This window comes from Oryctolagus cuniculus, chromosome 17 (assembly GCF_964237555.1).
Source record: "Oryctolagus cuniculus chromosome 17, mOryCun1.1, whole genome shotgun sequence".
Classification (NCBI taxonomy): Eukaryota; Metazoa; Chordata; class Mammalia; order Lagomorpha; family Leporidae; genus Oryctolagus; species Oryctolagus cuniculus.
The window spans coordinates 3,802,012-3,939,016 of record NC_091448.1 but is presented as its reverse complement, the minus strand read 5'-3'; the positions used below and the strand labels follow the sequence as shown (position 1 = coordinate 3,939,016).

Below are 137,005 nucleotides of genomic sequence, written 5' to 3'. Positions count from 1 at the left end.
TGGATTCATTCTTTTCTAACCACCCTCTTGTGAGGACTCCCCAGGGCACCCTGGGGGCCACATCACCTCCTTCTGAGGGTTCTTCAATGACCTCAGTACCTCCCAGTAGGTCCCACCTCTCGCAGGTTCCAAGTTACCTCCCAGCACTGCCACACCGAGCTTTGTGCTCCTAAAACTTGAACGTGTGTGTGTGTGTGTGTGTGAGTATGGGGGATGCACTCAAAACACATCCAGACCAAAGCCACTTCCAGAAGTGGGGTGTGATCTCTCAAATGATGCCTCAGCAAATTTTCACTGTGCTGATATTGAACTTGACCTTGGGGATCTGTATTGGCCAATGTCACGTTGGCAGGCCCAATATGAGCAAGGGGCGGTGATGTGCTGGTGGGAACGGGCTTGCCCCACATCCCCCTGGCTTCCAGTGTGAGTAGGACGTACCTTGAGTCCCCCAAGTCCAGCAGTGGTGTAACCCCCGGGGCAGGGTGGGATGCACCAGCGTGTGGCGCCTCCTCCAGCTGAGCCCAGGCATGACCATCCAAACCCTCCCTGACCCGCCATGAGCGAGAGAGGACTGTGGGGCTGCAGCCACTGCGTTGTGGAATTGTGTCACAAGAGGAGCTGACGGATCCGCATTCTCCCGAGCTGTCTTTCGAGTGTGAAATCTGGAGTGATTGATGTGACCAATCACCCCAAAGAAGAGCATGAACTGGGAGCGGCTTTGCTAGAACTTGGGGGTCCCACACATGGAGCCACGCCCCTCATCTTGCTCAGACTCCCCAGCCTGCAGCCACCCCTTATTATTCAGCCCTATGGCATAGATGGGGCAAAGCTGGCTCAGCTGCCCGAGGCAGTCGGTCAGCGCCAGGTTCAAGGCTGGGGCCTTGGCCTCCTTGACATCCGCTGCTACCCAGCGGGTCACCTGGACGGTTCCTGCACACTTAGAAAATGCAGCATGGAGGCCCAGCCTTAGAACCAGGCTCCTGGGCGCTGTCCACCTGCCCAGGTGCTGAAGTAACAGCCGGCGCCTCCGGAAGGCCCTGGGGAGCACAGCTCAAGGGCTGAGTCCTCGGGGCATCCCGGACCTGCTGCACATCGGTCAGCTGCCTGCTGCCCCCTCCCTGACCACTCTCCTCCTCTCCCGACCCCAGCCCTTCTCTCCAATGTCCCTTCCCCCTGCCCCCACCCCCGCCGTGGCCCTGATCAATTGCTCAGGAAAAAATGTGTTCACCTGGAGAGCTGGACCCTCAGATCACCTGGGTAGTCAATACTCGGCCACGGGCCTATGGTGCGGGATCAATTCGCTGCCAGCCATCGCTAGGCAACTGGAAGCGTCCACACCACCCCCACTCAGCGAGGGCAGCCCTCAGGGCAGGCGACCCCCTGCGCTGGCTCCTGAGGGTCAGGGCACAGGGAGCTGGGGCCACAGGGCGAAGAGGGGCTTGCTGCTCTCAAGACCCTGGTGTTTCAGCTGACCCTGGCTTCAAGCAAACCACTACTTAAAATCCCTTATTGTAGAACATTTCAGATGTTCACATAGGAACATCCTGCAATGAATATTCACATACTCATCACCAGCTTTTAAAAAAAATAGTTAATTTATTATTTACCTATTTATTATTTGATAGGAAGAGAGAGAAAGAGCTTCCATCCTCTGGTTCATTTCCTCCGAATTCCTGCAGCAGCCAGAGCTGGGCCAGGCCAAAGCCAAGAACCTGGAGCTCCACCCAGGTTTCCCACATGGGTGGCAGGGAGCCAAGGACTTGGGCCATCGTCTGCTGCTTTCCCAGGCCATCAGCAGGGAGCTGTCTACTGCACCACAATGCTCACCCCAAAAAATTGCTCAATTTTTGCATAACATAACATATCCAGCCACCATTCAAGTTTCCCTAAACGTTTTAATTGTTTCACGTTTATTTGAATCTGGATCCGTGCAAGTCTCAAACACTGCAGCTGCTGGGGGTAAGATCCTCACTTTCTTTCACTCCTCCAGCTCTCCTTGCTGTGTATTTGCTGATAAGAAAGACCATTTGTCCCGGAGAGAGCCCCACGCCTGGGTCCTACAGCCTGGGGGTGGCTTATTGTCTTCCTCTGTCCCCACCCCCCATTTCCTGTGGGTTCAGTCTGATGTGGTGATGACCTTCTCAGAGCCTCCTCCAGGGTCTGTGACGCCCGCCTGTCCATCTTGCTCCTGAGGTGACGGCTATGCATTAGGGATCAGGGGAGGGTTCCACACAAGGGCTTGACAAAGGGCTTGTGTCTACGATGTTCTGGGTACCCCTGCCAATCCCTAGGGAGGTGGCAAGCTCCTCTCTCTCTCTCTCTCTCTCTCTCTCTCTCTCTCTCTCATGCAGTTTCTTTCTGAACAAGGAGTCCCTGATCCATCCACCCCAGAACTGAATCTGACTGTGAAGACCAATGGGCAGCACCGGCTTAGCCTGCACTTGGGAAGAGAGGGAACACGACACGCGTGATGAGCACACGACACCTGCCCCCCCTCGGAAGCCAGCCCTTCCCTTTCCCGTGTTCACAGAGGAGGGGGCCAGGGGCACTCTGTGATGCCAGAGAAAGCTGATGTCACCCCCCCATCAGCCTCACGGCGAGGGGCAGCCACAGAGCCCCAGAACGCAGCGTATCTGCCGAGAGCATGCGGCACAAAATGCATAAACATGATTGAATTCCTTCCAAGATTTTCTCTTTTTTAATTAACCGAAGTCATTTTGCAATAATCCCGTCAGCTTGTGTGTTCAAACGGAAATCAGTTCCGGAACGGATGCCTCTTTTGGCGGTGTGGCTCCGGTTCTGGGCACAAACTGTGAGATCCCAGCCCCAGGGGGTGGTGGTGCCGGAAGGCTCCAAGAAAACACACAGGGGGCCCGCGCTGTGGCACAGAGGTAAAGCCACCGCCTGCAACGCCGGCATCCCACATGGGCACCGGTTCATGCCCCACATGTCTCCACTTCGTTTCCAATCCAGCTCCCTGCTAATGCGCCTGGGAAGGCAGCAGAAGGCAGCCCAAATGTGGGAGACCCAGATGAAGCTCCTGGTCCTAGCTTCCACCCTGGCCATTGCAGGCAGCTGAGAAGTGAACCAGCGAATGGAAGATCTCTCCCTCTCTCTCTCTCCTTCTCTCTCTCTCCCTCCCTCTCTCTCTCTCTAACTGTGACTTTCAAATAAATAAATAGTAAATAGTAATTATTGAAAACACACACACAGAGGACTTCCCGACTTCGCTGTGGCCCCAGCAGATGGTGGCGAGCGTCAGACGTGTATCATTAGCCCCTGCATCAGCCCATCGCCCGCCTCCCTGTGGTGTGTGGCTCTGCAGAGACCGGCGCTTCTCAGGGGCTAGAATAAGCCGCTCGAGAACGGTGGGTCTGAGTGCTTCAAGCTCGCAGATGGCCAGGAAGGCAGAGGCCAGGCCCTGCTCCCCTCTGCAGGGCGCACACATGGCAAATGGGGCTTCCAGAGGCAATGAGTCCCGCCATCCTCCATGCCGTGGGGGACCAAGGGCTGTGCCCAGCACATCCTGGCACCACGAGACTGGACGGTGGCCTCGTGCAGACCCGTGGTCACAGCCTTGCGAGGGTTTCCAACAACCGTCCGCCCTCTTGACCATCCCTGAGCCCCCACAATCCTCTTGGGTAGGGTGGTTCTCTCCGCATCTGACAGATTAGGAAACCACTGTTCCAAGCCTGAGGTTGCCGGTGGGCGGGTGATGTGGCCACCCTGTGCCCCACGGCCCCTCGTCAGAGCCCCTGGCGCAGGCTGCAGCCCCGCAGCTCCGAGGGGCAGATGCTCAGGGCAGCACCGGGCCTGGCCCCACATCAGGGACCAGGTGAGCTCGTCCTGCAGTGCAGGAGACCGGCCTCGGATGTGGTCGTCTCGATGGACAGGAGGTAAAACGGAACCACACTGCTCTGCTGAACACCCGGGTCCTCTGTGGGCCTGGAGGTGACCCTGGTGACAGACTCCCCCCTCCCGGAGGGACCCCAGACAGTGGCCAGGCCCTCTCCTGCAGGACAAGCCCAGACACCTCATCGCTCCCCAGGGAGAAGGCGTCTTCTGCCCTGGAAGCCCATCCCCCATCAGGGTACCCGGGGCTGGGGGGTCGGGTTCTGTGCTGACCTCTGCATCCCCCTCGCTCCAGGCTGACTTCCGGGCAGTGCTGGGCAGAGGAAAGGCCCTGAGTTTCTTGGGCGGCGCCCACAGCGGGTGCTCTCCTTCCAGCCCGGCCCCTCCCACTCGGCCCCGAGCTTCCAGGGCTGGTGACAGAGGAAAAAAATGGCAGCGTCAGGACCCCAGCGCCCCGGGCTCCTCCAGGCAAAGCCCTTGGATCCCAGGATGCCCACACTCGCAGGACAGCTAATTCCCCGGGGCCTCGAGACGGGGAACAGAGCCTTAGCCCAGGGTCCTGCACCTGCCTGCACGTTGCCGGGGCTGCTGTAGGCCCCGAGCAGGCAAACCCAGCACTCTGGGCTAAGGCTGTGGCATGGGGGGGGGGGGGGGGTTAACGTCCCCTCCACCCTGGCCAAGGGGAATCTGAACGCTCAGGCAGAGGTGAGAGCCCTACCCTCGATGGACGCTCCAGTGCCGGGGCCTCACAACCCTGGCTGCACATTTAGACCACGGTGCTGCCCGGGCCACTCCCGAGACCCTGATCTAAAGGACGGGGGGCAGCCTGGGCGCAGGATTTGTGAAAAGCCTCCCCGTGAGTGTAACTTCCAGCCAAGGTTGAACGCCAGATCTAATGCTTCTATTTAGTGATTTTTCTGAAAAATAAGTCCCTGGAAGCCCTGGGTTCCTCTGGCTCTTCTGTTTTTAAAGATTTATTTATTTATTTGAAAGGGAGAGAGAGAGAGAGAGGGAGGGAGAGGGAGAGAAAGGAGGGAGAGGGAGAGGGAGAGAAAGGAGGGAGAGGGAGAGAGAGAGGGAGAGGGAGAGAAAGGAGGGAGAGGGAGAGAAAGGAGGGAGAGGGAGAGAAAGGAGGGAGAGGGAGAGGGAGAGAAAGGAGGGAGAGGGAGAGGGAGAGAGAGAGGGAGAGGGAGAGGCAGAGGGAGAGGCAGAGGGAGAGGGAGAGGGAGAGGGAGAGGGAGAGGGAGAGGGAGAGGGAGAGGGAGAGGGAGAGGGAGAGGGAGAGGGAGAGGGAGAGGGAGAGAGAATCTTCCATCTGCTGGTTCACTTCCAAATGGCCACATCAGCCAGGGCTGGGCCAGCCCAGAGTCGGGAACCTGGAGCTCCATCCGGGCCTGTGGGTGGCATGAAACGGTCAAACAGCCAGGCCATTATCCGCTGCCTTCCCAAGCACATTGGCAGGGAGCTGGATCAAAAGTGGAGCAGCTGGGACTCGAACCTGCACCTGATGGGACGCCGGCATGGCAGGCAGAGGCTTAACCCACTATGCCACAGCGTCGGCCCCATGACTTCATTCCTTTCCTGAGCTGCAATAGTCCCCAGCTCTGGGGGGCATTGAAACTCGCACAAACCATTGCATGTTTGTCCTCACTCGAGCCTCCCCAGAGCCACAGGAAAGCTTTTGCTGGTCTCTGGACTTCTCCTTCCTCATCGGTGAAACGGAGCCCAGTGACTCCCTCAGGGCTGCTGGGTCTTAGGGCAACCAGGTTAGCTCGTATCTGGGGTACGGACTCCAAGCTCGGGGCCCTTCCATAGTAACTGCTTCTGAGACACACTCAGGGCTCCGGGGAGGGGGCAGGAGGAGGGGTCTCTTCCACAGAGGAACATCCGGGACTGGGGTGGAGTGTATGAGGCTCTCCAAGGCTGGGCCCCCAGGTGGGAGCCCCTTCCAGCAGGTCCTGCCGTTTGTAAACCATCGAACTGGGACTCAGCTCTCAAGCAAACCCAGCTAGGGCGAGCCCTAGCACGTGCAGGAGGCTCCTCCGGGGGCAGCTGACCTGTAGCTGGTCCTCCTCTCGGGACACCAGGAGAGCTCCTCCCTGGCTGCAGCTGGGAGTTTGCTGGATCTGGGTGTCCGTGTCTGGGTCACAGAGGTGGCCAGTGTGAGGAGGGAGCAGGGAAGGACCCAGGGTCACCAGGACATTCCTCCTTCCCAGTCCTGCTACGGGAGCTACTGGACAATGTGCTCCAGAAAAATGAGAACACGAATCAGAGGGAAACACAGGGTCCAAATGACAGGAGACACAGCCACTGGCGAACAGCCAGAGCGACTCCCAGTGTGATGGGGATGGAAGAGTGCTGGGTGCAATGGCTCCAGAGTGAGTCAAAGGGGAGCTCCCCAAGCAAGGAGTGAAACAGACACGTTGTCTAACGTCCACACACATCTGGAAAATACTGATGGGCATCTGAAACCTTTCAAAGGATCTGAGAAAACATTAGCAAGCAGTAGCCTGTAAACCAGGCAAATGGAAAACCCAAGGCAACAATTAACACCAGGAAAAACAAAGAGCTATAGAAGAGAGAAAAGGCCAGTATTACATAAATATGACAATGTCAACACGACCTGGCCCCCAATGTAATGTGATCATATTGAGAGGACTATGGGAAGGAATGGAGAGGTAGTGAGACCACAAGAGTCAAATCCTCATCTCCCAGCGCAGGGAGTAAGTAGATCATAACATCGAGAAGGCAAAACCCAGAACCAACAGCGGAGGGACTGGAAGCGGCTGCCCCTGGAGAACAGGACTGGGAGTCGGCCCGGGTAGGGAGGTCACTGTGGCTTTTGCTGTTATTTCCTGTTTATAAGCATAGTCACATGAACGTTGACTATCACTTTAAAAGAGGGAAGGAGAATCTGTTCTAAAAACAAAAGAGCACCCCCGGCGCACGGACCCCCAACTCTGGCCCTGGCTGAATCTCCTGACCACACCAAGGACGCTCCCGGCACCCTGGCACGGTCCCCCTGCCTCCGCTCTGTGCTCTGTCACCGTCCCACACTGCCCGCCGTCTGACGTCCACACACTCTCGGAGAGCCTGGGGGGCGTTTGAAACCCCTTCAAAGCATTTGGAAGCAGCAGGAAGAAATGAATGGGAAACCGTGAAAACCAAGCGCTCCCTCAGTCGCGCTCAGATGTCAGCTCTCCGCAAGGCTCAGCATCTTCAACCACAGCGGCAGAAGCCGGGTGCCGGCCTCCACCACGTCCACGCACACCCAGGAGCCGGACTGAAGTCTCAGCCACGCTGACGCGAGGGGGCACGTGGGCTGCCTCTCTGCCCTGCCAGCCTCTCGGTTAAAGTGTCCCTTTGGGTGTTGTAACTGGAAAGGGATGGGGCTGTAAGGGGATGCACCTGCCACAGAACAGATGGGTGGGAGGGGACGAAGCTGCAGCTCGGTGGCCAGGGCTGTGAGCACTTCTCTGAGGGCAGAGGAGCATGCATGGCGTGTGGGGCCACAGGGGCTTCAGGGAACAGCAGGAGAACAGGTGGGGGGCAGGGCGGGGCCGGCTCATGGCTTCAGATGGGTGGTGGAGCCCTGGTTCCTGCATGGGCTAAAGGCTTGGAGGATGACTCCCTGTGTGAGCAGGGAACGGAAGCCCCACTCGGGGTTACGCAGGCTCCACTCCCACCCTGTGTTGGAGGGTGCTGTCCAGCTCAGGACTTCCTCCACGGAAGGAGTTTGCAGCTGGGCCGTGTGAGGGTCTCCCCTTCTCGGTTTGGCCGGACGTCCAGTGCGCACGTGACTTTGGGTCTCAGTTTCAGGTCTGCCCTCACAGCCTCACAGCCCTCGTAGCGCGGGGATGGACTACAGCTCCTCGCAGAGACACCGTGGGCTTAGTTCGTGGCCCCTTTAAGCACGAGTTTCCTCCCCCACCCCCGCCATGAGGGTGCTGGGTGGGAGGGGGGTGTGGGGAGGCGGTGTCCCCTCTGCAGCTGGTCCCTCCCCTGCTGCGACGGCCCCCAGGGCTCACAGGAGATGCCCACAGTCCCAAGGGTGGCAGGTGCACCCTCCCACCACCCTCGTCATGCACCTGCCGCTTCTGAGCCAGAGGTGCCCTGAGCTCAGGGACCACCGCATCTCGTGGACCCCATACTCAGCCCAGTTTCTGGTGCTGGGGTCTGTCTGCCGAGAGAGCGTGCAGCCGCCCCCCGCCCCTGGAAATCTGATTCAGTTCCCTTCATCTGGGGCTGTGTGAGGAGCAGAGGAGCACAGAGAGGAGGTGCCTGGGGCAGGGTCCACGGAGGGCAGCACGCCCTCCTCTGCTGCTGTTGTGGGCGTGGTCAGCAACACATCACAGGGGTCAGGGGTCAGGTTGCAGAGATCCCAACTCCACTCTGGCCAGTCCTGTGGACCCGGCCACAGGGCTGAGCACAGGGTCAGCCTCACTGGGAGGTCAGCCCCAGAGCCAGCCTGGTGTTGGGGTGCACATGCACAGACCCACGCTCCCCACTGGGTGGCTGGGGGGCCTCCTCCTGTCCTGCTCAGGCGGGCTTGGCTCTGTCCACTCTGGGCCCTGCCATCACTCTCTTCTCCCTGGACAGTGTCCTGGGGGTAGGGGAGCCCCGGGGGGGCTGAGGCTCTGCAGGAGGCCAGCTGACCCAGGCCCAAGTGGAGCACCTGCGCCTGACCCCGGGGGCCTGGGGGGCCAGGGGGCCACCTTTCTCTCCCCTCCGCCTGGGAGCCGCCCACCTGCACACACACCCTGGCTCTTTGCTCTTCTCTCTTCACTTTCCCTTCCCACGCCCCCTCCTCCCTGTCCTGGGTCCCGGGGGGAGTCAGGTCCCACAGGGCGAGCAGGAGAGGGAGCCACCAGCAGGCCAGCAGGAGGAGGGTAACCAGCGCCCTCCTCCCTCCGCCACCTCCCTGGTGGACACCCGGGCTGCACAGGAATTCCCAGCAGCCTCCCCTGGCCTGGCCCCGGCTGCCCCTCTCCTCTCTGCCCACACTCCCTGCCTTTGTTGAGCCACCAGACACACACGGCCAGCCCTGTAGGAGCGACTGACACGGGGCCCTGCCCACAGGCCGACCACGGCTCTGCGGCCCGGTCACGTCGGGGAGGGGGCTACAGGCCGGGCCTGCACACCCTGCAGACTTGCTCAGTCCTGGGGCCTCTCGTCACATCACCTCCACCCCGCAGAGGGGAGTGTGCGCCCGTATCCGTGTGTGCACGCCTGCGTGAAGGGCCACACGCACCCCTGTGTGTATGTACATGTGTGTGAGTGTGTGCACATTTAGCTGTGTCTCTGTGTGCACACATGTGCTCACATCTGTGTGAAGAGCCCTGCACGCTCCTCCCTGTGTGTGTGTGCATGCGTGTGTGCACACTTAGCTGTGTCTGTGTGTCCACGTGTGCTCACATCTGTGTGGAGGGCCCTGCATGTCCCTCCCTGTGTGTGTGTGCACACTTAGCTGTGTCTGTGTGCCTTTGCACACGTGTGCTCACCTGCTCTGGCGTAGACCCCGTGTCTGAGACCAGCAATGAGGCCAAGCTCCCCTCAGAAGGCCCAGGCCAGAAACACCCTCCAGCCCCGCTGGGGCACGTGGGCAGTCAGGGATCACACGCAGTCCCGGGTGCACCCAGCAGACAACCCGGGCCAGAGCCCGCGGGGATCCCCAGAGCCTGCCCTGCACGACCCCGGCCCTCCTGCGCCCTGTGACCGCCCCTCAGGGAGACCCCAGGCAGCTGGGCTGTGGGGGGGGGCTCCCCAGGTCTCTGCCTCCGCCCTGCCTGACCCCCGCCCTCCCGCGCCTGTGACTGCCCTCAGGGAGACCCCAGGCAGCTGGGCTGTGGGGCGGGGGCGCCCCAGGTCTCTGCCTGCGCCCTGCCTGACCCCCGCCCTCCCGCGCCTGTGACTGCCCTCAGGGAGACCCCAGACAGCTGGGCTGCGGGGCGGGGGCGCCCCAGGTCTCTGCCTCCGGCTCCCTGCCCGGCCTCATCTGCGGGCCTGCCGGGTCAGGAGAGCAGGCGTGCCCTGCCCTGCAGAGCGGCGGGCGAGGCGCCTGGGCAGGGAGCAGCCACGGCAAACCCGCCGCTCCGCACGCCGCCGCCGCCCAAAGAATGATTTTCTCTCTTTTCTCTCTTCCAGGCTGCTTTCCGGAGCGCCCCCTTGTGGCAAAGTCGCGCAGGCACCGTGTCTGAGACACCGGCGGTCCAAGGGGTCTCCCCAGCTTTGCAAAGGGTGGTGGGAGGTGGGGGGCGGAGCCCACCCTCTGCGGTCCCCTGCTGACCCCTCCTCTTCCAGGAGCCCTGGGTAGTGAGGGGACAGACGTCTGTATTCGGATGTTTTACACCGAGGAGCAGAGCCTGGTGGACAGCCAGAGTGCCTCCCCTCCCCAGGGGACCAGAGCCGGCCTCAGCGCTCGCCTTGGACTCCTTGCACCTGTCACAGTCTTGGCGGGGTTCACTCTCTTCACCCACCTCACATCCCCCAGGGCGGAAGACTGGTGAGACGTGTAACCAGGGGGCAGGAGACCCCATATTCCCCTAGCCCCACCCCCGCCCCACTCTCCATCTGTGAACGGGAACCTGAACACTCCACGGCCGCATTGTACTCCATCTTCTCAATGCATTGTCATTTACTGGATCTCAGGGCGTGGGGGGGATTCTGGTTTTGATGGCGGTCCAAGTACTCGGGTCCCGCCTCCTACACGGGAGACCTGGATGGAGTTCCTGGCTCCTGGCTTCAGCCTGGCGCAGCCCAGTAGATGGACACATCTCTATCTCTGTCTATCTCCATCTCTGTCTTTTAGGGGCTGGCACGGTGGAGCAGTAGGTAAAGCTGCCACGTGTGGTGTCGGCATCCCAAATGGGCACCGGTTCAAGTCCTGGCTGCTTCACTTCTGGTCCAGCTCCCTGCTAATGCACCTGGGAAAGCAGCGGAGGATGGCCCAAGTGCTTGGGCCCCAGCTGGCCTGGCTTTGGCCTGGCCCAGCCCTGGCCGTTGTGAACATTTGGGGAGTGAACCAGCGGATGGAAGTTTCTCTCTCTCCTGCCCCCCATCACTCTGCCTTCAAATAAACAAATAGAGCTTTAAAAGCCCCACACAATGTGCTCTCTAGGAAACATGCCGGCATGCGTCCGTGTGCAGTTAATCACACATGAAAGAAGGAAGTCGCACGGAGCCAGGCCTTCGCACACGCAGTCCTCTGTGCTCAAATCACTTCTTGCGTTTCACTGCCCGTGTCAGAGCAGGTGCCCGGAGGCTGTGAGCTCTCTCGCGGGACCGTGACCCGAGGCTCACCGCCAGCCGCTGTGGTCCTCCCTCCTCCCCCACTCTGCCCCCAGATCTGCGTTTCTCAGAGAAAGGACTTGTTGGCCACGTGGGGTCTGAGAGCTTTGGATCTGAGTTTTATTTTTAGACCGTGTGCAAAAGGAACAGAAAGGCCCGAGGCAGGGTTTGGATGCTGGCCCAGTTCTGAGACTGCCGCCTGCTCCGAGGCCCTGAGAGGGCTGGGCTCTAAGGTTGACCCCGGGGGGCAGGTTTTAGCTCCGGGGGGGGGGGGGCAGCAGGCTGCTGCGTCATAGCCAGCGAAGGAAACCCCTCGACTGCCTCTGCCCACGGGAGGTTCCGGGGGAGCAGCCCCAGCCCTGCACGACCTCCGTGGGAGCTTGAAGCATCTGCCCTCCAAGTCTCCTAATACCTGGGGACATCCTTGGCTGGGAAGACGGGACCTGTGGAGGTGCCTCTGCGGCTCCTCCAGGGGCACCTGAGCTTGGTTACCCTAATTTAAAAAAATTAGTTATTTTATTCAAGAGACAGAGTTACAGAGAGAGGGAGACACAGAGACTGAGAAATCTTCCATCCGCTGATTCACTCCCCACATGGCCACAACAGCCAGAGCTGGGCCGATCCAAAGCCAGGAGCCAGGAGCTTCTTCCGGGTCTCCCATGCAGGTTCAGGGGCCCAAGGACTTGGGTCATCTTCTGCTGCTTTCCCAGGCCATAGCAGAGAGAGCTGGATTGGAAGTGGAGCAGCTGGGACTTGAACCAGAGCCCATATGGGATGCCGGCGCTGCAGGTGGTGGCTTAATCTACTATACTACATCGCCAGCTCTGGTTACCAGAATTTTGAAAGTCAAGTGATCCCCGGACTCCTCCTTCTGACCTTGAAACTGGGATCCCTCCTCCCCCACCAGCCTCTGTGCCCCAACACCCCTGCAGGCTGAGACGGGCGTCCCGGCAGCTCCCACACAGCCTCCACTGGGACTTCCGCCGCCCAGCCCCAGAAGTGACTTGGTTTTATCAGTAGGAGGCGCTGCTGAGCCGCTGAGTAGGGGCAGGGGCAGGGGCAGGGGCAGGGGCGAGCTCTCACTGGCAGTCGTGCGTCCACGCCCGGTCCAACACCTGGCCACGGAGACAACATCCTGGACCGGTTCACACCGGCGCTTCTGCACGTGAGGTCCCCAGGCCAGCCTCACCTGTCCCCGCTGAGAACTTGCGAGCCATCCAGGTTCTCAGACCCCGCCCGGGAGCCGCCGCATGAGAAACTCCAGCTCAGTGCACTGCAGACAACACACTTCATTTGGGTAATCACTGGGGCTCAGCCACTGCTCCACAGGACCGGCCCAACGTAGATGCCCGAGGTCATGCAGAGTGATTTCCTAAATAAAAGCTCCCCGGGGCGCTCCCGTGGGAAAAGCACCTGGTTCTAGACAAAAAGCAAACTGTTGAAGCTGAGCTTGAAAAATGCTATCTGTGGCTGGTTGGTTTGTTTTCCAGCCTGCGATTAATGGGCCCAGAAGTGATTTCGTCACCTGGGCCAGTCTGAGCCCCCCACCCCACCCCGATTTAGCCCGAGATCCCTGGTTTGGGTGAATCATGTGGGACCCTGCAGCCGTTACCCATCGTCATGGAACAAAGCACCCCAAGACTGAGTGGCTTAAGTGAGCAGGGATTTTCTTAGCTGGTGACCCCGTGGGCTGGCCGTGTGGGGCTCTGCAGGGCGGTTTTCTGTGATCTGGCTGCCTCGTCCATCAGCCCCCAGCACGGGTGCCCCGGGGCATTCTGATCTCTGAGAAGAAACAATGTGCGTTTTTTTGTTGTTCTTTTTTAAGTTCTTAAGAGTTATTTATTTATTTATTTGAAAGTCAGAGTTAGAGAGAGAGAGAGAGAGAGAGAGAGAGAGGTCTTCCATCTGCTGGTTCACTCCCCATAGGGCCACAATGGCTGGAGTTAGGCCTATCCGAAGCCAGGAGCCAGGAGCTTCTTCCAGGTCTCCCATGCAGGCGCAGGGGCCCAAGCACTTGGGCCATCTTCCACTGCTTTCCCAGGCCACAGCAGAGAGCTGGATCGGAAGTAGAGCAGCCAGGACTCGAACCGGCGCCCATATGGGATGCTGGCGCTGCAGGCAGCAGCTTTACCAGCTACGCCACAGCACTGACCCCAGAAAAATGTTTTAAAACAAACGTATCCCAGGCAAAAGCTCATATTTTAGAACCACGTGTGCTGGAGCCGGCTGTGAAATTCATGAACCAGCCGCCCTCCGGTTCTCCTCCTGGGACTTGGGCAGGGGTGGTCTTGGCGGCTCCGCCCACCTCAGGGGCCTCACCCACTCCCTCAGCTGCTGTGCTGGGGCCAGGGGCGTCTCCCTCCATGCTGTCCCTCATCTTCAGGGGCCGTGACAGGGGCTTTCTGGGAAGGCACGGATGGACGCTACCCTGGAGGTCCAGGCCCGGAAGGCACGTGACTCCTGGGCCATGAAGAATTCGCACCAGCAAAGACACACCTGGCCACCCTGGTGACTGGGGGGTCCTCCCGGGGCCCCCGCAAAGTCCAGCCTGGGGAGCACCATTGCTTGCCTACACTGGGCGGCCCAACGCCGTGACAAACGACGGGGCTTTGGGACACGCGTGTCAGTTCCAGGCTCTGGAGGTCAGCCACACGCAGGCCACCTGGGAGGGGCCCAGCAAAGTCTCCGCACACCACAGGCTCCAGTGAGCTTCCCTGGGTGGCGGGGCCAGGAGGAGGGGATGGCAGCCAGTGCCCCATCGCGCGAGGGCTGACCCCAGCTGGTTCTGTGCTAAAACCACTGTAGCCCTCAACAGGGCACAGTAGGCTCCATGAGCCGCCAAAGAGCTGCTGGATCTGAGACAGGGGGAGGGGCTGCGCTGTGGCAGTCACCCGGGCAACCCCTGAACTGGCAGCCAGCAGCCAACGAGGGCAGGCGGGCGGTGTCCGTGACCTCTGGCTGTGACCTCTGCCTAAACTCCTCCACATAGCACTGCTGCACCTGCTCTTGGCCAAAGCAGGCCGAATCCACCTGCTTGGGGAAGGAGCTGCCCAGTCACAGAAGGTTGGGACCCTGGGCCACGTGATGCAGCCAGCGCACATGGGAGGCAGCCCCATTTGATGTTTGCTCCTTGAGGGCAGAGACAGCGGCCTCTTTGCTGCGTCTCCCCGGCCCGGGTTATGTCAAGGACTTGGCACAGAAGACGGATGTGGTCAGTGTCGGAGAGATGCACGCTGGGGTTGACCAGCTGCCCTGGCCACAGCTCGGGCTGGGCTGCTCCACCTGTGCTGGCTGCATGGAGAAGCAATGAGTGCCAGATCCGGGCAGGGGTGGGGCCCAGGCCTCTGCACTTCTTCTTTTCTTTTCTTTTCAGGATTTATTTACTTATCTGAAAGGTAGAATTACAGAGGAGCAGAGGCAGAGAGAGAGAGAGAGGTCTTCCATCTGCTGGTTCACTGCCCAATGGCAGGAGCTGGACCCATCTGAAGCCAGGTGCCAGGAGCTTTTTCCAGGTCTCCCATGCAGGTGCAGAGGCCCAAGCATTGGGACTGTCTTCTGCTGCTTTCCCAGGCCACTGCAGGGAGCTGGATCGGAAGTGGAGCAGCTGAGACTCGAACTGGCGCCCATATGGGATGCCGGCACTGCAGGTGGTGGCTTAACCCGCTACGCCACAGCGCCAGCCCCCGCACTTTTTCAAAACCCCCTGTGTGATCTTGTGTTTGGCCACAGTTTGACAAACAGAACTGACCGCCTGGGGAGCCAGGACCTCAGGCCATAGCCCTCGGCTTTGCTTGCCGGCTGTGAGACGCCCAGGGGGCCTAACTTCAGTAACAGAGGACTTGCATTTCTCCCACAGCTTTGGAAGTTGGAGTCCAACAAGGGTGGGACCTTGTTGGCCCAGTGCCTGATGAAGGAAGCACATTGTGGAGGGAGCGTGTGTAGGAGCTGACAGCCACCAAGGCCACGTCTCAAAGCAGAGAAAACACAGAGGAGCAGGTGATCCTAAATCCCTCAACGCCCTCCCCTCCCCGGCAGTGACCTAAGAACCTCCCATCCACCCCACCCCCGCATCACCTCCCAGTGGGAGCACCCGGGGCCCGAGCCTTCCCCCCCACCAAGCCTTTACCACCCGGTTCAGCACCAGAGTGTGGCCCAGGCTAAAACGCAAACCCAGAAACGCACATGGAGGGGAGCACAGGAGGGCCAGACAGAAGGCACCAGCCAGGGCGTGAGACACAGGTCCAGAAATCTCACACCAAGAACCGCGGGCCCGGGGCCGAGAGGGGCCGTGCCTGCCCCTGTGCCGCCACGTGGCGAGGCCCGCGCTGCCCACGCCGCCCCCGGCCCGAGTTGTCCCAGGGCAGAGCACGGCTGAGAATCGTCCCCTTCTTCCCAGTGGCCGTGGCCCGAGCCGCGTGTTCACGGCTGCTCCGGCTGTTGTTCTCGGGTTTGGTGTAGACGGATTCCAGAGCAGGCTCCCGCCAGCACATAGAGTGTTAGACGTCCAGGACTTGGGCGAGCCACTGTCATCCTGGGCCGTTCTGCAAGTACAAACTCCAGGGCCGGCCTCTGGCGCAGCAGGTGAAGCCACCGCCTACAGTGCCGGCATCCCACATGGGCGCCAGTTCGAGTCCCAGCTGCTCCACTTCCGATCCAGCTCCCTGCTGTGGCCTGAGAAAGCAGTAGAAGATGGCCCAAGGCCTTGGGCCCCTGCACCCACGTGGGAGACCCGGAAGAAGCTCCTGGCTCCTGGCTTTGGTCTGGCTCAGCCCTGGCTGTTGTGGCCATGTGGGGAGTGAACCAGCTGATGGAATACGTCTCTCGCTCGCTCTCTCTCTCTCTGTAACTCTGCCTTTAAATAAATAAAAATAAATCTTAAAAAAAAGGAAAAACTGGCCAGCGCCGTGGCTACTTGGTTAATCCTCCGCCTGTGGCATCAGCATCCCATATGGGTGCTGGATTCTGTCCAAGTTGACCCTCTTCCAGGCCAGCTCTCTGCTATGGCCCGGGAGTGCAGTGGAGGGTGGCCCAAGTGCTTGGGCCCTGCACCCCATGGGAGACCAGGAGAAGCACCTGGCTCCTGGCTTCAGATAGACGTAGCTCCGGCTGTAGCGGCCATTTAGGGGGTGAACCAACGGAAGGAAGACCTTTCTCTCTGTCTCTTTCACTGTCTAACTCTATCTGTCAAAAAAAAAAAAAGGAAAAACTGAAAATGCAAATATTAAAAACATACAGTCCCACACATTACTTAAAAAGACAACAAATACTCAAAATTCACTGCTCTTCAATGAATCTGCTGCGTGTCACTGCTGCCTGTGCCACTGAGGCCCCTGCTTCTGTGGTGTTCCTGACAGTGACAGCCCTGCCGTCGGTCGCGGGTGGCAGCCGGGTCACCCGAGGTCAGCCACGATGACAGCCTGCCATCAGGGGTGGCAGCTGGGTCACCCGAGGTCAGCCACAGTGACAGCCCTGCCATCAGGGGTGGCAGCCAGGTCACCCGAGGTCAGCCACGGTGACAGCCCTGCTGTGGGGGGTGGCAGCCGGGTCACCCGAGGTCAGCCACGGTGACAGCCCTGCTGTGGGGGGGTGGCAGCCGGGTCACCCGAGGTCAGCCACAGTGACAGCTCTGCCATCAGGGGTGGCAGCCGGGTCACCCGAGGTCAGCCACGCGGCAGGAATGACACCGTGGAAATGGGTGACTGCCATCAGTCACACTGGTTTGGTTTGTGAGCCACCGCTGACGGTGACGGTGAGAAGACCCCGCCTTGGCCCTGGGTTCTGCGGGAACGGGGAGCCTGCACCCAGCCCCGTTCCTCTTGCTGGGGCTCCCCTCCAGGGTCCCGTGGGTCAGGACTCCCCAGCCTCGGCTTCCACCTGCCCTGGCTCCAGACACAGGGTCCCTAGCAGAGCCCTCAGCACTGATGCTGGGTGTCCCCGGGGCCCCGGTGCCCCGCGGGCCTCCAGGAGCCACACTCCCTTCTCCAGCCCCCACACTGCCCCTGCCCCGCTGTCCCGGGAGGTCCCGCAGAGTCCCCACCCCCGACCCCTATGGACCTGCAGGCAGAGACTCGGCCGCTCTCAGCTCCCCTGAGCGTGGCGGGGTGGGGGGTGGGGGTCCCGAGCTGTGCCAGCGCTGACCTGCAAATCCCAGCAGACAGCACAGGGACCGCGCACCCCGGGGAAAGGCTGGGCCCCGCGGAGGGGTCTTCTCAGCCCTCGGTGGACGCTCCACACTGCACAGGGCTGCTGTCCACGGCCCAGGGACCGCCTGCGCTCGGAGCGCCACGACGACCCCCAACACGCGAGGCAAAGGTGCTGTGACCCAGCACCCTGCCCTGAGAAGACCCGACCCCGCCGGACCCCAGCCCCTCCCCCACCGAACCCCAGCCCCTCCTCCGCCCGATCCCAGCCCCGCCCCGCCAGATCCCAGCCCCGCCCCGCCGGACCCCAGCCCCTCCTCCGCCGAATCCCAGCCCCTCCTCCGCCCGATCCTAGCCCCGCCCCGCCGAATCCCTGCCCCTCCCCTACCGAACCCCAGCCCCTCCCCGCCAGACCCCAGCCCCTCCGCCGCCCCGCCCCCGCCGGGTCCAACCCCGCCCCCGCCAGACCCCAGCCCCGCCCCTGCCGGGTCCAGCCCCGCCCCGCCGGACCCCAGCCCCGCCCCGCCGGACACCAGCCCCTCCCCCACCGAACCCCAGCCCCTCCTCCGCCCGATCCTAGCCCCGCCCCTCCAGACCCCAGCCCCGCCCACGCCGGGCCCCAGCCCCGCCCCGCCGGACCCCAGCCGCCCCCAGGCTCTCGGTGGCCCAGAGTCAGCGGCAGCCCTGTGGTTCCCTCCTGAAGCCCAAGCCAGCCCTGCTGCTGGGGGAGGGTGAAACGGGCGACGGCTCGCAGCACCCCGCTATTTTTTCTAATTCACCATTGACACAGTTTGTTACGTTGAAACGCTCCTATCCTAGGTGCACAGTCGGCGAGTTTTGACGAATGCGGTCCCAATGTCTCCCACACCCCCACAGCCGTAGAGAACGCCCCCCCATTCCAGAAGCTTCCCTCCCACCCCCTCGGCCATGCCTCGCCCCCCGGCGCCCGGGGCCTGGCTAACTCCCACCCCCTCGGCCATGCCTCGCCCCCAGGCGCCCAGGGTCCCACCAGGACAGACCCTCGCGGACACGGGGCCTGGCTAACTCCCACCCCCTCGGTCATGCCTCGCCCCCAGGCGCCCGGGGTCCCCACCAGGACGGTCGCTCGCGGACACGGGGCCTGGCTGCTTTAACTCAGCGGAAAGCCAGGCCCTTCCTTAATTTTTCATGAAGTCTGTGCAGAAGATTCTAGATTGGACCTTTATGTCGGAATTTAAAATAGCCAAGCAAACCTCTGGCTTTCCTCCTGGCGTTTCAAAAGCCCTTTGCGATACAAAGAACAGCGAGAGAACCTCTGAACTTTGACCCCTGACCTTGGGCAAGTGTGGTGATTGCCCCCAGTGCTGTCACAAGAAACCACGACCCTCCCAGTTTCGACAACACAAGTGCGAGCGACAGGTCGGAAGTCGGGGGGCTCAGGATTCACAAGGTCAGAATCAAGGTCAGGGGCTGCGGCGCTGCGGGTCAGGTTGCCACCTGCGTCGCCAGCATCCAGGCTCGCCCGCTCCATGGCCGATCCGGCTTCCTACGAACGCTCCCAGGGAGGCAGCATGGTGCCCATGGTTCCTGCGCCCACGTGGGAGGCGGGGATGCTGGCCCCATGCTGGCCCACGCCGAGCCGCTGCAGGGTTTAGGGATCGAGCCAGCAGAAGGAAGCACTCACTCTCCCTCTCTCTGCCTTTCAAATAAAATATGTAAATAAATACATATAAAATGAAAAGGGCTAGGGCCGGCGCCGCCACGGCTCACTAGGCTAATCGTCCACCTGAGGTGCCGGCACACCGGGTTCTAGTCCCGGTCGGGGCGCCGGATTCTGTCCCGGTTGCCCCTCTTCCAGTCCAGCTCTCTGCTGTGGCCCGGGAGTGCAGTGGAGGATGGCCCAGGTGCTTGGGCCCTGCACCCCATGGGAGACCAGGAGAAGCACCTGGCTCCTGGCTTCGGATCAGCGTGGTGCGCCGGCCGCGGCGGCCATTGGAGGGTGAACCAACGGCAAAGGAGGACCTTTCTCTCTGTCTCTCTCTCTCACTGTCCACTCTGCCTGTCAAAAAAAAAAAAAAAAAAGAAAGAAAGAAAGAAAGAAAGAAAAGAAAAGGGCTAACCTCTCTCCGCACACCGCGTGACTGTGCTGGGAACACATGGCAGGAGCCGGTCTTCCGGATTCCAAAGCTGTGCAATTCCCAGAGTGTGTCCTGGGGGCCCAGGACCCAGCAGACGGGGGTGGCGGGGAGGGTTCTGTGATCACCCGGACTGGGAACCGTCATCCTCTCCTGGGCTCCAGCCTGGGGAAGAAACCTGACAGCTAGAACCCTGACCTCACACCCGACCCAGCGCAGCCTCGCGGTTCGACCCGGGAGCCACGGTCTTTACCGCCACCTAGTGGCGCAGAGACTCCTTGCGTGGAGAGAGTTCCGGAACCCAAAGCAGGCATCTCTGAGCTCTGAACCGGGTCACCTCTCACCTGGAAGCGGAGCAGTCGCCCACAGCCACCGTGAGGGTGGGAGGCAGCTTTTGGAGAAGCCCCGGGGGGCCGGGGTGCAGGGTCACGGTGTCGCCTTGGTGCAGTTCGGAGCCCCCGCTTGCCCACTTGCGGCGGCCGGCACACAGGGCCCTGGACGCACGCTGTGTCCGCTGGGCATCCATTCCCGGCCTGCTCCTCCCGGCCTCTCGGCCACAGGTCCTGTTCTGGATTCACTCAGGGAGAGTCGTGGTCTCAGGCTCATCCCTGTGGAGGAGCCGTGTGCTGGGAGGGCCGGGGGGGGGGGGGGCGTCCAGCCGTCCCAGTGTCCCGCGTGCTGTGTTTCACATACAGGCACTCACGCACACGCTCGGCCAGCGCCGGCCTGGAAGCCACAGCCTCGGCCCCCGGACAGAGCGTCGGCTCGGTGGGAGACACACGTGTTCACCAGCATTGGCCCAGCGTGCAGGGGGCGTCGGCACCCCAGGAAGGTGGTGTGGCTGGGCCCGATGGACTTGAACTTCACCACCTCACAGCAAAGTTCCCATGAGCCCCTCCTGTCCCACGGTCAGCGCCTGGCCCAGCCCCAGACCTGCTGTCCCTAGGGGAGGCAGTGGGGCTGAGCCGGGCAGCAGGTGGCCAGGCATGGGCGCCCTCCCACTGGACGGAGGCCACAGGGAGTGGGCACAGGTGGTGTTGTCAGGAGGGAGGGATGTGGGGGAGAGACGAGGGTGTCACAGACGCGGGGCATCTGAGGTTGCTTCCTGTGCAGGGGTGTGGCAGGGGAGCCACGGCCCAGGCCCTGGGCCCACCTCTGGGGAGCAGGGCTCAGAGCCCCCCGAGTGCTCCCTGGAGAGCAGATCCCCCCACCCTCTCTCCTGGGCTGCTGCGCCCCCCCCCGGGAGTCAGCGGGGGGCACGCAAAAACGCAGCCAGGGAGGGCCGACTTGTGTCAACCTCGCCTCTCCCAAACCCGTGCACACTCAGCTGTACTGGGGAAACTGAGGCCGCCTCCTGCCTGGAGGAGGCAGGAACTTCTCCAGGAACCGCCGTCCCGGGCACCGCGGCCTGGGGTGAGACACAGAGGCCCTTGGTGCCCCCCGGCTCCGGAGGCCGAAAGCCCGGCTCCAGGTGGCCACGGGGCTGGTTTCCTGCGGCCTCTGCCCTCGGCTCTGCGTCTTCTCCCTGGCTCAGCCCCCTCGCTCGCCCTCTGGGCCAGTCCCTGGGTCCCTGCGTCCCCGCGTCCCAGCGTCCCCGCGTCCCCGCGTCCCCGCGTCTCTGTGTCCTTGTGTCCCCACATCCCCACGTCCCCGCGTCCCCACGTCTCTGTGTCCCTGTGTCCCCGCGTCCCCACGTCCCCGCGTCCCCGCGTCTCTGTGTCCTTGTGTCCCCGCATCCCCACGTCCCCGCGTCCCCGTGTCCTTGTGTCCCCACATCCCCACGTCCCCGCGTCCCCACGTCTCTGTGTCCCTGGGTCCCTGCGTCCCCGCGTCCCCACGTCTCTGTGTCCCTGTGTCCCCGCGTCCCCACGTCCCCGCGTCCCCGCGTCTCTGTGTCCTTGTGTCCCCGCATCCCCACGTCCCCGCGTCCCCGTGTCCTTGTGTCCCCACATCCCCACGTCCCCGCGTCCCCACGTCTCTGTGTCCCTGTGTCCCCGCGTCCCCGCGTCCCTGTGTCCCCGCGTCCCCGCATCCCTGTGTCTCTGTGTCCGGCGGCCCCTGTTCTCGTGAGGACCCAGCCTTCAAGTGCCCACACTAGCGACCCCGAGTTAACCCGATGACCTTGGCCTTGACCCCATTGCCCAGTGAGGTCCCGCTCAGGGACGCTGGGGTGAGGGCTGCAGCCTGTGGACGCCACAGGGGACGCAAGTCGCTCCACGGCACCCAGAACGGCCCCGCGAGCCGGCCAGGAGGGCGAGCGCAGAGCCGGGCATCTGGGACAGGCGGGCAGGCAGGTGGGGCACCTTGGACAGGCAGGAGGGCCGTGTGCAGAGCTCTGGGGGGAGTGGGGAGGGCTTGCCCCGTGTGCGACATCGCCAGTGGCCGGGAAGTCAGGGGCCCTGGGCTGAGTGGAGGGCGAGACCCGGTGCTCAGCGGCAGCCACGTTGCTCCGCCCCACGGCCGCAGCGTGGAATGGCGGAACGCGGACCCTCGGGGAGTTAAACACCCTCAAATGCGAGGTTTCCACAACGGCCCCCTGGCGCCCCTCTCTGGGCCTTCTCAGCCCGCAGAAAGCACCGTCCCCGGCGGGCGTGGCAGATGCAGGGAAGCCGGCTCCCATGGGGGCGCGGGTGCCCCCCACCAAGGTCATCTGTGAGGCCGCACTCACCGCCCGGCTCGACAGTCCCCGTGTCCTCTGAGCCCTGGCAAAGCCGGTCCCGAGGCCCCGGGGGAGATGGGGAGAAGCCCCCAGGCAGAGCCGGGCCGGGAGAAGCGGGGTGCACGCGGTAGCCTCTGGGCAGCAGGCAGGGATGTAAGCGGGGTTCACGCGGTAGCAGAAGCCTGGAGCTCCATCCGGGTCTCCCACGTGGGTGCAGGGCCCGAGCACTTGGGCCGTCTTCTGCTGCCTCCCAGGCATGTTAGCAAGGAGCTGGATCAGAAACGGAGGAGCTGGCACTGGAACCGGCACCCACGAGGGCCGCTTTACCTGCTGCGGCACAGCGCCAGCCCCACTGGACCTTCCAAGGGCCTCACGGCCATGGGGGGGTCCCCGTCCTCTGCCCCGGGCACCTGCATGCAGTGCCCCCTTGCCTGGCCATCAGCACCTCCTGCAGTTCCCGCCCTCGGAGTGCCCCAGGCCGGAAGCGGACGTAGTCCCTGGGTCCCCACCCACGCTCTGCCAGAGGCCAGCCGAGCCCTGACCCTTGGATTTGCCTTGGTTGCGGGGGGGGGGATGTTGCCCAGGTTGGCTGGGGTCTGGGGGCCGAGCCCCCCCGCCATGTGACTGCAGTAGAGTGAAGCCGGGCCCATCCCACACCTGCACGTCCCTGCCTTTGCCCCGCGTGCCCCGCGAGCCACAGCTGAGTCCACACCCGGCTCCCAGGCGGCTCCACAGCGCCGGCCCCAGGGGGGTTGTTGGAGGCGCCGGGAGGAGCTGCCGGAGCTCACGGGGTGACCTCCCACACGGGCGCCGGGTCGAGTCCCTGCTGTGGCCTGGGAAAGCAGCAGAAGATGGCCCAGTCCTTGGGCCCCGGCACCCGCGTGGGAGACCGGGGGAAGCTCCCGGCTCCTGGCTTCAGGCTGGTGCAGCTCCAGCCGTTGCGGCCATGTGGGGCGTGAACCTGCGATGGAAGATCTCTCTCCTTCTCTCCCTCCCTCTCTCTCTCTCTCCCTCCCTCTCTCTCTCTCTTTCTCTGCCTCTCCTCTCTCTGTGTAACTCTGACTTTCAAATAAATAAATCTTTTTTTTAATCTCGCTTTGCTCACTGTCCCTGTCCCCATTCTTCGCCGGGGGTCAAGGACTGAAGTCACCGTCACCTCCCCCAGCCCCAGCACCTGGGGTACCTGATCGGGTCTCGGGGTCCTGGCCTTGGAGCTCTGATGGGTGGTGTCACCCTCCCTCCCACACCCCCACCCTTCCAGAACTTTCTGGACTTGTCCTTTTTCCTCTTTTACCACTGGGGGGGGGGGGACGGGACGGGGACAGAGCCTTTGTCTCCCGCATGTGACCGACAGGATGGGGGGGTCTCACAAATCAGCAGCTGGGCCCGCGGGCACAGGAGCAGGACTCTTGAGGCACCTGGCCCCTCGCCCCCCACTCCCGCCGTGCACCGCTGGGGGCTCCGTGGTCGCCCCCCGCCCCCTGGGGCCTCCCCCAGCCCTGCTTGGCGCACCCAGGGTGCACAGCGCCCCGCTCACCCACCCCGCGGGCCCATCAGGTTGACTGCACGTTCCCAGCGGCCACTCGTGCGGGCCAGAGTATATACCACACCAACTCTGCCTTTAAAAAATTTTATTTTAAAGACATGGGGGCGCTGACTGAGATCTTCCGTCCGCTGGTTCGCTCCCCAGACCCGCTGGCGCACACTGGGGATGTGTCCGCCCTCCTGCTACTGCGGATAACGCTGCGGCGAACACGGCCGGACAGCCTTCCTCAAATCCCCGCTTTCCGTGTTTTCGCGTGATGGGACGCTCCGCGGGTGCGGCCCCTTTAAGGCCGACTGGGAGGACCCAACGCCGCGAGCGCGCCTCTCTAGCCGCCTTCTCGATGGTGAGCCGGCGCTTCCGGCCGGAAGTACGCACGCAGAGCCCGCCTCCGGCCGGAAGTGCGCGCGGAGCCCGCTTCCGGCCTCGCCGGCCGCGAGCCCCGAGGGGAACGCGCTTTGTCCGATCTCGGAGAGAAGCGTGCCCGGGCCTCTGCCGTGCGCCAGCCCCCGGATCTCGGCGCTGCGGCGTCCCCGGCCACCCCCGGGGCGATAGCGGGACGCCCCGAGCTACCGCCTTCCCGGGGCGCGGCGTCCGGGACCGCCTGGGCCGCGCCCGCCTGCGCCCCGGGGCCGCGCGGGAGGTGACCGGGGGAGGCTGGCGCGGGGCGGCGGGGTGGCGGGGCGGGCCCGGCCCTCGGAGGCCCTGGTCCTGATCCGCGCTGTCTCGCTCTGCCCAGGCGTCCGCGGCGTGGGAGAGACGGGCGGCGCAGCCCGCGCGTGGGCGCCCCAGGTACGTGAGGCCCGCGCCCGGCGCGCCGCGCGGTCTGGGGAAAGGCTCCTGTGTGGCTGCGCCCCGTACCAGGCAGCCCGACCCTGACCTACAGTAAGCGCCCAGGGGCCGCCCCCCGGTGCGGACGTTGCAGTAACAGGTGTGAGCACCCTAGCAGCAGTTTGGTGATCATGTATGATACTGCACACAGGCCGCGCGCGGGGCCCGCGCAGGGTGGTCGCGAAGTCGTTTCCCGCGTCAGAGTTGGCCCTGGGCCCCCCAGGCAAGACCCCAGAGACGGGGCGATGGAGGTGGTGCGCTTCTCCTTCCGCCCGCCAGAGGGCGCGACGCCAGGCCCGGCGGCTCCTGGGCCCCTGGGGTGCAGCTCGGGGTGGCGGTCGTCCACTCGTGGAGAGGCTGACCCCGACCGGGCCCTTGCCCTCGGGGCGGCGAGCACGCGTGTGCGCCTCTGCCCGCGGTCACTTCCGGCGAGGAGCCGGCACAGTGCCCGCTGGAGGTCGTGGCCGGAGCTCCGAGCGGGCAGCCGGGACAACACCCCCAGCCCCTGCGGTCGCGGGGTGTCCCCTCTGCGCCCGACCTCCCACGCGCTCTGGGACGCGCGTGCCGGCTGGGCCTGTGGGGGCCTGGGGGTCTCAGCGGTGCCCACCCCAGGAAGCCTCCGCTCCTGCTGCTTTACTCTGAAACCTTCGTTATCTGCTGGGGAAGCAGCGAGGGCAGACCAGCCTCGTCCATTCGCTGGGTCACTCCCCGAAGGGCCCCAGCGGCCAGGGCTGGGCCGGACGGGAGCCGGAGCTCCATCCAGGCCCCTACGTGGGCCGTCGCCTGCCGCCTGGCACGCGCGCCCAGGCAGGGCTGGGCTTGGTGGCCGGCGGCCCGGCAGGGGCCTCGGGCGGCGGCCACGGGCAGCTCCCTGTCCGTCAGACTGCGCAGCTGCCCTGGGCGCTTAGCCGGGCCCCGCCGGGACAGAGCAGACTCCTGACCCCACACAGCCATTCCAGTGCAGGGCGGCGGGCAGGGGTCTTAGGAGACCCCGAGACAGGCGCTGTGGGAGAAGAGAGGGGGCGGGAGGGCCTGGGCGCCGTGCGGGGGTGGGGGCGGGGGCCGCGTTCCGGGGGCTCACCCCGCCTCTGTCTGAACCGCAGGTCCTGGGATGAACGACACCGCCGGAGGCGCCTGGGGTGACAGGTGACAGGTGAGGCCCCCACCGTCGTGGAGGGGAGAGGCCTGGCCCCTGCACTGCGTGGGTTGCAGCCCGTGGGGGTGTGTTCCTGGGCTGACAAGGTCGGTAGAGGCGGCAGAGCGCGCCAGCGGGGAGCGCACGTGTGTGCCACGTGTGAGCCGGCCGTGCAGCGCCCGGGGTCACCGTGTGGGCCGCTCCCCCGGGACTTCCCCAGCGCCGCCCCCGCCTCCCCGGGAGACTCGGGTCAGCCGTGTGCAGGCGGAGCTGGGGCTCCCTCGGGCCGACGGGCAGGCTGCACGGAGGGAATAAACAGTGAATAGACTCTCGGCCTGAGCGTCTTCCTGCGGCGGGACGGCGCGGGGTTGCGGGGTCCCGGGCTCAGTGGTTCTCACAGGAAGAGCCGAGAGCCCCACCTGCTCGGTCCCCAGTGGGCGCAGCTCAGCTGGGCCAGGAGCCCGAGCTGCATCCGGTCCCCCGCGTGCGGGCCGAGCACCTGGGCCGTCTTCTGCTGCTCTCCCGGGCCATGGCGGGAGCTGGGCGGCAGGACTGGGCCCGCGAGACAGAGCAGGCGCCCGGGGCGGGGGGGGGGGTCCCCGAGGCGACTGCGCCCTGCGGCACCACAGCACCGCCCAGGACAGGCAGGCTTGGCGCCGCCCCGCGGGTCCCTGTGCCGCCCCCTCCCCCGGCGCCCCCATCCCCTCAGCTCTTCCTCCGATGTCTGAGCGCCCCCCCCCCCAGGTGCCCCCGTCCCCTCCCCCGGCGCCCCTGTCCCTCTGCCCCCGACGTCTCTGAGCCCGTGCGGGAGCCACGGCTGCCCCCTCGCCTGCGGACTTCCGCTCTGGCGCCCCCCCCCCCAACGCCTCCGTGCCCTCGCCGGGTCGCGGTGCTCTCTGTTCAGTGTCCACCTTGGCGCGCGCCCCCTGTCCCCTCCCCCGGCGGCCCCTCCTGGCCTCTCTGAACTGCTGGTTCTTCCACATCTCCCAGGGGCCTGTGGGCGTGAGCTCCCGAGGGCGGTCAGGGTGGTCCAGGACAGCCACGTCCTGGGCGTGGGGGGGGGGTCAAGGCCCAGCAGGCGGTCCCGCCTCCTCGGGAGTCACGTGGTTCTTCAGCGTGCAGGAAGTCACGCCTGAGCCTGAGGCTGCGACCCTGTGGGCCGCGTGTTGGGGCAGCGGCGCCAACGGCCCCACAGCTACGCCCACGGCTCCACAGTGGCCAGGCGGTGGCTGCTTTCCCAGAGGCTCCCGCCAGCCCCGCGGAAGGGAGTTGTGAGCTACACCGGGAACGGTCCCCCGCCCAGCGGGTGTAGACACGTCCGTCCCGGTCCACAAGGACTGCCCGGGTCCAGGGCTCAGCTTGTTGCACGTGTACTCTAAGATGAAGGGATTTGTCACCCGGGCCACCAGGGGCACAGAGACGTCCCCGGTCTTGAGTGCAGCGTTCGGGAGGGGTGGGCAGGCCTGGGGCTCTGCGTTCCTCAGCCCTGGCCCTGCCGTGCTGCTCCGGGCCCACACCGGGAGAGACCGGGCGCTCAGCCCCTCGCTGACGTCCTGGCGAAGGGCCGTGTGCACACAGCGCAGTTCCTTGTTTTTAAGACTTATTTACTGAAAGAGTGACGGAGAAAGGTTCATTTCCTACATGGTAGAAGCCAGGGCTGGGCCAGGCTGAAGCCCAGAGCCGGAAACTCCATCCGGGTCTCCCAAGTGCCTGAGCCGTCACCGCAGCCTCCCAGCAGGTCAGCGAGGAGCTGGACCAGGGCTCGGCCACGGGGAACAGGTGTCTGAGCAGCAGCTGGGCCCCAGAGCCACCACGCCGGCCCGTCCCCCTCCGCGTTCCCGAGCACTTTGGCAGGGAGCCACATTGAAATGGAGCAGCCAGGACTCAAACCAGCCCTCATGGGGGCGCGGGCATCGCAGGCAGCAGCTTAAGGAGCTGAGTCAGCGCTGGCCCCTCCTCCCTCCAGCTGGAAGACTTCACTTCTAATTTGCGTTTCCCTGTCACGCGTGGTGGTTACTGACAGCCAAGGCGAGTTGGAAGATTCGGATCAATGGTATTGCCCTACACTGTATTTACTCGAGAGAGCTTTCAGTCCTAAGCTCTCTGAATAGCCAGGACCAGGGAGACCAAAGCCCGGAGGTCCCAGTCGCAGGACTCGAGCCCGGTACCCCAGTGGGACACGACGCGGCCATCTCAGCCACTGCCGAGGTGCCTGGCCCCTGGAGCGCGTTTATTTTTTTTAAGATGTATTTTTATTTACTTGAAAGGCAGAGAGGGAGAGACAGAAGTCTTCCTCCTGCCGGCGCACTCCCCAGATGGCCACCACAGCCAGGCCTGAGCCAGGAGCCAGGCGCCTCCCCCAGGTTCTCCCGTGGTGCAGGGCTCAGGCACTTGGCCGTCCGCTGCTGCTCTCCAGGTGCGTTGCCGGGAATCGGGTCTGATGCCGGATGCCGGCATTGCAGGCGGTAGCTTCCTCTGCTGTGCCACAGTGCCAGCCCCCGGAGTTTATTTTTTAGTGCCTTTCGTCACTGGCTTCTGAGATTGTAAACCAAAAGCATTTAAGTTGTGCCCCCCACCCCCAAGTTTCTCCTGCTGCGGGGGGGCCGCCTCCCTGTTCACCGTCCCAAACCTACGTGCTGTGCCTGGCCTGCCTGCGCGGCTGGCCCCGTCCTTTGTCACAGGAAGTCCCGCCCCCGGCGAGCGTGGCTCCTGGCGTAGACAAGATTATAGGTTAGGTGGAGCCGATTCTGTCCCGTAGGAAGGGGAACATTGGCTCCTGAGCCCGTGCGGGAGCTGCCGTGTGAGTGCCAGCCGTGTCACGTGTCACCCAGCAGCAGTGCGGGACAGGCCCAGTCCCACCGGTCACCGCGGGCGCCGTGGTCCGCCATGCACAGTCGATAGCTTGTGAGAATACGTTGAGAAAGAAGTCCCTTGTCCAGCACAACCCACTCCACCCCGTTGGCCTTTTTTTGAAAAGATTTATTTTATTTGAAAGGTAGAATAACAGGCAGAGAGAGAGATCGATCGATCTTCCATCCACTGGTTCACGCCCCCAAATGGCCACTACAGCCAGAGCTGGGCCAATCAGGAGCCAGCAGCTTCTTCCAGGTCTCCAATGCAGGTGCCGTGCCCCAGGGACTTGGGCCATCTTCCGCTGCTTTCCCAGGCGCATCAGCAGGGAGCTGGGTCGGAAGTGGAGCAGCCAGGACTCAAACCGGTTCCCACCCATGTGGGATGCCAGCACGGCAGGTGGCGGCTTTACCTGCTACGCCACAGCGCCGGCCCCAGGGAGCAGCTCCCAAACGGCCACTCCACTGTGTGTCTGTTTCCCCCAGCCCTGTGCCGTCAGTGCAGCCAGCCTCTGCAGCTCGGCTCACCGGACACCGGGGTGTGTTTTAGGGGACACACATTCTGGAATTCAAAATAAAGGGCTGTAGTCGTGCCCTTGACAGTCAGCCTTAGAAATCCGGAGGCGCTGCCTGTACCAGAAACACAGCCCTGAACTCGAGAATGTGCCTGCTCTGCTGTCCCGGCAGCCCTGCTCCGGCGAGACCCGAGTGACGCCAGGGTCCAGCTGAGGACGCGGCTATCGGCCTCCTGCCTGGGCCGAGTTGGGCTTTGGCGGCTTCTTGGCACCCGGGTCACCCCTCGGGAGATGTCTGAATGGCTCAGGGGTGGGCGGTAGCCGAGGTGCACGCCCTGGGTCTTTCTCTGGAAGCAGTTTTTGAAACAAACACAGATCTCATCCTCTAGTCCACCCCACCGTGACCCAGGCTGAGCCGGCGCCGAGGCCGGGAGCCAGGAACTCCATCCAGGGCCCCGACTACGGAGTCGTGGTGGTGCCGGGGACCCCGACGTCACGCTGTTTGGATCAAAAGCCCTGGCTGGGCCCAGTCCAGGTTCCTGTCTCCCTGTGTGAGAAGACAGCCGGGAGCCGCAGAGGCACACTGCATCCCCCCACCCAGCCTGGGGCGGGTGGAGAGCGAGGCTCAGCTGCAGGGTGAGGAGCGGGTGTGCCCAGCATGGGGCCTGGAGGTGATGGCTCCAGATGGCGCACACAGCTTGGGTGCTGCCAGTCCTTCGTGCCTTGTCCCTTCGCGACTCCCTGCCTCGCCCACGTCACCAGGGAAGCTGGAGCCTGGAGTGTGGGATACAGGCACCTTCACCGCTCAGCCAGCGCCTACCCCCGGGGACAGTTCCAGAGGGGCCATCAGAGACCCCAGGTGCCCGTCCCCAGTCTCACCAGTGGTTCACTAGACTCCCAGCCCGCACTGACCGGGGGAGGGACTGCAGCCTTTCCTCCCTCTCTGGGCTGGGGCGCTCAGGGATCAGACAGCCCCCGGAGAAATTCTGCCCAACACACAGGTGCTTGCAGCCTGCGAGTGGACAGTGGGCCCCTCCCTCCGGCACCTTCTGCCCCCTTGCAATAGTCCTCGTCACCGAGGTGTCATGTCTGGATTGCATTTTATTTGGGAGCAAAACAGCGCAGCTCTCCTGGGGCAACAGGGACGCAGGGGCCTCAGCATCTAACAGGAAGACAGCGTGCTGGGGTGCGCTGGGGGACAGGCCCACGGGGCCAGGACACTGGGGGTGTCCTGTTGCTTGGCCTTCATCCGCCCACTGAGGACGCCGCGGGAAGTCATTTGCAGAGCTGGGATCCAACGGCGGAGAAATGAACGTGTGAAAGGGATGTGCATGTGTCACACAGGGTGGGTTCACGCTGTTGCCGTATGCCCCCCCCCGGGGGGGTGGAGGCCTTCCCCGCCTGCAGGGTCTGGGGCAGCCCCCGGGTTGGGGATCGCATCTCGCCCTGGGCTGCAGCCACTTTGGAAAATGTCAGGCGCTCTGAAAGCCTTGAAATTGAGAGGAGTCCTGGTAAAGACCCGGGAGCCGCTCAGGGCACTGGCCGTGGCCCCGGCCGCCCCCACCAGCCCTCAGCCCAGGCACCCCCAGGGCTTCCCTCCACTGCCCCTCTCCAGCTAAAGCAGCGGTCACAGGAGAGCGTCAAGGTCAGGTTAGCGGAGTTTACTGGAGCCAAGAGCGAGCCCGCGGGAGCAGAGCTCGGAGCAGGGCCGGGCTTTCCTCCCCAAGGTCAAAGCAGAGGGACTTCCTTATCACGCCGGCTAGAGCCGGTCTGGAGATTTGGCTGTTATCTCACTGTCTGTTTTCACAGAACACAGTGTCTCGGTCACGGGGTCCCCACTGGGTGCGGCGGAGCCTCAGCCTAACTCCTGGGGAAAGGTGGGGGTGCGCGGAGGCTCAGCCGAAATCACTGCCGCCTGGGAACTGTTGAACCTGAGACCCCTCGGCACTGTCCGTGGCCATCAGAGCGGGCACCTTGTCCGAAGGCATCTTTTCGTGCAGCGGCTAGGAAGCCCCAGGGGGTCCTGGCTGCCCCTATCCCTGGCACAGAGGCCAGGGATTCCGGCACAGGCCCCCACACCTCACTGAGCCCACTCCCCCAGGTCAGATGAAGAGTTGAGAGCCGGGCAGGGGGAGGTGAGCCGTTAGCTCAGGCTGGGACGCCGCTAGGGGCGCCCCATCCCAGTTTCTGGTTCTGGTTTCTCTTCTGATTCTGGCTCCCTGCTGATGTGCCCTGCCACCCACCTGGGGGACCTGGGCTGAGCTCCCTGCACCCGGCTTCCTCCTGGCCCAGCCTCAGCCACTGTGGCTTTGGGGAGTGAACCAGCAGACGGCAGATCTCGCACGCCTAAGTTTTCAAATGAAAAAAGCGGGGGCTCAGCTGCCGTCCTGGGGGGGCAGTGGGTGGAGAGCATTGGTTCCTGTGGCATCCGCCCCGTGAGCGCAGTGTGGAGGGGGAGCTCTGCTTCTAGGCAGATTGGGAGAACTAGGGGGAAAAATCGCCCCTTATCTGATGCCCCTGACCTGCTAAGAATCAGGAAACCCGCCCCTGACTTCCCTGTGCCCTGGGGAAGGGAAGTCGACAGGACCAGGATCTGCTCCAGAGTGGGGCGGGCCCAGGCTGCAGCCCAACCCTACGCCTTCTCCCCCCTCATGGTCCCCAGGGCCTGCATCTCACCACCAAGGGGCCGCCGTGTACTGCAGGGGGAGCTGACCCGCAGAGTGGCGGTGGCTGCAGGCGAGGGGCAGGGGTGAGAGGGGCGGGGGTGAGAGCCCCGGGACTCTGCCAGCCCCCGGAGAGCACGGGCGGAACAGAGCGCCACGTGTGAGAAACAGCTCCTGCCCAGGGACTGCTGGGCACACGCAGCTCCCGCCGGCTTGACCGGCTTCTCCCTCGTCCTCCCAGCCGACCACGGGGGCCGGGAGCCTCCTTCCCGGTGCCGTCCCTGCCAAGGCGCACAGCTCCCGACGGCCAGGGTGATTTTTCTTTTTTAAGATTTGTTTATTTTATTTGAAATAGCTTCTGTCCATTGGTTCACTCACCAAATGGCCAAGCCAGATCCCAAAGTCAGGAACTCCACCCGGATCTGCCACGTGGGTGCAGGGTCCAGGCACTTGGGTCACCCTCCACTGCCATCCCAAGGGCATCACAGGGAGCTGGGTTGGAAGTGGAGCAGCTGAGACCCCAACCGGCACCCACGTGGGCTGCCGGCATTGCCACCGTCTGCGGCTGAACCTGCTCCAACACGGCACCAGCGCTGAGTCTTTGTTGGTGATTTAGCCTTCGGCAGAGCTCCCACCCATTGGTTCACCCCCACCCCCACCCCAAATGACCACAATATCAGAGACCACACCAGGCCAAAGTCAGGAGCCAGGAACTCCATCCAGGCCTCCCGCGTGGGTGGCAGGAAGCCAGACTGGGGGCCACTTACTCCAGGACGGGAGGCCGGCATCGCAGCCAGCGTCCTAACCTGAGACCGGATGTCCACTCCTGAGTGCTGGGCTCGACCATGGGCAGCGCCTGGTCGAGAGAGTCTCATTCATGTGGTTTCAAACTCAATGATAAAAGCATACGGAAAGATTTCTAAGGACAAAGTATTATAAAATAGCTTCGTTCTGTGCCATACCCTGTTAATGGGGACAGGGAGGGCGGGTGGAGAGGGGCTGGGGGATTGTGACAGAGACCCACAGGCCGCCTCAGAGGCCCCCACACACCCAGGCTCCCGGGGAGGGGTCTTCCATCTGCTGGTTCAGTCCTCAAATGGCCACAATGGCCGGGGCTGAGCCAGGCAAGAGCCAGGAGCCTGGACTCCATCTGGGTCTCCCACAAGGGTGCAGGGGCCCGAGCACTCGGGCCATCACTGCTGCCTTCCCAGGCCACAGCTGGGAGCTGGATCTGAAGTGGAGTAGCCGGGACTTGAACCAGCGTTCTGATGAGGCATGCCGGTGTTGTGGGGCAGCAGATCACTCCCAGTGCCACAGCGCCAGGCCCTCTTGGGCGGCTTAAAGGCGGCTTTGCTGCCAACAGCCCAGTGGCTCAGGTCACAGTGGAACCTAAAGGTCTTAGGAGAGCAGGGATTTTCAGGCTTGCCTGGGGCTGGCCGACTGTCGGCCACAGCTGAGCGTCCCTGGAGGAAGGGACTCGGCCGACCGTTTGGGGTTGGCATTTGCGTCGCTGTTGGCCCCGCCCCCCCCAGGCACATGTATGCACACGCATGCACACTCCCCTGGACTTGCATCCCCATGTAAGCAGTTCTGGTTCAGTGAGCGAGTGCGCCCCGTGACGGCGTCTGGTCCGGTGAGCGAGTGCGCCCCGTGGCAGCGTCTGCTCCCTGGCGTCGTCCTGCGGTAGCGACCCAGGTTTCTCGTTAAAGGCCGCGGTGGTCACAGCCCAGGCTGGACAGCGGGGAGCCCTGGGTCAGTGAGAAGTTCTCATATACTCCAGGTGCTTCCCGCAGGAAAGGGGTCTGCGGGCCAGAGGTGGCCCCGGTCTGTTATGATTGCTTGTTCAGATGCTCATATTCCAAGTGACTCATCTCCGTCCCCGTAAAACGGGCTGTCCCCAGGCGGAGTCCCGGGGGCGGGGCCGAGCTGCGGCTGTGACGCCAGCAGCTGCTCTGCTTCAGATCCAGCTCCCTGCTGACGGACCAGGAAAGCAGCAGAGGACGGTGGGAGGGGAGACCCCAGTGGACGTGCGGCTCCTCACTTTGACCTGGTCCAGCCCCAGCCGTCATGGCCTTGTGGGAGTGAGGCAGTGGAGGGAAGACCTCTCTCTCTCTCTCTCTCTCTCTTTCTGTCTAATAAATGAATCTAGTTGAGAGGGTCTGCTCGGTGTTAAAGGATGTGAAGTCCTGTGTTTGATGCCCGCGCTGGACGCCAGTGGACAGAAGTCCTGTTCAAAGGTGACGTCTCTGCTTTCTGTAGTTTTTGCTTTCCACGCCTGGGCTTGGAAGCGCACGCGGCGTCGCAGACCCTGGCGGGAATGGACCCCGCGAGCCTCAGAGGCACCTGCAGCCCGAGGTTCCGGCGCTCGCTGCTAAGGACGCGCCCGTGTTCTGGCTGTGTCGGCAGAACTCGGCAGAACGTGTAGGCTCACAAACAGCTCCTGGGAAGACGGGCGCTCCCCGGCCTGCTGCTCTCCGTACTCCCTGTGCTGACGGCACAATAGCAGGCCAGCTGCTCCGCTCCCCAGCACTGGGGCGTGGGCCGTGTACTTGCCTTTCCTTAGGAACATTCTTTGTCTTCCACGGAACGCTAGGAGGGCTTCCTGTCACAGAGCACAAAGCCCCGAGGGAGGGCGGCTCCCCTGCCACTGAGCCCTGAGCCACCGAAAAAACACCTCGGGGTTGCCAGGCTGCGGGGAGCCCTGGGAGGAAACATCGTTCCCAGAGCCTTGTCCTCCTCTGGGTGATGACCAGGAAGTGCGAGGAGCCAGCCCCAGGCTGTGCCATGGATTTTTCCCACTCAGCACCTGCCTCTGAGTCCCAGAGCCCGGTGCATCTTGGCTGTGTCGTTGCAGCCCCCGGCTGGTGGCGCCCAGAGACACAAACGGGAAACCAGTTAAGGAAATGACGCACTGCCGTGCCGTTCCACTTACGCAATGTCCAGAGTCGGCGAGGGCAGCCTGTGCTGGCGGCTCAGTACGGGGTCCCTGGAAGCCAGGCCGGGGAGCAGCCTCGACCCCACCCTACGGGGGGCTCCAAGGCACAGGATGAGGACTTAGGAAGGGTGTGCAGTAAGAATTGCAAGAGGCGTTGCTTCGGACGGGCTCCCGCCCCGGGCCACAACAGGAAAATGAGAACGAGCCGCCCACGCTCAAGTCACTGAACCTTCGGTGAAGCCAGGAGAGGGGGCAGCCAGCATGACCAGCACTGTCCCCTGCTTCCATCCGAACCTGGTGTCGGCCGCCGCCGATTTGTCTCCGGCTCTGCCTCGCCCTACAGGGGCGGCAGCGTGGGGATGGCCACCCCGCTCCCCGCTCTTCCCTCGGCCTTTTTCTGTCTGTAAAGCCGACATCTGCTCAGCTCGTCAGAATACTCGTTCTGTTTGTGAAATGATATGTTGCCCACTTCTAGAATAGAAAAAAGCCCATTAAGATTAAAAAAAAAGGAGGGGGGTATTTGAAAGGCTGAGCTGCAGAGGAGAGAAAGAGAGGGGAGATCTTTATCCACTGTTCAAATGGCTGCAATGGTCTGGGCTGAGCTAGGCAGAAGCCAGGAGCTTCATCCAGGTCTCCCACGTGGGTGCGGGGTCCCAAGGACTTGGGCCATCTTCTGCTGCTTTCCCAGGCCACAGCAGAGAGCTGGATGGGAAGCGGAGCAGCCGGGACTCGAACCAGCGGCCATATAGGATGCTGGCACCGCAGGCGGTGGCTTTACCCAGTACGTCACAGCGCCCACCCCCCATGGAGATCTTGAACTTGCTGTCCAGTTTGTCCCTTGACAGGGGCCACAGTTGTGCCAACCACAGGACACAGTAGGAAGCTGAGGACGGTAATTTCTCAGGGGCAGCGTCCCACCTTCCCCCCACCCCCCTTACTCAGGGGCAGTGTCCCGCCTTCCCCCCCACCCCCCCTCCTCCCTAACCTGTGTCTCCCAGAAGTTCTGAGCCCGCAATCCTAGCGCTGCTTTTGCAACAAAGTCGCAGTGACCTTGTCCGTTGCTGTCTTTGGGAGGTGGTCGCTCTGCCCTCCAGGACAGCCCTGCACAGTCCTGGGGCTGCGTGGTGACTGCGTGAGAGCCTCTGAGCCCGAGCAGGCCCCCACGGGCTGCCCTGCCCAGCAGTGCAGAGCACCTCCAGTCCGGAAAGCCACGCTCCGCCTCCCAGCCAGCCCTGCTCTCTGGGGCACGCACTGAAGAACAGACCGGAGAAACCCCAGCCAGGGAAACTCATCCCCCAGCTACCCACCCCCAACAGCTGAGCTTGTCCTTGTCTTTGGGACAAACGTTGGGGTCAGCAGCGAAGACCGGGGGCCGGCACCTGGGACACCGGCACCCCACCTCGGAGCTCCGATTTGAGTCCCGGCTGCCCCACGCTCTGATCCAGCTGGAAAAGCAGCAGAAGCCGGCCCCAGTGCTTGGGCGCCTGCAGCCTTGCGGGAGACTCGGATGGAGCTCCTGGCTTTGGCCGGCCCAGCCACAGCTGTTGTGGCCGTTTGGGGGAGTAAACCAGCAGAGGGAGATTCTCTTTTTCTCTCTCTGCCTTTCGAATAAATACAATAAATATTCAGAAAAAAAAGGAAGAAAACATACGTGAAGATCTTGGTCTGCCGCATCCCAGGGAGTGTGCCAGAGGCAAATGGGATACAGTGGCTGCTGGTTCCCGGACTGGGCTGCCAGCACGGCCTCTGGTCCCCCTCCCCAGGCTCTCGCCACCCCACCCCTACCTGGAGAGAGACCGGCTGTTCAGTGCAGGTGCCAGTTACGGGCGGGGAGGGCACCCTGGGAGGGAAGGAGATGCAGGGCGGGTGTGTGACAATGATCCAAGGACCGCTCCGGCCCCACCTCCCTGGATTCAGAGGCGGCCAGGTCTAGGCCCCCTCCCCGCGGCTCATACCGGAGCCACGTGAGAACCCCGCCCCCTCCTCGGCTCCTGCCATTTTCTCACTGAGTCTCAGTCACTCCAGAAAGCTGCCCCCTCCCGCACCTGCTCAGCTCCCAGGTGTGGAGAAGCCGGCCCAGCCAGCGGGCGCGGCTATCTCAACCCCGTGAGCTTCCAGCCCCTCTTTGGCGGCTGAGCCTGGGGAAGGTGTTTTCCCACTGCCTCCTGCGTGTCAGGCCCCTTGGGGAGCCGTTCCTGTTCTCCGCTGTGCGTGGGGTCCCCAAAGAGGCCACAGAAAACGCGTGCTCTGAGAAAAACAGGCATGGGTTTCAAAACTTCTTTGCACCTCGATTAAATTAATCTTTCTTTCAGGTTCTTTGTTGGAGAGGTAGAGTTACAGACAGTGAGAGGGAGAGGAGACAGAGGAAGGTCTTCCATCCCCTGGTTCACTCTCCAAGTGGCTGAAACAGCCAGAGTTGAGCCTATCCAAAGCCAGGAGCCAGGAGCTTCTTCTGGGTCTCCCATGCGGGTGCAGGGCCCCAAGGCCTTGGGCCATCCTCCACTGCTTTCCCAGGCCACAGCAGAGAGCTGGATTGGAAGAGGAGCAGCCAGGACTCGAACCGGTGCCCATATGGATGCTGGCACTGCAGGCAAAGGATTAACCTACTCCACCACAGAGCCTGCCCCTAAATGTATCTTTCAATTCCATCTTTCCCGAGAGGTCAGGGGAGTCCCTTTGTGTGGGGGCCTGGGGGCCGCCCCCCTGGGCACCTGTGCTCTAGACCCCACTGCTCACCTAAGAGCGGTCCTAAGCAGCTCTTGGGGGGGGGGTGAGTGCTCTGACCCCGACCCCACCCCACCCCCCTGCTTCCACGCAGAGCTGACTGCTAGTGAACAACCTCACAGACCAAGCCCCCAGGAGATCCCCCACGGAGCTGACCAAGACTGGCTTCCCTGCAGGGCTAGGGGAGAGGACCGCCCTTCCATGCCGTGTGGCTGGGGCAGTGGGTGTAGCTCGGGGTCTCTGGGCCCTGCCCCCCTCCCCGACTACCCCCGAGTCCTTCCCTCTCATCTCGGATTTTACGGGGAGTCTGTGTGGGATTATAGGATACACGGGCCTCGAAGGAGCCCATGTGTGGGAGGAGCCAGACATTGAAAAGGCCCGAGGGGCGCTGGCACGAGGGCCCGCCCGCGTGAGGCTGCATCTCCCTCTCCCGAGATCAAGGTCAGGGTCAACAGGATGGGGGGGGGGGGCTGTGATCCCCTGCCCTGGGCCCCTGCGGCTTTCACTGGTCGTGCCAGGGCCTTCGCTGCAGCGGGAAGCCATGGAGAGAGGGGCAGCAGGCAGCCTAAGCCGTGTTCTTCCCACCCTCAAGCCGTCCTGCCCGGCTGGTCTCCCGCGTGGGGCCGGGGGGTCCAGAGCGGCCGGCGTCTTCCGGTTCTGCTTGAGGATTGTAAATCTGTCATCCTGAGTTCACACTCCCGAGAGTGAAAGTGGGCGTTACTAATCGGCACCTTCAGGCAGACGTCATAAACCGAGCCGGTCTCGCGCCGCCGCCGGGTCGTCTGTCACCCCGAGTTCTCGGGCCAGAGAGGGAAGCAGGGTGACTCACTGCCCAGGCCTCTGGGTCTCCACCCAGCACGGGGCTTCCTTGCAGCACACACTTTCCTATTACATAATCCGCTCCCCGGGCAACCAAGTGCAAAGGTCACAGACACCCAGAGCGTCTCCCGGCGGCCGGGGGAGCCGGGGCCCCAGAAGATCTCGCTTCCCTGTGTCAAGGTGGTGATTACGCCTCCCGGAAGCCGCCTTCCCGTAATTGTTCTAACGCCTGTGCGGGCGCACGCAGGCGGTGCACCAGGAACCCGGGTATTTTTAGCTGCTTTTTGCGCCGCCTCTGTGCTACGTTCCCGTGTTCTCATGCCGGGGGCACAGGTTTGACGGGCAGGTGATCGCGGGGGTTTGTTACAGGAGAGGAAGAGCCAGCACCTTCCGGTGGCATCCACCACCCACCGTGCCCTCAGCGCGGTCCCGGAGCCAGCGCAGCACCCAGGAAAATGTGTCCTGTGTGTGGAGCGAGCGTGGATGGGAGCACAGCCCCCCCGGGGGGCGCCCAGGCCCCTCCCCCATCTTTCCACGCCACCGCCATCTCCCTGATGGGCAGGAACCATGAGGGTCAGATCGGCCTTCGGTTAAAAAGGCAGAAATCGGAGAGGAGCTGCCCGATGATAGCAGGTCGGGGGGAAAACCGCTTCCCTCTGTCCCCCCACAGCGGGGCTTCTGACGGCCAGCAGCGGGCACAGCAGAGGCCCCTCTGCGCCATCTGCCTGGGGGCAGTCAGAGCCCACAAGTGCTCAGTCCCCTACAAGAGCACCACTCTGCCCCTCCCCCAGGACCTGTGACCCAAATCGAGGGTCCCACGACCCCCTCCTTGGGCTCCACTTCCCCGAAGCATGGTGAGGGGTTGTTGTAAAGGGCGTTAACCAAGACTGCCGGGAGCAGAGGGCACAGCGTGGGGGAGGGGCGGAGCTTCCGTGTGCCCCCTCCCCCGGGGCACCTCCCCAGACCCCGTACTTGGCGGGGGTTCGCGGACGTTCCACTGGGTACGCGTGGATGACTGTGTCGAAACGCGGACCCGGTGCCTGTGGACGGGGAGCCCACCTGCTCAGCATATTCCGGGCTCCCCCTGGGGCTGGGGCGCGGCCCTCTCTGGGACCGAGGGTCCTAGGGCTGGGACAGAGCAGGGTCTCTGCCCGCCTGGGAGAAGCGCTGCGGCCTGCACGGGCGGCAGAGGCTCAGAGAGCGGGAAGCAGGGGCCGCCCCCGAAACTCCCCCACCCGTGATGTCACCAGCTGTGGCCTGGGCAAGAGCAGCTGGCGCATCCCACCTCGAGTTCCAGCTCCCCCAGCTCCTTGCTGATGTGTCGGGGAAGGCAGCCGAGGATGGCCCAAGGCCTTGGGTCCGGGCTCCCATGGGAGAGGCCCCGGTGGGGCTCCCGGCTCCTGGCTTCAGCCTGGCCCAGCAGAAGGATGATACTCTCTCTCGCCCCCCCCCCAACACCCCACCTTTCAAATAAATAAATAAATCTATAAAAAGAATGGATTTCAGGGGCTGGTGCTGTGGCATAGCAGGTAAAGCTGCCACCTGCAGCGCCGGCCTCCCATATGGGTGGGATTCGAGTCCCAGCTGCTCCACTTCCAATCCAGCTCCCTGCTAATGCACCTGGGAAAGCAGCAGAAGATGGCCAAGTGCTTGGGCCCCTGCACCCACATGGGAGACCCAGAAGAAGCTCCTGGCTCCTGGCTTCAGTCTGGCACAGCCCTGGCCATTGTGGTCATTTGGAGAGTGAACCCGTGGATGCACGATCTCTCTCTCTCTCTCTCCCCCCCTCCCCTCCTCCCCTTCCTCCAACTCTTTCAAATAAACAAATAAATCTTTTATAAAAAATGGATTTCAGCTCTTTAGCAAGGCAAGCAGCAACATTTCTCTATCCACCCCCAGGATAAAGGGCATGCGTTTGATGAAACACTTGACGCGAGGTGAATGCAAACCACCCTCCGTAATTGTGGGTAACTAATCCCGTCCTCGGAAGAGGAGGGCGGCTGCTGGCTTGTCTCGTGGGGCCCTCCTGCGCCGGCAGTCCAGGCTCCGGCTTACATAAACGGCCTGTGCTTCCACCCACCAGCTCCGCCCGCCCGGCACAGGCTGTGACTCGGAGCACAATTAGAGGCTTCACGTGGCTCTTGGAACTCCGGGGAGGACTGCAGGAGCCTGACCTCGCCCGACCCCCGTCTGTGTGCATTTTCCTTACTGCAGGGCACATCCCAGCTCGCCCCCCCACCCCCACCCCGGATGTCCTCCGGAGATTAGGGCACCTTCTTAAAAATGCGCAGCTGGGGTGTAGCAGGTTAAGCCACCGCCTGCACCCCACAGGGGCACTGGGTTGCTTCCTGATGCTCCACTTCCCATCAGCACCTGGGAAAGCAGTGGAAGATGGCCCAAGTGCTTGGGCCCCTGACACCCACGTGGGAGGCCTGGCCTGGAAGAAGCTGTTGGCTCCTGGCTCAGGCCTGGCCCAGCCCTGGCTGCTGTGGCCCTCTGGGAAATGAACCAGTGGATTGAAGACCTCCGTCTCTGTCTCTCCTTCTCTCTTTCTGTGACTCTGCCTTTCAAATAAAGTAACTATTTAAAAAAATCGCAGCATAAGGGCCCATTAGATATGTACATCCAGGAAAGGACAGGGTTTGTTTTGTTTTTATGATTCATTTATTTATTTGAAAGGCAGAGTTACAGAGAGAGAGAGAGAGCGAGAGAGAGCGAGAGCGAGAGTCTGCCATCCACTGGTTCATTTCTCAGATGGCCGCAACTGCTGGAGCTGCGCCGATCCAAAGCCAGGAGCCAGGAGCTTCTTCCAGGTCCCCCACGTGGGTGCAGGGCCCAAGCACTTGGGCCGTCTTCTACTGCTTTCCCAGGCCACAGCAGAGAGCTGGATCGGAAGTGGAGCAGCCGGGACTCGAACCAGCGTCCATATGGGATGCCGGCACCGCAGGCGGTGGCTTTACCCACTACGCCACAGCACCAGCCCCCTTTGTTTTGTTTTAGTTGACACATAATTGTACATGTTTACAGGATACAGTGTGGTTTCTTTAAAAACGTGGATTTAATTTGAAAAGCAGACTTGTGAGAGGAGCAGAGACAGACAGCTCTCGCATCCCTTGATTCACTCCCCAGTGCCTACAACAGCCACAGCTGGGCCAGCCTGGAGCCAGGAGCTCCGTCCAGGTCTCCCACATGGTGGCAGGGGCCCAGGTCCTTGCGCCATCCCTACTGCCTCCCGGGTGCACGCTGGCAGGAAGCCGGAACCAGAAGCAGAGACAGAGCCGGGAGTCAGACCCAGGCTCTCTGTCACTCGCCACTGCCCCTCATGCCCACCCCCAGGGGGGTATTTAGGCAGCTGTCCGTCACCTTGGGGTGGTTGGCGTATCCATCGCCACAAACGTTTATCATGTCTTTGTGATGAGAACACTTGAAGTCTCTCCTATAGCTGTGTGGAGACAGAAGAGGTTGCAGCCACCTGGTGCCCCTGAACAGAGAATCACTCCCTCCCCGCTGCGGCCCTGCCCAGCCCCGCTGTGCCACCCCCGGCCGCCCCCGGCTGAGCCTGGCCCCCCCCCGGCTGAGCCCGGCTGAGCCCGGCTGAGCCCGGCTGAGCCTGGCTGAGCCCGGCTGCCGCTGAGCGCATCCAGTCCTCGCTGCTGGACGAGGGCTGCACAGCTTCCCCACGCCGGCCGGGGCACAGAGACTGCCCCAGAGTCCTTGAGCCTTCTCTCCTCATTCCAACTGTGTCAGCACAGAAATATGACGCCCGGGGGCCAGTGCTGTGGCCTAGCGGGCAAAGCCGCCGCCTTCAGTGCTGCATCCCATATGGGTGCTGGTTCGAGCCCCAGCTGCTCCACTTCCAATCCAGCTCCCTAATAATGGCCTGGGAAAGCAGTGGAAGATGGCCCAAGTCCTGGGGCCCCTGCACCCACGTGGGGGGCCCAGATGAGGCTCCTGGCTTTGGCCTGGTGCAGCCCTCGCCTTTGTGGCCATTTAGGAAGTGAGCCAGCAGATGAAAGATATCTCTCTCTAACTCTGCGTTTCAAAAAAATAAATAAATCTTTAAAAAAAAAAGAGAGAGAGAGAGAGAAAGGCAAGACCCTCCTTCATGGCTGACGTGCCCAGAGCCCAGGCCGAGGACCTGGGTTCCATTCCCGACTCCTCTCACCACCCCGGGAGGCAGCAACGATGGTTCAGGTCCCTGGGTTCCTGCCACCGTGCTGGGTGAGTTCTTAGCTCCTGGTTCTGACGCTGGCCAAGTCCCTGCCATGGCGAGCATTTGGGGAGTGAACCAGCAAGATGAGAGCTCTCTCTCTCTCTCTCTCTGCCTCTGAAATAAATAAAAATAACAATTAGCTAATTAATAACAAAAGAAAGATCAGGGGTTAAGCCATGGTTTGCAATGGCAGTATCCTACATGGGCACCATTTCTAGTCCCAGCTGCTCCACTTCCGATCCAGCTCTCTGCTGTGGCCTGGGAAAGCAGTGGAAGATGGCCCAAGTCCTGGGGCCCCTGCACCCATGTGGGAGACCCAGAGAAGCTCCTGGCTCCTGGCTTTGGCCTGGCCCAGCCCTGGCTGTTGCAGCCATCTGGGGAGTGGGTGGAAAATTGTCTCTGTCTCTCTCTCTCTCCCTCTCTGTAACTCTAACTTTCAAATAGATAAATAAATCTTTTTTAATAAAATGTGATTTAAAAGGGGCGGTGCTGTGGCACAGCGGGTTAAGCGGCTGCTTGCAACACTGATGTCCCGCACTGCAGCAGTTTGAGGCCCGGCTGCTCTGCTTCTGGTCCCTAATGCACCTGGGAAAGCAGCAGGTGGTAGCCCGAGTGCTTGGGTCCCTGCCACCCCCACGGGCGACTCAGATGGGCTTCCTGGTTCCTGGCTTCAACTTGGTCCAGCCCCAGCCGTTGAAGCTTTTGGGGGAATGAACCAATGGATGGAAGATTCTCTCTCTCTCTCTCTCACTCAATGTCACTCTGCCTTTCAAACAAATCTTTTAAAAATCATTTAAGGGGCCAGCGCTGTGGCGTAGCTGGTAAAGCCGCTGCCTGCAGTGCGGGCATCCCATAAGGGCGTTGATTCAAGTCCTGGCTGCTCCTCTTCCAATCCAGCTCTCTGCTGTAGCCTGGGAAAGCAGTAGAAGATGGTCCAAGTCCTTGGGCCCTGCACCCACGTGGGAGACTTGGAAGAAGCTCCTGGCTTCAGACTGGCGCAGCCCCAGCCATTGTGGCCAATTGGGGAGTGAACCAGTGGATGGAAGACTCTCTCTCTCTCTCTTTCTCTCTCTTTCTCTCTGCCTCTCCTTCTCTCTGCGTAACTGTGACTTCCAAGTAAATAAATAAATCTTAAAAAGGAAAAAATAATTTAAAAACTACCCGTGCTGTGATTATAATTGCCCTTGGGGACTCGCTGCCGTGTTAATGGCTTCCTCTCTTATGAAACTCTCTGCTCCCATGGAAAACAGTCGTGACCGGAACGGAAACAAAGCCCTGCCCGTTTCTGCCCTGGGAGCACCAGGGTCCCGCCTGGCACCGGGGTCAGTGCCGGCGGCCGCGGAACTGGGACGTGGCTCATAATGATGTCCCTTGCCTCAGTGGAGCGCAGAATTCACTGTGGTCCTTAGCTGGGAAAAGCACGGAGCCTCGTTTATCAGACAGGACCTGGTGCAGACTTTACCTGGTAAACACGGGAGGGCTTGGCCAAGGTGAAGGGAACGGCCTCGGAGGTGACCTGCACCCAGCACGGGCGTAGCCCAGGTTTTACTGAATTCATGCAGCCCCTCGGCCTCCCCCTCACCAAGCTGGGACCCATCATGCCCTTCGGCTTCTCCTACGCTGAGCCCAGAGTGCTGGAATCCAAACGGTGGATTTGATATCGTCTGCCAGGGAACAAGGTTTACTTTGTACTGGGATCCAAACAGTTCAAGCAGCAAAGTGTACTGGGACAATGAGAAAAAAGAGAGAATTTAAAGAAAATAAACGAAAAAAAAAATAAAAAGCTTCCCATTATTTTCACCAAGTTAAAGTGGCCTGGATTTCACTCGGCGCCTGCAAACTGGACCCTGATCCGCAGATTCCATAGTGGCAGGGTTTTCCTTCCCGCCCTGTGACGTCATGCCGTAGGCACTCGGAGCACAACCAGATGACGAGGAATAAATGGAACTCAAGGGCCCTGGTGCACTTATTTAGAGAATGCATGAGTCAAGTCAGCCCCAGGGCTGCTCAGGACGGAGAAAGAGTTCATGGCCCACGATGAGCTCGCCCGCCCGCACGCCCGCCCGGGGTCCGAGGGCCACACACAAGCGGTGAGCTGGGACAAAAGCAAAGAGCAGAAAAACCGAGTGGACAGAGAGGCGCGAACGCAGAAGACACAGCCCTGCAGTGTGGCGTCAGCGACTGAGGCCCCGAGTCTGCTCCGGAGCTGCCTGCCCTGACTGTACCTGCAGGAGGAGCTGACCGCAGGGGTCGTGCTGTGGGTCTCTAACTGCCGCTGTTTGTTCTTGGAGGGAGCTGATCCTGGGCTGTGGCTCACTAAACTGTCCCGTGCTCAGGCGCTGTAGGAGAGAGGGCCTGCCAGCTGCCTCCAAGGCTCTGAGAAACCCCACAGCTGCCTGTGCCTCCGGTCCCCTGGGTGTGGCGTAGGTGCAGGTCGCCAGCAGCATATCAAAAGGGTTTCCGGAATGCACCCCTAAGGTGCTACTCCCCAGAGGACCCCTTTGTGTGGCAGCGTGCTACGTGGGTCCAGCTCGTCCCTTGTCCCCGGGGCGCACGGGAGCCCCTGACCACAGCCCCACCTTGGCTGCCAAAGACAGCAGCAGCCTCGCTTCCAGGCTGTTTCAGAGCCCACAGTCTGCACAGACACTGTTAGGCTGCTCCGGGCCAGGAGCGAGTGCTGGGGGGGTCCTGGAGGTAGAGCCTGGGCGATCCCCGGCACCTTCTCTGTGCACCTGCCAGCTCCACCAGGCACAGGTTGCAAATACAGCGGGGGAGAAGCTGTACCTGACCTGGGTGCATCACTGTACCCTGCGCCACACTGAGTCACTCGGCTTACCTGGCACGCACATCGTGTTAGGAGTTCCAAGTCACCTGGGGATGATGTAACGTGTCCGGGAGGGTGTGTGCAGTCTGCATGCCAAGACTGCTGTGTTTCAGCGCCTCCACGGCTGCTGGCTTCGCAGAGGGGGGACCTGGAATGAACCCCCTACAACACAGGACGGCTGCCCCTCCTGCTTGCAAAGGCGACAGCGAGCAGATGCGTGCCCCTCCCTCAATGTAGGCAGTTGAATGGGACCCCAGAAAGATGAGTCCAGACCCTAACGCCAGTGGGGGCCAGTGGGGGGGCCTTATTTGGAAAAAAGTCTTTGCAGATGTAGCTAAGAACCTTGAACGCGTTGTGGATTTGGAGTGGGCCCTCAACCCAGTGACTGCTGGCCTTAGAAGAGAAAGGAGGGAGATGTGGCACCCGAGGACATGCAGGGGAGAAGGCGGGTGCAGGGCCACCAGGCAAGGGACAGCTGGGGCCATCGGCATTGAACGGGCCAGGAAGGGTCCTTGCCTGGAGCCTCAGGACAGGGCACAGCCCTGCCACGCCCTGGTTTCACCTCCATGTGTTTCTGCTGCCCAAGGCCACCCAGCTGGGGAGGACTTGCCAGCGCAGCCCCAGGGAGCCCAGCACCCACGTCCCGAGCCTTGCGGGTGGCGGGAAGGCGCCTGTGCCCTGCGTGGGAAGGTCAGAGCTGCACCTGTGCCCCCTGGGGAGAGAGGAAAGTCACGCAGGCTCCGGGTTTGGCGTCAGCATGGCAGACCTCCCGCGGTGTCCCGCAGGCAGCTGGGGCCCCGGCCCCGGCACGCACAGGGCACCTGACCAGAAGCCGCCGAGGGAGGCACCGTCCCTTTTAGGACAAGTTATGCATTCGCACTTGAGCATTTTAAAGTCGAGTGAAAAAAATAATTAAGTCGAGAGAACTTCCTGAACTTGGGACATAGAGACTGCTGTGCCCAGCTAGGCAAGGTGAGCTCCTGGTGCGTCCCCCGAGCCCTTGGCGCCCAGGTGGCAGGTGGGCTCCCAGGAACCACCGCTGTGTCTCCGTAGCCTGTTTGTACCGGAGCTCAGCTCACCAGAGCTGGTCTTTGAATCACTTTTGCCTACCGGTCTTGTGAGCGAGTTCCTTATTGTTTTTTCTGTCTGGGGAAATTTAAGATGGGGCAGGGCTCGTGTAAATTACAGGATAGGCCGGCGCCGCGGCTCACTAGGCTAATCCTCCGCCTGCGGCGCCGGCACACCGGGTTCTAGTCCCGGTAGGGGCGCCGGATTCTGTCCCGGTTGCCCCTCTTCCAGGCCAGCTCTCTGCTGTGGCCTGGGAGTGCAGTGGAGGATGGCCCAAGTGCTTGGGCCCTGCACCCCATGGGAGAGCAGGAGAAGCACCTGGCTCCTGGCTTCAGATCAGCGCGATGCGCAGGCCACAGCGCGCCGGCCGCGGTGGCCATTGGAGGGTGAACCAACGGCAGGATGATGCTGGTTACCCCCGAGGGGCAGGCAGGAAGACGATGCTAACCACACAGCGGCAGAGCCCCGGGGAAGCAGTTGGGGACAGCCCAACCCTTTCCAAGTGTCCATCAGCGTTTTCTCACGGGGCTCAGCAGCCTGGGCGATGCATCTTCTGACCGGAATTCCACCAACACCCACTTTTTGAAAACACGGTTTTTTCCCTTTGGAGGAGAAAAACCCTAAAAGTTGCTTTGGGCTCCCAAGATGGCTCATTCAGGCTCCCGGGCCCTGCCTGGGTGGGAAGGGAGGAGAGAGGGAGTGTCGGACCGGGGTAAAACGAGGACAGGAGGGGCTGGCACTGCGGCATAGTGGGTTAATCCTCTGCCTGCAGGGCCAGCATCCCATATAGACGCCAGTTCGAGTCCCAGCTGCTCCACTTCCGATCCAGCTCTCTGCTGTGACCTGGGAAAGCAGTGGAAGATGGCCCACGTCCTCGGGCCCCTGCACCCACGTGGGAAACTCAGAGGAAGCTCCTGGCTTCGGATTGGCGCAGCTCCGGTTTGTTGCAGCCATTTGGGGAGTAAACCAGAGGAGGGAAGACCTTTCTCTCAGTGTCTCCTTCTTTCTGTAACTCTACCTCTCAAGTAAATAAATAAAATCTAAAAAAGAAAAAGAAAGGAAGAAATGAGGCCATGGGTAACTCCCATCAGCCGGAGCCCACACTGCGTGCCCAGAACTCACCGGGCTGAGGCTGCAGGAGGCCTGGTAGGTGGACGCACCCCAAACAAGGAAGTGGAACGCAGTCTGAGGGGTCAAAGAGGAAGTGGGAGGAGCCCAGCCTCTGCTGAGCCTCGCCGGGTCTCTGGTCAGAGAGGGAAGTGGAGGAGGACTTTCCTGTCCTTTGTTAGCCTTGGGCAAACTGCTTCCACTCATCAGGCTTAGGGTGCTCTGCTGTTTTTTTTTTTTTTTTTTTTTTTTTTCTAACTTATTTACGTATTTGGAAGGCAGAGTGACAGAGCTAGCGGAGAGAGACCTTCCGTCTCCTGGTACAGTTCCCAAATGGCCCCAACAGCCAGGAGCCAGGAATTCATCCGGGTCTCCCATGAGGCTGGCAGGGGCCCAATCACTTGGGACATCCTCTGCTGCTTTCCCAGGCACATTAGTAGGGAACTGGATCAGAAGTGGAGTGGCGGGGACTTGAACCTGCGCTCACGTGGGATGCCGGTGTGGCAAGCAGTCAATTAACCCTCCTGCTGCGATACTGGCCCCAGGATGCTCTGCTTTCCACTACTCACCCGGCCCCTTGTTTTGTCACGGTCCAGTCACAAGCAGCAAGTCCACCCCTACCTCCAGCCGTGGGACTGGAGCCAGCACAGCCCTGGGCCTGCTTGCTGGACCCCGGCTAAGCTAGGGTCCGACTTGGCATGGAGCGAGGGTGCCACACGGCAGGTGAAGCATGAAACCAGCCAACCAAAGAGAACCAGGATGCAGTCGGCTGCTTCGTCCCTCTGAGCAGGAAGCTCACGGGCTCAGGTCACGCTTGTTTGTCCTGGATCCATCAGATGCCCACTGTGGCCCTCACTGCAGAGGTGCCCGCGTGGCTTCCCTGGGCCTGCTGGGTGGCAGGAGGCAGAGAGGAGCTGGCCAAAGACGTGGGAGAGGGGACAGAGTGCAGCCCCCAAGATGCTTCTGCTCTGCCCTCCTGCTGGCGAGGCCTGCTAGTGCGGAGTAAGGGTCTCAGCAGTGCAACCCGACCGGGGTTAAGAGGAGGGGCTGGCCACAGTCGCGGTCTGTGATGCTGGCATCCCGCGTGGGCACCAGTTCGAGTCCCAGCTGCTCCACTTCCAATCCAGCTCCCTGCTAATGCAAAAGCAGCAGACGATGGCCCAAGTGCTTGGGCTTCTGCCCCCACATGGGAGACGTGGATGGAGTTCCTGGCTCCTGTCTTTGGCCTGGCCCAGCCCTGGCTGTTGTGACCATGTGGGGAGTGAACCAATGGATGGAAAATTTCTCTCTGTAGGTGTCTCTCTCTCTTTGTATGTAACTCTGCCTTTCAAATAAATAAATAAATCTTTATTTAAAAAAGTACACTGAGAAGTAGAAGAACATGAACGGCCACAGCCTTGGTGGCAAAGCAACTTACAATTCAATGGGAGAGACAGACACAGTTATTTACAGTCAACCCGATGGAAGCCAACATTGCCCTCTATTTTAAGATTTATTTATTTATTTGAAAGGCAAAGTGACAGAGAGAAAGGAAGAGAGAGAGAGAGAGAGAGAGAGAGAGAGAGAGAGAGAGAGAAAGAAAGGATGAGAGAGAGAGAGATCTTTCATCGCTGGTTCACTCCCTAAATGGCTGCATCAGCCGGGACTGGGCCAGGCAGAAGCCAGGATCCAGGAGCTTCCTCCGAGTCTCCCACGTGAGTGCAGGGGCCTGTGTTCCTGGGTCATTCTCCACTGCTTTCCCAGGTGCACTAGCAGGGAGCTGAGTTGGAAGTGGAGCAGCGGGGACTCGAACCGGCACTTAGAGGGGATGCCGGGCCCAGAACACTGCCTTCTAGTGGAAGAACAAAGCACGGGGACCCGCAGAAGGAGGCGCAGGGAGAAGGCTCCGGGGTCCACACGGGTGACACGGGGCTGCCGTGGAACTGAACGGGCCGCCTTCCCTGCTGGCGCCTCTGGGCTCAGACACGGCTTCCCCGCGGGTGTCTCCCCGCTCCGGGGCTCCCCGTGGTGTCTGAGTAAAGTAAGGTGCCGGGTCAGTGCTGGGCTCACAAGGGCGCGAATGAATGCACGCAGAGGCGGAGCGGGGACCACAAAACAATCGCTCTGGGAAAAGGCAGGCGGGGCCGGCCATCCGCAGAGGACCCGCGAGGCCAGGCTTCAGAGCTCACGGTTAAGTCTGTGGTCGGCGGGGTTCTGGAGCCAGGCAGTGAGCTTGTTCGTGTTTCTCAGAGAGAATCCTGCGTGCCGTGTGCCAGGCACCCGGAGAGCGGCAGATCTCCCAGGTCAGGAAGCCGCTGAGCTGTAGGGAGCTGCGCCTCTCCAGCCTGGAACGAAGACTTTTGCAAATGCAGGAGGCTGCCCGGTTACCCTCGCGCTGGCTCCTTGGCCCCGAGTCTCCCCGGGCGGAGACTGAAGCAATGTGTTAGCTCAAGGCCCCTGGGTCACCGCCAGCGCTCAATTAGGAAATTGTGCCTGTAGGGTAACCTACATTTTCTGTACTTTTCCAGGCCGCCAGCGGCCAGATGGTTCATGTCAGGAGACTCTGCCTTTAACTCTTTTAGGTCCAAATGCGAAAGCCGACTGCTCCAGAAGCAGGCGTGGCGTCCCGGGAGTGAGCGACGTGGGAGCAGGAACGCCAGGGCCTGGCCAGGGCCAGCAGCGCCCCCGTGCCTCGCAGCACGGCGAGCACCAGGGCTTGCCGGCGGCTCTCCACGTGGCTCATGTTCGGACTCAGTTCTTCCTTCCTTTGCCGTACGGCGACGAGGCTGGGCTCTGGAGACTGTTCTGCGCGCCAGGGTCTCTCCTGTCCACCCCCCAGTTCCCTTGCCCCCAAACCTGTGATGTCGCTAACTTCCCCGGCTTTCCCCGAGGTGACCCCTGATGCGTGCCCACTGCGATGGCGAAGCCAGGGTGCGAGGGCCCGCTCCCATCGTCCCCGCCTCAGGAAGGGGGAAGGGACGCTGCAAAGCTGTTTCCCGTGCGTCGCGGCTGGTGCCCAGGCAGTGAGAAGAGACTGCCGACACGCCGTCCTGATGTCACCAGAGGCCACTGATGGGAGCAATTGTAGCCTCGGGCTGGTAATGGGACTTGGCTGAGCCAGTGCTCTGCCGTGGATGCCAGGACCTGCGACGCTGGGGCTCTAGGCCAGGGGCACCGATACGTGTGGCCCTTACACAGTGTCTCCGCCACGGGAGAGGTGACATGGACAGATGAGGAGTTCACTAATGAAACGCTCATCACGGGGCTGGCGTGGTGGCCCACGTGGAGCCACCATGCGCGATGCCGGCGTCCCAGCCCCGAGTGCTGGTTTAAGTCCCGGCTGTTCTGTTTGGATCCAGCTTCTTTTTTTTTTTTTTTTTTTGGACAGGCAGAGTGGACAGTGAGAGAGAGAGAGACAGAGAGAAAGGTCTTCCCTTGCCGTTGGTTCACCCTCCAATGGCCGGCGCACCGCGCTGATCCGATGGCAGGAGCCAGGAGCCTGGTGCTTTTCCTGGTCTCCCATGAGGTGCAGGGCCCAAGCACCTGGGCCATCCTCCACTGCACTCCCTGGCCACAGCAGAGAGCTGGCCTGGAAGAGGGGCAACCGGGACAGAATCCGGCACCCCGACCGGGACTAGAACCCGGTGTGCCGGCGCCGCTAGGCGGAGGATTAGCCTAGTGAGCCGCGGCACCGGCTCTGGATCCAGCTTCTTGCTGGTGCGCCTGGGAAGGCAGCCGATGATGGCCCAGGTGCTTGGGACCCTGAGAGACCTGGATGGGGTGCTTGGCTGCTGACTTCAGCCTGGCCCAGCCCTGGCTGTTGCGGGCACTTATGGAATGAACCAGTGGATGGAGCTCTGTCTCTCTTTCACGCTGCCTTCGCAATACACAAATCAGTAAGTGAACGCTCGTGACGCGAGGGACACACTCAGGGGCTCCGGAACGCTCTGGTCTGAGTGCTCTACAGGGAGGGGGAGGGAGGGCCGTGAGCCCCCCGCACTGCTGCAGCCTGTGGGTGACATGACCGGCCTGGAGAGCAGTGCCACCAGGCAGAGGTCTCTGGACGACTGACCAACGTGTCCTCTCTGTGGAAGACAAGGGCTGGGTGGCACCACTGACCTGAGAGTGGACACTGTCCTTCCTGGTCTCCATTCTGTCCTCAACCCACCGCTGTCCACCCTCCCTCCCAGGGTGGGACACCAGCGACCCTGCTCCTCTGGGACCGCCCTTCTTTCACATCCTGGCCAACGTCCTTGGCCGTTGACTGTGTTGACCCCACATGACTGGCACCTGGGACGTCGCGCCCCCTCCTGCCTCTCCCCTACCTGTCATCAGCACCCTCCCTCTCTCTTGCCCACACCCTCACTTTCTGGGGGTCCTCAGATGTCTGCCCCGGGTTTTGTGTGTGTGCGCAGGCATGCATACACGCCGGAGTGCCATGATGATCCCCTCGGTGACGGATCTCCCACTCGAAGCAGCCCTGCGGGCGGTGAGGCCTCCCCTACGCCTGTCGCCGGCTCCCACGAGCACTCGCTCCGAGACTCAGGGCAGCACCGTGGCTTCTGCGTGTTCCTCCCCATTTGCCGCTGAAACTCGGCAAGACGGGCACTCGGCGCCGAAGACAAGCCTGCTGTCTTAGTAAGAGAGCCCCCATTCGCAGCTGGGCACGGGGCACCTGCAACACAGGCCTCGTTCCCCGCCCGCCTTGCGACTGGGCGTGACCACGTGACCGAGTGCTGGCCAACGGCCGGTGAGAGGATGCGTGTGCCTGCATGTGACCTCTGAGGACAGGAGGCTCGGTTCCCCACTACCCTCCCCGGTGCCAGCTGGCCGTGCGAGCAGGAAGCGCACCGTGACCTGGCAAAGCACAAGCCGCGGCAGCCCTGCCCGTCTGACCCAGGAAGCTCCTGCTCGGGAGGACGCGGTGCGCTGGTAGCCAGCCTCGTGTTCCCTCAGGACGTTCACAGAAAACCCGTTCTCAGGAAACACTGCTGCTCTGGGCACCGAGCCGCTCCCAGGACGACTGCCCACCCCCCGGGCCAGCAGCTCCACGCACCCACACGTGGGCCCCGCGCGTGCACACCAGGCCCGAACCAGCACGGCACTTTTTCTTTTTTCAATGATCGATTTATTTATTTATTTTAAAGTCAGAGTTACACAGAGAGGGAAGCAGAAAGAGAGAGAGAGAGAGAGAGAGAGAGAGAGAGAGAGAGAGAGTCTTCCATCTGCTGGTTCACTCCCCAGTTGGTCGCAATGGCTGGAGCTGCGCCTAGCCGAAGCCAAGAGCCAGGAGTGGATAAAGAGCTTGCTCTGCCTGTCTCTCCCTCCCTCGAACTCTTTTAAATAAATGAAATTTGAGGCAAGACCCCCACACCCACACAGACACCTGACTTCCCCCTCCTGCCTTGGCGGGAGTGCCTTCCGGACGGCTCTGGCTGAAGCGGGGCTCTCCACTGCCTGCCGGCTTCGTGAGCTTGGCCCCGGGGCGCTGGCCGGTCACTGTGGGAGTCTCCGGGCAGCCGGGGTGGACCAGCCCCGGACTTCTGTCTCGGCGATGCCGTGACTTTAGGTGTTGGATCCCGGCCACTCCCCCCCCAACATGGTGGTCTTGTGTCTGCCACACAGCACCGGCTCCGGGCTCCGGTGTGGGAAGAACGAGGCTGGAGCTTCCTACGGAACCCCCGGGGACCTTGTTCCTATATCTGAGAGAATTCGAAGCAGAAGCAAAAGTGGGCAGGACAGTGTACTCGGACCAAGTCAGGCCCCCACCCCTCCCTGTGGACAGATGGCCGTGAAAGACGTTTATTTGAAAGGCAAAGTTACTGGGGGGTGGGGGGGGAGGGACAGAGATCGATCGCCTGGTTCAGTCCCTAAATGGCCACAAGGCTGGGCTGGGCCAGGCTGAGGTCAGGGGCTCCCTCGGGTGCAGGGACCCTGCTGCTCCCCGGGGACAGCCGGAAGCTGGGGACCCGAGCCTGAGCCGCACCTGGGATGCCGGCGGTTTAACCCCTTGCACAACTCCAGCCGTCTCCACCTCCGTTAGCCACCATCCCATCACCACCTCGTCTTAAAAATGAACTTTCCTAACATCGCTGGATATTTAAATAGTTTACATTTCCATTTAAATCATGCAGTTCAAGTTTCCTTTTGAAAAATTTTAACTGATGTCTACTATAAAAATCCCTACACGCGTGGCTCAATGAATTTCCGATCGGTCTCCTTGGAAGGTTTGTCCTGCCGGGTCCAGGCGGCTCGGACCGCGGCCATGTGACCTCGCAGGCTGACCGCGAGCCACGCGGAGTTCAGGCGGGAAAACAAGGTGTGACCGGGTCATCGGCCGCGGACTCCCGCGTCGGGCGGGCGGCACCAGGGACACCGCCGGGGCCACCACCAGCTCTGCCGCGAGCCGGCCCTCCGGGTGCGGGGCCGGTCCTCCCGCATCCTGGGCCGAGCCCCAGCCCGACGCCACCGGACGCCGCCGGCTGCCACACCGCGTGGCCGTGGCTCGGCCAGCCCGCGGCAGGGACGCCACACGACGCTGGGGAGCTCGGGGGGACCGGCAGGGCCGGCCGGAAGCGGGCGCAGCGGCCCCACGACTCCCCGACGGCCCACAGGGCGCCCGGCTCCACCTCGGCGGAACCGGCCGCCGCCACGCGCGCACCTCCGCCCGCCCCCTCCGCCCCCGCTCGCGGCTCCGCCCTCGCCCCGCCCCGTGACGCACGAGAAGTGGGAGGAGCCACAGGGCGTCGGCGGATGCCCGCGGTTTGCCGCGGCCCGCGTCTTCCCGGAGCTCCTCCTACGCCCTGTGGCTGTGGACATGGCGCCTGCGCAGTGCCGACCCAGCCCGGTCGTCTCCCCCTCCCCCTCCCTAGCAACCGTCGCCGGCGGCCGCCTCCGCCCCCTCGGCCGCGCCCGCGCATGCGCGCCCCGCCCGGCGCGCGGCCCCGCCCTCGCCGTCACCCGTAACAACCACTCGTGCCCGCGCCGCGCCCCTCCTCGCGCCCGCCCTCAGCCCCCTCCCCGGAACCGAGCAGTGGAGCGCAGACGGCCGCGCGGAGCCGCCGGCATGAGCGACCCCTGCCGCCCCGCGCCCCGGGCCCAGCCTTTCTGACAAGAGGTAGGCGCGCGGAGCCGCGGCGGGCCCCGGTGCGGCCCCCGCCCCGCGCCGGGCCCCGCGGGGACCCCCGGCCGCCTGCGGGCCGCGCGCGGTGCTGAGGGGGGCCCCCCGCCGCCGCCCCCTCCGCGGGCCCGAGCGCCCCTGTGCGCGGGCAGCGGCGCTGGGGTTTGGGGGCCGGGGGCGCGCGCCGGGTCCTGCGGCCGCCCCCGGAGCCCGCCCGGCGGGGATGCGCTGGGTCCGGCCATTGGCTAATCCCCGAACGCCGATTGTCATGCAACAGAGGCGGCCGGGCCGCGGACGCCACCTGGCCGCGGTCACTCCGGAGGCCCGCGGAGGGCGTTAGCTGCACCCGGGCGCCGCCGCCGGGAGCTGGCCGGGCTTCCGAGCGCGTGAATTGGCAGGTTCTTCGGCGTGGTCGCTTTGGCATCCTGGGGGTGGCCCTGTCGCACGCACCCCGACTCCTCTTTGTCCCCGGTTGCGGCTCCCCGTTTTCCGGGACGTGCCCTGGAGTTCGCTGTCCCGGTTGAATGCGGGAGAATCACTGGGTTCCCATTGTGCACCGGCTGCGCGCGGGTTGCAGAAACGGCATGGAACGTGGTCCCGGCGCGCCGGGGCCCCGGGATTTTAGGGCCGGGGGTCTGGAAGGCCGTGGCGGAGGGCAGCCGGTGCTGGGCGTCCGTGGCCTGTTGCAGGGGCCCGAGTTTTCCGCCCCGGCCGCTTCTGAGAGGGAAAGTTCCAGGTCGGGTCCGAGGGACCCGAACGCTACAGGAATTAATTTTTCAGCAAAATTGGTGCGACTTGGGGTTTCTGCAGCGAGATCTGGGCTCCTGCTGCTTCTGAGTGTGCGCCCAGCCGGGTTGATTCCTGATGGTCGTCCTGGTTGGGTTTGTTTTCTTCCTAACTTTTAACCGGGGGGGCGTTAGCAGTCCCAGGCCTGCAGATGCGCTGTGTTTTCTGCAAACTCCTGGCCGACCCGGAGCTGTGCGGGAGAACCCGGGCCGGTGAGCTGGCCTCAGCGTGTAATCCCGCGCCGGCAGCTGTCGCCGCCGAGCGAGGCCGGGGGCTTCGGGGAGCCCCGCTTTCCAGCGGGCCGGGTCCCTGCCGGGAGACCGGGTCTCCGAGACCGTGTGCGCAGGCAGCAAACAGGAAGCGCCGAGTGTCCTCCGAGGGGTGCGCTCCGGGAAGGCCCCGCACCGCTCTGCCCCGTTTCATTTCTGTGTTTCCCGGAGCCCCTCCTGGAAGTGGCTGAGAGAACGTGATCCGAGTGCGAACCCCGGGGTCGTGAGGATAATTCAGGGGTCCCGGCCCCGGGGACGGCCCTCTCCGCTCCTCCTGCCTCCGGCCCTGCGGACGTGGGTGTCGCCTTTCGATTTTGGGTCGGTAGAACGATGACCGGCGTGGCTCCCCGCGTGGGTAGCATGTGCTGGCGCGGACCTGGTTCTCTGTCTGACTGTTTGCCGCCCGTTTGTGTCTTGCAGGTGTGAGAAGATTGCTGTCGCGTTACAATCATGGTGCAGAAATACCAGTCCCCGGTGCGGGTGTACAAACAGCCCTTTGAGCTGATTATGGCTGTAAGTCTACGGAGTGTGCTCTGTCTCCGCTGCTTCTCTTACTGACTCGTGCTCCAGCGCTGTCTGGAGTCCGCGATGTTTAAAAATCCAGGATCTGCGTTTTGTCTGTTTTTGAAAACCGTGCCTCCGGGTGAAGCCTCTGAAATGCAGAAGTGGGGCTCCGAGTGCGTACTTCCTGTTGGTGTTGCTCTTTTCTTCTCTTGGTTGTTACAGTAGAAAAGGGATGTGGAACGCGCGGCGTCTTCCTGACCTGTGTCTATGTGCGGGTGAATTCTCCCGGGTCGCCGTAGGACCGGGCACCCCGGGAAAGATTCGCTCACGCTGTCCATGAATGAGTTTTTCCCCTGATACCTAATCCGTGTCAAGGGAATTCCACAAGGTCTGTTATTGTTTGAGTGTGGCTGAAAAGCGGTGTTTTACTGGATGTAAAACAAGGCTTCGCCGAGCGTTTTTAGATTCCCGGGGGTGCTCCTTGCCTGCTCCCTACCCAGGACATCTGATCCGTGCTGGAAAATGCCTCTGTCAGCGCCACGCAGCCTGATGAAGATTTGTCACACAGGACGCGGCTGTGGCACTGGAGTGTGATGAGGCCGGGGGCGTCTCCCCCATCCTGCCCTCCGCCCTCTAAAGTCAGCCCCGGTCCAGCCCGGCTGGTAGCTGTTTCTCTTTGTATAAACAGGAACGCAGGTGCCCTTGCTTCTGGCTGCCCCTGCTCCGTGTGGGACTGCGCCGGATCAGAGGGTGACAAAAACGCAGCCCCTTCAAGGGGACAACTTGGACTTTTTTTTTTTTTAATTGCGGTCTGATTTGTATGCAGCAGATGTCACATGTTGGGTGTGTGGTGTGGTCAGTTGTCACGACACGGAACGTTTCCCTGGGGCCCCCGTGCGCCCCGCTGTGTGTGTGTGTGCGCGTGTTCCTGAGAAGGTGCTGCCGGCCCCAGTGCGCTAAGCCAGCCCTGCCGTGTTCCTGTGCCTGAGGGGTTTCCGCTTGGCGCGCTGTGTGCCCTGGCTCGGCTTCTGCTCCTCCTATGGAACAAAGACCACTCCTGCCGGCTTGAAAAGGAGTTTTGTTCGCGGGATGCATGTGGCGTGATAGGAACCGCACACGCGTTCAGGAATTCAAGCTGCGCTGGGCTGGGCTCCAAGAGCCTGGTGGTGGAGGGTGGTTCCTGGCACTCTGGGCCTCGCAGCAGTTGTCCCCGGAACCTCACCCCAGAGGACTCTGCCTGGCTCCGGGGGCGGCGCCCTCCTCCCGGCACCGGCACGCCGGCCCCTCCCCCGCGGCCAGCCCACTGCTCTCAGCTGGCTGAAACCCTCCTGGCATTCCTGTTGCATTCCTGCAGTCTCCAAGTGGCCGGTCCTGGTCACATTCTTGAGAGGGACGTGGTCTGGTTCCTGTGGGCTGTCTGCGGCTGGGCTGCCTGAGCCTTGTTCACCTAGCAGGACGGGTGGGCTTGGGGACAGAGATGTGGGGACGCTGGAGGCAGAAGAGCAGCGTGGGAAGGTCCCGGGGGCAGGGGCGGGGTGCCCCGGGGGCCCCGTTTCCCGTTTCCCAGGACCCAGAGTTGGAGGATGGTCTCCTCCCAGGTGCTGGGTTCTGTGGGGGAGGCTGTGGCCGTCTGGCGGCTGCCTGGGTTCCCTCACGCGAGAGCGCTTGAGAAACCCATGGAAAAACGGGGTGAAAAGATAGGGTCATTTTGGTGTGGAAAACTTTGAAATTGTTTATTAGAGGAATTCTACAAAGGTTCATGAAAATGTATGTTATAAAAAAGCCATGGGGCCGGTGCTGTGGCGTACCGGGTGAAGCCGCCACCTGCAGTGCCAGCATCCCATATGGGCACCGGTTCGAGTCCCAGCTGCTCCACTTCCGATCCAGCTCTCTGCTGTGGCCTGGGAAAGCAGCAGAGGATGGCCCAGGTCCTTGGACCCCTGCACCCGCGTGGGAGACTTAGAAGAAGCTCCTGGCTCCTGGCTTTGGATTGGCTCAGCTCCAGCCATTGCAGCCATTTGGGGAGTGAACCAGAGATGGAGATCTTTCTCTATCTCTGTCTCTGTCTTTCAAACTCTACCTTTCAAACAAATAGGTAAATCTTAAAAAAAAAGCCTATGGATCTCAAGAATTTTGGTACCCGAATAAACTTATCTTTTAGTTTCATTTTCCATGAACTTTTTTTTTAAAAAAGATTTATTTATTTTATTTGAAAGAAAGTTACAGAGAGAGGTAGAGTCAGAGAGAGGTCTTCCATCCGTTGGTTCACTCCCCAGATGGCCATAATGGCTAGAGCTGGACCAATCCAAAGCCAGGAGCCAGGAGCTTCCTCTGGGTCTCCCACACGGGTGCAGGGGCCCAAGCACTTGGGCATCTTCCACTGCTTTCCCAGGCCATAGCAGAGAGCTGGATCGGAAGTGGAGCAGCCGGGACTCAAACCCGCAACCACATGGGATGCTGGCACTGCGGGCTGGGGCTTTAACTCACTGTGCCACAGTGCTGGCCCCATCCATGAACTTTTGAAGTGCCCTTGTATTTCCAAAGTGGTGACGCCTCCCTTGCCGATCTTGTGCCACCCACGGTCTCCCGGCATCCAGCCTTTAACTGCCTTGGCTTTGAGGCAGTGCCTCCTTTTCTCGCGACTGCTGCGAGATATTTTTTGGTCTGAAGATGCAGTGTTTTCCCAGTGGAGCTGGAATGTTGCTGGTGTCTGTGCGGGGTGCCTGGCTGCCCAGTGTGCTGGCCTCAGCGTGTGCTGCGTCATTTTTCTCATTGAGGGAAAAGCACAGTGCGGGGTTATGCGGGAAGTCCATCGTTCTGAGTGAGCAGTGAGGTATCAGTTCAGGGGAGAACGGTGGGTTCCGTGGAATGTTCGGGAGACCCCCAGGCAGCAGATGTGCGTCCGTAGAAGCCCACGTAGATGGCATGAGGCGGACCTGGCAGGTGCTGGGCTGCCCTGTGGGTCCTGTGAGGAGAAGTCCCTGCCCGAGTGTTTTAACCAGAAGTGTTGTTGCAGGGGCAGGCGTGTGGCACAGCGGGCTGCACTGCCACACGGGATGCCTGTATCTCGTAGGAGGGCCTGGGATCAAGGCCCGTCTCCACCTCCAATCCAGCTTCCCGCTGAGGTGCCTGGGAGGCAGCAGGCGATGGTGGGAGAGCCAGGTGGAGTGGCCGGCTTCTGGCCTCGGCCCGGCCCAGCCCACTTGGCTCTTGGCATTCGGGGAGTGAACCAGCGGATGGAGGTATTTCTCTCTCTCTTAATCACTCTGCTGTTCGACTAGATAAATAAACACATCTCTTTAAAAAAGTTTCATTATAGTTTAGTTTTTTTTTTGTTTTTTTTTTTTTTTTTTTTTTTTTGACAGGCAGAGTGGACAGTGAGAGAGAGAGACAGAGAGAGAAAGGTCTTCCTTTGCCGCTGGTTCACCCTCCAATGGCCGCCGCTGCAGCCGGCGCACCGCGCTGATCCTGGCAGGAGCCAGGAGCCAGGTGCTTTTCCTGGTCTCCCATGGGGTGCAGGGCCCAAGCACCTGGGCCATCCTCCACTGCACTCCCTGGCCATAGCAGAGAGCTGGCCTGGAAGAGGGGCAACCGGGACAGAATCCGGCGCCCCAACCGGGACTAGAACCCGGTGTGCCGGCGCCGCAAGGTGGAGGATTAGCCTATTGAGCCACGGCGCCGGCTCTATAGTTTAGTATTGCCAGAAAATTGTAGGTAGCAAGTGCCTGATGTCTACAGACTGTTTTAGGACAGACATCATTGAGGGAGTCGTTGCATTTTATGTTAAATATGTTCATTGCATTTCATTTGATTTAATGAGAGTTACCATCTGGGGCGATAGCATTAAAAAAGTCATGTTCAGAGTTCCGCTCACTTATCTGGACTAAAGAAGGGGATTTAACCAGGCAAGATGGGAGGGGGCTCCCAGCAGGTGCTCGTGGGTCGAGTGGGGCCCTTTGGTTTGCTCTTAGACCCGAGATGGAGCATTCAGCACACATCAGTGCCCCCGGCCCAGCTGCCCGCGTGACCCGCACACTGAGACAGGAGGGCTTTCTCGCCAGGGGCAGAGAACTTCTTTTTTAAACATTCATTTATTTATTTAAAGGCAGAGTTACAGAGAGGCAGAGAGAGAGAGGTCTGTCTGCTGGGTTACTCCCTGATTGGCTGCCGCATCTGGAGCTGCACTGACCTGAAGCCAGGAGCCAGGAGCTTCTTCCAGGTCTCCCATGTGGGTGCAGGAGCCCAAGGACTTGGGCCATCTTCCACTGCTTTCCCAGGCCACAGCAGAGAGCTGGATCAGAAGTGGAGCTGCTGGGACTTGAACTGGTGCCCATATGGGATGCAGGCACTGCAGGTGGCGGCTTTACTTGCTACGCCACCGCGCCGGCCCCCAGAGAACTTCTGATTCTCGAGTTGCGTGTTCCTTTTATCAGGCCACGTGAAACACTGCATGGAGGTCCTCGCCCGGGAGTCTCAGCCCACAGCATCTCCTAGGGCGACTTGCCTGTGGCTGCTGGCGGGAGAAGGAGAGGGAGAAGGAGAAGGGGTTCGGGAGAGCACTGAGGTCGGTGTAAGGCAGGGCGGAATGCAGCTCTGGGGTGCTTAGGTTAGAGTGTTTCATCTTGAGGTTTGTAACTGAAAACATGTTTCCAAACAAAGTCAAGTGCAGCCCTTCCTAAAGGATACAGAGCCAAGGTGTGGGCGCCCTGGCTGGGACCTGTGGGGGAGGCTGCTTCTGCGCCAGACCCCGCGAGCGGACCTGAGGCGGAGCTTGGCCTCGGCTCTGTGAGGACAGCTGTCACCCTAGGGGCTGCTCCAGATCGCACGCCCTGGGGCCGTCCCTGTTCCCTGGCTGGCAGGGTGATGGCGCTGCCTTCGCCTGTTCCTGCTGGCGCGGCCTCTCCCAAGGCCTTTGCTGTCTCCCTGCTGTGGCAGCTGCAGCCTGCGGTGCCGCCCAGCCACGCGGCCTCCGGTCCGCCCGAGCCCTGTGTCAGGAGGGAGCGACCCGAGACGCCTGCTCCTTCCTGCTTGGGTCTTGTGTCCCTGCAGGCCCCCTGCGTCCTCCTGAGCGTCCTGTGTCTCTGTTCAGGGGCTCTGGCAGCTGGCAGCCGCCTCTCGTGTCCCGGCGCTTTCTTCAGGGTCCTCTCTGTCCGTGTCCTGCTTCCCTGCCAGCCTCGGCCCGGAAGTCCCGCGAGGCCCCCACACGCGCCGGAAGCTCTCCTTGGCCCTGCGGGCGAACCTGCACGCGGAGCCTTCCCACCTCGCCGTGACTTCCTCCGGGCCCAGCCGTTGGCCTTTCGCTGCCCTGCCTGTGCCTGGAGGTGCCCTGCGTGTCCCTCTGCTTCCCTTGGGCGCCTGCGTCAGGTGTCCGCGCTGGGCGCGGGGGCTTCTGCTCGGAGTCCTTCCCGAGTGCTGCTCTCCGCGCAGACGCTGGCTGCTGGGTGTGGGAGGCACGCGTGTGTGCGCGTGTGTGTGTGGTGGGCGAGTGCACACGAGGACATGGCCGCTGGGTGTGGGGGGCTTGGATCTGCGTGTGGTTCCCGTCCTGATTTCAGACAGGACTTCGTGTTTCCTCCTTGGAAGGAAGTAGCGTGTTAGGACCTTTCAGTTAAGCCACGCCTCCCTTGGAGCACAGCCCTCTTGTGGAGAAGTTGGCTGATTTATTTTGTTTTTTTGCGTCTTCGTACATCACGCAACATCCTGCTGGCAGACGCTGCAACAGGCGTGTACCCCGTGTGCTTCCCGGTGGGAGAACAGGAGCTGCCTGCCAGCATTTGGCTGGGATCGAACGCCTCGTTCCAGCAAAATTCGGTTTTGCCCTCCTCACCTCCTCGCTTTGTTTGGTGGCTCCTTCTAGCGTCTGCATTTTAGGCTCGCCTCCTTTCCACTCAGGCGCCTCCTGGCCTCCCACGGACGAGGCGGTGCAAGGCCGGTGCACGTCCAGCCTGCCACACGCCTGCCTTGTGGCCTGGTGACGAGGCTGGTGACGGCCGTGGGGGGTGTTGGGAGGAACAGGCGGCAGGCGCGACACGGCAGAGCAGCTCCGGGATGGCCAGGCCCTCCGCCCCTTCCCGATCCCCCACCCCGCTCAGCTTCAGGTGCAGGTGCGATGATCAGTTTGTGTGGAAATCAGTGACTCTGCCTTTGAGGTCAGATGGGCATTTTTATTTGTGCCTGATTTCATCCATTCCAGCTTCGTATATGAAATAGCTAAGGGGCAGACACGGGGGTCGCACACAGACTCGTGTCTCCCAACAGGGGAGAGCCCGCGCTTCGTCAGCAGCCGAGTGGGCGTTGTGGAGCCAGGTGGGCTGGCAGGGACCTGAGGGCCTGCTGCTTCCCAGGAGGTGTTCTGGGAGCAGCAGCTGCCCGGGTGCAGCTCTTCCGGATGCTCCCGGCTGGCTGGGGCGGGGGAGCGTCTGCCGGGGCCCAGCTTTGCCCCCTCGGTCCGCGGGCAGTGGCCTGGCTGCTGGGGCCGTCCCTGGAGGTCTCCCTTGGCCGGAGAAGCACGGGCCACCTCTCCCCTTTTCTGTTTGTCTTTGGTTCAAGTCCCAGACCAGGTTCCGGCTCTGCTTCGGTAATTATAGAACATTTTCCTCTGTCTTCCCTCTGCTCAGTGCATCCTGGGTCGCGTCCTGGGCCGCCTCCTTGTCTGATTCTGGTTTCCGGGCTTCTGATGGCTCGTGTGGGGATGAGATGTGTGCTTTCGTTAGTGGAGCTGTCAGAGCTTCAGGTAGCAGGTGTGCAGTAGAGTCCACGTTTACTCAAATTAGCCTCTGTTTCTGGGGTAGTGACTTGAAGCCCAACTTCGGGGCTGGCCTGTGACACAGCGGGTTAAGCTGGCGCTTGGAACACTGTCATCTGTCCCCACTGCAGAGTGCCAGTGTGAGTCCTGGCTGCATCACTTCCAGCCCCCCCCCCCAAGTGCACCTGGGAGTCAGTGGGTGTGGCTTCCACCTGGCCCACCCCCAGCTGTTGTGGCTGTTAGAGGGGTGAGCCAGTATAGAAGACCCATCTGTTTCTCTCTCTTTAACTCTGCCTTTCAAATAAACAAACAAATAAATATTTAATAAAACAAACAGAAAAACCCAGTTTTTTTAAAGTCTGGAAGTGAAGGAGAGTGTTCCAGTTTCTCTGATTCAGGGTCCTGGCCAAATTTTCTTTTCTTTTCTTTTTTAAGATTTATTTATTTTATTTGAGAGGCAGAGTTATAGACAGAGAGAGAGAGAGAGAGAGAGAGAGAGAAAGGTCTTCCATCTGCTGCTTCACTCCCCAGATGGCCACAACAGCCAGAGCTGGACTGAACTAAGCCAGAAGCCAGGAGCTTCATCCGGGTCTCCCACGTGGTGCAGGGGCCTAGGGGTTGGGCCATCTTCTACTGCTTTCCCAGGCCACAGCAGAGAGCTGGATCGGAAGAGGAGCAGCCGGGACTAGAACCCGTTCCCGTAGGGGATGCCGGCGCTGCAGGCAGAGGCCTAGCCCGCTACACCACAGTGCTTGCCCCTCCTGGTCAACTCTTAGTGGGGGATTGTTGCTGAGTGCCATCGTGTGAGTCCTGTGCGTTCAGTAAAAGCTGGGGTGAAGTGGGTCAGACTGGGCTGATGTTGAGCGTGGACGCACACAGTCGTCGCACTCCAATACGGATGCCCGCTGGGAGCACCACAACACCAGCCCCTCTGATTTACAAAACCCAGAGACTTGTGTGAGAGTTTTGTATTATGGAAAGTTTCAGGCGTACCCAAGTGGAATAGCACAGTAACGCCGTGCTGAGCTGCGATTGGACCCACACTTGCAGTACTTTTCCATCTGTCCTCCCCACTCCCCCGTGTGTTCAAGCAGACTTAGCTGGCTCACTCACTGGCACAGCCTTCCGCACGTGTTTGTAACGGTGGAGAGCCTTTTTCTTCTTCGGGTGTAGCCACTGTTCTCACCCCAGCACAGCTACTCCTGATTTTCGATGTCTTGTGCGGAGTCCACGTTCAGACCTTGCCCGCCGCCCACCGTTGTCTATGTCTCCGCCGAGATGACCTGCGTTTGCTTATTGTTTCTTAAGTCCTCTTTGTTCTCTAACTTCCTCCCTCCCCCTTTGTCTCCTTTCGTGCCACTGATTTGTTAGGGAAACTGGGTCATTTGTCCTGTTCGGTCACCTTAGCCTCTCGCTGGTCTAATTGTTCATTACGGCAGATGGGCTGGAGAGGGCGCCGGCCTGAATCCTGAATTCCAGCCGTTGCTCCCAGCTTTGTTTGCGGCAGGGCTGGGAAGCAGTGGTTAAAACACTCTGTGTCCCAGGATTATTCTAGGTACTTGTGAGTTGCAAATGAGATGCGGAATATTTTTTCCTAAATCAAACTAGGCCATTCTATTTATAGCTACCTTTGAACCCACAGAATTGGTCCTCATACTTTGTGCTTAGAGCAGCGAGAGGAATTAATTTATGGGCAGGGTCTCTCGGTGGTGCACCTGTCCCGGGCCGCTGAGAAAAAGCTGGCGGTGGCCTGAGTGTCCCCCTGTGTGTCCCCCTCACCCTCGGCCGTGCTCTGTCCCTGGAGCCTGCCCCTGTGTGTCCCCCTCACCCTCGGCCGTGCTCTGTCCCTGGAGCCCTCCCCTGTGTGTCCCCCTCCCCTGTGTGTCCCCCTCACCCTCGGCCGTGCTCTGTCCCTGGAGCCTGCGTGAGGGTGTTGTGCCGTTTGGGGATGCTCCCACATAACTCGCCGTAGGGGAGATTTGAGTTGGCAGGTGTTAGAAATCCATCCGTCTTCCTCTGGGGGGTCTCAGCACCTGCATGGAGGTCTGTGGGAGTGGGGAGCTGGACGATGCCCCGAGGCTGAATGAAATCCTGGATTTTCCTACTGTCCCTGTGCAAGAGTGAACGAAACGTTTCTTCTGTTTCTAGCAGAGTTATTTTATGTGTCGTAACAGAAAGCGTATACCTGCACTGAAGGGCTCAGTTTGATGTTAGGACTGGCCTTTTGTATAAAAAATTCTCTTTATGTAAATGTGTATCATAGTTGCTCTCTGAGCAGGCTTCAGGAAGTTTCTAGCAAAAGGAGTTACAAGGCGGCGTGCGTTTTGCATAGGCTCTTGAAGCCCCTCGTACCCTATGCGTCTGTGTGTGCAGAGCCCATTTCCTGCTGAGCTGTGTGCCCCTGTGTTTCGCAGCCCTGCACTGCCGTGCGGTTACACCAGAGGGCCTGGGCCCTCGCCCGGCGTCCTGTCTGCTTAGCTGGCCGCGCTTGGCCCTCTTCCCCTGCAGTCTTTCGGGCTTTTCTTTGTCTGCCCACTTCCTTGCCTTCATGGCTCCGGACGGTTCCTCCTCTCGTTGTTCCCTGGCTGTGTAGCTCCTGTTTCCTGCCACCCTGAGTGTTTTGGTTAGTGGTTCCCCCTCTCTTTCCCACATGGCTTCCTGGCAAGAGCCGGGAACTTCGCCCGGTCTCCCTGGTGTCCCCCGCAGCTTCCCCTCCTTGATGCCGTCGCCTTGACGCCAGACTGGGGCCTGGCAGAGATGTTCCTAGGTGCGTGCATGGCTCAGCCCCAGGCCAACCCTCGCCCCACAGCCTCTGGACTCCAAGTTCAACTCCCAGTCCCTGCAGCTGGTCATCTTCAGGGCTGCTGCCAGATGGGTCTCTCAGCTGTCAGTCTGAGCACACCGCTGGCTGGTTCAAATTCTGAAGTGGCTACACCTTGTCTGCTTGGTATCCGAGAGTCTCTTAAAAATATAAATTCATTTATTTGAAAGGCAGAGTTAGGGAGAGACAGAGAGATTTTCCATCTGCTGGTTTACTCTCCAGATGGCTGCAACAGGCCAGGCTGAAGCCAGGAGGCTGGAACTACATTTGGGTCTGCCGTGAGGGACAAGGACCCAAGGACTTGGGGCCATCCCCCACTGCTTTCCCATGCACATTAGCAGGGAACTGGATCGGAAGTGGGGCAGCCGGACTTGAACTGGCGCCCGTGTGGGATGCTGGGGTTGCTGTGGCCAGCGCCGGCCTGCAGAGCCCCCTGTTTCTCTGCAGTGGGGCTCCTACACACTCCTCAGCCTCGTCCTGGTGCGTTGCTTGTACTTTTCCAGGGACATCATTTTTTCCTTGTTTTGGGGCCTTCACACTTCCTGCTGGAATACCTTTCCCTTCTCTCCCACCTGCTGCCCCAGCTGGGCAGACGCACTCGCTCCTGGTTGGGGAGCCCTCCTGCTCTGACTGCACCGTGGGGCCCTGGGCCCCTCCCGGCACGCTGCTGCCCTGGGCGCGTGTCCCTCCGGTGTGAGTGTCTTACAGCTTTGTATCCCGAGTGTGTGCTAAGCCCTCAAAACTAGGTTTGTCTCAAGAGAGATTCTTGGGGCTGGCGCTGTGGCGCAGTGGGTTAAGCTGCTGCCTGCAGCACCGGCATCCCGTATGGGCGCTGGTTCAAGTCCTGGCTGCTCCACTTCCCATCCAGCTCTCTGCTGTGGCCTGGGAAAAGCAGTAGAAGATGGCCCAAGTCCCTGGGCCCCTGCACCCACGTGGGAGACCCGGAAGAAGCTCCTGGCTCCTGGTTTTGGCCTGGCCCAGCCCAACCATTTTGGCTATTGGGAGAGTAAACTGACAGATGAAAAATCTCTCTCTCTTTCCCTCTCTGTAACTCTGCCTTTCAAATAAATAAAAAAATCTTTGAAAAAAGAGAGGGAGAGAGAGAAAGTGATTCTTGGAGTGTATCCTTGTGTTTCCTGTATTGCTTCTTCTTGTAATGAAAATTTTGGCAAAAGCTCACAGAAACGTATTATTTTGGTTGGCTGTTACGCCGCGCATCGTGCCGCGGAGGACTGCCGCGAGCGTGCTGTGAGAGTCGGGGAGCTTGTGCTCCGTGACCGGAAGCTCGCTTCGGCAGCTGCTGGGGAGTGAGTGCCGCTCTGCGGGCCCTGGTACTCGAGTGGCTCTCCTCCCGTGGGTGGACGCAGACTGGGAAATTCACTCTTGTGTTCTCCTGCAGGACACAGAATTTAAGTGAATTCTTGGCTCTCCTAGAGTGGTAATCTGTGTTTCTCTTGTAAGATTTCTCAGAATTTAAAATTCTCAGCTGCTGGTGATTTTCTGATTTTTTTCTAAATTATTCTGTAATATTAGGTGTAGTCATAATCACAAAATGTGTTTCTTTTCTTTTTCCTAGTTTTATGCCTGTGTATGTATTAAAGACCAAGGCTAGCACTAAAAGCTACAAGGTACATATCCCAAGAAATAAACTGATTTAAGTTGTCTTTGGTGTGTTGTAGGATTTCTGAACACCAAGTTGGTTTAGAATGCGAATTCTAAGAATTGTAAATTCTGATTTTTTAAAATATTTGTTTGAAAGGCAGAGTTCCAGAGAGGCAGAGGCAGAGGGGGAGAGAGAGAGAGAGGTCTTCCATCCTCTGGTTCACTCCCCAGATGGCCACAACGGCTGGAGCTGGGCTGATCTGAAGTCAGGAGCTTCTTATGGGTCCCCAGGCGGGCGCAGGGGCCAAGGACTTGGGTCGTCTTCTGCTGCTTTCCCAGGCCACAGCAGAGAGCTGGATGAGCAGGGGAGCAGCCGGGTCTCGAACCCGTGCCCACATGGGATGCCGGCCCTGCAGATGGTGGCTTTACCCGCTGCACCACAGCGCTGGTCCCGGTTCCATTCTTGAAGGAGGGGCCCAGTGGCCGGCGGCTCCACCCGCTCCGGGTGATGCTGGTGCTCAGGCAAGAGTGCTGGCTTGGACCCCTGCTTTGAATTTGCAGTGAGTAGAAAAGAAAGAAAGGAGGATGGTTTTAGTTAAAATTGGACTGTAATTTTTTAAAAATTTAAGAATTTATTTGAGAGGCAGAGGGACAAAGAGAGAGGGAGAGAGGTCCTGTACCTGCTGGTTCCCTCCACAAGTGCCCACGGTGGCTGGGCTTGGGCTGAGCCAGTGCCAGGTGCGCAGTCCAGGCTCCCCACGGGCAGCAGGAAGGCAGTGACGCGGGCCATCGTCGCTGCCTCCACATGCGGGAAACGGGTCAGGAGCTGGAACTGGGAATCGGACCCAGCACTTCTGGCTGGATTAATGCTCACCCACGGCTTTAATTTAAAAAACTTTGAAGGAAGGTGGGCCAGTGTTAGGCCTAGGGGTCCTGACGGCCGGGACGCCTGTGTCACAGTGCGCGGGTTCAGGTTCCAGCTTCCTGCGAGCGCGCACCCTGCGAGGCCTCAGCTGTGGCTGCCATCGCGGGGACCCAGGAGTGAGTTCTGGCTGTTGAGCCGACACCTGGGGAGCGGACCAGTGCTCAGGAGCTCTGCCTCTCTCTGCCTTTCAAATAAATCAAATAGAGAAATCAAAATTCAAACAGTCTTTCGAAGGTGTGTGTTCTTGGCGGGCTGCGTAACGGACTGTGAGTGTCGTGCTTCCCTGGGGCATGGGCGGCGTCCTGGGGGCGGCGTCCCGGGGGTGCACCTCTGCAGAGCGGGGGCTGAGGCTTAGGGATCGCAGAGCTGCTGACCAGGGTCCTTCCTTCAGCTTCTTGGAATCGGTTTGACTTTCTCGACGAGTTGTCAGGTAGAGTAGCTTTGCACATTAAAGGTCTCCTTGGTTGTGGTACCGTGTACCTGACGTAAAAGCTGCTGTGTTCACCGCTTCCAAGTCGTGTGGGGTGTCAAGTACGCCCCCCCCCACTGCTGTGGCCCCGGCACCGTGTGTGTCCGGAAGTTTCCACCATCCCATAGGGAAGCTCAGTCCCAATAAGCGTTGGCTGCCCCTCCCCCCGGCTTCTGGCTACTCCCATTCTACCTCTTTCCCCTTTTCATTTTCGAAAGGCAGTGGGAGACAGAGACAGAGATCATCCATCCGCTGTCCACTCCCCAAATGCCCACAACACCAGGGCTGCACTGTGCCACAGGCAGGAGCCCGCAGCTCAATCCAGTCTCCCCCACAGGTGACAGGGACCCACGCACCAAGCCTCTGTCTGTGGCCTTCCCAGGGGTGCTCTAGCCGGAAGCTGGCTCGGGAGCAGGGCCGGGACTCACGCCGAGCGCCCCGATATAGGATGCCGGCGTCCCGAGCGGCATCTTAGCCTGTGCCGCACGCCTGCCCCTGCTTTCTGTGGTGCTACCACTCCGTGAATCACTGCTCCAGGGTCCTCAGATAAGAGGACTCACGTGACATTTTACTTATTGGAAGGCAGAGTGAGAGAGGGCGGGAGAGACAGAGGCCTCCCATCTGCCGGTTCACTCCCCAGGTGGCTGCAGTGGGCAGGGCTGTGCCAGACTGAAGCCAGGAGCCAGGAGCTTCTCCCAGGTCTGGGCCATCTGCCGCTTCTGGTGCGTGAGCAGGGAGCTGGATCGGAAGTGGAGCAGCCGGGACTAGAACTGGCGCCCAGTTGGGGTGCCGGCCTCTCAGGGTGACTTTACCCGCTACACAGCAGTCCAGCCCCGATGTTTGCCTTTTGCACTTGACGTGACGTCTGTCCTGGAGCACGTGTTAGAGTTTCCTCTTCACGGCTGGATGCTATTCCGTTGTAATATTTGTTGAGGGACACTTGGGTTGCTTCCTTTTTGTCCAGTGTCTATACTGTATGCTTTTCAATTTTTTAGTTTTATTTGAGAGACTGAGAGCCCCCGTCTGCTGGTTCTCTCGGATGCTCAAGCCTGCTCCAGGCCTGGCCCGTGCTGGCTGCTGCCGGCTTGGGGAGTGGACAGAGGACGTCACACCGTCTCAGCCTCTCCAGTGCATAACTAAATACGTCATACACGCCAGCTCATTTTCCTGGTGGATTAAACCAGTTCCCGCTGTCAGCCTGCTGACTCCACAGGGCTTTTGTCCTGCCTCTTGAGGCCAGATGATGTCTCCCTGGCTCGTTGCGTGCTTTGATGTGGGCAGACGCGTGGCTTCTTCAGAAGCTGAAGCCGCAGTTCCCGGGGCACCACGTGCCTCCTGAAGTCCCGAGTCTGCCTGCCGCGCCAAGCCAGCTCGACTGGAGGAGGAATCCGCAAAGCCCGACTTGGTTGCCGGAGATACATGTGTACCGTTCGCTAGTTATCAGACCAGCATTTTTCTGGGTTGGAAATGGATTTGAAATTCTTGGCAGGTTTTGGATTCTGATGGATCCATTCAGCATCCAGTGACTGTCCTTTTTTAATGCAAAAGAAATGCTGTTTTTTCATTTGGAAGTCAGAGACAGACAGTGAGAGAGAGCTTCTGTCCACTGACCTCACTCCCCGGATGCCCGCAGCAGTCGGGGCTGGGCAGGCTGGAGAGCCGGGAGCCGGGAGCTCGTTCCGGGTCTCCCATGTGAGTGGTAGGGGCCCAGGGATTCTGGTCATCACTGCTGCCCTCGGGTGTGGGTCAGCGGGAAGCTGACTTCCTCCCAGGCACCCCGATACAGGATGCCGGCATCCCAAGCACCATTGTAATCACTTTAAATACCAAATTAAACACCTGAGAAACCGGAGTAGAAGAACCTTTCATAGCACTGCAGATGTTTTTGTTTGCCTAGGGCTTATGTTTTTATAGCATGTGGAACGTTTGATGTTCAAGGTTTATTGGTAGAGACAAGGTATCTTAAGAACGAAGACTGTGTTTTTGCTTGCCGGTGTCTTGTGATTCTCTCATGGGGTTTGGTTAATGTACCTGGACACAGTGACTGAACGTGACACACACGTCTCCATCGTCTGGATGTCCTCCAGTTACAGCCGAGCACTGGCGGACGCCGTGTGTCTGCTTTAATGCTTCTGTCACAGCTAAAAGCAAGAGGTGGAATTAACATCTACGTGATGTGTTTGAGCCAAATACAGCCCACGTCACTTCACGGCCGGATGGGGAACAGCAGAAATAAACACAGATATGAGTGCTGGACACAGGCAGTCAGCAGGGCTCCCGCGCAGGGGGCCTGCCAGGTCCCACGGCAGCCACGCCTGCCACGCAGTCCCACGGCAGCCACGCCTGCCAGGTCCCCCTTCTTGTTGGAGGGGAGTTTGTCATTTCCCTGTCATGCGTATGCTGCTACTTTGGATTTTGTAACTGGAGGAGGCTTTAAAAACAACAAACACACTAGTACATTTGTGCCTACTTAAGTAACGTGACGTGAGTAACTGGACAGCACCGGGGGTCTGAGGAAGCCCTCGTTGCCCACGTTTGAGGAGTGGTTCCGAGTCCAGCCAGCCAGGTTCTTCAGCTCCAGTGCTGTTTGAAACCCACCCAGCGGTTGGGAGGAGTGGGGGTGAGCACGCCTGCAGTGCTCTCCGAGCTCCCGCGGTGGCTTCCCGGGCCGGCAGCACCCTGCTCCATGTGTCGGCGGGGACGTGATGGAGGTCGGCGGTGGCCGGGCATCGGGGGATGTGATGGAGGTCGGCGGTGGCCGGGCATCGGGGGACGTGATGGAGGTCAGCGGTGGCCGGGCATCGGGGGGATGTGATGGAGGTTGGCTGTGGCTGGGCATCGGGGGGATGTGATCGAGGTCGGCGGTGGCCGGGCATCAGGGGACATGATCGAGGTTGGTGGTGGCCGGGCATCGGGGGACGTGATAGAGGTCAGCGGTGGCTGGGCATGGGGGGGATGTGATTGAGGTCGGTGGTGGCCAGGCATCAGGGGGACGTGATCGAGGTTGGTGGTGGCCGGGCATCAGGGGACGTGATCGAGGTTGGTGGTGGCCAGGCATCGGGGGATGTGATGGAGGTTGGTGGTGGCCGGGCATCGGGGGACGTGATGGAGGTCGGCGGTGGCCGGGCGGGCAGAGTGGAGAGCAGCGCTCCAGTGTCTCCTGCCTCTGGATGGAGATCAGTGCAGCGTGCGTCTTGGCTGCATTGTCACCAGATCCTATAAAGGCTTGAATCTGCATTTTTTTAAATTTATATATCATATCTCTGTGATTCTTTGTTCATTTTTTAAATATTTATTTATTTACTTGAAAGAGTTACAGAGAGGGGGCCGGCGCTGTGACATAGTGGGTAAAGCTGCTGCCGGCAGTGCCAGCATCCCATATGGGTGCTGGTTCGAGTCCCAGCTGCTCCACTTCCAATCCAGCTCTCTGCTGTGGCCTGGGAAAGCAGTGGACGATGGCCCACGTGCTTGGGCCCCTGCACCCATGTGGGAGACCTGGAAGAGGCTCTTGGCTTCAGATTGACACAGCTCTGGCCGTTGCAGCCATCTGGGGAGTGAACCAGCGATTGGAAAATCTTTCTTTCTCTCTGCTTGCCTCTCTATAACTCGGCCCTTCAAATAAATAAGTAAATCTTTAAAAAAAATTATGGAGAGGCAGAGAAAGAGAGAGAGAGATCTTCCATCTGCTGATTCACTCCTCGGATGGCTGCAACAGCCAGAGCTGAGCTGATCTGAAGCCAGGGGCCAGGAGCTTCCTCCAGGTCTCCCACGTGGGTGCAGGGGCCCAAGCACTTGGGCCATCTTCCACTGCCTTCCCAGGCCACAGCAGAGAGCTGGATCGGAAATGGATATGCTGGCACTGCAGATGGCAGCTTTACCTGCTCCACAGCGCTGGCCCTGGGACTTTTTTTTTTTTATTTATTTGAAACAGAGAAGGGCCGGCGCTGTGACTTAGGGGTAAAGCCACAGCCTGCGGGGCTGACATCCCACATGGGTGCCACTTTGAATCCTGGCTGCTCTACTTGCGATCCAGCTCTCTGCTGTGGCTTGGGAAAGCAGTGGACGATGGCCCAAGTGCTTGGGCCCCTGCACCCACGTGGGAGACCTGGATGAAGCTCCTGGCTCCTGACTTCAGATTGGCCCAGCTCTGGCTGTGTGGCCATCTGGGGAGTGAACCAGCGGATGGAAGACCTCTCTTTATTTCTGTCTGCCTTTCAGATAAGTAAACAAATAGATCTTTAAAACAAAAATAATTAGCAACAAACAGGTAGAGGGAGAGATAGGGATGGATCTTCATCCGCTGGTTCACTCCCTTAATGGCCACACAGCTAGGGCTGGGCCAGGCTGAAGCCAGGAGCCAGGAGCTCCATCTGTGTCTCCCAGGTGGGTGCAGGGGCCCAGGGACCTGCACCATCTTCCTCTGCTCTCCCAGGCCATTAGCAGAGAACTGAATTGCAAGTGGAGCAGCCAGGACTCGAACTGACGCCTCTATGGTGGTGGCTTAACCAGCCGTGCCGCAACACGAGTCCCGCGGGTGAGACTTCTGACGTGTCTGTGCTGGGCTGCTTCCAGGGCGTGCCAGGAGCTTCCCGTCTGTTCTTCAGCCCCTGTCACACACGTAGGCTTGGGTCTGCCCTCCTGCCCAGCGCTCGGTGAGTGTCCCGACGAGGGCCAGGACAGCGGTGCCTGTTGGCAGGTGTGTCGCGCTTCCGCAGCACTGCACCCTCCAGAGGTCCAGGGCAGCAGCCGGCGCCCGGGGCGCCTCTGTGCCAGCCTCTCCGCCAGCCTCTCCCTCTGCTTCTCCGTCCTTTCTTTGTCCCAGTGTATAAACCAGGAAGTGGGTTTAAGCTGCTGACCCAGCGTGGACTGACCGGAGGCCACGAGCCAGCAGGCCCCACACGCTGGAGCAGGACACCCAGCTCACCTCTGGGCTGCTGGCGGCTCTCCCGTTCTGAAAGGGGCCGTTCAGCCTTTGCTTCCGCCAGCCTCCGGCCCGCTGTGATCTGTCTGCTCTGATCCCGCCCCTGCTGGGCTGCAGAACCCCAGTGTCTTGCGGTCTCTGTTTCCTTCAGCCAGGGAGCTGTTTCTCCCACGGCACAGCTGGGATGCCAGCTGCTCTGCCTGCCTCCCTGGTTTGTGCCCTGCTCCGGGGTGACAGTGCTGGAGTCCGTGGCTGGCCAGTTCACCGCTGGCAGATGGGGGCGGCAGTGGTCGTCGTTGGGGGTGGGCAGTCTCTAGGAGCACGGAATTTAATGCAGCCAGCGTGAGCCGTGTGCTGGCACGGATCTCGGGTGTGCGTCGTCGTGCCGCATCGTCCAGGAGGCTCTTGTCCCGAGAGCAGGCCGGGAACCGCAGGCTAACGTGTCCACTCATTCAGGCCGCCGCGGGCTAGGCGAGTTCTCTGTCTTGCAAGTAGACTCGGTTCTTCCTTTGGAAAATGTGTGCCCTTAGCAGGAAGCCTGGGGCGGGCCGCTGTGACCGGAAGCCTTTTCAGAGAAGTCTGCCCAGCGCCGCCTCGTCTGTTTATTTGTGAACATTCTTGTCCCGGCTTGAGTCATGTGCTCTCCAGGGCCGCAGCGTGGCTCCCAGCGAGGCTCCCAGCGACAGCAGCGGTCAGCGGGCGAGCGGCTGAGCGAAGCGGCGGGCTTCCTGTGCTCTTGCCCCATCTGTACCTTCTTCTGGCTTTTCCTTGGCCTGAGGGGAGGAAGGAGGCCTGCCTGGTCCTTATTTGGTTGGTTAGTTATCAGCTTAAAGTAGCTGGCTTCCAGCGAAGCCTTGACATTGACGTCTGATGTTTTTAGGGTCATGTGAGAGAATTATTTGGTGCACACATGGGCTTTTTTGGGTACACTTTCTTTTTTTGAATTTTTGAACCTTGATCTTTTCTTCTTTGTTTATTTGAAAGGTGGAGTTACACAGAGAGAGGGAGAGACAGAGAGGTCCTCTGTCCCCACATGGCTGCAATGCCTGGGGCTGTGCCAGGCAGGAGCCAGGAGCTTCTTCCAGGTCTCCCATGGGGTGCAGGGGCCCAGGCACTTGGGCCGACATCCGCTGCTTTCCCAGACCATACAGAGAGCTGGATGGGAAGTGGAGCAGCTGGGACTGGAACTGGTGCCCACAGGGGATGCCCGCACCACAGCGCTGGCCCTTGGTGCGTTTCCAAAGTACTGCAGGAAAGAGAAAGGTCAAGTGGAAGATGTTCGTTTTTAGCTGTTTGCGTGAGAAAGGGTCCCTGCTCCTTCTGGGACCCGGCCTGTGGCACAGACAGCGTGTGTGCTTGGTGGCGGGCCCTCCCTGCCTCCCGAGTCGCGGTGTGTGGCTGTGCGTGGACTGGGCAGGCCCGGGACGGGCTCCCGAGTCGCGGTGTGTGGCTGTGCGTGGACTGGGCGGGCCCGGGACGGGCTCCTGGCCTCTCAGCAAAGCTGCGGGGTGGGACTCGAGCCGCAGTCAGCGTCCGGAGCCGCCTTTGTCTGTCACGGGCTCTGGGGGTGAAGCCGACTCTTCCCCGCCAGAAGCCCAGCTCTGAGACCCGGTGCCGCAGGGGCAGACGTGGTGCCGCATCCTGGGACCTCGGAGAAGGCTGGGTTGAACGCATCCATCCTGCACCTCTGCTCCGGCGCACACCCGAGGCCCTCATAAGGAGGTGCTGGTGTCGCCACCCAGGACGTGTCTGGGTCCGCGGAGAGGACGGGTGGTGGCGCGTCCTGTGCCCGCGTCCTCGTGCTGTGAGGCAGGGCTGCCTGTCGGATGCGCGGTGTGAGGTCTCAGCTGAGTAGATCCCTGCCTTCAGCCGAGGGGCCTCTTGACGCTTTTCAGGTTTTCCATAGACTTGACTGTGTTAGCGCAGTTTGGGATTGACAGAAAATTGAGCAAATCACGCAGTCGCCTCCAGCCCTGCCTTTCCCTCCGCGTTGCTGGCGTCTCGTGCGGTTCTATTGGTGCTCCCTGAACTGCCGTTGATGACCTGGTTTTTGGCCAAAACCCGCGGTTGAGCTCTGGCTCCTCCCACCTGCTGCGCGTCCGTCAGTCTTGAGTGCGTCTTGTTCCACAGCCGCCTTCCACGTCCTTGTAAATAATCCTGCCTCTTTAAGAACGACAGAAAGGATTTTTTCCTTCTGCTTCAGTGTGCTGTTTTTCAAATGGTTACAAACACTTTTTTTGAAGATTTATTTATTTGAAAAGCAGAGCCATGGGCTGAGGGGTTGGGGAGAGAGAGAGAGAGAGAAAGACAGAGAGAATGTTCCATCTGCTGCTTTACTTCCCAGATTCTGGCTGCAGGCTGGGCCAGGCTGAAGCCAGGAGCCGGGAACTCAGTCCTGGTGTCCCACGTGGTGCAGGGGCCCAGGCACTTGAGCCACCCTCCGCTGCCCTCCCAGGTACTCTAGCAGGGAGCTGGATCAGAAGGGGAGCAGCCGGGATGCCCTGGCGTTCCAGTGGCTGCATAACCGCTGTGCCACCTTGCTGGTTCTCGCAGGCGCTTTCTAGGTTGTGTAGCCTGGATAACCTACTGAATGGCCAGCCCCCAGGCCCGCGGTGGAGCTGTGACATAGGTCACTTCCGGGACAGTGCTGAAGGACAGAAGGCAGATAAGCAGTCAGCAGTGTGTCAAGTGATTGTCTTGGGACAGGACACCAACCTAAGGCACGGGGACTCCCGGCGCTGTCCGAGACACCGGTCAACCCTGAGCTGGTTCAGAAAGACAGCAGACAGCTGGGCACGGTGGACGTCATTTTTCTAATTCACACTCCGTGTAGATGCTGCAGTCGGGCCTGTGGATTGTACGTGGAGTGGTCTAAGTACAGTCGCCGTCCGCTGAGCGGTGCTAACGAGCTCCCTGGGGGCTGTCCCGGAGGCTCCGGAAGAGGAAGGTTTGGGGTGTTTGGAGGTCAGGCCCCAGGACCTTGCGGAAGCAGGGCTCCCCTGCGGCAAGGAGGGCGGACAGGTGCTCGCCGGCCCCCGGGGTCCCCGGCACGCGCGGCGAGGGCTGGCGCTGTCTTGCTTTGGCCGCGTCAGCAAGCCTGACTTCAGCAGATGCAGACGATTGCTTTTCTTTTGCGCATAATTCTGTAGCTCTCACGCTCGCGTTGTACTTCCGGTAATGCTTCAGAGCGACAGAATGAGGGAGAGGCAGAGGGGTCTTCCATCGCCCGTTCACTCCCCAAACGGCTGCAGCGGCCAGAGCTGGGCCAGGCTGAAGCCCGGAGCCAGGAACTCCATCCAGGCCTCCCACATGGGTGGCGGGGGCCCCTGTACTTGGGCCGTCTTCCAAAGCTTTCCCAGACGCATTAGCCGGAAGCTGGACCAGAAGCGGAGCAGCCTGGCGCTCCAACATGGGACTCAGGCAGCGGCTTAACCTGCGGCGCCACAACACTGGCCCCTGCGTTTTCTTACATGTACGTGCGTTTTTATTTTAATCGACACACAGTAATCGTGTCCATTCATGGAGTGCAGGGTAGCATTTTGATGTGTGAGAACCTGCGGTCCCATCAGCCATTGGCCGATCACCTCAGGCGTGGTTGCTCCTTGTCTTGGGTCAGGGACGGCTCTGACAGGCCCCGTGGCTGCCTGCCCGCAGAATAAGGCGTGGCCGGGAGTTGGCGTCCTGGGTGCGTGCGGGGCGGCGCGGAGCTGAGGTCCCGTCCTCGCCCTGTTCCTTTCCTCACTGGTTGGGGCTCGTGTCACCAGGGGGGTTTCTGGGACCCAAAGAAGTAGCACACTCTGCTGGCAGAAAACCTGAAAGCGACGGGAAGTGTGTTTCGTGCGGAGTCCTCTCGCGCGGCAGTCCCGGTGCGGGGCCCGTCCGTCCCACTGCCAGTCGGGGCTGCAGAGGCGTAGCGTGGATACCCCCAGCCTGAATTAATCACCCAGGGGGCCCGCGTGTGGCGCCTTGGGTTGAGACACCACCTGCGACCCCAGTGTCCCTTCTGAGCACCAGTTCCGGTCCCGGCTGCTCTGCCTCAGTCCAGCTCCCTGCTGCCGTGCCTGGAACAGCAGCGGATAAGTGACAGCCCAAGTCCCTGGGTGCCTGCCGCCCGCGGGGAGACCTGGATGGAGCTCCTGGCTCCTGACTTCAGCCTGGCCCAGCTCTGGTTGTTGCAGCCGTGGGGAACTGAAACAGCAGATGGAGGATTGGTCTCTCCCTCCCCCTTTATCTTGTAACTCTGCCTTTCAAATTAAATATATATATATATATCATATTATTTTAAGACTTATTTGTAGGCAGACAGAGAGGGAGGTCTTCTGGTTCACTTCTCTAATGCCCACAGCAGCCAGGGCGGGCCAGGCCAAGCCAGGAGCTGGGGTCCAGTCTTGTTCCCCGTGAGGGTAGCAGGGACCCAGCCACTGCCCCATTCTTCCTTCCTCGCAAGGCGTGGGTTAGCAGAAAGCTGGAGTGAGAAGTGGAGCCGGGTACTGAAGCCAGGCACTTCCCCGGCGACGTCTTAACCGCTGTGCTAAACACCCGGCCAGGCCTGAATTACTTTAAGAAGGCAGACGACGACCCTGCGATGCCTTGTGTTCCTGGTGTTGTCTTGGACACCACCTACAACACGGGCAGGTTGTAGCGCTTCCTACATGGGATGTCTTAATTCTGTGACCCTGGGGCCGGCGCTGTGGCTCACTTGGTTAATCCTCTGCCTGCGGCGCTGGCATCCCATATGGGCGCCGGGTTCTAGTCCCGGTTGCTCCTCTTCCAGGCCAGCTCTCTGCTGTGGCCCAGGAAGGCAGTGGAGGATAGCCCAGGTCCTTGGGCCCTGCGCCCACATGGGAGACCAGGAGGAAGCACCTGGCTCCTGGCTTCGGATTGGCGCAGCACCAGCCGTGGCGGCCATTTGGGGGGGTGAACCAACGGAAGGAAGACCTTTCTCTCTGTATCTCTCACTGTCTAACTCTGCCTGTCCCCCCCAAAAAAAAAAAAAAATCTGTGACCCTGTAGAGTCATGTTCCCTGTGCCTGCGGAGAGTTGGGGGTGGGGGGGTGTTCCAGGGAAGGTGGTGGAGGCCCGTGCAGGTCAAGTGCGGGAGTCGTTAGCTTGGTGCACGCCCCACAGGTACCGCTCCCTACTTGATGGGCCGTTTCCTAAGAGAAAATATAGGGTTTTAGAAGAAAATCTAGGCCGGCACCGCGGCTCACTAGGCTAATCCTCCACCTTGAGGCACCGGCACACCGGGTTCTAGTCCTGGTCGGGGTGCTGGAGTCTGTCCCGGTTGCCCCTCTTCCAGGCCAGCTCTCTGCTGTGGCCCGGGAGTGCAGTGGAGGATGGCCCAAGTACTTGGGCCCTGCCCCCCATGGGAGACCAGGATAAGTACCTGGCTCCTGCCATCGGATCAGCGCGGTGCGCCGGCCGCAGCGCGCCGGCTGCAGCGGCGGCCATTGGAGGGTGAACCAACGGCAAAGGAAGACCTTTCTCTCTGTCTCTCTCTCTCACTATCCACTCTGCCTGTCAAAAAAAAAAAAAAAAGAAAGAAAGAAATCTAAACTTCTCTTATCCTTTCACAAAAATAGGTCATGTGAAACTCTTGGAACAAAGAAAGGAACCATGATTTTTGCTAGAGAATTCATTTCCAGTGTCTGCCCTTCTCTGCATCGCACGGTCCTCGTGTGGAGCAGGACTGGCTCACATCACGTTGGTGAGCTGAGAGGTGCGTGGGCGAGAGGATGGCGGGCGTGTGGCCGCGGCCCCGCCTGCTCCCTGGTGCTCCGTGTCCTGCCGCGGTGCAGGTCGCGGGAGAGGCCCGGCCCTCTTTCCCGGGCACTTCGGCAGCTGTGGCGGTGCCTGGCCTTTGTTTGCACTGTGGCACGTTGGTTGAATGCACGGCTTGTCCAGGTGAAACATTGCTGGAAGAAGTGCGTTTCGGGTCACGGGATTCGCGGTTTTCTGAGGTGAAGGTTGCAGTTGAACCGCGTCGTGTTCGACCTCGGGGAGGGGGCTCGGGGGAGCGGGTTCCCACAGAGTCCGTGTGTGCAGTCCGTGTGTTTCTGTTTCTGTCTCCGGTCTGCTTGGTGATGCGTGTTTGTCTCCCTGAAGACCGGTGCTGAGGAGGGGACCTCGGCCGGGAGCGGCGCTCACCTGTGGCCGTGCGGGCCGTGTGCCAGCCTGGTTGAAGTGGCCACTCCGATGGGGCGCTCAGTAGGATTTGAGTGAGTGCTGGGGGCCGCAGCGGGCCGGGCCATCCCGTTTCTTTGAAAGGGCGCGTGTGTGTGGGTGTGAGCAGTGTGCGTTCCCCTGCGCAGCGGTGGGAGAGGGAGCCCGCCCAGGCCTCCCAGCAGCAGAGCGCGCTCGAAGCCACGCACGGAGCCACGCACGAAGCCACGCACGAAGCCACGCACGGACCGAGCTCCTGGTCTGAGCTCCGGTCCAGCTTCCGGGAGAGCTGGCGTCCTGGCGCCCTCCCTCGAGTTCGGCTGTGCTTTGCTCTCTTTGGCTTTTCTGGGTTTTTTGTTGCTTTGGTTTTGTTTTTCTTTCTTACGATTCCCTTTCTTCTTTTAAGAAGTTTTTCTCGGAATTCCTGTGGCAGGTGTTCCTGCGTGTTGCAGGCAGGCATTAGGTTTGTGAGCTGGCAGCCCAGCCCTTCCCTCGCTCCTGTGCGACCTCACGCTGTGCCCGGCCGTTGAGGTTGGTCAGCGCTCCCTTTGGGAGTGGGATAAAGGCCTGGGTCACGGCGGGCGGCCCTTGTCTGGCCTGTTTCCCTTTTGCCCTGGGTCCCTTGCTGCCCCGTGCCCTCGGGCCACCCACTCCACGCTTCCTGGCCGTGGCTGGCTCCTGGTGCTCGGTGTGAATCCAGACTTCCCTCCCTTGGACAGGGCCCTCACTCTCCTGTGCACTTCTCACTGAATAAAAGCCTAAAAACTCATCACGCTGCCTCGTTCATTTGTGTCAGTATTCAGAATTCTCTGGATATTGGGCAAGAACCACACGGGCTTAGTAATATTGGGGATTTATTAATAGGAACACGGTGATATAAATGGCACCCAGCAGGTGCTGCCCTCCAGGGCCCTCTGCAGGGGCCGCCTCCCTGAAGCCCCCGGCCTTCCAGGCCCACGTGGTTTCTGTCCCAGGGGGTCCTCGCGGGGGCTTCTCTGCTGTTGGTCACCTCCTCCTGCCCTTCCTTTCTCTGTGTAGTTAGAGACTACGTCTGTGTCCCTAACTGAGCCGAGTTCCTGGGTCTCCCACTTCTGCGTTCTCTGGATTCCTTGGTGTGGGGCCTGCACGTGGGAGGTGCCTCCCTGCCCCTATATATTATGTATGGGGATGAGGTGTGTATAGTGTATAGTGTATGTTTTAAGATTTATTTATCAAAAGGCACTGTCACACACACACACACTCACACACACACACACACACACACAGAGAGAGAGAGCTTCATTTGCTAGCTCACTCCCCAGCGGCTACGTTAGCTGGGCTGGGCCAGGCTGAAGCCAGGAACTCCGACTGAATCTCCCGTGTGGTCGGCAGGGTGCGGGTACTTGGGCCACCCTCCGCCGCTCTCCCAGGCGCAGGAGCAGGGCCTGGATCAGGGGCAGAGCCGCCGGGACTCAGCGTTCTGATGCTGGTGCCGGAGTTGCAGGCTGACCTGCCGAGCACAGTGCTGGCCCCCTTATCTGCTGCTCAGTGATAGTGAATTGGAGAACTGAACTCTGAGGGACTTTGGTCAGGTTGACGCCGAGTGTTTGTTTCTTCGTCACCGGCAGCACACAAGACTTAAATCTCTTAGTTCCTTCGTTTGCAGAATCAAGTCCGATCTGTACATGCCTGGGGGTTGCGTCTGGGAGCAGCCGGCGTGGTCTGCGGGCTCGGAGGCCGTGCGCAGGCGCAGTGTGAAGCGGCTCCTGCAAGGACCGTTTCTGGGCAGTGGACGGGGCCCCGCGCGCTGCTCCTGCAGCCGACGCCTGTGCCAAAGTCCCCTTCTGGGCGCAGCGCTGGCCGTAGCATACTGCAGTCGCATGCCAGGGGTTAGGAACGGGAAGTGCTGCGGCTCAGAATCCCTTCCGAAGGGGAGCCGTGGGAGCAGGAAGGCTTGAGAGAGGAGCCGTGGGGTAGGAGGCTGGAGCGGGCGGCTCTCTTCAGCACGTGGATGGGGCCCTGGTGTAGTTCCCATTGTTGGAACAATTGCTGTGTCAAACAAAGGAGAGAGCAAAGGGTACAGTTGTTCTTTCTCTTCAAGAGTGATTTTTCTCCTTTAAAAAGGAGATGTCCAAGACTGTCTCTCTCTCTCTAAGAAATGACTTCTGGAGAGTTGGCTTTGTTCAGCCCGTCTTGGTTCCTGTGTTTGGCGAGTGTTGGCCAGGATTGGGATGTGGGGGAGGTACACGCCCGGGGCGTGCAGACCTGACAGGGCTTTGGGCCAGAGCCGAGCTCTGCGGCAGGGGCCAGAGCCGCAGGCCTGTCTCAAAACCCGGCCGCTGGCTCCTGGTGCACACTGGGTGCTCTTGGGTGCCCCCTGCAGGCGCCTGGGGAGCCTGGCCCGCCCCCACCTTGGGCCAGCACTTGGGCTCGACCTATACTTTGTATAAAGTTTGCTTTATCAAACGTGGCAGTGAAATGCAAAAGACTGTAAAAGCTGTGGCTTAGTTTCTTACTTGTACCAACCACGGTAGGCTCTGGCTTGGTGCAGTGGAAGCACTTCTTATTTTACATGTGGACTTTTGCCCCACTAAAGCTGCCATTTTCTCTATGTTTTTACCCAATTTTGTGTTTGGAGAAATTCCATTTTAAAAAAATGTAGGTGGAGGCCGGCACCACGGCTCACTAGGCTAATCCTCTACCTAGCGGCGCCGGCACACCGGGTTCTAGTCCCGGTTGGGGCGCCGGATTCTGTCCCGGTTGCTCCTCTTTCAGGCCAGCTCTCTGCTGTGGCCCGGGAGTGCAGTGGAGGATGGCCCAAGTGCTTGGGCCCTGCACCCCATGGGAGACCGGGAGAAGCACCTGGCTCCCGCCTTCGGATCAGCACAGCGCACCGGCTGTAGCGGCCATTTGGAGGGTGAACCAATGGAAGGAAGACCTTTCTCTCTGTCTCTCTCACTGTCTAACTCTGCCTGTCCAAAAAAAAAAAAAAAAAAAAAAAAAAAAAAGTAGGTGGGGGCTTGCACTGTGGCATGGTGGGTTCAAGCCATGGCCTGCTGCTCCGGCATCCCATAGGGGCACCAGTTCAATGCTCCACTTCTGATCCAGCTCTCTGCTGTGGCCTGGGAAAGCAGTGGAAGATGCCCAAGTTCTTGGGCCCCTGCACCCACGTGGGAGACCCAGAAGAAGCTCCTGGCTCCTGGCTTCGATTCGGCTCAGCTCCAGCTATTGCAGCCATTTGGGGGAGTGAACCAGTGGATGGAAGACTTCTCTCTCTGTCTCTACCTCTCTGTAACTGTCACTCAAATAAGTAAAGTAAATCTTTAGAAGGAAAACCGTAGGTAAAAGAGGACAGCCAGCACCTGTGTACGTTCACCTGTATCAGCAACACACTTTGTCTCTCTGATGCACACACATGGGCATGTGCACACTTTGTCTTTTTTTTTTTTTTTTTGACAGGCAGATTTAGACAGTGAGAGAGAGAGACAGAGAGAAAGGTCTTCCTTTTTGCCGTTGATTCACCCTCCAATGGCCACCGCGGCTGGCGCGCTGCGGCCGGCGCACGGCGCTGATCTGATGGCAGGAGCCAGGTGCTTCTCCCGGTCTCCCATGGGGTGCAGGGCCCAAGCACTTGGGCCATCCTCCACTGCACTCCCGGGCCACAGCAGAGAGCTGGCCTGGAAGAGGGGCAACCGGGACTAGAACCGGTGTGCCGGCGCCACAAGGTGGAAGATTAGCCTATTGAGCCGCGGCGCCGGCCGCACACTTTGTCTTTGATACACATGGGCATGTGCACACTTTGTCTCACAAACAGGCACACTTTGTCTCTGACACACGTGGACACATGCACACTTTGTCTCTGACACACGTGGACACATGCACACTTTCTGTTGTTTTCTGAGTTGTATGAATCAGGACTCTGCCCTGGAGCGCTGGAGCACACGCCTAGGAATGGCCGCCCTCCTGACTCGGTGCTCACACCTGGGGGCCCAGCCGGCCAAGGTAGGGCGTGGCCCTGCTCCCCCACACGTCCTGCACGCGTCCTCGCAGCTGTGTGCAGCTGGTCACCCCAGAGCAAGGCTGGAGCTGCCGTGTGTCCAGTGTGCCCTTCTGTCTCGAGGTGCTCTTCTGTGCAGGTGCCTGATTGGTGGGCTCATCTCAAGCTGTTCAAAGCCCAGGCCTTGTTTGTAGACTGTTCTCAGTTGGGTTTCACTGTGATCTCACGGTGAGCCACGGAAGATGCCGGTGGCAGGGTAGGGTGCCCACTCCGTGGCCTCGCTCCCGGTGGTCTGGCTGCCCTGTCTCTGGCCCTGCATGCACTCACTGGTGACCTTCTGTGGCCTGGCTCTGCTGACCTGTTGAATAGTCTCCACCCATGACCCCAGCTGAATCGGTCATTGCACACGGCGAGTTGCAAAGCAGTGACTTCCTGAGCCTGTCATTCCTTCGGTATTTATTGAATGACTTTTTTTTTTTAATAAGATTTATTTATTTATTTGAGTTACTTAGACAAGAAGAGGCAGATAGGGGGCGTCTTCCATCCACGGTTCACTCCCCAGTTGGCCGCAACGGCCAGAGCTGTGCCGATCCGAAGCCAGGACCCAGGAGCCTCCGCCGGGTCTCCTACAAGGGTGCAGGGGCCCAAGCACTTGGGCCATCTTTCACTGCTCTCCCAGGCCATAGCAGAGAGCCGGATCAGAAGAGGAGCAGTCGGGACTTGAACCAGCACCCACATGGGGTGCCGGCACTGCAGGCGGCGGCTTTATCTACTATGTTACAGCGCCGGCCCCAAATGACTCTTTTTTAAAGTAAATTTTCTTCCTCTGCTCATTTTTCTTGTATCACTGTGCAGCTTTTCATTCTTTGCCATCTTTATTCTTCTGCTGTTCAGATTACCCCAGAACTGCTGGTGGAGCCCCTGAGGGGGTTCCTGTGTCCTGTGGGCGTGGCCCCGTCTCCAGTGGAGCCCCTGAGGGGGTTCCTGTGTCCTGTGGGCATGGTCCTGTCTCCAGTGGAGCCCCTGAGGGGGTTCCTGTGTCCTGTGGGCATGGCTCCGTCTCCAGTGGAGCTCTGCAGGGTGGTTCCTGGGTCCTGTGGGCGTGGCCCCATCTCCAGTGGAGCCCCTGAGGGGGTTCCTGTGTCCTGTGGGCGTGGCCCCATCTCCAGTGGAGCCCTGAGGGGGTTCCTGTGTCCTGAGGGCGTGGCCCCATCTCCAGTGGAGCCCCTGAGGGGGTTCCTGTGTCCTGTGGGCGTGGCCCCGTCTCCAGTGGAGCCCCTGAGGGGGTTCCTGGGTCCCGTGGACGTGACCCCGTCTCCAGTGGAGCCCTGCAGGGTGGTTCCTGGGTCCTGTGGGCGTGGCCCGGTCTCCAGTGGGGCCCTGCAGGGTGGTTCCTGGGTCCTGTGGGCGTGGCTCCGTCTCCAGTGGAGCTCTGCAGGGTGGTTCCTGGGTCCTGTGGGCGTGGCCCCGTCTCCAGTGGAGCCCCTGAGGGGGTTCCTGGGTCCTGTGGGCGTGGCCCCGTCTCCAGTGGAGCCCCTGAGGGGGTTCCTGGATCCTGTGGGCGTGGCCCCGTCTCCAGTGGAGCTCTGCAGGCTGGTTCCTGGGCCCTGTGGGTGTGGCCCCGTCTCCAGTGGAGCCCTGCAGGCTGGTTGCTGGGTCCTGTGGGCGTGGCCCTGTCTCCAGTGGAGCCCCTGAGGGGGTTCCTGGGTCCTGTGGGCGTGGCCCCGTCTCCAGTGGAGCCCTGTGCTGGTTGCTGGGCCCTGTGGGCGTGGTCCCATCGCCGCTGAGCACGCTCTGTGGTGAGGATGTCGCAGGCTCACCTGGACCCTGCCTGGCTTTGGCCATTTCTCCGGGGAAGCTCTGGGTCCTTTCAGCAGGGAGTGAACCACAATCCGGGTGCCAGACTTGCTTTCTGCAGACCCCAGCCCTGCTGTCCTCTTCCTGCAGTTGACTTTCCCATGATCCTCCAGGAGCCTGGAGTGCTACCCAGTCTGCAGAATCCACTGACCTCAGCAAGCCAGGGGTAGCCCATCTCCTGAGCTTTTATTTCATAATTTTAACATGCTCATTGAACAGTGACTCCTTTAGGCTCTTGGGTCTGATTCTTGTGGGGATAAAGAGAAGTGGGAGCTGCTCTCTGTCCCGTAGCCGAGTGGCACGTGTGGTGGCAGAGTGACAGGAGCTGGGAGAGAGCGTGGAGGATGTGCCCCGGCTTTGGAGACGAGGCCCGGTGCCTGGGCAGCCACTCCTGGCTCGGGCACCGCCAGTGCCCGAGTGTGAACGTCTGCCCCTGGGAGTGCACGTGGACGGGCGATGTCGTGGGGCGTGGCAGGTTTTTAGTGTGGCTTGGACGCCAGGCAGGGCTGTGTGGTGAGTGTGGCTCTGCCACTCTGCTGTGACGCTGTGGGCACTTGGAGAGCGGTCCCCTTCGGGTGTTCGAGTAGGGGGTCTGGCTTCGGTCCTCTCTTGTCGGCTCAGCCCGTGGTCCACCAGGGTGTACTCCTTGGTTCTTGTGTTTCTGATGTAGTGCAGCTTACAGGTCGTTTGGCCTTCAGTGTCAGTATGGAATGAGTGGTAGCGGTTTTTGCCTTTTTTTTTTCTGGAATTGTTCATGGGTTCAGTGCTTCTTTCAAAAAAGATTTATTTATTTGAAAGGCTGAGTGACAGAGCGAGAAATAGCTTCATCTGCTGCTTCACTCCCCTAAGGGCCGCACAGCCAGGCCTGGGCCAGGCCGAAGCCAGGAGCAAGAACTCCTCCTGGGTCTCCGGTGGGTGCCGGGAACCTAGTTACGTGGGCCATGATTTGCTGCCTCCCAGGTGCGCGGCAGGGAGCTGGATGAGACAAGCAGAGTAGCCCGGACTGGGGCTGAGCACTCCAGGGTGGCACGCGGGTGTCCCAAGGGGGCGACTCGGCTGCTGCCCCCCGCACCCGCCCCAGTGTGCCTCGAGTGAGCTTAGCTGTGGTGTGACCTGAGCAGGGTCGGGAAGCTTCGCGGTGCTGTTGGTGGTGACGGGCGTGGACCGGTGAGCCTAGCAGTCACGCGGTTCAGAACAGGCCCTGGGGAGGGCGGCTGGTTATGTGTAGGGAGTGTTTTCATCTCCCGAGTAACAGCGTCTAAAAGGCAGACGTAACGGGTCCCCCAGGTGGGGCTTGCCCCTTCCAGACTGTCCGCACACGGTGCTCCCTGCACGTCCACTCCCTGAGAGGAGGCTGGCAGGGCCGTCGGCCCGCAGTGCCCAGCGCGCAGAAGGACGTGCTGGGAGAGTCGCAGGCCTCCCTCCCACGATGTCCCTCCCTTCCGCCCTGCCGGCTTCTCTGTCCTGGAGTTGCTGTCCGCTCGTCGGCACACGCGTCAGTGACGCCCGCCGTCCCACACGTGTCAGTGGCGCCCGCTGTCCCACACGCGTCAGTGACACCCTCTGTCCCACACGCGTCAGTGACGCCCGCCGTCCCACACGCATCAGTGGCGCCCGCCGTCCCACACGCGTCAGTGGTGCCCGCCGTCCCACACGCGTCAGTGGTGCCCATTGTCCCACACGCGTCAGTGGCGCCCGCCGTCCCACACGCGTCAGTGGCGCCCGCCGTCCCACACGTGTCAGTGGCGCCCGCCGTCCCACACGCGTCAGTGGTGCCCATTGTCCCACACATGTCAGTGGCGCCCGCCATCCTACACGCGTCTGACGCCCGCTGTCCCACCTGTTTCTCCTTGTATGAGTCGTAATTTTGGTCTCACCTCTGAGAGCTCGCCCTAGGCCTAGCTCCTGAAATCTTTTATTTTTCCTATTCTAATTTTTTATGTAAATGTGTGCTTCATCTTGATTTAGATCAATTCATTTTTTTTAAAGATGTATTTCTAGCTGGCGCCACGGCTCACTAGGCTAATCCTCCGCCTTGCGGCGCCGGCACACCGGGTTCTAGTCCCGGTCGGGGTGCCGGATTCTGTCCCGGTTGCCCCTCTTCCAGGCCAGCTCTCTGCTGTGGCCCGGGAGTGCAGTGGAGGATGGCCCAGGTGCTTGGGCCCTGCACCCCATGGAGACCAGGAGAAGCACCTGGCTCCTGCCATCGGATCAGCGCAGCGCGCCGGCCGCAGTGACCATTGGAGGGTGAACCAACGGCAAAGGAAGACCTGTCTCTCTCTCTCTCTCACTGTCCACTCTGCCTGTAAAAAAAAAAAAAAAAAAGATGTATTTCTTTATTTGAAAGGCAGAGTTACACAGAGGCACAGAAAGAAAGAGCAAGAGAGAGAGAGAAGTCTTCCATCTGCTGGTTCACTCCCCAGATGGCTGCAACGGCTGGAGCTGTGTTGATCCCAGCTGCTCCACTTCCAGCTCTCTGCTGTGGCCTGGGAAGGCAGCAGGGGATGGCCCAAGTCCCTGGGCCCCTGCACCTGTGTAGGGGACCTGGAGGAAGCTCCAGGCTCCTTGCTTCGGATTGGCCCAACTCCAGCCGTGCGGCCCTTTGGAGAGTAAGCCAGTGGATGGAAGATCAATCTCTCTCTCTCTGGCTCTGTAACTCTTTCAAATAAATAAATAAATTTTAAAACAAACCGGTTGAACCTATTTGTTTGGGTGTACTCCTTGGTTCTGTCCCTTGACTGTGTCTGTCCAGTGCCGTGCAGTCTTGATTGCGGTAGCTGGACAGAAAGCCCTAATGCCAGGCTGAACGAGTCCCCCCAGCTTGTTCCTTCTCAGAATCGTTTGGCTATTCTAGTCCCTTTGCCTTTCCATATGCATTTTAAAGTAATCTTATCCAGAGCTACAAAAAAAAAAAAAAAAAGGCCAAGCATTTGCTGAAGCTTTGGTTGAGATTCTGTTAAACTTGTATATCCATGGGGAAGAACTGACATCTTTCCTGGGTTGAGTCTCCGAGTCTGTGAACATCAAATCCCTCGTTCTTTTCTTTTTAAATTTTGTTTGTTTGAGAGACATACAGACGAGCAGAGAGAGCCATCATCCTCCGGTTCACTCCCCAAATACCTGTAACAGCTAGGGCTGGGCCAGTCTGTAGCCGGGAGCTGTGACTTAGTCCAGGTCTCCACTGTGAGTGACAGGGACCCAGCTGCTCTGAGCCGTCACCTGCTGCCTCCCAGGGTCGGCGGTAGAGGTGGCCGGAACTGGGCATCAGGGCAGGTGCAGGACACAGGGTGCGGCGTCTTGACTCCTCGGCCAGGCGCCGGCCCCAGCCCTCTGCTTTCTCGTGGGAGCTGCAGCCATGGAGACGGCGGGCGGTGCGTGTCGCCCTGTGTTTAGGACACTGTTTCAGGGAGGACGTCACCCACAGGCTGTCGGGCTGAGTCTTGGCTCACCCTCTCCCGTTTGTTTTGCGTTTCTACCCACAGGCCTATGAGAGGAGGTTCCCTACCTGTCCCTTGATCCCAATGTTCGTGGACAGCGACACTGTGAATGAATTTAAGAGCGAAGACGGAGCCATTCATGTCATTGAGAGACGCTGCAAGCTGGACATCGACGCCCCCAGGCTGTTGAAGAAGGTACTGCGGGGTGTGCGGGAGGTGGCGCCCGCCCGCCCGAGGACCGCGCGCGCTGCTGCTGCCGGCTCATGTGCCGACTGGTGTCCTTAATAAACCTCATTCTCTGTTTCTGTTTTGAAGATTGCAGGAGTTGATTATGTTTATTTTGTCCAGAAAAACTCACTGAACGCTCGGGAACGCACTTTGCACATTGAGGCCCACAACGAAACGTTCTCGAATCGCGTCATCATTAACGAACACTGCTGCTACACCGTGAGTCCCCGGGGCCGCCTGCAGGGCGGCGCGCGGGCCTTCTGCCTGGCTCTGGCCCGTGGCACTGCAGAGTGGGTGACGTGGGGGCTGTTTCTAAACACCCTCGCCGTGCCACTGCTTTCCTGTCCCCCCGTGGCATTTCAGAAGGACCGAGCGCCGAGTGCGTCTCTCTCGTCTTCCCACTTCACTGTTTGCACACTGTTTCCCAGAACAGCTCTTGGCTGATCCTTCACATAACCTCCCCCAGCTCGCCTTTACCCTCCCATGGCGCCTCCTCCACGCCGAGCCCAGCAAGACTGGTCCCTAGTGAGCCTTTACCCTCCCACGACGCCTCCTCCACGCCGAGCCCGGCAAGACTGGTCCCTAGTAAGGGTCACCCTCCCACGATGCCTCCACCATGCCGGGGCCCGAGTGGTCCCTAGTGAGGGTCACCCTCCCACGATGCCTCCTCCACGCCAGGGCCCGAGGCCCGAGTGGTCCCTGGTGAGGTTCACCCTCCCACGATGCCTCCACCATGCCGGGGCCCGAGTGGTCCCTAGTGAGGGTCACCCTCCCACGATGCCTCCTCCACGCCGAGCCCAGCAAGACTGGTCCCTAGTGAGCCTTTACCCTCCCACGACGCCTCCTCCACGCCAGGGCCCGAGTGGTCCCTAGTGAGGGTCACCCTCCCACGACGCCTCCTCCACGCCGAGCCCAGCAAGACTGGTCCTTAGTGAGGGTCACCCTCCCACGACGCCTTCTCCACACCGGGGCCCGAGTGGTCCCTAGTGAGCCTTTACCCTCCCACGACACCTCCTCCACGCCGGGGCCCGAGTGGTCCCTAGTGAGGGTCACCCTCCCACGATGCCTCCTCCATGCTGGGGCCCGAGTGGTCCCTAGTGAGGTTCACCCTCCCACGACGCCTCTTCCACGCCGGGGCCCGAGTGGTCCCTGGTGAGGGTCACCCTCCCACGACGCCTCCTCCACGCCGAGGCCCAAGTGGTCCCTAGTGAGGTTCACCCTCCCACGACGCCTCCTCCACGCCGGGGCCCGAGTGGCCCCTGGTGAGGTTCACCCTCCCACGACGCCTCCTCCACGCCGGGGCCCGAGTGGTCCCTGGTGAGGTTCACCCTCCCACGACGCCTCCTCCACGCCGGGGCCCGAGTGGTCCCTGGTGAGGGTCACCCTCCCACGACGCCTCCTCCACGCCGGGGCCCGAGTGGTCCCTGGTGAGGTTCACCCTCCCACGACGCCTCCTCCACGCCGGGGCCCGAGTGGTCCCTGGTGAGGTTCACCCTCCCACGACGCCTCCTCCACGCCGGGGCCCGAGTGGTCCCTGGTGAGGTTCACCCTCCCATGACGCCTCCTCCACGCCGGGGCCCGAGTGGTCCCTGGTGAGGTTCACCCTCCCACGACGCCTCCTCCACGCCGGGGCCCGAGTGGCCCCTGGTGGGGTTCACCCTCCCACGACGCCTCCTCCACGCTGGGGCCCGAGTGGTCCCTGGTGAGATTCACCCTCCCACGACGCCTCCTCCACGCCGGGGCCCGAGTGGTCCCTGGTGAGGTTCACCCTCCCATGACGCCTCCTCCACGCCGGGGCCCGAGTGGTCCCTGGTGAGGTTCACCCTCCCACGATGCCTCCTCCACGCCGGGGCCCGAGTGGTCCCTGGTGAGGTTCACCCTCTCACGACGCCTCCTCCACGCCGGGGCCCGAGTGGCCCCTCCTGAGGCTTTGCAGCAGATCAGCTCGTGTCACTTCTCAGCTCAAAGCCTGGCAGCCTCTACGCCCCCCAGTCGAGCCCCGAGCCCCTGCGTGGCGCACGAGGCCCTGTCTCTCCTGAGCACTCTGCCGTCCCTCCTTCGTGGCTCCTGCCTGGCGTGAGGCTGCTTCCTGCGGCTTCTGCTGCAAGTGCTGGCTCTTCCAGCCTTGCTGTGCCCCGTCTCCTGCCCCCTCCCTCCCCCTCCAGCCTCTGCTGCTCAAAGCTGCCCTGACCCTGAGTAATTCTGCAGCCGGACCCCGATCTTCCTTTTTCTTTAATAAAGATTTATTTATTGATTGATTTGAAAGTCAGAGGGAGAGACAGTTCTTCCAGCTGTTGGTTCACTCCCCAGATAGCTGCAACACCGTGGGCTGGGCCCGGCTGAAGCTAGGAGCTAGGAACTTATCTGGGTCTGGCATGTGGGTGCAGGGCCCAAGCACTTGGCCATCTTCTGCTGCGTTCCCAGGTGCACCAGCAGGGAGCTGGATCAGAAGTGGCGCAGCCAGGACTCAAACTGGCTCCCATATGGAATGCCAGCACTGCAGGCGGGGTCTTAACCGGCTGCACCACAGTGCTGGCGCCGACCTCTGATCCTTTTAGCCCTGCCCCTAGTTCTCTTTCCAATGGCTGTGTGGTTCTCTGCCTGTTAGATCTGCGCCAGTCGTCCTTGTCCCCTGCTGGACCGTGGGCAGCACAGACGAGGCAGGGGATGCTCCGAGGGTGCCGAGTGGGGGACGGAGCAGGAGAAGTGGAGCTCTCCTTTCCTACCCATTTTTGATATCCTGGAAAAGTTGTTATTTGACCTTTTCATGACTTCGAGCCACTGTGGTTTCCAGCCGCTGTGTGCGTTCAGTCAGCTGGTTGGGGAAGCGCGTGTTTCTCGTCACGCGTGTCTGAGGAGCACACGGACACGTCTCAGTGCGGCCCGGTCAGTGAGTGTGCTTTCTCTCCGCCCGCAGGTTCACCCTGAAAATGAAGACTGGACTTGCTTTGAACAGTCTGCGAGTTTAGATATCAAGTCTTTCTTTGGGTTTGAAAGTACTGTCGAAAAAATTGCCATGAAACAGTATACCAGCAACATTAAAAAAGTGAGTTGCTATTGGGGCTCTGTGGAAGGTGTGGGCGGGAGGTGGGGGATGGGCTGGGGAGGTGGGGGGTGGGTTAGGGAGGGAGGGTTGGGGAGGTGGGGGATGGGTTAGGGAGGGAGGGCTGGGGAGGTGGGGGATGGCTTAGGGAGGGAGGGTTGGGGAGGTGGGGGATGGGTTAGGGAGGGAGGGTTAGGGAGGTGGGGGATGGGTTAGGGAGGGAGGGTTGGGGAGGTGGGGGGTGGGTTAGGGAGGGAGGGTTGGGGAGGTAGGGGATGGGTTAGGGAGGGAGGGTTGGGGAGGTGGGGGATGGCTTAGGGAGGGAGGGTTGGGGAGGTGGGGGATGGGTGAGGGAGGGAGGGTTGGGGAGGTGGGGGATGGCTTAGGGAGGGAGGGTTGGGGAGGTGGGGGATGGGTTAGGGATTGCAGGCCCCTTCTTGAAGAGGAAACTCTTTGAGGCCTGGCCCCTGCCTTATCCTCAGAGGTCAGGGTTCAGATGGGGGTGGTGCTGACAGAGGTGAGGGGGTACAGGATGCTCCTGGCCATTGCGTTCTCTGCCGGGAAGGGTGGACGCTGGGGCGGGCAGCGGCCTGGGGCTCACAGCACCCCCAGGCTCGCCTCTGCCACGTGGTGAGACTCACCCATGGGCTCCTGGGCACCCCCGCCCTGGATTGTCGGGTTCGTCTTCCCTGCGAGACCTTCTCACTTCCTGCTGCCTGTCGTTGAACTACACCAGCGGGGTTGTGGGCGCTGTCTGAAGGCTGCTGGCAGTCAGGCGGCCGGGTTGGCACAGGCGTGTGTTGAGAATGTTGAGTAACCCTTCAGAGAGGAGGAAGAAGAAAAATTAGGAAAAAGTGAAAAACAGAGTCCTTTGTCTTTCCCCCTTGGTCTGTACAGTGGTTTTCAGTAGCATTTGCCAACTCGTGAGGGTGAATCACGTCTCCTGTGGCACTGCCGTGTGGTGGGGATGAATGTGGCACTGCCGTGTGGTGGGGATGAGTCGTGGCACTGCCGTGTGGTGGGGATGAATGTGGCACTGCCGTGTGGTGGGGATGAATGTGGCACTGCCGTGTGGTGGGGATGAGTCGTGGCACTGCCGTGTGGTGGGGATGAATGTGGCACTGCCGTGTGGTGGGGATGAATGTGGCACTGCCGTGTGGTGGGGATGAGTCGTGGCACTGCCGTGCGGTGGGGATGAATGTGGCACTGCCGTGTGGTGGGGATGAGTCGTGGCACTGCCGTGTGGTGGGGATGAATGTGGCACTGCCGTGTGGTGGGGATGAGTCGTGGCACTGCCGTGCGGTGGGGATGAATGTGGCACTGCCGTGTGGTGGGGATGAGTCATGGCACTGCCGTGTGGTGGGGATGAATGTGGCACTGCCGTGTGGTGGGGATGAATGTGGCACTGCCGTGTGGTGGGGATGAATGTGGCACTGCCGTGCGGTGGGGATGAATGTGGCACTGCCGTGTGGTGGGGATGAGTCGTGGCACTGCCGTGCGGTGGGGATGAATGTGGCACTGCCGTGCCGTGGGGATGAATGTGGCACTGCCGTGTGGTGGGGATGAGTCGTGGCACTGCCGTGTGGTGGGGATGAGTGACCGGACACGGGCTGTGTTCCTTCAAGGGCAAGGAGATCATTGAGTACTACCTGCGGCAGCTGGAGGAGGAAGGCATCACCTTCGTGCCCCGCTGGACCCCGCCTTCCCTCGCGCCCTGCACGGAGACTGCGGCGAGCGGGAAGCAGGCAGCGGCCGCAGCCGCCATCCCAGACGCCGCCCTCCGGGAGGGGCTGTGCAGCGAGGCCTCCAGCACCCCGGGTGGTGTGCCGGAGTCCGCCGCGGGGACCCCGGACGGTGAGTCTCAGGCTGCTGCCTTCCTAGAGCAGGGCTGGGCGCTGTGGGCCCTGCCGCACGCCACCTGCTTGCCGTCGGCCGTCTCGGGAAGGGAAATCTGCTCTTGGTTTTGGCGCCGTCCTCTGCCTTATGTAAGCACGGTCTTGTTTCCGTCTTCGATTTCACTGGGAAGGTCGCAGCCACCGCTCTTGTGGAGACCAGAGGCGTTTCCTCTGCCTCAGTAGAGGCCCCGAGAGCACTGTCCCCGCCCTGTGGCCCCGGCAGCCTCCTCCGAGCCCCTCCTCCTAGTGCCGGTTCCCTGTGCTTAGGAAGGGCTTAGGACCCCCGGTCACAGGGTAAGGAGGCGCCGAGGCCTTGAGTGACACGCCCGCAGAGGTAATGCCCATGGTAGAGTCTGAAACGCTGGAAACACAAGGAAAGCCCCCCACTGGAAAATTAAAAACAATTTATTTGAAAAAAAGAGACAGAGAGAGACCTTCCATCCACTGGTTCACTTCCCATATGGCTGCAACATCTGGGGCTGGGCTGAGCTGAAGCCAGGAGCCAGGAACACCATCCTGGTCTCCCACATGGGTGGCAGGGACCCAAGCTCTTGGGTCATCTTCTTCTTCTTCTTTTTTTTTTTCCAAGATTAATTAACTTATTTGAAAGGCAGAGTTACAGAGTGGCAGAGGCAGAGAGAGAGAGGTCTTCTGTCTGCTGGTTCACTCCCCAAATGACCACAATGGCCGGCGCTGTGTCGATCTGGAGCCAGGAGCTTCTTCCAGGTCTCCCATGTGGGTGCGGGGGCCCAAGGACTTGGGCCATCTTCTACTCCTTTCCCAGGCCATAGCAGAGAGCTGGATCGGAAGTGGAGCAGCCGGGACTCGAACCGGCGCCTATATGGGATGCCGACATTGCAGGCGGCAGCTTTACCCACTACGCCACAGCGCTGACCCTTCTTTATTCAGACTTGATTTAGATGCACTTTCTTTTTTTTTTTTTTTTTGACAGGCAGAGTGGACAGTGAGAAAGAGAGACAGAGAGAAAGGTCTTCCTTTGCTGTTGGTTCACCCTCCAATGGCCACCGCGGCCGGCGCGCTGCGGCCGGCGCACTGCGCTGATCCGATGGCAGGAGCCAGGAGCCAGGTGCTTCTCCTGGTCTCCCATGGGGTGCAGGGCCCAAGCACCTGGGCCATCCTCCACTGCACTCCCTGGCCATAGCAGAGAGCTGGCCTGGAAGAGGGGCAACCGGGACAGAATCCGGCGCCCCGACCGGGACTAGAACCCGGTGTGCCGGCGCCGCTAGGCGGAGGATTAGCCTAGTGAGCCGCGGCGTCGGCCCTAGATGCACTTTCTTGTTTGGAGACCTGAGGTTTCTCAAGCAGAGGTACCCGGAAGGGTCCAGGGAAGGCCGGAGCCAGGATGCCAGCCTGCGGCTTGGTCTGCAGTTTGACCTCACAGACCACGGCGTCTCTGCGGTGGCCGGCTCCTGAGTTCTCTTGCGTTTTGACTTATTTTTTAATCGCTGCTTTACGATTTTTGACGGACATGCAGTGCTTGCCCAGCACTGGGCGCAGGGCCGCGTTGCCGCATCCGCACTGGGTGCCCGTCAGGGCAGGCGGCCGCCAGCCTGCATCTCCCACAGACGCCGCCGTCGCTGCAGGCTTGGCCCAGGCCCCCGCGCTGCCATCACCGAGGTGGACCTGGAGGCCCCGGTGCCGGTGTCCCTGCGTGAGCCCTGCCGCGTGCCCTGTGTTGCAGACAAGCTGGACGCAGACTACATCAAGAGGTACCTGGGTGACCTGACCCCGCTCCAGGAGAGCTGCCTCATCCGGCTCCGCCAGTGGCTCCAGGAAACACACAAGGGCAAAGTGAGTGGCGCCGCTGTGAAGGGGGGCTGGCTGCCGTGGTGTGAAGGGGGCGCTGGCTGCCGTGGGTGAAAGGGGGCGCGCTGGCTGCCGTGGGTGTGAAAGTGGGGTGCGCGCTGGCTGTCGTGGGTGGGAGCGCCCCCCGCGCCCGGCTGAAGGGCGCTGACTGGGGGCGTTGGAGTCCGCGGCGGCACGTTGCCGTGCCCCTCCGTGTGGGGTCGGCTGTTGTCTCCTAGACTTTCAGCAGGACAGTGTGACTTGAGAACAGTTAAATGTCGAGTTACAAAGCAGACTTGTGTTCTGAGTGCTCACGCATTTTAATTTTCAGAACGTTTGGAAGGAATTGAGAGTTCGCAATTAGAGACGTAAGGATTTTGGCAGAATCTTGGCCTCGTGAGGACTCGGGTCGGCCGTCTTAGGTGGCAGGCCGAGGCGGGTCTGTGTCTCACCGCCGTGCCCAGGGCTTAATTCAGGGAAGCTGCTCACCAGAGACGGCGACTCAGGACTGTTTGCTGCTCCTGGCTGCCGTTGTCGTGTGCTGGCCGCGTGCTGGCCACCGCGTCAGCCCTTTCTACATCCCCCAGCAGCCCCGTGGGGCAGGTCTGTTCCTAGCACCTCTGCTCGAGTGGGAGGAAGCAGGCCCACCTCCTACAGCTAGCGAGCGGTGGCGTCAGGATTTGAACCCAGGCTGTTAGGTTCCAAAAGCCACCTTCTGAACCACTTGCGTACAGCTGGTCCCGCCTGGTGAAGGTGAGGCTGTGGGCTTTGCATTGTGTGCCCGGCGCGGGGCTGGGAGCCAGCTCAGGTTCCCACTCACTCTTCGTCCCCGAGGACCGCCCACACGAGCCAGGGTGTGGCACTGGGGGACGCCCGTGCCTTGCTCTCTGCTAAGGAAGAAGCTCACCGATTGGCAGTGGCGTCTAGAGAAGGTTCTTGTGTGTCAGCAACGCCACCACCACCGAAGCCAGCACCATCTTGTAATCTGTTTTTTTTTTTTTTTTTTTTTTTTGACAGGCAGAGTGGACAGTGAGAGAGAGAGAGAAAGGTCTTCCTTTGCCGTTGGTTCACCCTCCAATGGCCGCCGCGGCTGGCGCACCGCGCTGATCCGATGGCAGGAGCCAGGTACTTCTCCTGGTCTCCCATGGGGTGCAGGGCCCAAGCACTTGGGCCATCCTCCACTGCACTCCTGGGCCACAGCAGAGAGCTGGCCTGGAAGAGGGGCAACCGGGACAGAATCCGGCGCCCCAACCGGGACTAGAACCTGGTGTGCCGGTGCCGCAAAGCGGAGGATTAGCCTAGTGAGCCGTGGTGCCGGCCCTGTTTTTTTTTTTTTAAGATTTATTTATTTACTTGAAAGGCAGAGGGACAGAGGGATCTTCCATCACTGCTTCAGTGCCCAGATGCCTTCAGTATCCAGGGCTGGGCCAGGCAGGAGCCGGGAGCTGGGAGTTCCCTGAGGGCCTCCCCCATGGCCGGCAGGGCCCCAGTGCCCGGGCCATCCTCCCCTGTCCCCCAGTGCCCGGGCCATCCTCCCCTGTCCCCCCGTGCCCGGGCCATCCTCCCCTGTCCCCCAGTGCCCAGGCCATCCGCCCCTGTCCCCCCGTGCCCGGGCCATCCTCCCCTGTCCCCCAGTGCCCGGGCCATCCTCCCCTGTCCCCCCGTGCCCGGGCCATCCTCCCCTGTCCCCCAGTGCCCGGGCCATCCTCCCCTGTCCCCCAGTGCCCGGGCCATCCTCCCCTGTCCGCCAGGTGCGTCAGCACAGGAAGCTGCACTGGAAGCAGAGCAGCCGGCACGCGGCCTGCACTCAGACACGGGGTGTGGGGATCCAGGTGGCAGCTTAACCCGCCCTGCCAGTGCCCGCTGCGTCTGTGGGGAGTCTGTCCCCCTGCTGCGTCTGTGGGGAGTCTGTCCCCCTGCTGTGTCTGTGGGGAGTCTGTCCCCCTGCTGTGTCTGGTGTGGGGAGTCTGTCCCCCTGCTGTGTCTGTGGGGAGGCTGTCCCCCTGCTGTGTCTGTCGTGGGAAGTCTGTCCCCCTGCTGTGTCTGTGGGGAGTCTGTCCCCCTGCTGTGTCTGGTGTGGGGAGTCTGTCCCCCTGCTGTGTCAGGCGTGGGGAGTCTGTCCCCCTGCTGTGTCAGGCGTGGGGAGTCTGTCCTCCTGCTGCGTCTGTGGGGAGTCTGTCCCCCTGCTGTGTCTGTCGTGGGGAGTCTGTCCCCCTGCTGTGTCTGTGGGGAGTCTGTCCCCCTGCTGTGTCTGGTGTGGGGAGTCTGTCCTCCTGCTGTGTCAGGCGTGGGGAGTCTGTCCCCCTGCTGTGTCTGTGGGGAGTCTGTCCCCCTGCTGTGTCTGTGGGGAGTCTGTCCCCCTGCTGTGTCTGTGGGGAGTCTGTCCCCCTGCTGTGTCTGGCGTGGGGAGTCTGTCCCCCTGCTGTGTCTGGTGTGGGGAGTCTGTCCCCCTGCTGTGTCTGGCGTGGGGAGTCTGTCCCCCTGCTGTGTCTGGCGTGGGGAGTCTGTCCCCCTGCTGTGTCTGGCGTGGGGAGTCTGTCCCCCTGCTGTGTCTGTGGGGAGTCTGTCCCCCTGCTGTGTCTGGCGTGGGGAGTCTGTCCCCCTGCTGTGTCTGGTGTGGGGAGTCTGTCCCCCTGCTGTGTCTGGTGTGGGGAGTCTGTCCCCCTGCTGTGTCTGGCGTGGGGAGTCTGTCCCCCTGCTGTGTCTGGCGTGGGGAGTCTGTCCCCCTGCTGTGTCTGGCGTGGGGAGTCTGTCCCCCTGCTGTGTCTGTGGGGAGTCTGTCCCCCTGCTGTGTCTGGTGTGGGGAGTCTGTCCTCCTGCTGTGTCTGGTGTGGGGAGTCTGTCCTCCTGCTGTGTCTGTGGGGAGTCTGTCCCCCTGCTGCGTCTGTGGGGAGTCTGTCCTCCTGCTGTGTCTGGCGTGGGGAGTCTGTCCCCCTGCTGTGTCTGGCGTGGGGAGTCTGTCCCCCTGCTGTGTCAGGCGTGGGGAGTCTGTCCCCCTGCTGCGTCTGTGGGGAGTCTGTCCCCCTGCTGTGTCTGTGGGGAGTCTGTCCCCCTGCTGTGTCTGGTGTGGGGAGTCTGTCCCCCTGCTGTGTCTGGTGTGGGGAGTCTGTCCCCCTGCTGTGTCTGTCGTGGGGAGTCTGTCCCCCTGCTGTGTCTGGTGTGGGGAGTCTGTCCCCCTGCTGTCCCACGCACATGACGGTGCACAGATGGTAATGCACAGGCCAGTGCTGGCAGGTTCAGGGAGTGCTGTGTGCCCTGGTGTGAGCCGCACCATGAGCATTATTCAGACTGATGCTGGTCTTCTAAGTGTCGAAGATTTTTTTGGAAATAGCTAATTTTGAACAATGTAATAATCAGCTCCCTGTTGATGGGAAGTGGGAGTTTTATGACTCTTAGTCCCTTAGCAACTTTTAACATTGCTTAGAAACCTCTTTCTCTCTGAATAGATCCCGAAAGATGAGCACATTCTCCGGTTCCTGCGAGCTCGGGACTTTAATATTGACAAAGCCAGAGAGATCCTCTGCCAGTCTTTGACGTGGCGGAAGCAGCACCAGGTGGACTACATCCTGGACACCTGGACCCCGCCGCAGGTCCTTCAGGACTACTACGCAGGAGGCTGGCATCACCACGACAAAGGTAGTGCAGACGCACAGCGTCTGTTTTTGTCCTGCTGTCTCTCCGTGTCACCGGAGACACTGGGTTGTGCACGGAGCAGGAGGGGCCTGCTCACATGGGGGATGGGAGCCCGTCCCTGGCGCAGAGAGAGGGCTGCCTCCCGCCCCAGGCACAGCTCTCTCCACCTGAGCGGCCAGGGCCAGCCTGGCATCTCTGCCTCTCCACACAGCACCTGGACGCGTAGCCCCTGGGGCGGGGACTTCACGTCCTTCCTAGTGCATGCACCTGGTTTTGACTCATGAAGAATGAAGTGGGGATGTCTGGGGCGGTTTTCCGGGAGCACAGAGCTGTGGTGATAAAGGTCTTAGCGGTGGCGTTGGCCTCTGATGCAGCTCCGTCAGCACAGAGCCTCACCCCAAGCACAGGTCCGGGACAGCTGTGCACCTGCCGTAGCCGCCGCCCTCTGCGCAGGTGCAGACCCTGCAGCGCCAGCGATGGCACTGACGCCCGATCCGGATTTGCACGGCTTGGGTGCAGGCGCTGGACAGAGGCCCCGAGGCTGCCAGGAAGTGGGCTCCCGCCCCTGCTCTGGCCCTGTCCTTTCCAAGCCGAGGGGCTCCCCTGTGTGTGTGTTCCCGACTTATCGCCTGTTTCTCCGAGCTAATGCAGCGTGACTCTGGAGCCCATAGTCCTGGTGTTCAGTCCTCTTGTGCCCAGCCTTCAGGGGCTACAGAGCTTGGTAGTGAGAAATGGTTCCTGGTCATCCCCGCCCTGGCCTCCGTGCACACGGTGCAGGGTCAGTGCCTTCTCTGGAGAGCCATCCAGTCCTTTTCTTTCCCATGATCCCCTTGGCACTGAGTGGCAGGAGCCTAGCTGGTGCCGACTCGGGCTGCCTCTGGGTGGCTGGCCCAGGTGATGGCGTTAGTGGGGTGTGAGCCGGACCCTCTGGAGCTCCGCCCGTGAGGGCTGCAGAGAAGCAGGGCTGATATTGTGCCAGTCGGTTTGGATTTGAGGATTTCCAGGCTGTTCTTGTTTACCTTGGTCCTTAGGGTGGGGACTGAAGGAGGCTGGCTTTTTAAAAATGTTGAAATTAACTTTTTAGGAACCTGTAAATGAAAAAAAATTCTTTTTTAAGAAAGGAGGTTTTGAAAGTATTCTGCATTTGTAGAAAAAATACCTGTGGGCGTCAGCGCTGTGGCTCAGCGATTTAAGCTGCCTGTGACACCAGCGTCCTGTGTTGGAGTGACATTCGAGTCCCAGCTGCTCCACTTCCAATCCAGCTCCCTGCTAACGTACTGGGGAGGCAGCCAGTGATGGCCCAAGTGCTTGGGCCCCTGCTACCCACGTGGGAGACCTGGATGGAATTCTTGGCTCCTGAGAAGTGAGAGTGAGAGAGAAATCTTCCATCTACTGATTGACTCCCGAGATGGTCACAACAGCCAGGGCTGGGTCAGGCCAAAGCTGGGAGCCAGGAGCTTCTTCCGGGTCTCCCATGTGGGTGCAGGGGCCCAAGCACTTGGGCCGTCTTCCACTGTTTTCCCAGACACATTAGCATAAGGGAACTGGATTGGAAGTGGAGCAGCCAGGATGTGAACTGGCAGCCCATGTGGGAAGCCGGCAGTGCAGGCAGGGGCTTGTTATGCCACAACGCAGGTCCCTTCTTTGGAGTTTTCTTGGGAAGACGTGGGCTACCTCCCCTCCACACTAGGTGGTGCTTCCGTGAGGAGTGAGCTGCGGCTTGTGTGGAGCGTGGGCCATGCTGCCTTGTCGGGGCTCTGCGAGCCGCTCCCCCAGCTCCCCCAGCTTCCCCCATCCAGGTCTCCCACGAGTGCCGACGCTGTCTTTTCTTCCCTTTCTGCAGACGGGCGGCCGCTGTACGTGCTCAGGCTGGGCCAGATGGACACCAAAGGGCTGGTGAGAGCCCTCGGAGAGGAGGCCCTGCTGAGATACGTGAGTGTCCACTGCGGGTTGCCGGGCCCCGTGCCAGCCTCACGCTGCTCTCTCTGCTGGTGGCACTGGCGTGTTGCCACCGACCTGTCCTGACGGGTCGCCTGTGTTACTAGGAGAGAAACTAAGATCTCAGGGAGGACACGCAAGTTGTGCAAGTGTTTCTCGCCGTGACAGCCTCAGAACAGCACCGACTGTGCTCGGGCGCCTCCTGGGGCCTGGTCCTGCGCCCGCCGCCCTGGGGCCTGGTCCTGCGCCCACCGCCCCACTCGCTCTGCGGCTCTCCCCGCCCTCCCTCCCTCCCCACCTCTGAGACCTCTCCCCGCCCTCCCTCCCGCCTCTGAGACCTCTCCCTGAGCCTCCCGCCGCCCGCGTTCTCACTGGGCTAGCGGCTGCCGTCCGCTCCCGCGCTGCAGGCCCGCTCTGCGCTGCCCCTTCGCCCACGGCAGCCCCGGCGCTGGCAGCTGCACCGCCCTCCGCAGAGGGACGCGGTCCTTGAGTTTAAACAAAAACGCGAGCTTTAGAGGGCTCCTCTGTAACCCATGCCTTTGTCTTGGAAGCCCCCGTCGCGGGCATTTTGTGGGGTGTGCTGCTGGCCCGAGGCCGTCTCTCAGGTGCACGTGGAGGTCTGGGGGCTTCTCCACTGGGGGAGTTGGGGGCCTCTCCTGGGCCGCGTGCGGAGCCTGCTCTGAGGCGGCCCCTTCGGGAGCTCCCACACTTGGCGCTTATCTCCTGCTGCTCCCGGTGCCTGGTTCTGAGGCCAGCGCCAGCTCGTGTCCCCCGCTCGTCCGGCGGCTCCTCTGAGGGGCTGGCTGCTGCCCTTGCCCGGTTCTTTCTCCGGGGAGAACGACAGTGTCTACGTGGACGCCACGGGAAGCTTCCGTGGCCAGCGTCTGGTTGGCAGGGACGGCATGCCCTGTGACGGACCCCTCCACGGCGTGGAGCAGCACCGCTGTCCCGCGCACTCACGCCAGCCCCCCCTTCTGTGCGCAGGTGCTCTCCATCAACGAGGAGGGGCTGAGGCGCTGTGAGGAGAACACCAAGGTCTTTGGCCGGCCGATCAGGTGCGTGTGGGGTTGGCTTCCCCCCAGCTGGCTAAGCTCTCGCGGGCTTTCAGAGGCCAGATCTGGCAGTTTGTGCATTGCAAGACCTCCGAGAAGGTAGAGTAATATGGCATCGTGGAGCGAGAGTCACTGGGCTTAGTTTTTTTTTTTTTTTTTTTAACATTTATTTATTTGAAAGGCAGAGTAATAGAGAGAGAGAGAGGTCTTCCATTTGCTGGTTCACTCCCTGAATGGCCCCTAAGGCCAGGGCTGGGTCAGACTGAAGCCAGGAGTTTCTTCCAGGTCTCCCAGGTGGGTGCAGGGGCCTAAACTCCTGGGCCGACCTCCACTGCCTTCCCAGGCGCGTTAGCAGGGAGCTGGATTGGAAGTGGAGCAGCTGGGACTCGAACCTGTGCTGGCATGGGCTGGGCATCACAAGCAGAAACTCAGTCCCAGAGCCAGCCCTGGATGTGGGAGTTTGGTCACTGAGTGTTGGCCTCTCAGGTCAGCCTGCACGGCTCTTGGAGCCCCAGCTTGCAGCTTGTTTGCGTGTTTGTTTCGGGCCCACCAACTGCAGTTACTCCGTTCGTCAGCCACCCTTGTAGTGTGGTGGACTGTCCTCAGATTGCACGGCGTCCCAGGCTAGCGCCGAGAGGACGTCAGACGGGACAGCTCCCCGGGGCGGGGACTCTGGCTGCTTTTCTGTTCACAGCCGTGCTCAGCGCCTGGGCCTCACTCAGTAAATATTTGCTGAAGAGTGTGTCAAAATGCCAGGTGCGTGCCCTGCTGCCGGCAGGTCGGGGCGGCGGCTCAGCCTGCCAGGGACAGCGCCCGTGGCCTGGCTGGCCCGTCCAGATGGGGCTTCTCGGCGCCGCCAGGGAGCCAGCGCCTGCCTGAGCGCTGCAGAGACTCTGTGTTCCACCCGAGGAGGCAGAGCACGAGTGCACAGCCCTGGTGCCCAGTGCTGCCTGATGCACAGTGCAGAACGAGAGCTGAGCCCCTCTCCACCCGCCCTGCAGCTCCTGGACCTGCCTGGTGGACCTGGAAGGGCTGAACATGCGCCACCTGTGGAGGCCGGGGGTCAAGGCCCTGCTGCGGATCATCGAGGTGGTGGAGGCCAACTACCCCGAGACGCTGGGCCGGCTGCTCATTCTCCGCGCACCCAGGGTCTTCCCTGTCCTCTGGACGCTGGTGGGTCACCACGCTGTCAGCCAGGGTCTTCCCTGTCCTCTGGACGCTGGTGGGTCTCCTGCTGTCAGCCGCTGGGAAAGCGTGCAGCCTGCGTTCCGACACTGGGCCTCACGTGATCTTAGTTCTTCACTAACTCAGAGACACAGTGTTTGTCTCAAAGAAACAGAAGCGAAGCTTCCGTGTCCCTAACGCTGCGCAGATGGAATTTTCTTCCGTCAGCCTCCCACTCGTAATACCGCATTGTTGTTGTTTTGTTAATTTTCATTTTGTCTGAAATGCACACAGGGAGGGGGGTGCTCCGTCTGCTGGCTTACTCCCCAGATGGCAGCAACAGCCAGGTCTAGCCCAGGCCACGCCAGGAGCCCAGGACCCATCCCAGGCCTCCCGTGTGGGTGCAGGGACCCATGCCTTTGAGCCATCACTGCTGCCCCCCAGGGTGCAAGCCAGCGGGAGCTGGATCCAAGCCGGGTCAGAGCCGGGTCAGAGCCGGGTCAGAGCCCGCGAGTTAGCACTGGAAGCAGGCACTCCCGGAGGGGGTGTGGGCTCCAGGCCGCATCGCAGCCTCTGCGCCAGGCGCCCGCCCCACCTGGTGGTCTCGCTGTGACGGCCAGCGCAGCAGACGCGGTTACGGGCCGTTCTCTGTTCACTCGCAGGTCAGTCCGTTTATCGATGACAACACCAGGAGGAAGTTCCTCATTTACGCAGGGAACGACTACCAGGGCCCCGGAGGCCTCCCGGACTACATCGACCAGGAGATCATCCCCGACTTCCTGAGCGGCGAGTGCATGGTGCGCAGCTGCCCGGTGGGGTGTGGGCTGGCCCGGGCCCGCAGAGCGTGTCTGTGGCCTCATTTGTTCTCGGTTTGTTGGCTGGCATCTCCCTGATCCTAGCGTAAACGCAACAGAACCGTTGAGGTGCACACAGAATCTAGTGGAATTGTCACACAGCTCCCTGTGGGCGGGCTTCGTGACTGCGTGGCGGAGCTGGGCGTCCGGAGTGCCCTGCTTCTCCCTGCGTCTGTCGGGGGGTGGACAGCGAGGCCTCTGGTGGGAGAGTCGCCCTCAGAACCTGGCCGCGGCCCCCACGTGCCGTCACCCGGCGCGAGCGTTGAGGAGACCCAGACTGGACGTCCACATGACGAGGCGGCGGAAGCCAGCAGGGCGTCTTCCTGAACGCTCGGAGAATTTAGAAGATGCTGGAGCTTAGGCGTCGGTCGCCAGCTTTGCTGGAGACACTGCAGGCGCAGTCAGAGTGCGGTGCAGTGAGCGAGTGATGACAGCTCCGCGGCTTCCCAGGTGCTGGCCAGGCTCAGAGAGACCCGTGAGCCGCGTGGGGACCCAGGGAAGCGCATCTTCTGACTGTGCCTGGGATTGAGCGGAGGAGCCAGAGGAGCCTGGACAGGGAAGCCAGGCCTGCGCTCGGCACGCGCTGACCGCTGAGACGCACTTGGAGCGCTAAGAATTTTGGACGAGAGTTGAGCTGTCCGAGCGTCGGCCTTGCATGGTGGTCTTCCCTCCTGTGCTGTGGCTGGGGCCGGCCAGCGTGGAGGCCGCCCCGCCTCTCTGAGCCTGCGGGGTTCCCGACCCTGCCCCGGCCTGCTCTGTCCTTGCATTTGCACTGTGCTGCCCAGGACTGGGTCTTAGGAGCTGGAACGTGAAGTCCTCACAGCGAGGTCAGTGAGGACACGGTGGTGTGTTCAGGTTCTGATTCCGTGTGGCCTGTTTCAAGCAAAATCAAAATAAGTGTGTGTGTGTTTCTGGCTGGTGCTGTAGACCAGTCATTGGACTTGGTTCTCACACACGCAGCTGCGTTCACTGATTCTTTCATATCTACACACACACACATGCATATATACACACATGCATATACATACACACATACATACAAATACACACATACACACATACTGCATATACAATACATGCACATGCAAATACATACATACACGTGCACACATTCAAACACATACACATACAAATACGTGTGTACACATACATATATGCATGCAAATACGTATGTACCCACACACGCAAATATATATACATACAAGTACATATATGTGTGTACACACAGATACATGCATGTATATACACACATACATGCATGTACAAATGCACGCATACACGTGCACATAGTACGAATGCACACAATATGTACACATACCAGTGCACACACATAAACACGAGTACATACACACACACACAAGTATATATGTGCACACACACACACACTTGCAAGGGAGAGCAGCAGAGCGTGCTCTCATCCGCTGGCTCACGGCTGTAACGACCAGGTCTGAGCCCGGCCAAAGCCAGGGGCCGGGAACTCCATCCTGGTCCCCACGTAAGTGGCAGGAGCCCGGCGCGTGGATCATCTTCCAGCGCCTTCCCAGGTGCGTCAGCAGGGAGCTGGATGGGACTCAACCCTCGCGAAGCGGCTGTAGAGAGCGAGTCCAGTGCTCTCGCCCGAGATCTTGGCAAAGCGGCTTTAACTCGGTCTCGTCTGCGAAGTTCAGCACAACACGTGGACGCCCTGGTCGAAGCTGCTCTGCCGAGCAGGGCCGGCTGCGTCGGGGCCCTGCCACGGCCCCCGTTGGCGGCCCCTCGGTGGCCCCTCGTCAGCGCTGGGCGGCGCGGCCTGTTTGGGGCCCCCAAGGCTGGGTGTGCGTGCCCAGCGCTCACTGCTGTGTTTTTGTTGCAGTGTGAGGTGCCGGAGGGCGGACTGGTCCCCAAGTCTCTGTACCGGACAGCGGAGGAGCTGGAGAACGAAGACCTGAAGCTGTGGACCGAGACCATCTACCAGTCCGCGAGCGTCTTCAAGGGCGCCCCGCACGAGGTGCCACCGCTGCCCTCCCCCGCCCCCTCCCCCTCCCCCACCCCCGCCCCACGGGCCCACAGCCGGGCTCTGGCCGCCCGCCGTTCCTGCGTTCCTGCTCCGTGGCTAGGGCTGCCGACACCTGTTGTTCAGGCTGGGTAACTGGAAGCATGGGGACAGCAGGTCTCCCCCAGGGTAGGAGGGAGCAGGGCGGGGCCGGGCCCTGACGCAGGTGGCGGCAGCCCGCCTTCCCTTCTGGGAGGGGTTTTAACTCCCAAATTTAGTTCCTCCCTCTCACCTTCAAAGATTTATTTGTTTGAGAGACAGGTCTTCTGTCCTCTGGTTCACTCCCCAAATGGCCACAACTGCCAGGCTGAAGCCAGGAGCCAGGAAGTCCCCCGGGTCCCCCGCGTGGGTGCAGGGTCCAAGCACCAGGCGCGTAGGCAGGAGCTGGAGCAGAAGTGGAGCAGCCAGGACTCGCCCTGGCGCCTCCTGTGTGGGATGCCAGCGCCTCGGTGGCAGCTGAACCCTCCGTGCCGCAAGGCAGCCCCTGAACTTAGTCTGCGTGGTGGTCGACTGAACTTAGTCTGCGTGGTGGTCGTCCTGAACTTAGTCTGCGTGGTGGTCGACTGAACTTAGTCTGCGTGGTGGTCGTCCTGAACTTAGTCTGCGTGGTGGTCGTACGGAACAGCTTTTGTTTGTGATTGCTTCTCAAGACTGGGTCTGATTATTTATATTTTTAAGGTATTTGTTGGATTCTGTAGTTTAAAGGGACACAGAGAAACAAGTGCAGCTCTGTTTGCTGCTGCTGTGGCCGCCCCGTGTGCTGCCCATGCCCTGTCTGCGCTGGAACACGCGAGGGCCCCAGGGCTGAGTCGCCCCATCCCCCGCTCCAGCTGAGGTTCGCGGCTCAGTGTTGTCAGAGGACGGTGGTGCTGGGTACAGAGCAGGTGTTCTGTGAGCTTGTGGTGCTGGCCCAAGTCCATGCAGAGGCCAGGAGCTGACCCCTCCCTGCTTCCTGCCATGGCTGCCACCTGGCCCTGCCATCTGCCTGTCACGGCTGCGGGCACACCTCCCACGCGCCTGACGTTTGTGGGCAGGCAGGTAAGAGCGCCGTTGCTGTGGCTTGAGCGAGCAGAGATGAACTTGGTTCTCTGTGTGCATGGCTCGTGGGGGCAGCATGGGGGCAACGTAGGGACAGCATAGGGGCAGCGTAGGGGCAGCGTAGGGCCCGCGTGGGGGCAGCGTAGGGGCAGCGTAGGGGCAGCGTGGGGGCAGCGTAGGGGCAGCATAGGGGCAGCGTAGGGGCAGCGTAGGGCCAGGTGGGGGCAGTGTGGGGGCAGCGTAGGGACAGCACAGGGGCAGTGTAGGGCCCGCGTGGGGGCAGCATAGGGGCAGCGTAGGGCCAGGTGGGGGCAGCGTAGGGGCAGCGTAGGGCCAGGTGGGGGCAGTGTGGGGGCAGTGTGGGGGCAGCGTAGGGACAGCACAGGGGCAGCGTAGGGCCCGCGTGGGGGCAGCGTGGGGGCAGCGTGGGGGCAGTCCCAGGTCCTGGCTGTCGTGAGGATCTTCGTGCTGACCTCTTGGAGGGCGGGAGGGAGGAGGCGGAGTGGTGGCCGTGGCTCCTGTCCATGGCGCACTTGTTTCCTCTGAGTCACAGGGCGTCTGTAAACAGAACAGAGAACGGCGCCTGTGCTTTGGGATTGAGTCAAGCCCAAGCGGAAGACCCACCCCCTTCCCCGGTTTCCCTTTCTGTGGTTTGTTCCTGTGGCACAGCGCACTTGGGTATTTTAGGAGCGAGATCACACCCTCATGTCTTTGGCTGACGCATGGGTCTGTTCTGGGTGCTCTGTGTCCATTTACGCGTAGAGTTATCCCAGGTGCGTGTGCACAGGAGAAACACGGGTGCAGCGTGTCTGGCTCCGGTGTGGGCATCCGCCGGGGGGCTTGGGACAGACCAGGGGAGTCTACTGCGCACCTACAAGGAAGGCTGAATGGAACGTCGTGTGGGGAGGGCAGGAAGGAGGTGGCTCTCTCCGGGACCGATATGCTCCTGGGTGCCGCCTGCTGCCCTTGGGTGGGACTGCTGTGTTTTGTTTAAAGATTGGTTTATTTGTTTGAAAGGCAGAGTTATCTTCCATCCCCTGGTTCACTCCCCAGATGGCTGCAACGGCCAGGGCTGGGCCAGGCCAAAGCCAGGCGCCTCACTGGGTCTTGCCCAAGGACTTGGGTCATCTGCTCCGCTTTCCCAGGCCGTCAGCAGGGAGCAGCACCCCTACCCTGGGTCACAGCAGTGGCTCAGCCCTCTGTGCCACAGTGCTGGCCCTCGGCTGGGCCTTCTGTGTTCATGGAGTCCGCGGTTGAGGGACTTAGTGGTGACGGTGGCTGTGGTGGACTTGAAGGAGAGTGGCCCGCAGAGCACAGTGGGTCAGGGTGAGGGTTGTTCATTTTTTTAAACATGTATTCATTCACCTAAGAAGTTAGCGAGATCTTCCATCTGTGGGTTCATTCCCCAGATGACCACAGCAGCTGGATCTGGGCCAGACTGAAGCCAGGCGCCTGTAACTCCATCCTGGTCTCCCGCATGATGGCGGGGGCCTAGATACTTGAGTCGTTCTTTGCTGCTTCCAGGACGTTAGCAGGACTGCAGCTGGCACGCTGGGAGCTGCGGCTTAACCGCTGTGCCACAGTGCAGCAGCAGCCCCCCCCCCCCCCAGCCGCTGACGGTTTTCCCTTTCATGCATTTGAAAGCGGAATGTTGGAGAGAGAAGATCCTGTGTCCTCTGGTTCTCTCCCTGAATGGTGGCAGCCGAGCCATCTGGGTCTCCCCCTAGGTGGCAGGGTTTCCCAGGCACGTTAGCCGGGTGCTGGACCGGAAACAGAGCCATGGGGACTGGAGCTGGTGCGCTGATATGGGACAGTGGTGGCCCAGGCACTTGACCCACTGCGCCCAACACCAGCCGCTGGGCAGGGCTTTGTAGGCAGGTCCCGGGGAGGGTGGCACGGCTCGGCCTCTGCTGCCTCCTTGGGCGGAGTCTGCCACCAGAGCTGTGCAGCCGCCTTGCCTCCTCACGGTGCCTGTGAACCTGCCGCTGGTCCCCTGCAGGAAGCTGCTTCCCGGTGCAGGGTCAAGTTCAGGTGTGAGCTCAGCACCCGGGGCGTCGACGTCCACCCTGCCGCCCAGCCCGTACCACGCCCGCCGCTGAGGCCGGTCCTCAGCCAGCAGCCCGCCCCCCGTGTCCCGGCCCCCCCCCCCCCCCCCGGTCCTCAGCAGAACCAGCTGTCGCCTCCTGGGGCCGTGCTCACGCGTCTGCCGGCTGACGCGGCTGCTTCTCGCAGATCCTCATCCAGATCGTGGACGCCTCTTCCGTGATCACGTGGGACTTCGACGTGTGCAAAGGGGACGTCGTCTTCAACATCTATCACTCCAAGAGGTCACCGCAGCCCCCCAAGAAGGACTCCCTGGGGGCCCACAGCATCACTGGGCCAGGCGGCAACAACGTGCAGCTCATAGACAGGGTGTGGCAGCTGGGCCGAGACTACAGCATGGTGGAGTCGCCCCTGGTGTGCAGAGAAGGAGAGAGCGTGCAGGTACCGTCCGCTGGCAGCCCCGCCCGGGAAGGCAGGGCCCCTGCCTCCGCCCCCGGCCGCCTGTCTGTGCAGCTGGCCCAGGGCAGACGAGCCAGGACGCCAGAAGAGCCGAGAAGGGAAGGTCTCAGCCTGGGCAGGGTCCGAGGTCTCAGCCTGGGCAGGGTCCGAGGTCTCAGCCTGGGCAGGGTCCGGACAGACCCGCGCCTGACGCCCTGCGCGTGCGTTTTCCTGAGCGGTGTGTTCCGCAAGTGGCAGGGAGAGCAGGCGCTGCAGGTGCTCGCGGCCGGGCTCAGAGACTCCCCGCGGCGTCATCGGACCGCGAGGGGAGCGAGCGCTCCCCACAGGAAGATCAGCCTGAGGAGGCGCGAGGGGAGCGAGCGCTCGGGCCAGGCCTCCCCCCGCACGCGTGCCGAGCTGCCGGGCGTGGCAGCCCGCGGCTGACACTCAGGCGCGTGGTTCTCTGAGGGCATACGGCTGGTGTTGCTGCTGATACAGTTTCTGAGGGTGAGCCTGGGAGTGCTTCGTGGTCCTAGATGCAGACTGAATGTTTCTATCCCATTTCCTCTTTTTTAGAGATTGATTTATTTTATTTGAAAGTCAGAGTTACACAGAGAGGCAGAGAGAGAGAGAGGTCCTCCATCTGCCGGTTCACTCCCCAATTGGGCGCAATGGCTGGAGCTGCGCTGATCTGAAGCCAGGAGCCGGGAGCTTCTTCCCGGTCTCCTACGCAGGTGCAGGGCCCAAGCACTTGGGCCATCTTCCCTGCTTCCCAGGCCGCAGCAGAGAGCTGGAGCAGAAGTGGAGCAGCCGGGACTTGAACCGGAGCCCATAGGGGATGCTTGCACTGCAGGCGGCGGCTTTACCCACAACACCACAGCGCCGGCCTCCTATCCCATTTCTAAAGTGACGCACATTTGAGAGCCGTCACGGCCTCTGGTTCCATAGAGACTAAAGGACGGGCTTTAGAGCCACACATGGTGGCCTAGCACAGGCGGTGACGTCTGGCCCAGCCCGGGGACCTTTGCCGATCCCACCAGGCACCTGTTTACACGTGGCCGCCTCTCCACGGGGGAGACGTGGCGCCTATGGCTGGGGCCCCTCCGGTACCCCACAGAGGCCTCGGCACGGGGTGGCCGCTCGGCAGAGGGAGGAGCGGGGCTGAGCCACTTGCTGATAGCGCACCGAGCAGCAGGTCTTCGTTCCTGCGAAGTCGCTGCTGAGAGCGAGCCCGTGAGACAGGCCCAGCCGCCCGCGGCCCTGGGAGCAGGTGCCCCCAGCTGACGCCGGCTCCCTGTCGCAGGGCTCACACGTGACCCGCTGGCCGGGCTTCTACATCCTGCAGTGGAAGTTCCACAGCATGCCGGCCTGCGCCACCACCAGCCTGCCCCGCGTGGACGACGTGCTGGCCTCCCTGCAGGTGTCCTCCCACAAGTGCAAGGTCATGTACTACACGGAAGTGATCGGCTCCGAGGACTTCAGGTGCGGGCTGTGCGTGGGGGGGCTGCTGGGGGAGGAGCTCGGGGATGGGGCGGAGCCGACGGTGGCGGGGGGGGGGGGGGGGGGGAGGGCTGACCTGCTGGGGACAAGCCGCCCCACTGAGAAGCAGGGAGAGGGTGGGGGGCCCGGGGCGGGGCTCGGGGGCGGGGGCTGGGGGCGGGGCTCGGGGGGGGCCGGGGCGGGGGCGGGGCTCGGGGGGGGGCCCTCACCGCCCCGCTGTGCCCTTGCAGAGGCTCCATGACCAGCCTGGAGTCAGGGCAGGGGCTCAGGGGCGGGGACCCAGGGCAGGGGCTCCGGTGGGGGGCTCGGGGCGGGGCTCCGGCGGGGCTCGGGGCAGGGTTCAGGGCGGGGGGGGGGCTGGGGGCGGGGCTCGGGGGCAGAGGGCTTGGGGCGGGGGCTCAGGGGTGGGGATCGGGGCGGGGCTCAGGGGCGGGGCCTGGGGCGGAGGGCTCGGGGCGGGGCTTGGGGGCGGGGCCTGGGGCGGAGGGCTCAGGGCGGGGCTTCGGGCGGGGGCTCAGGGCGGGGGGCGGGGACCCAGGGCGGGGGCCTGGGGCGGGGCTCAGGGGCGGGGCCTGGGGCGGAGGGCTCGGGGCGGGGCTCGGGGGCAGGGCTTCGGGCCGGGGCTCAGGGCGGGGGGCGGGGACCCAGGGCCGGGGCTCGGGAGCGGGGCTGGGGCGGGCCCTCACCGCCCCGCTGTGCCCTTGCAGAGGCTCCATGACCAGCCTGGAGTCCAGTCACAGCGGCTTCTCGCAGCTGAGCGCCACCACCACCTCCTCCAGCCAGTCGCACTCCAGCTCCCTGATTTCCAGGTAGTGCTGCGGCGCCGGTGCCTAGCGTGCGGAGGGGACGCCGCGTCTCCGCGAACAGCCAGCCGGCGGCGCCGTGGCGCAGACTCCTGGCACCCTCTAGATAGGCCATAGCTCTGCAGGCGGTAAACGTAGTCGTGTGATCCCAAGACTCGAGACACGGGGAGTGGTTCCTGACCCTACTAACTCCATAGCCATAGATTCTGTGTGCCGTGCGCACAAAGTCCAGGCCAGTGCACAAGGGCTGTCTCGAAAGAAAAGTAGTTTTTATACCAGTTAAGGGGCTGCCTTTGTCTCAGATGTTGATGCAAAAAATTTTCTAGCCAGCTCCACCTCCTCCATCAGTGCACGAATTCCTCTGACCCCTTCAGAGACGCGCCCTCCTCCTCCCGCGGAGCGCCGGCCGCCAGCTCGGGCCCCCACACCGCGGCGTGCTCCTCGCGTCTCCGTGGATGCCGGCACAGCCCTGGAGGGGCCCTCTCCTCCCGGGCCCCGGGCAGCCTGCCGGAGTGCGCCGGGTGCCGCGCCGGAGCGGGCGCAGATGGCTCGGGCGGGGCTCCGGACACTCCCCAGGGCGCCCGGAAAGCAGCGCGGTCATTAAACGCCACTTGCTCGTTCCTCTCGCCGCGCTCTCTGGCGTTTTGTTCAGAGCCTGCACGTGGGCGGGGCATCCTCCCCCTGCGGTGCGGGGGGGGGGGGGTGGGGGTGGGGTGGGGGGGGCTCCGTCTGTGGAGAGCGCATCCCCCGGGCCCAGGCCGCTCTTCCCCTCGCGGGCAGGCTGTGCCGGGTGCCCAGGAGTTCACGGTGGCCGCTTGGGAGCCCGCCGCAGGCCCGTGGTGCCGCTGCAGACGGCCCGGGGCTGCTGGGCCCTGCTTGTTTGTGCCTGGAACGTGGGCCGGGGGGGGGGGGTGCGTGCACGTATGTGCGTGTGCACGGCTGTGTGGTGCTCACGGCGTGGGGCGAGCGGAGGGTTCTGCACAGGGGCACGTCGGTTTGCCTGTGCGTTCCTTTCCAGCGGGAGCCGCGGCCTGCCCCGTCTCGTCAGGCTCCTGCTTTTGGCTTTCTATGGGAGAAGCATGTTTGTGGGTCTGTGCAGACGCCATGTAGTGTTAGCCTCTGATAGACACTGGTGTGTGTGTGTGTGTGTGTGTGTGTGGCCGTGCGGGGCGTGGCGGCCCCCCCTCTGAAGGCGTTAGGTGGGCACATGTGGCTGGAGAGCTGTGTGCAGGCCGTGCGCACCCTGCGGGGCAGGGTGGGGAGGGCCTGGGGGCGCGCCGAAGCCATCGTGGGCTGCTGGGGTGGCCAGCCCGGGCCCCCGCTGTGTGCTGCCGTGTCCAACGCTGTAGGGGCAGTTAGGGCCCTGTGTGGCTCTGGTCCGTGCTTCCTGTCTCCAACTGTAAGGACCTGAAGAGGGTCCCTTCTCCCTCTCTCTCCCTCCTCTCCCTCTCTCTCCCCCTCCCCCTCCCTCTCTCTCCTCCTCCCTGTCTCCCCTCTCTCTCCTCCTCCCTCTCTCTCCTCCTCCCTGTCTCCCCTCCCTCCCTCTCCCCTCCCCCTCCCTCTCCCCCCCCCCCATGTCTCAGATGGCGATTTTGCTGACAGCTGCAAGGAAGCGCTCTACCCGGCGGTCCTCACGTGCCCAGGTGGTCCTCACGTGCCCAGGCGTTGTAGCCGGGCCCCACACCCGGCGGTCCTCACGTGCCCAGGCGTTGTAGCCGGGCCCCCTGGCTGGAGACCTGACCTTGTCAGTGGGTCCGCGTGCACAGTTTGCCCCAGAGAGGCCCAGGTGCCTGTAGGGGCTCAGAGCAGCTGGCCGCCCCCGCGGGCGACCCCTTCCAGTACTAACAAGTTTCGGGGTTTCCCTCCCAGGTTCATGATTTGCATATCAAATTCTGTAAATGTTTTGTAAACTCTGTTACCTCACTCTTGGTAATACAATACTGATTGATAGTCTTTAAAAGATTTTTTATTGTTACCGATAATAAATGTGACGCTGTTTAAAGAAAAGGATGTCTGTCTTCTCGTTGTGAGTGGGCGGCCACCCGGAGACCTGAGGCTCCCAGGGGACCTGACGGAGGGGACGCTGAGCTGGTGGGGCCGTGGGGTCGGCCGTGCCGCGCAGGTGGATTGGCCGGGGACCCGCGCTCAGAATCCCCGCCATTCTACACAGGACCTGCTGCGGGGCTATGTATTTATTCATTTATTTCCTAAGCTTTGATTTAGAAGCAGCCCGTGGCTCACTCCCCCATGCCTGCAGCAGCTGGGACGGGGTCAGGACAAAGCCAGGAGCCGGGTGCTCCACGCGGGTCTCCCCTGCGGGTGGCAGTGCAGGGGCCGTCACTTGCTGTGTCCCAGGTACATTAGCAAGAGGCTGGACTGGAAGCATGGGGCAGGGCGGGGGTGCCAGCGTCCCGGGCGGCCGTGGAGCAACGCGCCCTCCAGCCCCTCCCCCCACGCCTTCCTAAACTGCGAGGTCTCCCTGACCATCACACGTGATCCCGGCGGCAGTGCTTCTGTAGTAGAACAGACGGCTGTGTCCAGGTGCCTCAGAAAGTTCAGCGTGGCGCAGCCTGCCCGCGTTGCCGTAGCTCCGTAGCCCAGCACAGCCACGCGGGTCACTGCCTCGGCGGAGCCCAGGGCTGGCTGGACGGAGGCCTGCTGGAGCCGAGCAGGGGCCGCTGCTTCCTGGCCAGGCCTGTCCTCGGTGGGACATGGGGTAGGAGCCAGCCGGGGACACCTGCCTCCGACACGGGTGACGTCCTAACCAAGGTCACCGTCTTACAGTGAACTTTGCATTTTGGTCGCAAGACAGACCCCCCCCACACACACTCTTACACTCCTCAGATGCCCTCAGCTGCCAGGGTCGGCGGCTGAAGCCAGGAGCTCAGAACTCCATCCGGGTCTCCCGCATGCGGGGCAGGGCCCAAGTACATGAGCCATCCCCTGCTGTCTCCCAGGTGCGTCAGCAGGGAGCAGGAGTCGGGTGGAACCCAGACACCCCAACGTGGGGTAGGGGTGTCTTGAACAGTGTCTTAACCACTGCGCCCAGTGTCCCTGTCTCTCACTCACACACTCGCGTGCACACTCACGTTCACACACGTGCACACTCACACACCTCCCAGCCTGCTGCTGGTGGAGAGGAGACTGGGCCTGCGCGCGACTCCCTGGCCTGCCCCAGTGCCTGTCTCACACGCACACCTGCACGGCCTGCGCGCGACTCCCTGGCCTGCCCCAGTGTCTGTCTCTCACACTCACACCTGCACGGCCTGCGTGCGACTCCCTGGCCTGCCCCAGTGTCTGTCTCACACTCACACCTGCACGGCCTGCGCGCGACTCCCTGGCCTGCCCCAGTGTCTGTCTCTCACACTCACACCTGCACGGCCTGCGTGCAACTCCCTGGCCTGCCCCAGTGCCGCTGCTGTGGTCAGCCCAGACCTGCTTCCTCCAGGCCTTTGGCTTCCCGCGGAAGCTGCGGGCGATGTGGAAAGTGAGCGGAGTTGTGAGCACCCTCTCCCTGCCGGCTGCCTCTCCCCTGTCCCAGGAAGCACCGCCCTGAGATGGGAGGTTCCAGACCGTGGTCATCGCCTGCTTCTGTTGGGCCGCGTCTGTCCTTGGCCACCCCGTGTTCCTGGCCAGATGAGGTCTCTCTGGAACTCTGGCCGAGCACAGCAAAACCCAGGGCTTTGGGAGGCAGAGGATTCTGGGAAGGTGGCAGTGGCCTCCCCACACCAAAACGACCAGCTCACAAATCGCAGAGCCTGTGGGCCACTGAATTCACTTAAAAATTGTTTTCATTTATTTGAAAGCTAGAGTTACATAGAGACGGAGATGGAGAGATGTTTTCCATCTGCTGGTTCACGCCCCGGATGTCCCCAACATCTGGGCCAGGCTGAAGCCAGGAGCTTGAAACGCGATCCGGGTCTCCACGTGGGTGCAGGGCCCAGGCGCGTCAGCAGGGAGCTGGACCTGCTGGCTGGTCCTCACACGGGAGCCAGGGTCGCCCCGCAGGGCCTGCCCCTGGTGGCTCTGTTATGTATTCCGCTGTAATTAACCCCGTGGACGTCCCATACAACACAGTGAGGTGCTGAGGTATCCCTAGAAACCCCCAGACAGCGGGGTATGGGTATAAACCAGTAACCGCAGGATCCACGTGACCTGCAGGTTGGTGGTGTGTGGGCCGAAGGCCGTGACTGTGGACACGAGAGCCGTAGCGCCCCCCCTCCCCCCGCTGCTGCCGTGGCCCCTGGGGAAACTCAGCAGAGACCCAGATGGGGCTGGGCTCACCCGTGGGCCCCACAGCAGGCCGGGTCAGAGGCCAGCACGAGGAGGGCTGAGCCAGGGGAGACGCTTGCCCCAGACACCTGCCCGGGGCTGCCTTCCAGGAGCGGTCGCACAGGCCACAGGGGGCGTCGGCCAGCGCGGTCCTGAGCCCACGGGTTGCAGGAGGGCATTGGCCAGCACGGTCCTGAGCCCACGGGCCACAGTGGGCCGTCGGCCAGTGCCATCCTGGGCCCATGGGTCGCAGGAGGGCGTCAGCCAGCGCTGTCCTGGGCCCACGGGCTACAGTGGGGGGTCAGCCAGCGCCGTCCTGGGCCCACGGGCAGGGTGGGAGCTGCTGCCCTGGCACGGCCACCGTGTGCTCAGGGTTTCCGTCCTCCCCGGAGAATGGGGGCAGAGAGAGAACAAAGTCTCCCCGGACACAGCCAAGAGGCAGGAGCGGGTTAACCGCTCGGGCAGACCCAGAGAAACGAGTCCAGGAAGGGTTAGCAGTGAACGGAGGCGGCGTGTCGGAATCGGCGACTGTGGCAGAAGATGGTTTATAAATCAGACGGGAGGATTGTCGGACAGGGTCTGAGGGGCCCCACGTCGAGACGCTGTGACCCGTCCTGTCCTCCCATGGCTCCAACTTTGCCCGTGGGCCTGCCAGCCTGTCACCAGGACCCAGCTTCGGCAGAATGGTCGCGAGTCCTCTCGGATCCTCGGCGCTGGCCTGACCACCGCGTGTCCACGGCAGGGCACACGGGGGACCTGGCTCTGCTCCCTGAGAGGCCGTAGGGAGAGCGGGAGGCGGCTCCGTCCCTGGAGGCGCCACCAAGCCCACGTGCAGTCCAGGACCCGAAGTTGTAGCTAAGCCCTGCCCCTTCCTCTTGGCAGACCAGTCTACACCCAAGGCCTGACGGTGCCTGGGCTCCAGCAAGGACCTGAAACCAAGCGACAGCCGCGGGGAGCCCTGGAGGCCGTCCCTGCCACCCCGGCCTGCAGCTCTCGGAACCGGGGCGGCCACCGGGTCTTTGTCCCTTTTAGCTCTGCCCACAGAGCCGGAGCCCTGGGGGACTTACCTAAGAGGGGGAGTGGTGGCACGGGTGCCCCTGCTGTTGGGACAGGCATGTGCCTGAATCGGCAGAGTGCCCACCCGCACCGCTGGGAGGGAGAACCAGAGAGGCCGAGCTCCCCCAGAGTAAGGGGATCCCCCGCTGACCGCGTCCAGGCCGAGCCCTGCTGTCTCCGGCCCTCGGGCTCCAAGACCGCAGGCGCCAACTCCTCACGACAGACCCCTCCCCGCCCTCCGCAGCACCGTGCGTCCTGCTGGTTGTTTGTCAGGAGAGCCGGGGCCTGGGCAGCAGGTGTGCTTAGAGGAAGTGAGTTCAATGCTCTGGAAGTCTGTCTGCCAGGCCCTGGGGTGTGCGCGAGTTTGTGTGGCTTTCCTCCCATCAGCAGGCTCATCCTTGCCACTGGAATAAAACCAGCCACAGCCACTCACACCGGCTCCTCCGGCTTGGGGAAGGTCAAGGCCACAGCCATGGGGGCAGGGGGGCAGGGGTGCAGGGGGCACGGTGCCCTGAGCAGGGCCGTGGGCACAGCCGGGCAGGGGACCTGGGCAGTGGCCTTCCCAGGCCCGGCCTCTCGTCCCAGCGCTGGGGAGGCCGAGTCCTGAGATGTGTCCCCATCTCTGTCCCCGCGCTGACCCCCCACATGGGAGGAAGTGGACCGCCCAGGGGAGCTGTGGGCACTGCGGCTCTGCAGTGGGAGGGGCTTGGCACCCCGGAGGGCCGGCCCAGCCGCCGCGGCTGCTGCAGGGAGTGCTGTCCCGGGAAAGGAGGCTGCGGAGCCTGTGGGACCCCCGGGTGCACGGGATCGGCGGAAGACAACCCCTGGGGAGGGGAGGGATGCGGCAGAGACGCCTGGCGGTCAGACCAAAGACGGTGAAGCCGTGGCATGCGGGTGACATGCGGGTGACGGGGGCCGGCGGGGAGGGAATGAAGTGCCCCCAGCGACGGCCCCTCGGCCCAGGTGCCGTGCGGGTGAGTGTCAGCTCCGGCTGTTTGCTGGGTGAGCCGCACCCCCACCTTCTGTGGGCCTGCGAGGCTGGGGCGTTTGCTCTGCGCTTGGCCCCATGGCTGTCCAGCAGAGACACGGAGCCGCGTGGAATCTGGACTGACAGGATCCCCGCAGGTCCTGGCCCGTCCCTTCAAGACTGCAGGCCGGCGCTGTGCCACCTGCAATGCCGGCATCCCATATGGGCGCCAGTTGGAGTCCCAGCGGCTCCACCTCCGATCCAGCTCTCTGCTGTGGCCTGGGAAAGCAGTGGAAGATGGCCCAAGTGCTTGGGGCCCTGCACCCACGTGGGAGACCCATAAGAAGCTCCTGGCTCCTGACTTCGGATCCATTCAGCTTTGGCCGTTGCCGCCATTCGGGAGTGAACCAGCGGATGGAAGACCTCTCTCTCTCTTTCTCTCTGTGTAACTCTTTCAAATAATTAAATGAATCTTTAAAAGGCTGATACAGCCCAGTTAAGTACCCGGCACGATGCCTGCGCCCCGTGCTGCGGTACCTGGGCCTGATTTCTGGCTCCAGCTCTTGCTGGTGTAGACCCTGGGAGGCGGTGGGAGACCACAAGTGGTCAGGTTCCTGCCACCCCCTCGGGAGACCTGGACGAAGTCTTCAGCTCCAGCCACAGTGGGCCTCTGGGGCGTGACCCAGCTGATGAGAATTCTGTCTCTGTCACCTTGTGCCTTCCAAGTGAAGGAGGAAGACACAGACACACTGTAGTCTGGGTTCTGATGGCTCAGCCTGGGGGACGCATTTCCTTTGCATTTTGAAAGAGAATGTGGGGGCCGGTGCCGCGGCTCACTAGGCTAATCCTCCACCTGCAGCGCCGGCACCCCGGGTTCTAGCCCCGGTCGGGGCGCTGGATTCTGTCCCGGTTGCCCCTCTTCCAGGCCAGCTCTCTGCTGTGGCCCGGGAGTGCAGTGGAGGACGGCCCAAGTGCTTGGGCCCTGCACCCCATGGGAGACCAGGAGAAGCACCTGGCTCCTGCCTTCGGATCAGCGCGGTGCGCCTGCCGTAGCACGCCAACCGCGGCGGCCATTGGAGGGTGAACCAACGGCAAAGGAAGACCTTTCTCTCTGTCTCTCTCTCTCACTGTCCACTCTGCCTGTCAAAAAATAAAAAGAGAGAATGTGGGGACGGGATTGTGGCCGGTAGGTTAAGCCTCTGCTTGGGACGGCTGGGGTTGTGTCCCGGCCCCACGTCCGATCCAGCTCCCTGATCTTGCACCCTGGGAGGCGGCAGGTGAAGCCCAAGTGCCTGGGGGCCCTGCACCCACCTGGGAGACCTGGCTGGGGCTCCCGGCTCCCGGCTGCAGCCTGGCGCGGCTCCGCTGTTGGGGACATTGGAGGAGTGAACCAGAGGGTGGAGGGTCGCTCGCTCATCTACCTTTTGCTCTGTTCAAGTAAATAAAAAGTATTTTTTAAAAACAACAAAAAAAAAAACTAAAGTTGAAATGTTCTGTGGCCCCTAGAAGAATGCAGGCTGTGGTGCAGGTGGGGTCGGGGGGCTCAGGGCCCGCCCCCCCGCTTCCGGACAGAGGCAGAGCTGGACAGCAGGTGACCCTGCAGCCCTGCCCTGATGCCCTGGAGCTCCCTCGGGAGCACGGCTGACCCGGCTCTGCCCACTGCCCACCCACGGGTGGGGGGACTCAAGCTGTGCATGGGGGGTGGCGCCGCCTCCCCCCTCCATGGGCTCAGGCCTGGGGGTCTGCATGGGTGCCCACTTTGTGCCCACTGGATGGTTACGGCCCAGCGCCCGAGGGAGCTGTGTCCCTAGCGCTCTGGGGAGCTGGAGGGGAGGGGGGCGGCAGGAGGGCCCTTCCCCCACTGCTGGGTTTGGGAGGCTCCGGGCCTGGGGGGCTCCCGCCCACCCCTTGGTCCTCAGGCTGCTCCCTGCAGGTAGGAGCACATCCAAGCCAATCAGCCTGGGAGAACTGTTTCCAGAAGGTTCTGAGGCCAGGTGGGGGAGCAGGCCCTGAGTCCAGCTCCACCCTTACAAGGCCCACCTTGGAATACCTGGGGGGGGCTGCCCTGCTCCCTGCCCTGGGGGAGGCGCTGACGAGGGCAGTGCCTGTGAGGGTGTGGGAGAGGCGCCGCCCCTGAGCCCTTGGCTCCCTCTGCCCAGCCCCTCCGTGTCTCCAGTCTGCGTGCAGTGCAGAACCCCAGCCCCCGGCCAGAGAGGCCACAGCTGCCTGAGGGTGGGGTCAGGGCGGGGGCCTCCCTCCCCCAGCTCCTGCAGGGCACGCACAGCATCAGTCACCCCCCAGGGTCGGCCTGGTAGGTGTGTGTTCCCGGGAGGAGAACTGTGCACTGAAAGCCGCCGGCTCCTGGTGGAGTCCGGGCAGTCTCGTTCCTAAAAGCGCCCGCTGTTTGTCAAAGGATCAGAGTGGCTGAGCCTCCGCTGGCCGGGAGCGTGGCCCAGGGCCAGGCCCCAAGGGTCGCTGCTGCCCTCGCCCCTGCCGGGCGGCCCTGGCCCCTACAGTTCCTTCTGCCCAGAATGCCCCCAGCACCCCCAAAAGGGAGCCCAGAAGCTCTTCCCCAAGACCTCGGGGGCTTCGGCCGGTCTCCTGTGCCCCTCAGGGCCGGTACAGAGTGGGGACCAGCCCAGCCACCATCAGGGACACAGCCCACCCCGGCTGAACTTGAACTTGACCTCCCGGCTGCTTCCTTGTCCAGGTGCGGCCACCACAGGGCCCCTCCCTCCCTCCCTCCCTCCCACTGACCCCCATGCCTGGGGCTTTGTTTCATTTTGTGAACGGCATCACACAGCTCGTGTCCTGCCTGTGTCCTGTCGCGGTGACGAGGTCCCTGGGGCTGGGGCTCACAGGACAGTACTGGCTCACGTGCCACAAGCGCAGCCGTGACGGGGAGAGAGAGGGCGGGCCGGCCGGCGGGGGGCCCAGCCTCATGGAACTCACTGGCAGGAGTGGTGCCAACCCCTGCCGAGGGGGCGCCCTCTCAGCCCTCATGACTCCAGCCAGCTCAGCCCCCCACCCCCGCTGGGTACCAGGTGTCCAACACGGGAACCTCTGGGCGCCACACCAGGCCGCTGGTGAGACTTCGTCTCTGAGCTGGGGAGGGTGTTTTCAGGAGTTTGTTGTTGTTGTTGTTGTTGTTTAAAGATTTGTATACTTATTTGAAAGGCAGAGTTAGAGTTGGGGAGAGACAGAGAGAGACAGACAGATCTTCCACCTGCTGGTTCATCCGGGTCTCCCACGTCGGTGGCAGGGGCTCAAGCACGTGGGCCATCCTCCACTGCTTTCCCAGGCACATCAGCAGGGAGCTGGATCAGAAGAGGAGCAGCCGGGACTCGAACCAGTGCCCATACGGGATTCTGGCACTGCAGGCAGCAGCCTTACCCACCGTGCATCTCATATGGGTCCCAATTCATGTCCCCACTGCTCCACTTCTGATCCAGCTCCCAGCTAATGGCCTGGGAAAATGAGTGGAGGATGACCCAAGTGCAGGTCCCAGGAATGGGCTTTGAAGCCATAGAACAAGGGGAGAAGTCCACGCCCCCCGTCCCTCCAGGTGCAGGGGGCAGCAGCCCACCCATCGAGGGCCTGAGCACAAGAGGTGGAGGAGGGCGACCTTGCCCTCCTGGAGGGGCCGAGACCCCTCCTCCTGCCCTGGACACCAGGGCTCTGGCTTTTGGCCTTGGGGCTCAGCACGGCGTGACCCCAGCAGCTCCCCTGGAGCTCGGGCCCCGGCCTGCACCACTGCGTCTCCGTGGTCCCCGTGACCTCGTGAGAGCAGCCCTGTGCGTCCCGGCCTGCACCACTGCGTCTCCGTGGTCCCCGTGACCTCGTGAGAGCAGCCCTGTGCGTCCCGGCCTGCACCACTGTGTCTCCATGGTCCCCGTGACCTCGTGAGAGCAGCCCTGTGTGTCCCGGCCTGCACCACTGTGTCTCCGTGGTCCCCGTGACCTCGTGAGAGCAGCCCTGTGCGTCCCAGTGGGCCTGTTCTCTGCACGGCCCCGACTCCCACAGCCCGGAGCCCAGGCACAGGCTCCACCTCTCACACGTGACTCCCTGGAGAGGCGCCCGTGTGGCCGCATGACCCAGGGCTCCGCTCCCTGTCAGTGCTCGGTGGGTCCTGCGGGGTGGGCCGACCACAGTTGAATTTTTCTTTTAAGGTCTGTTTATTTATATATGCGTTTATGTGAAAGGTAGAGCGCCAGAAAGCAAGGGAGAGAGGGGGATGGGGAGGGGTGGGGGGAGGGGAGGGGAGGGGGACTGTCCGGGTCACCCCGTGGCTGCAGGGGCCAGGCTCTGGGCCCCCGTCTGCTGCCTTCCCGGGTGCATCACTGGCAGCAGGACCTGCCCGGCTCTCAGAGATGCCAGGGTCCCCGGCGGCGGCTCTCCTGGCAGCACGGTGCCTGCCGGCCAGCTCATTTGGTCATTTGTCCACAGGAGGGCAGCGGGTTGTTTGCAGTTTTCATTTCACATGAATCTGTGGACATCTGCGTGCAGGTTTTTCTGTGCACTCAGACTCCTGCTTCGCTGGGGCTGAGCGCCCGGGACAGCAGTGCTGGGTCTCACGGTCGCTGAGTGCTTTCTAGAAGGTTCCGAGGCCAGCTTTACCGGCCGGCAGCGTCTGCTTTCCACGTGGCTGCATCCGGGTCCCCCAGCAGCAACGTGTGAGCCTCCTCGCCTGCACTTGGCGCTGCCGCTAGCCAGTTATGCCCTGCCGGTGCCTAGGGGCTCTGCGTGTTTGTGGGGCTGGGGTTTGTTATCTCTACCCTTGGGCGGGTGTGTGGTGGGGCTCCATGTGGCTGTCACCCGTCTGTCCCCACCGGCTCACTGTCCGCGTCCTCGTTAGCTCTGGGTCCTTGCTGGTGACGCGTTTATTCCTATATTTTGCTCGTTTTCTTTTTCCTTTTTTTAAGATTTTATTTATTTATTTATTTGAGAGGTAGAGTTACAGTGAAGGGGGGGGAGAGGTCTTCCATCCACTGGTTCACTCCCCAGATGGCCGTATGGTCAGAGCTGTGCCAATCCAAAGCCAGGAGCCAGGAGCTTCTTCTCGGTCTCCCACGCAGGTGCAGGGCCCAAGCACGTGGGCCATCCTCCACTGCCTTCCCAGGCCACAGCAGAGAGCTGGATCAGAAATGGAGCAGCGGGGTCTTGAACCGGCACCCACATGGGATGCTGACGCTGCTGATGGAGGATTAACCTACTGTGCCACAACACCAGCTCCTCCTCCCTCCCTCCCTCCCTCCCTCCCTTCCTTCCTTCCTTCTCTTCCTTTCGATTTGTGTTTTTGAAAAGCACAGTGATACAGAGGGAGAGATCTCTCTGCTCTTCACTCCCCAGGCAGCTGCAATGGGCAGGACCGGTCGGTCCAGGCTGGAGCCAGGAATCTCCCACATGAATGGCAGGGTCTCAGGTTCTTGGACCACCATCCGCTGCTTTCCCAGGCCACTAACGGGGAGCTGGATCAGAAGTGGAGCAGCCAGGACTCGAATTGACGCTCCGATACGGGATGCTGGCGACGCCGGCTTGACCTTCGCCACGAGGCCGGCCCCTCCCACTGGGCTAGGTGAGGGAGGAGACCCGTGCCGTGTCACGCCTGGAGAGGTCGGGTTATTTTGTCACCACTGCAGAAGGGGCTCATCCTGACACATTCAGAGAGGTCAGAGGTCGTGGGGGAGGGGCAGGAGGTGGCCGGGTCGGCAGGGACCCCAGGAGACGGGGAGCAGCTGTGTTTGCCGTTTGGCCCCGCCCTCACCCCCACCCCCGGAAATGTTTGTGGTCCCGGCATCTGGCCAGGTTTTCTACCCCGCTTGCTTCCCCCCTGCTCAGTTCTCCCGCGTTTTCCCCTGGGCCTCCCATGGTTTGCTCTGCATTTGAACCCCGGGTGCAGCAGGTGTGCAGCCTTGTGTGAGGAGTGAGGTGGGACGGGCAGTGCCGGAGCCCCTGGAGAAGGCCTCTGGGGACGCACGCTGGGGCCCGCAGGCCACCTGAAGTGGGGGCAGCAGGAACAGCGGCGCCCACAGCTTCCCTGACCCCAGTGGGCAGAGCGCCCTCTTGTGGCTGGGTAGCCGGCCTTGGGACGCCCCTGCTCCCGCGTTCAGTCCGCAGCCGAATGATGAGCGATTCACCTTTATTTCCTCGTTTTTTTTTTTGTTTGTTTTTTTGTTTATTTTTTTATTTTTATTTTTTGAAAGGCAGAGTGGACAGTGAGAGAGAGACAGAGAGAAAGGTCTTCCTTTGCCGTTGGTTCACCCTCCAATGGCCGCTGTGGCTGGCGTGCTGCGGCTGGCGCACCGCGCTGATCCGATGGCAGGAGCCAGGTGCTTCTCCCACTTGGGCCATCCTCCACTGCACTCCCTGGCCACAGCAGAGAGCTGGCCTGGAAGAGGGGCAACCGGGACAGAATCCGGCGCCCCGACCGGGACTAGAACCCGGTGTGCCGGCGCCGCAGGCGGAGGATTAGCCTAGTGAGCCGCGGCGCCGGCCGTATCTCCGCGTTTTTAAACTCCTCTCTGGGAGCCGTGAGGTTTCAGAGTCTTGTGGGGAGATTGTGCGCTGGAGCGGAGTGGGGGCGGCCCCACGGGGATATCCCTCCAGGACACTGGCTCGGCCCTCTGGGCTGGGGCTGTCTCTGGGCCTGGGGAGCCAGCGCAGGGCCCCCTCCCCACTACAGCTTGGAAAGAGGCACAAAGAACGCTGGTTTCTGTCTGTGGCAATACGTGGCGCCCAAGCCCCCGTGGGAGAGGATTCCAGGCCGGGGCCAGCGTCGCTGCGGCCGCACCACGCCCACGTCCGTGCACCCGTCAGCCGGGGATGGCCGCGGGCTTGTCCAGCGCTGGCCTCCCAGCCGGGGCGCCGCTGACAGGTGGGGCAGGGCCGTCCTGCACACTGCAGCTCCGGTCTCCCTGCGAGACGCCGTCGGCAGCTGCCCCACATCCTCTGAGTTGGGGATCGCTGATGTGACGCAGGGCTGCGTGCCTTGGGGGAGGGCCCGGGGCCCAGAGCCACACGGGGAGCCCGTGGCCGGGAGCTGTGATGCGCGTGGCGCTCGTGGAAGGTGCCCCCGGGACTCCTCCAAGGTTTTGCTGTCCCCTCGACGCCCCTGAAACCGTGACTGCTCAGACCAGGCCGACGTCAGTTTCCTTGGCTGTGCAGAGCCTGGTGTGCGCGCACCCTGGCCTGGGCAGAAGCTGTATCCTGTGGCGCGTCCGGCCTCGCCTCTCCCCAGCCCAGCTCTGCATGCAATGGCTGTGGGCTCAGCGGCTTCTCCCAGGGGGGCCGTCCCTGCCCAGGGCTGCACATCAGGCTCCGGGCCCCGCAGGCCATGCGGGCCACGTGGCAGAGGGCTCGCCTCCCAGTAAAGCCGGTGTTCGCACAAGCGCCTGGCGCGTGCCCGCTCGGTGCCGTCATCACCGTCATCGTCACCAACAAATGCTGAAGCCCCGCGCCCGGGTGCACCGCGTGTCCGTGTGCTCTGGGCAGAGCCCTTGGGAACCCCCCGGGGCCAGTCATTCCCGAGCGCCAGATCTCCCGTGATTGCTTCCGGGTGTTCTCTGGATTGTGCACGGCGGGGACTTTTCTTAGAGCCCAGACACGTTGATTTGGGAGTTGGGGAGGAGAGTGTGTGTGTGCGCATGCGTGTGCATGTGCGTGTGGGCACCTGGCCACAGGTACCCTGCGGGCTGAGTCTGCCTCTCCTGGGACACGCTGTGTGACCCGTGTGTGGATGCATCCCATTTTATGACCCTAGAGTCAGCGCCACACGCACGATGTGCGGACCTCAGGGAGCGCCGGGCAGCGGGCAGCCCCTGTTCCCCCGCCTCCCCCACCCCCAGCTCCACCCTGCAGCCTCGCGTCCAGGCCCGGTCCTGTCCGGACAGCTGGTTACCGTGAGCGGGGCTGATGGCCACGGCCTTTCCGTGCATGCTTCCTTTGCGTGGGCCGGCGCGGGCCAGTGCAGGCCGGTGGGGCTCCAGCTGTCAGCCCTGCCCGGGGCCAGGCGCACGGCCTCGGAAGTCCCCAGGCCCCTCCAAGGGTGGACAGAGGAGGCTGCCACGTGGAGGCCTTAGCCTCAGAGCTGGCGCTGACACAGCGATGCGGCAACGACTTGGCTGTGCCGGTGACGAAGACCCTGACGACTCAAGGCCTTCCCATCATGCTCAGGGCCCCGGGGGGCCTGTGGGAGCGGTGTTTTCCCCTGGGAGATCCTCACCCCACCCCCACCCCAGCATCAGCAGGCACAGGCCTGGTGCCTCCACTGCCTGCCAGCTCCCTGTGGCTGCTGCCGGAGGGAGCCGTCGGGGGTGGGGCAGACAGGGCGCCCCAGGTCCTGACGTCCCCAGCTCAGGGTGTGCAGGGCGCAGCCCAAGGACCTCACGTGGCCCCTGAAGAGCCAGCCCTGTCCTTCCGGCGTGAGAATTTGTTTTGGAGCCTCTGCGGGAAGGTGGTGGGTTTGGGAGTACGAGGGTTGGGGGCGAAGCTCTGCCCCGGACCCCAGACTCCAGCCAGCTCCCTGAGACCCTTGGGAGCAGTGTGCAGGGGGGCGGCTGCGCAGGTGGGCGGGGCCTCAGCCAAGTAGTCTGGGGGCAGAGAGCTCAGAGCTAGAACAGGGGCAGGGTGGGGAGGGGAGCGAGGGAGCAGCCGACCCGGGCGGGGGTTTCACCGGCGAGGCCTGGGTGGGTGGGGAGAGGACCAGGGGCTCTGCGGGGCCCTGGTTAGGAGCTGTGTCTGTCAGCCCTGTGCCCGTTGTGCTGAGTGACTGGTGGCCCGGGGACCCTGTCACCCCCTGCTCCAAGGCGGAGGCCGTGGGTCGCCCACAGTGGTAGCAGGGCCCTGGTGCACATTGGGGGTCCCGGCGACCCGGCAAGCCCAGGCTGGCCCAGGCTGGCCGTGGCAGGAGAGCTCAGCTGCTTGGGTGGTGCACTGCGTGCTGCTGCTGTCCGCGTCACAGCTCTCTGACCACAGGCCTGGCTCAGTGCCGGTCAGGGGACAGCCTGAAGGCCACGGGCAGCACCGGTATGGCCCTGCCCTTGCAGGGAGCACCCCACAAGGTGGCTGGCCCTGAGCTGGGGTCGCCCGCAGCCCAGGGGCACCGGACACCTGGGGTGTGTGTGTGCATGCATTGTGTGTGCATCCTGTGTGCATATATGTGCCTGCCTATGTGTACATGTGTGTATACGGTAAGCATTGCCTTGTGCATGCATCTGTGTGTGCACGGGTGTGTGCACGCATTCGTGTATTTGTGTACATGTCTACGTGGCTGTGCGTGTATGTCCGTGTCTGCGTGTGGGTGTTGGCATGTGTGCTGCATGTGTGTGCATGCGTGTGCATGTGTGTGCACGTGTGCCGGTAACTCCGGGAAGTCACTGCTCTCCACCTCTTCCTGGTGACCTGTCCTGCTGTCCCTTTGTCTCTTCCTTGAAGCAGGGAATGACGGGGTCCCCAGCCCGCCAGCCACTCAGCACAGCCAGCACAGGGCTGGGACATAGTTCCTAACCAGGGCCCCGACTGAGCCCGGTTCTTCTCCCGCTGCCCCTCTAAGCAGCCCTGGGGCCAGCGATCCTTCAGGGGAGACCCGAGGGGCCCGGAGCCACGGCAGGGACTTGAACACACAGCACGGCTGCCTGAGGCCAAGTGTGTGCGCTTCTCCGATACCCGGGTGTGTGGGAAGGGGAGGGTGGGGGTGGTCTGACACGAGCAGTGCCCCCCTACACCTAGAAGGAGGTGATGCCCGGGTGGGCGCCTGCTGGGGACAGGATCTGTGCGCTGGAGCCACCGGATTCATTCCAGAGGTGATGGCGCCACCTGCTGGAGCTCCTGTGTCCACGCACAGGGCTGATGGCTGCGGCTCTGGGCCAGGTCGAAGCCAGGAGCCAGGAGCTTCCTCCCGGTCTCCCATGTGGGTGCAGGGGCCCAAGGACTTGGACCATCTTCCACTGCTTTCCCAGGTCACAGCAGAGAGCTGGATCGGAAGTGCAGCAGCCGGGACTCGAACCGGCGCCCACATGGGATGCCGGCACTGCAGGCGGCGGCTTTACCCGCTCCGCCACAGCGCGGGCCGTGAGTGAGTTTCTTGTACCTGGTGCACAGATGGCTCCTCTTGCAGCCCACTCTGCAGTCTGACTTTTCCCTGGTCTGTGCAGAGCACCGGCCTGCAAGGCTGACTCCCATTTTACTATTTTTTTTCTGTTTATTTCCTGTTTCTCCCGTCTTCCGTTCCTGCGGCGTATTTTTAGGATTCCATCTTGGCTTACTTAGAGCCTTTGAGTGTGTGCTGCGTGGCCTTCTCAGCGGCTGCCCTGGGCTCACACAGGTTTCCCACGTCTGCTGCCACCAGTGTTTCTGCACTTTAAGTGACCCCGTCACTCTGCGTTACTTCTTCCCTTATTTTTAATTTTTTAAATTTATTTTATTTTTGACAGGCAGAGTGGACAGTGAGAGAGAGAGAGAGAAAGGTCTTTCTTTTTCCTTTGGCTTACCCCCCAGTGGCCACTGCAGCCAGCACACTGTGGCCGGCGCACCACGCTGATCCAAAGGCAGGAGCCAGGTGCTTCTCCTGGTCTCCCATGGGGTGCAGGGCCCAAGCACTTGGGCCATCCTCCACTGCACTCCCTGGCCACAGCAGAGAGCTGGCCTGGAAGAGGAGCAGCCGGGACAGAATCCGGCGCCCCGACCGGGACTAGAACCCGGTGTGCTGGCGCCGCAGGCGGAGGATTAGCCTAGTGAGCCGTGGTGCCGGCCAACTTCTTCCCTTTTAAATGCCAGTACCAGGGCCGGCCCTGTGGTATAGCAGGGATGCCTGTGTCTCAGAGTGCCTGGCTCAAGTCCTGGCCACTCCTCTTCAGACCTGGCTTCCTGCAGGTGCACCTGGAAGGCAGCAGGTGGCGGCTCAGGCAGCTGAGCCCTTGCGCCCACGTGGGAGACCCCAGTGGAGTTCCTGGCTCCTGGCTTTGACCTGGCCCAGCCTCCGTTGTTGTGGGCCTTTGGGAGGGAAGCAGCCAGTGAGAGACCTCCCGTCTGTCATCTGTCTTCCACATCATTACATCTTTTTCGACAATAAGTATCATTATCTTGAGTATCAGACCTGGGTGCCTGAGCCTGGGGCCCTGGGGGGAGCAGTCTCCAAACACTTCGAAGGGACAAAGGCCCTGGGGCCCGGAAGCTTTTCCTGTGCAGAGCCGAGGGCCTGGTCGCACGGGTCTGGCCCCGGGTCTCGGCCAGCGCACAGCCTCCAGGGCTTGAGCCTTCTCGACAGGGCACCACGGGTGCTGTGGGATCCTGGGCCACGTTTACTCTCCCATGGCGCATCCTGTGGAAGGCGGCTGGACCCCACTCACAGGCCCCCTGCCCCCACCAAGAAGCTGGAGAGAGACAGAGAGGGGAGAAACCCCCTTGGCAGGGACCCCTGGAGGCCAGACCCCACAGTGAGGCCTCTGGCCCCCCACGGTGGTCCCAGCAAGGATGAGGACCAGCTGGGAGGGTGAGAGCTGGGAGCCAGCCCCATGGGCCCCTGAGACCCCAACCCCGCTCTGTGCTCAGGGGCTGAGCCTGCCCAGTCCAAAGCCTGGAGGGGGACCTGGGGGTCTTGGGGTGGATCCCTGGCTGGGGGCCGGGTCGGCCACAGCCTTTGGTCCAGGGCCTGCCGCCCACGCCCCCGACCCGGCAGCCAGTTCTCTCCCTCCTGCTGTCTTCTCCCATCCACAAGGGGCATCTTGGTGGACCCAGCCCTGGTGGGGGCGGGGGCAGGGCCCCGGGGAGGGAGCACACAGGTGGATCAGCCCCGCCCTGCTGCTGGCCAGCCCACACACCCTCATCCCAGCTCAGCCTGGCCCAGGAACGTGAACCCTGGAAGGTTTCCAAAGCTGGGGTGTGCGCGGGGCCTGTCTCTCCCTGCGTGGGCTGCCGGCCGGGGCACAGCGTCGGGGGGGCAGGCCGGGGAAGAGGAGGCCTCTCTCAGCTGCCAGGGCCCAACCGCTACCCCTTGCCCACCCTCTCTCCTGCTAGGGCGTCGGTGGCCAGCCTGCTCCCAGGCCCCTGGCATCGCCGTCTGGGGCCCGTCCCTTCCCAGTGGGTATTAGGCTCCTCGTGGGTCACCAGGCGCCCACCTTCTCCACCAACCTGTGATTTCCCAGGGATGGAGTCACTGGTGGACACCCCCTGAGCCCCTGGGTCCCCGCCTCGCGAGGAGGAGCCTGGGGACCTCTTCCCAGGAGGCCGTGGCCGTGTGGAAGTCTGTGGGTGCACAGGGCGGGTTCCCCCTCGCCCTGCCCACAGGGGCTCCCAGGGGCCTGGGATTTAGGGTGCAGCTGGAAGCAGACATTCAGGACAAGCACTGGGTGCAGATAAGCAGGAGGGGGGCGGGGAAGGGAGGCCACAGGAGCGTGGCCCAGCTGCTGGCCGCTCCCGGGCTTCCGGCCCCCAATCTGCGATGGGATGAGGCGTGCGCGAGTGCACGTGCGGTGAGCTCCAGGGTGTGCCAGGCCCTCGCTGGGGGGACCCTGGGCCGGTGCTTCCCTGCCCAAGCCCAGAGCGGGCATCCCAAGACAGCAGCTCGGGCCGGGCCAGGGCCCGGGTCCTCTCCTGGGCGCTCGCTGAGCCTCGGGGCCCGGCCTGCGTTGGCAGAAGGGAGCGCAGGGCTCTTGGGTGGGCTTGGCCTGTGCTCTGCCGTGGTACAGGGCAGAAGCCTGGCTGGTGCTGCCAGGGCGGGGGCGGGGTGTGTGGCGCTCATGCTGCTCCGCCAGCGTCTCCCAGGGCAGAGGGCGTCAGGTGTGGAGGAGACTGGGGGAGAGGCAGGTGGGAGGCGCCTAGGAGGGCTTGTTCCCCAGGCAACAGGGAAGCCGCAGGTGCAGCTGGATGGGGGAGGGGGAGGGAGCTCCATGGAGGGAGGGAGGGGAGAGGCTGGGAGGGGAGGGGCCAGGAGGGGAAGGGCGGACCCACCCCTGCCCCCTGCAGCTCGGTGTCAGCTTCCAGGTTGAGGTTTTGATGTGGACGTTCCAGACTCCACTCGGGTGTCTGTGTGGGCCATTTCTGCCTCTCCTGTCTGTCTGTCTCTGTCTCTGGCAGCCTCTGATTCTCTCTACCCTGGGCTGCGGCTTTGCTACAAAGTCTCTGTGCGCAGATGCTTGCTTGTCCTCTGGCTGAAGACCCAGTTCTCTTTTTGGTTTTGAAAAATCTCAGCCCCCAACACCGCCATCCCATAGGGGCGCCAGTTCGAGACCCGGCCGCTCCACTTCCGACCCAGCTCCCTGCTATGGCCTGGGAAAGCCGCAGAAGTAGCCCGAGTGCTTGAGCCCCCGCACACATGGGAGACCCAGAAGCAGCTCCTGGCTGCTGGCTTCAGCCTGGCTCAGCCCTGGCTATTGCCGCCATCTTGGGAGTGAACCAGCGGATGGAAGCGTCTCTCTCTCTCTCTCTCTCTCTCTCTAGCTCTGACTTTCAAATAAATGAATAAATCTTAGAAAAGTCTCAGCCACTGTCGCGCTGACATTGGCCTTGCCTCAGTCCCTCGTTCCCACCTGGACGCCTCCATCTGTCCTCGCTGCCCCGGTCACTCCTCACTCTGGCCGTTCGTCCGCTCCATCCGAGCGCCACTCCCAGGCGCATCTGCCCACGCGGCCCTCCCTGCTCCCCAGGCCCAGTCCGTACACGCTGTCCACTGAGTTCAAGTGCAGGCACCATACCTTCAGGGGCGGGCGTTGCGTCCGGATTTTAAGACCTCTTAAAACACCCACGTCCCGGATCAGAGAGCCCGGGTTCGAGTCCCGGCACCACTTCTGACTCCAGCTTCCTGCCTCGCACCCTGGGAGGCAGCAGTGATGGCTCGAGGAGCTGGGTCCCTGCCACCCCCCCGGGAGACCTGCAGGGAGCTCGGGGCTCCAGGCTCCTGGCTCAGGCCCCGCTGTTGCGGGCATCTGGGGAGTGAACCAGCAGGTGGAAGACCTCTCTCTCCTCTCCCCCCTCCCCCTCCCTCTCCCCTCCCCCTCCCTCTCCCCTCCCTCCCCCTCCCTCTCCCCTCCCCCTCCCTCTCCCCTCCCCCTCCCTCTCCCCTCCCCCTCCCTCTCTCCTCTCCCCTCCCCTGTCCCCTCCCCTCCCCTCCCCCTCTCTCCCCCTCCCCTCCCCCTCCCCCTCCCTCCTCCCCCTCCCCCTCCCTCCTCCCCCTCCCCTCTCCCTCCTCCCCCTCCCCTCTCCCCCCTCCCCCCCCCCTCCCCTCCCCCTCCCCCTCCCCTCCCCCTCCCCCTCCCTCCTCCCCCTCCCCTCTCTCCTCTCCCCTCCCCCCTCTCCTCCCCCCTCCCCTCTCCCCCTCCCCTTCCCCTCTCCCCTCTCCCCCCTCCCCCTCCCCTCTCCCCTCCCCCCTCCCCTCTCCCTCTCCCCTCTTCCCTCTCCCTGACGTCCTTGCCCTCGTGTGTGTGTGGGGGTCAGGTTGGAGTAGACTCTCTCCCCCCTCGTGTGTGTGTGTTGGGGTCAGGTTGGAGTAGATTCTCTCCCCCCTCGTGTGTGTGTGTGTGTGTGTGTTGGGGTCAGGTTGGAGTAGATTCTCTCCCCCCTCGTGTGTGTGTTGGGGTCAGGTTGGAGTAGACTCTCTCCCCCCCTCGTGTGTGTGTGGGGTCAGGTTGGAGTAGACTCTCTCTCCCCCCTCGTGTGTGTGTGTGTTGGGGTCAGGTTGGAGTAGATTCTCTCCCCCCCTCGTGTGTGTGTTGGGGTCAGGTTGGAGTAGACTCTCTCTCCCCCCTCGTGTGTGTGTGTGTGTTGGGGTCAGGTTGGAGTAGACTCTCCCCCCCCCCTCGCTCCGTCTCTCCGTCTCTCCGTCTCTTCCCTCCTCATCTCCTCTCCCAGAGCGGCCTCTGCTGGTGTCTCCCCTCCCGCCTCCCTCCCCCGGAGCAGCCAGTGCTCCCAGCTCCTGGAGGGTACTGGGGCTCCCCGGGCGTTACGGCGTCAGAAGCTGCGGCCCCCTCTTCCCCCGCCACTGCAGGTGCACAGCTGAGACCCCGCCCTGCCCCTCGCAGAGCTGGGCCGGCTCCAGGCCTCGTGTCTCGTGCCTGTCACATGGAGACCGTTATCTTAGGGTTCGTCTCCTCCTCCTCCTCCTCCTTCTTCTTCTTCTTCTTATTGTGGCTATATCTTTTCATTTTCTTTGTTTAAAGTGTATCTGTGTTTGCTGTGTGGGGTGACTTGAAGATGGCTTCTTTTAATGCTTTAAATATTTTCTTTTATTGGGAGAACATTAAAAATAGAAAACCAGTGTCATTTTTCAGCTTCCTGGAATGCAATGGGTTTGAAGGTTAATTTTTTAAAAAAATAAAACCTCATCAAACTGACCCAAATGTGAGCTCAGCCGAAGGCCCCCGCCCCCACCCTGGGGTGGGCGCTGCCAGCTGCAGACGACCCACAAAGAACAAGTCCCTGTTCCCTCGGCAGAGTGGGAGGTGATAAGAGGTCCTTGCCTTGCGAGATGCACTGCGCCGGGTTCCCTCTCCCGGAACCCTCTTGGCTAGTTGAAATTACTGCGAATTTTTGATAAACCCTTTTACTGAATCATAGCATTGGCAGAAAAATGCACGCGTGTAAGGGTGCGACTGACCAGCCTGCACACGTGGGCTCACCTGTGCACCGTGGCAACCGTGCATGTCATGACTCGGAGAATGAAAGATCAGAGAGGGTAAGTGACAGCTCCCGGGGGCCCAGCTGGCAGGGTCCCAGGCCGGGAATGGCCCTGAGCACTTGACGCAGCTGGGGAGGGGGACTGGACAGAGCAGGTGCCACCTGGACACAAGAAACTGCCGCAAAGTCAGCAAGCCAGGAGGAGGCTGTGGGTGGGGGAGCCCTGGGCAGGCCTGGGGAGCCCTGGGCAGGCCTGGCCCGCTGGCTGTGGGGCTGGGGAGCCCTGGGCAGGCCTGGGGAGCCCTGGGCAGGCCTGGCCTGCTGTGGGTGGGGCTGGGGCACCCACGTTACCTCCCCAGTCTGGCGGGTTTCACAGCCCAGGATTTTTTTTTTTTCTTTTTAACTGGATGCTGGGGGCTGGCGCTGTGGTGCACTGGATTAAGCCACCACCTGCAGTGCCGGCGCCCCATGTGGGCGTTGAATCGAGTCCCTGCTGCTCCACTTCCGATCCAGCTCTGCTGTCGTGTCTGGGAAAGCAACAAAAGATGGCCCCGGCACCCACGTGGGAGACCCGGATGGATTCCAGGCTCCTGGCTTTGGTCTGGTCCAGCTCCAGCTGTTGTGGGCATTTGGGGAGTGAACCAGGGATAGAAGATCTCTCTCTGTAGCTCCGTCTTTCAAATAAATAAGTAAATATTTTAAAACAAAACTGGAGGCCTCCAGACAGGCTTCCGAGGTTCTTATTTTGCCGGAAATACATCTTTTTTTTTTTTCTTTGACAGATAGAGTTAGACAATGAGAGAGAGAGAGAGAGACAGAGAGAGAGAGAGAGAGAGAGAGGTCTTCCTTCTGTTGGCTCACACACCCCCCCCCCCCAAATGGCTGCTACGGCCAGAGCTGCACCGATCCAAAGCCAGGAGCCAGGTGCTTCTTCCTGGTCTCCCATGCGGTGCAGGGCCCAAGCACTTGGGCCATCCTCCACTGCACTCCCGGGCCACAGCAGAGAGCTGGCCTGGAAGAGGAGCAACCGGGACTAGAACCCGGGACTAGAACCTGGTGCCCATATGGGATGCCGGCACTGAAGGCAGAGGATTAATCAAGTGAGCCATGGCGCCAGCCCCCAGAAATACATCTTTTTTTTATTTAAAAAAATTTTTTTAAATTTTTTGACAGGCAGAGTGGACAGTGAGAGAGAGACAGAGAGAAAGGTCTTCCTTTTGCCGTTGGTTCACCCTCCAGTGGCTGCCGTGGCTGGCGCGCTGCGGCCAGCGCACCGCGCTGATCCGATGCCAGGCGCCAGGTACTTCTCCTGGTCTCCCATGGGGTGCAGGGCCCAAGGACTTGGGCCATCCTCCACTGCACTCCCGGGGCACAGCAGAGAGCTGGCCTGGAAGAGGGGCAACCGGGACAGAATCCGGCGCCCCGACCGGGACTAGAACCTGGTGTGCCGGCGCCGCAAGGTGGAGGATTAGCCTAGTGAGCTACGGCGCCGGCCCAGAAATACATCTTTTAAAAGAGATGCACTCCGGGGCCGGCGCTGCAGCCTAGTGGGTAAAGCCGCCACCTGCAGTGGTGGAATCCCATGTGGGTGCCATTTGAGTCCCGGCTGCTCCACTTCCGATCCAGCTCTCTGCTAATGTGCTTGGGAAAGCAGCAGAGGATGGAGCAAGTACCGGGGCCCCTGCACCCAGCGGGAGACCCGGAGGAAGCCCCTGGCTCCTGCTGGCTCAGCTCTGGCCGTTGCAGCCATTTGGGGAGTGAACCAGCAGATGGAGGACCTCTCTCTGTGTCTCTCCCTCTCTCTCTCTCTTAACTATGCCTCTCAAGTAAATAAATAAAACTTTAAAACAAACAACAGTAATGAATATTTTTTAAAAAGTCACGCACTCCTTGCTGTCACCACCAGTTTATTTTTAAGGATGGCCTCACACATCCGCGTGCGCACAGCAGAAGGAAGACCTGGCAGGGGGAAGACCGGGCCCCTGTGTGTCTTCCGCTTTACCCAGACCCTGGGCACTGCCTCTGCCCTGCACAGTGAGGCCCGTCCCCCGCCTGCCCAGTCCTCCCGGCCTTGGGGCTTCCAGAACACACCAGGTAAATGTGGATTTCAGGTCAACAATTTTTTTTTTCTAGTATAAGGACGTCCCAAATATGATGTTGGGGCCACACCAGGGGCACTTTGGGAGCCTGAGGAGGACAGAGCAGAGCTGCTAAGGACGCCCAGAGGTGACGCCCATGGGTGCGGGGGGGGGGGGGCTGCACGGCCCTGCCCCCGAGCATGCAGCCCCTGGCTCGGCCAAGGGCACCTGCAGCTGCACCCCCGGGGGCTCAGCCGGTCCCGGGGTTCCCACGTTTTCAAAGACAGCGAATTAACATTTGCTACCCCTGGAGATGTGAGAGGCGCCCACCTGGAGGGCCCCCACCTGGGCCCGGCTGCTGTCAGTTGTGTAGGGCTGGTCCCCAGCGGGCTGGTTCCCAGTCTTCATCCAGCGCCTGTGCACGGCACTGAGGCGGGCCGGCCGGCAGGGTCCGTGACGTGACCCCAGCCGGGCTCCCTGCCCTAAATCGCCGTTGACAGAAGCACACGCCGACCATCAGTGCAGGCTGGGGGCAGCGCGTCCCCAGCTCAGGAGGAAACTGGGGGCCTCGGCGAGGCGAAGGGGCAGGTCTGACCCAGGGCAGACTCGGGATTTCGGTCCCCGCCGCCCCCGGAACCACAGTCCTGAGCCCAGAGACAGTTTTCCACACTCGGGGACTCTTCCTAACGTAGCAGGTGGGTCCCAGGC

General features: G+C 61.7%; 1 protein-coding gene, 1 long non-coding RNA gene and 1 other non-coding gene across 8 annotated transcripts; all 3 read left to right on the top strand.

The window, feature by feature from the left end:
* The first annotated feature begins 23,968 nt into the window (after nucleotides 1-23,968).
* LOC138845927 (uncharacterized) lies at nucleotides 23,969-25,889 on the top strand. Its single transcript, XR_011383262.1, has 3 exons — nucleotides 23,969-24,238; nucleotides 24,335-24,387; nucleotides 25,530-25,889. It is a non-coding gene; the product is annotated as an uncharacterized lncRNA (long non-coding RNA).
* LOC138846357 (small Cajal body-specific RNA 16) lies at nucleotides 24,417-24,579 on the top strand. The gene has a single exon (XR_011383839.1). It is a non-coding gene; the product is annotated as a small Cajal body-specific RNA 16 (non-coding RNA).
* Nucleotides 25,890-54,166: 28,277 nt separating the features above from the next.
* Nucleotides 54,167-114,325, top strand: SEC14L1 (SEC14 like lipid binding 1). 6 transcript variants are annotated; one of them, XM_051827997.2, is made up of 17 exons: nucleotides 54,167-54,374; nucleotides 55,853-55,945; nucleotides 88,897-89,046; nucleotides 89,167-89,298; nucleotides 91,997-92,125; nucleotides 93,748-93,976; nucleotides 95,720-95,829; nucleotides 99,270-99,459; nucleotides 101,300-101,388; nucleotides 102,379-102,449; nucleotides 103,448-103,619; nucleotides 104,273-104,407; nucleotides 106,317-106,451; nucleotides 109,767-110,018; nucleotides 111,319-111,497; nucleotides 112,223-112,324; nucleotides 113,902-114,325. In XM_051827997.2, the coding sequence occupies exons 2-17, from the start codon at nucleotides 55,883-55,885 to the stop codon at nucleotides 113,915-113,917; spliced, it is 2,154 nt and encodes a 717-aa protein (XP_051683957.2). In that variant the 5' UTR covers nucleotides 54,167-54,374; nucleotides 55,853-55,882; the 3' UTR covers nucleotides 113,918-114,325. The 6 variants fall into 6 exon arrangements, with proteins under 6 accessions (XP_051683957.2, XP_051683956.2, XP_069916345.1 ...); XM_051827996.2 differs by lacking the exon at nucleotides 113,902-114,325 and adding an exon at nucleotides 112,645-113,787; XM_070060244.1 differs by lacking the exon at nucleotides 113,902-114,325 and adding an exon at nucleotides 112,645-113,787 and having other exon boundaries at nucleotides 54,197-54,374; nucleotides 89,200-89,298.
* The last annotated feature ends 22,680 nt before the right edge of the window (nucleotides 114,326-137,005 follow it).

What these genes read in the sequence shown, in the direction of transcription:
- SEC14L1 (XM_051827996.2), top strand. Translation starts at nt 55,883, where the DNA reads ATGGTGCAGAAATACCAGTCCCCGGTGCGGGTGTACAAACAGCCCTTT. An exon ending in CCCCCAGGCTGTTGAAGAAG is followed by an intron (nt 89,047 to 89,166) that starts GTACTGCGGGGT and finishes TCTGTTTTGAAG; the next exon opens with ATTGCAGGAGTTGATTATGT. An exon ending in TCCCTGTCCTCTGGACGCTG is followed by an intron (nt 103,620 to 104,272) that starts GTGGGTCACCAC and finishes GTTCACTCGCAG; the next exon opens with GTCAGTCCGTTTATCGATGA.